Source organism: Lygodium microphyllum, chromosome 28 (assembly GCF_053477565.2).
Source record: "Lygodium microphyllum isolate KBCC chromosome 28, Lygodium_microphyllum_v1.1.10, whole genome shotgun sequence".
Taxonomy (NCBI): Eukaryota; Viridiplantae; Streptophyta; class Polypodiopsida; order Schizaeales; family Lygodiaceae; genus Lygodium; species Lygodium microphyllum.
The window spans coordinates 75,948,523-76,070,509 of NC_141162.1; the positions used below are offsets into that span (position 1 = coordinate 75,948,523).

Here is a 121,987-nt window from a genome sequence, read left to right on the forward strand (position 1 = left end):
CACAAGGATACACATGACTATTGTAAGAGATGTGATGCTTGTCAGCGAATGGGAAAACCCACAAAAACAAGTATCATGCCACTGCAACCTATTCTTCCCCTAAAGCCATTCAAGAAGTGGGGGATTGATTTTTTGGGTCCCATTGATCCACCCACCAGGCGGAAGCAGAATAGATATATCTTAGTATGTACGGATTATGTCACAAAGTGGTGTCTGAAGCGGGACGATGGTAACAGCGTAGCCGTGTTTATGTATGAGAATATTATCACCCGTTTTGGCAGTCCCCTCAAGCTGGTAAGTGACAGAGGTACTCATTTCCTTAACAAAATCATGGAGGAGCTGACAGAGCTGTATAAGATCCGCCATCGCAAGTCTACTCCTTACTACCCCAAAGCCAACGGCCAAGTTGAAGTCACCAATCGCATCCTCTGCTCAATCCTGGCAAGAATGATTGCCGCACATCGTCACGACTGGGACAATCGACTTACAAAGGCCCTCTAGGCATACATAACCTCCCATAAGGCAGCTACACGATAGACCCATTTCTAGCTAGTCTATGGTATAGAAGTCGTCTTCCCTGTTGAACTGGAATTGCCCTCTTTGCAAGTGGCAGTTAAAGAACGCTTGGGAGATTATGAGTCACTGCAATGCTACCTGCTGCACTTGGAATGCTTGGATGAGATACGGCGGATGGCCCTACAGTGTATGGAAACCACTCAAGCGTGACGCAAGGCCTATCATGACAGCTTCATCAAGCATAAGGAGTTCAAAGAAGGTGATCTTGTCCTGGCCTATGATTCAAGATTTGGCAAGTTTCCTAGCAAGCTTCAACAACGGTGGATGGACCCGTACGAGGCACTTGCTGTCAATCCTAATTGTTCTGTTTAGGTGCAGACCGTTGATGCCTCTGATGATCATTTTTTGATCAATGGCTATCACCTGAAGAAGTACTTCCCTCCTTGGGGATCTTGACAATCACAGTCGACCTACCCTCTCCCTCTTTTGGGCGTCGCATTGTCATTCTCTTCGTGCTTCTGATAGCCCTTATGATTCTCCTTATGAGGCGGTCTCATTTTGCTAGCCCCTCACAAATACCTCTCAACCTGACCTTGTTCTCTTCTCGTCTGATCCAACAACAGTGGCGAGGTTGGTCCTAACACATGGTATTTCTACCATTCTCTTTATTAACGAAAAAAGAAAAAAATAAAGAAAAAAACAAAGAAAATTGTTATGGGAGAAAAGGAAGAAATTCCATGTCATAACAGGCCTCGTTCCAAGAAAAGGTGGAAACACCCTTGGGTGGGAAGCTGACTGTGGAAAAGGTGGTAATGCTCCACAGTTCAAGATAGCTTACTCACCAGTCGCACCTTTTCAGCAAGTAATTTGAAGCCACCTCCCTTGGTGCACTGTCTCTGCCATATCAGTCCGTCTGTCCTTCTTAACAGACGATCTTCCTTACAAATCATTGAAGTACGAGACTTGTTGGTTGCCTCCCTGGATACGCCTCGTCTTCAATATCCTGATTACAACAATAGCCGACATGATCTTCATCACCAACCCCTTGAGTGATGTGAGCTTTCATCTTAATAGGATGGGAACGTGAGTATGGATTGCCCTCTGTATCTTTCAACAGCGAGTGAGATAGAGGGTGGGGTGAGTGACCAGTTTTTCCCTTCAAATAAAATGAGAGGTGAGATGTGTGAATGGAGTGTTGCACACATGGGTTGGGCCTCTCAATGCACAACGCACGATTTGTTCCTGTACAATGCACCATAAGGCTCCCTGGCCTTCCTTCTTGCACTGTATGCCGGCACAGGGCACAGTTGCACCATCAAATGCGCACAAGGCATACAACCTCTACACAAGTGACAGTGAGGATTACATCAATGGGTTTTGGGAATGGGCTGCCCTCTGTATCTTTCAACTGAGAGTGGGACAGAGGGTGGGCTGAGTGTGACGGATATTTCTTCAATCAATTATTGAGAGGTGATGATTGAGGGACATTACGACAATTGGAGTCAGGTACGTTTATGTTTCCCTATGCACCCACGGGATGGGTCTCTCCTATCAGCACAAGACACGTCACTCTGTTCTGAACACTATGCTACAAGGCTCCCTGGCCTTCCTGCTTGCACCTATGCCAGATGGGGTTGAACGCACTGATGCACCATCAATTGTGCACCCTGGCATACTCCCTCTGTCCCATTCCCTTATTGTTGATTCTTCAACTGGGTGTGAGATTTGGGTTTCCATCAATATTAACTCGAGTGATGTAAGTTATGGGGCAAGTGACTATTCTCTCATTCCATTTGAGTGCCCGTGAGCTAAGTGATTATCCTTCGTCAACGACACCTACCCCGACGAGCTTCATCAACCAGCTACCTCCCTGGGTGTTGCTGCATGGTCTCTGCCATGCTGGCTAAACGCTGGAGCGAGCCGTGGTACCTCCTGCAACTGACTCCAACCCTTCTGTAGCAGTGACGATTCCTTCGACCATACGGGAAACGGGCCAAGTGTTCCTAACCCTACTTTTTTTATTACAAGTGTATGTGATGTCTTAAGTGTGGAGACGCCAGAGTTTAGTCGGTTGACAAGTCCTAGGTTATGTTGCTGCATCTGTCCCTGCCCGGTAAGGTCTTAAGTATGGGGATGCGTCCCTGCACATCAGTTTGTATATCATCGTTGAAATACATCTATCCACCTCCAAATGCAAAAATTGATTTTTTATGCTCTGATCGGGTCCCTTCCCCACTCCTCCGTTCTATTTCACCCTGTCCCCGGGACTGTTCCTTGACCGTTTACCTTTATCCTTTGTTTTGCCATTTTTCCAGGTGAACGTATCCTACGCTCACTATGACTCACATCCAACCTTAGAGCCATGTTTGTCCCTTTGAATTTCCCATTTTTCCTTTTTACCAACCCCTGTTCCGACCGATGGTTCTTGAGTTATTAATTTTTGAAGCAATTACCGTAAATTGAACGGTTTTCCATGTGAACGCACCTTTATTACTTCAGAACTGTGATTCAATATGCCTGCCTTGATAACCTCCTTCCCCTTGATATTTTTTGTTTTTACTCCGTGTCCTTCCGATGAACGGTTGGTCCGTTGTTAATTTTTGCAGGTTTTCAGGTCCTTTTATTGCCTATTTTTCACATTTTTCCATGTGAACATGCCCTATTTTGTCCAGAATTCCAATTTCATTTGATAACCATGTCCCACCAGCCTTTTCCCTGCTTTTTCCTTTTTTCTCCTCCCTCTTTTGACTATCAGATTTTTAGTTATTAATTTTTCCGTGTATTTTCGGGTGTCTTTTTTGTGTTTTTGCATGTGAACCCCTTCTCACTCTACCAGCAGTGAGTTTTTATATGACCGTCCTGTGAATTCCCTTCCTCCTGACATTTTTCCTTTTTACTATCTTCTATTCCGGTGCACAGATCATTCCATATTAATTTCCGAATCCCTTTTCGGGTACGCTTTTTGGGTTTTTTCCATGTGAACACGTCCTCTCTCGGTCGAAACCGTGTGTTGACGTGATAGGCTAGTCGGGCACATTATTTGGCACATTTTTCCTTCTTTCCGCCCTGCATTCCAGCATGCAAATTTTTCCATGTTAATCCTTGAATGTATTTGTGGAGCCATTTTTCGTGTTTTTTTGCATGTGAACACCCTGATTTTGCCCCAAAACCCATGTCACATTTTTCTATCATCTTCCCTCATCTCCTGGCACATTTTTTATTTTAATGATTTTTCAATTCGATGTATGATTTGGGTTTTATTAATTTTTCTTACTTTTGCCGTGTGGCCGCGTCTCTCGTGTCGCACGTGAACGCGCCTATTTTTTGTTTTAAGTGCCTGGGGACGTCCGCATGACCTCTATGCCTTGAATGCCACTGTCCCTGCCCCATCTAATCTCGTCGATGCAATTGTTTTTACTCCCGCCCCGCACATGTGTGTGGGACGGGGGTGTGCTCACGTTTTAATAACAAAACACAAACAACACACAAATTAACAAACACAAAACTAACATCAAAAACAAAAATAAAAACAAAAAAATAAATAAACTAATAAAATTGAAAACAAAAAAAAAACACAAGGAAAAAAAAGAGACAAACCAATCAACACACAACCCAACAATAAATAACCACACCTAAATAACTTTTTTTAAAAAAACAAAATACCAACAAAATACCAAAGCACCAAAAAAAAAAAAACAAACAAACAAATAACAAACACAAATAAAACAACAATAATCATAACCCCACAGAAAAAAAACCAAAAAGAAAAACAAGAGAGAAAAAAACCACCAAAAAAGCGAAATAAAAAAGAAACTGAGAAGGAAAAAAAAACAAAAAAAACCTTACATGTTCGTTGTCCCGCGGCCTCCTCCTCCTCATCAATGTCCCTTCTCTCCTCCCCCACACCACGTCCCTTCTCTCGTCCTCCTCATGAACGTCACTTCTCTCCTCCCCCACGCCACAACCTCCCTTTCCTCCTTCTCCCCAACGCCGCCCCACGACCTCCCTTCCTCCTTCTCCCCAGCGCCGCCTTCCGTCTACCCCTCCTCTTTTCGTGTCTTCGCCCGCCGAACCCCCCTCCTATCTCCCTCGCCTCCCCTTCAGCATTGCCGCCGTCGCGCCTCCCTCTCCCTCCACCCTGCCACGCCATCACCCATCAGCCTTCCCTCTTCCTCCCTCTTCGCTTTCGCCGCCTACCCCCCCCCCCCCCCCCCAACTTAGTTGTAACCTAACTTAATTCAGTTAATTACCTTCCTTAACCTAACTTATTTAAGTTAACTCACCTATCTAACCTAACTCACTTAATCAACCTAACTAACCTCACTAACTTAATTAACTTAACCACCCTACCTAACCTAACTAACTTAATTAACCTAATTTACCTAACTAACCTAATTAACTTAATTAACCTAATTTACTTACCTCACCTAATTAACTTAATTCACCTAATTTACTTAACTCAACTAAGTTACTTAACCTAACCTAATGCACTTAGATCACCTAATTCACTAACCTCCACTAACCCCCGTTTCCCCTCATTTCAAACCCCTGTCTTACTCCTTCTCTACTCTTCCCCCTCTCCACACGCAGCACGGGGATCCAAGTGTACCTATGCGTACGGGAGTGGCCAGGGGTGCTCACGCGCGAGGACGCGCGTTGGGTCTTCTCCATGCAGTGGTGTGTGCCGCCCCCGAGCCCACACAGCTGTTCACACGTAGCCCGGGTATCTCTTTAAAAATACCTAAAAACATTTAAAACATTAAAAAAATTCATTAAAAATCAATTAAAAAACAAAAAATTTACTAAAAAGTTCCTTCCTAAATTTAGTAATTTTTTGGTTGATCGTGCTGATTATAATATAGAGAATTAATTGCAAAAATAATAATTATTATTAAAATTCATTTAAAAATGAGAAAATTTCATTAAAAATCCCTAAAAATCATAATTAAATTCAAAAAAATCACCAAAATTTCCATCAATGCATTTGACTACTTTTGAAATATTTTAAAATTAAAATTTTTAAAAAATATATAAAAATATAAAATACAAAATCAAAACACACTTAAATTACAATAAAAAATAATACTAATAATAATTTTACCCAAACACTAATTAACATTGCATATACCAAATGTGATCCCCCTAATATTGCTTTGATATTTATTTTATTAAAAAAACTAAGGTGCTTTATTTTTTTAGTCAGTGGTTTTTGCTTTTTTGTTGGATTCCTTGCATTTGAGACTAGTCAGTGCGCCCTCAATCTCTTGCATGCACACCCCTATCATGTATCTATTTTTCGTGCTTTATTTGTTTTTTGTCATCCCTTAACCACAGTTAATTGTTAAAATGAACTTTATTCACCCACTTTTTCACGCGCGCTCGCATCAAACACACATTTTTCTAATAATTTAAAATCAACCCATCGTTCACTTTGCATGCACTACGTGCACTTCAAAGGCACTTTAATTTTTTAATAAAAAAGAATCAGCCGTCACAAAAATGCATGCGCTGAAAAAGAAGAATGCTTCAGACACATTAAAATTTTTTATCAACGAATATGCATTTAGAGACCTAAGTTTGGGGATCGCAGTTCGGGTTTCGTTAAAGCACCGTTTCACATTAATAAATTGTAACTAAGAATTTAAACATGAACCACTGTTTTCTTATTAAGGTTTACCATCTAATAAAATTTCAACCATTGTTAATAATTTATTAAAATGAACCCTTCATTAAAATCATTTCCCTCACTGCCTTTTTTTCCCTTTTTAATAAATACGCTTCGTGGAATGGGCACATATAGTCCTTTAAGCTAATATTATTTATCAAAGTTCTGGTTATGTCTTGATTAGATTTTTGAGGTATAATGGTTTGATTGTGTGATACGATTACGAGTCCGGTTTGTAGTTTTCTTATTTTTTTGCCTGATACAGGGTCTTGCGTGCCTGCTTGTTGCATAGCATGAAGCTTTCGGTCGCATATGTGTAGGGGTCATGCCGAATTTTTTCTAAGATGTGGGTTGTTTGGGGTGGTCCATTGGTTGGTTACGTTTGTGTGTGCTTCTTTTTATCGATTTCTTTTTTATAGCTATTTTGTTGTTTTGCAGGCATTCTTTGTGATTGTTTGTGTTTGTGGTGTGTGTGTATATTCCATTTGAATGGCGCCTCAAGCTCCTCCTCCTATTCAGTATGTCCCATTGATTAGTAGAGATTGTTCTTCCCTACTAACTTTTGAGCCTATCGCGAAAGCAGGCCTTGCAACTTTCGTGGCTGCTTCACTCCCTTTGATTCCAGACGATCCAGCCCTATGTGATGAGTTTCTTGCGTCATACAATAAGAAATCAGGCTTGGTTCGTCGTACTTCCATGGTATTGACACCTAGAGGGTTAGGGAAGGCTTTGTCTCTTCCCTACAAAGGAGAACCCTTTGTTACAGCCAGATAGTTATTCTCAAATGATAAGATTCTCAAGCTGTTACAAAAGCAGACTAAAGAGGTCCTTGATGTCAAGAACGTGATTAACACTTCAAGTGTGTCTTTCTCAATGATCACACTGATCCTCTCTGGAAGCTAGTCTGCCAATTTCTCCAAAACAGGTTCAATGCCTACCAAAACACCATCTCACTATTTGTCCAAGGAGTTCTTTGCAGCTTCCAAGATGGTGTTAAAAGGGATTGCCATTAACTGGAGTACTTACCTCTTACGAAGATGGACCAACATTTTGTCAAAGTGACTAGAGGGAATATTACCAATGTAACCTATGGTTCATATTTATATGCTTTCTTGACATATTCAGGCCTTAAGAAGGGTGTGCTTCCCCCTCCTCCATCTGATCCAATTCCTCCCCCTCCACATTCAGAGAATTCAGAACCCATTGACACAAAGGATATTGATTCCCCTCCTCCATTGCTCATTCAGTGGAAGCGCTTGAAGTGTATAGCAGAGAAAACTCCCCCAGTCATTCCTTCAGTAACAGTTCCTGCTACCTCTGGAAGTGACCTCCCTGCCTACCTCACATGCAACAACTTATTCAAGGCACATCGAGAGGGTTCTTTGGAAATATCAGTTCCTTCGCTGAACAGTTTAGTGTCAAGGGATACCATTTCTTTCATTTGTAACGATATCCAGAGTTCTGTTGAACTCTCAGTGTGATAGCTTGCATTCAACAGTTATATGCTTCTTTCTATGATGAATTGATGCAATCCAAAGACCAGTTGCATAAGGCAACCACAGAGTTAGCCTCTGCTAGAGACACTCTTGCCGATCTGTTTAAGCAAATGGAGCAGCAAACACAAATGATTGAGATCCAGAGAGAAAAAATACATTCTTTGAAAATTCAGTTAACAGAGGCTCAGTCACAGAGGTCACTAGAGTTTTGGAAGAGAAATAGAAAATGTCCAAAGAAGCTCAAGAGTTTAAGACTCTTTTAGATACAAAACTGTCAGCTTTGCAGATTGCTCATAATACATTGGAATCCCAAGCTTCCCAGATTAAGTAGTTGCAGGACTAACTGGTGCAGTCACAGTCCATTCCTCCAAGCCCTAGTATTCCTATGATTCCTTCTATATCTCAGCAGGACTTGGTAGTTCTCCAGAGACAAGCCACATTATGTTTGTTGTTTTAAGATAAAGTGGAAAGATTGCAGTCCAGGATGGATTTATTATGGTCTACATTTGAGCAATTTCAAGAGTATGTTCCTCTGGACCATTCCTTTTTTGTTCACTATCGGTTGCAAAAGTTGGCCTTCTATATGAAGCTCTCAACGATGGATCTCCCTCTTCCAGAGGATGGTTGGAGTGGGGCTTGATATTCTGATTTGCTGGGACAGAAGTTGTCCGTATGGTCTTTGAAGATTCTGTGACGACGGATACCATGTTGCTGTCTTATATGTATCTAAGAGGTGATCTATTAATTTTAGATGATGTAGATCTGGTTTGGTATGTGGGAGATGTGGTCTTACAAGCTGCCTTATATGTCAACTATTTGGAATTGAGGATAGATGACATGTTACAGTGCTATTCTTCTAAAGTGGCTACTTGCCCTGACACTTCATGGCATTTAATGATTGATTCTGTAGTCCTGAACCAATGTCAAAATACAGCTTCTACTTATGTGCAGAGCACTAACTGAGGGTGGAACTCCTAGCTTATCTTTCCAAGAACCATCCATTTGGTTCATCCTTCTTTGATGCCTACCATCGACGATCTGTTTTAGGTCCCTTTGTTCCTAGCTTATTGTACTACCAACAAATGGCCCATCGCTATGATGCTTATTTTTCCCTTTATCAATCCAACTTAGCAACTATCTTACCTCTCCTTTTTTAACCCCAGGGTTTTTCTCAAATTCCAATCTTTACCTATTGATCTTTCATTGAAGATCGAGTCTTTTCCCCTTCTCCACCATGTCCTTCTCCATCTATCCATATACCTTCTACTTTTCCTGCTTATCAATTGACACCTTTCCTAACTAATTCGCTTAAATTTTCAGCCACTCCTTTAGCTTATTCCTCCTTTTATGATTTTGTCTACCTATCTCTTCATCCTCTTTTACTTATTCCACTTCCGTCTCCTGCCACTTCTATTTCTCAACCCCCTCAGTTGGTTAGTGGGTACGAAGGATTTGATCACCCAGCAGATTCCGAGAAGAAGAGGATGGAGCTCAACTGATTCTCTCACGGGACCACATATTAATTGGCCATTAATTCCAGGGGACTAGACAACTGCTAGTCAAGCATACCAGAATTACCTCCATTTTTCTCAACAATATTCACAATCTCTAGATCCTTCAATGAGATTGACAGCCCATTTTGCTTGGTACTTAGCATATATGCGTAGGCATTCCCATAACGATCAAAAGGCCATTCCAAAGCTTTGTATGAATGTCAATGTGAACATTGATTCCCAACAGTTGGATGTCCTATATTTTCATGCCCTTTGTCTACCTAGTAGATACCTTGTTTTGTTAGAACGGATGTGTTGCCTTCAGTTCTTCCAGAATCCTCCAAAATCTTTTGTAGATGAGTCTTTATCTCTAGATCGCTTTTGTAATCATCAAGCCTTCAAGAGGGATCATCTTCAATGATACCCCTAGATGTATCTTTTGTGCTTCTTAATGAGACATTTTTTGGAGGGGCCATTCAGATGGTTGTGTTTGTGTGTGTGTTGTATGGCCAAGGCTCCATAGTCATCATATGTTGTCAAGATTGTGGGAGAGAAGGAAGGAGTCTCACTTGAAGCTTTCTTGCTTGCACAATGGGGGAATACACACAAGGGTGGAGGCTGAAAATAGTTTTCCTCTTCTTAGTTGTGTAAGTCAAAAGAACTCAAGTACAAAGAAATAGAAGAACCCTATATATGGGTCTCAAACCAAACTCAACTAACTAAGGTGGCATACTAACTGAGCCACGAACTAGAGTAGATAAGGATAGCTATCATGTAGCTATTATTCATGGGCGGTGTACCAACCGCGTCTACAACTGACAAGTCGGTGACATAAATACACAACGGTCACCCTGGCGTATCACGAGTGCAGCTCGATATCTCAACACTCCCCCTCAAGCTCAATCCCAATTCCTGCACACCAAGCAGGTCTCTAAACTTGCGCAGCTTCTCTGCGCCCAATGCCTTCGTGAATATGTCAGCTACCTGATCCTCTGTGCTGACATAAACTAGATCAATAAGACCTAGTAAAACCCTCTCTCGCACATAGTGATAATGCACCTCAATGTGCTTTGTTCTAGCATGATAGACTGGGTTATTTGCCAAGTGTATACTACTCATGTTGTCACAATAAATGACAACCGGCCCATCTGTAGACTGATGCATATCATAAAGTAGCTTATCCAACCAAGCTACCTCACATGCAGCCATTGCTGCACCCCTGTACTCAGCCTTTGTGCTCGACAAGGCAACTGTAGGTTGTTTCTTGCTGCTCCAAGTGACTGCAGCACTCCCAAAAGAGAACACATATCCACTGGTAGATCGTCTATCAAAAATACTACCAGCCCAATCAGCATCAGTGTATCCATGCAACTGTATCTGAACCCCAATATCATAAAATAGTCCATACTGCAATGTGGACTTCACATACCTGAGTATGCGTCTAGCCACATCCAAATGTGGTTTCCTTGGAGCCTGCATAAACTGACTTACCAATCCAACAACATAGCTCAAATCTGGCCTGGTAATAGTCATATAAATCAAACTTCCTACTATGCGTCTGTACATAATAGGGTCTTCTAGAAGCTCACCTGCATCTGTGCTCAGCTTCATATTCTGCTCCAAAGGAACTGAAATAGGCTTACAGCCTGTCATCCCATATTTGGACAGCATGTCCAATCCATACTGCCTCTGCAAGAGCTGTATCCCACTTGGTGATCTAATCACCTCAATACCCAAGAAATAACGCAGCTCTCCCAAATCCTTCATCTCAAACTTCTGCTTCAATAGCATTTTCACATAAAGGATATCTTCATCGCTGTCACCTGTCATAATCAAATCATCAACATAAATGACAAGTAGCATAATACATTTCTCTGTTTTTCTTACATAAAGTGAGAAATCTGCCTTGGAAATCTGAAAGCCAATAGTGACAAGATATTGTCCTATCTTGTCAGACCATGCTCTAGGTGCTTGCTTCAAGCCATACAAGGCTTTCTTCAACCTGCAAACAAACTCAGGATGATCAGCATGCACATAACCTGGTGGCTGCTCCATATAGACCTCTTCTTGCAAATCACCATGCAAGAAGGCATTCTTTACATCCATCTGATGTAAAGACCATCCCTTTGATGCAGCCATAGCAATGACTGCTCTTACGGTTGCCATCCTTGCAACCGGACTGAATGTTTCTTCATAGTCAATGCCATATGTTTGTGCATACCCCTTGACTACTAATCTTGCCTTGTATCTGTTCATAGAACCATCTGCATTGTGCTTCACCTTATAAACCCACTTACAGCCAATTGCATTTTTACCTTTAGGCAAAGGTACCAATTCCCATGTAGTATTTGCTTCCAAGGCGTCCATTTCTTCATCCATGGGTTTCTCCCATTTTTCTTTTCCCATGGCTTGCTCAAAAGAAGTGGGTTCTAGTTCCTGTATCACTTTGACCATATATGCATAGTGAATGGCTGTAAATCCATCATATTTCAGCCTATCCACAGGATACCTAGCTCTCGTAGACCTGCGCAAAGTAGGTTCACTCCTAGGTGCTCTCAAAACATCCCTGGTCTTCCTTACTCCAGGTGTAACAATAGAAGGAATACCCAACTCATCATCAATGCTCTATTCTGAGCCACTGGATTTACCATCCACATGAGAGCGACCTGCATTCACATCAAACATGGGCTGATCAACCTTCTCTTTTCCTTTTCGTGATACCTGCATACCACTATCTGCATTACTTTGAGAAGATTCTCCTGATCTCAATCTGCCTGTCCATGGCGAAGAATGTGAACCACTGCTAGAGGACGCTCCAGGTGCACTAATATTTTATGACTGCTGCTGTGAATTCTGTGCAGCATTACCATTTTGTGCATCTACATCATCAATCACATTTACTGGTTTATACCAGCTACTCATCTCATCAAAAACAACATCTCTGCTCACTGTAAACTTACGAGTAGAAGGGTTATAGTATCTATACCCTTTTTGCTGCAGAGAGTAACCAATAAAGATGCACTTCTCAGCTTTTGGATCCAACTTGGATCTCAACTCATCTGGCACATGTACATAGGCAATGCAATCAAAAATTTTCAAATGAGAAATATCTGGTTTCCTACCAATATACCTCTCCTCTGGAGTCATTCCATGTATTGCTGCAGTGGGAGTCCTATTCATTATGTAGAGTGCTGTAGCAACTGCTTCAGCCCAATAAAAATCTGGCAAGTCTTTTTCATTGAGCATGGCACGAGATACCTCTCCAATATGCCTGTTTTTCCTTTCTGCAATTCCATTTTGTTGTGGGGTATGACTGCATGAATATTGCCATGCTCCTGCAAGAACTTTGCAAACTCATTTGAGAGGTACTCTCCCCCTCCATCTGACCTTAGGCATTTTATTTGCAGGCCTGTTTCTTTTTCAACCATAGCTTTAAGGGTTTTGAAATGCCCAAAAACTTCACTTTTCTTTTTCATAAAATACACCCAAACTTTTCTGCTATAGTCATCAATAAAAGTGACAAAATAATGATAGCCTCCAAGAGATGCAGCTTTAGTAGTCCACACATCAGAGTGGATTAATTCCAATGGCTTCTCACTCTCTTGAACATGTCTAGGAAATGGTTTCCTTGCCTGTTTTCCAAACTGACAGGCTTCACATACCTTATGCATTTCTGCAACCTTGAATTTCGGCAAACCTGCAACAATATTTTGGGCCTGCATTGATTTAAGTCGCTGTACATTAACATGACCAATGCGTTTATGCCAGATATCAATATCTGCAACTACACCGGTCCCATGTGCAAACATTGCTGCACTCAATTCAGACATGTCTGCATCCAACGTAAACATTCTGCCCTTCTTCTTTCCTTTTGCTATCAAGCGACCTTTATTTTTCATATCCTCAACAAAGCATCCATGAGGATTAAATCTGACCTGCAAGCCCTGTTCAACCATTTGACCAACAGAAACCAGATTCTTGGTGATATTCGGGACATGAAATACATCGGACAGGTATTTCTTTTTCCCATCCTGCATAGACAAGGGAATTTTTCCAATCTGCACAATAGGATGTGCAGTATCATCACCAGTCTCCACAAATCCTGGTTTTTCCATTTTCCTTGCATCCTCCATCCATTCTGCATGACCTGTCATGTGGTTTGATGCACCTGAGTCAACATACCATACATCATTGCTTTCTTCTGCACTTGTCACAGAATTGTTCATGTGCTGCACCATAAACAAATGCTCATTTCTGTCATCACCCTGTCTACTAGAAGATGCATAATTCCCTTGTTGCAGTTTTCCATTCATGATGTCATTCTGCTTTTTATAGATGTCTTTAGCCATATGACCCATTTTACCACAGTAGTAGCATTCAACATTACTGTTTGCATTTTGGCCTCTTTGCCATCCACCACGACCTCTTTGGCTCCCCCTGCCTCTAGAGTTACCACGTCCTCCTCCATAGGACTGGTTTTCTTGAGTTTGCTGCATATTCTGATTTCTACCACGGCCTCCAAATCGGCCTCCTCTACCTCTGCCTCTACCTCTTCCAGCATTTGAGTAGAAGACAGCTTCTTTTGAAGTTCCTCCTGAAGAGGATGCACCACCATTTCTCTGCTCCTCACAAATTAGAAAAGCAATCAACTCCTCAAAATCAGGAAATCTTTCACGGACGGAAATGGATGTTCGGAACTGTGCATAATCCTTTCCTAGACCATTCAAGGTCACGGAAACTAAATCATCATTTTCCACGGGCGACCCAATGGAAGCAAGTGCATCTGCAATCTTCTTCACCTTCATGTGGTAGTCATTGATGCTCATACTTTCTCTTTGCACATTATGCAACTCTTGCTTGAGCTGCATTTTCCTGGCTTGCATATTTGTGCTATACATTTTTGACAAAGTATCCCATGCCTCCTTTGGCGTACTTGCATCCTGAATATGCACAATCATAGAGTCTGAAATGCTGATAGACAGCCAATACATAACTTTCCTGGCTCTCTCATGCCATGCTTTAAATGCCTGCATTTGCTGTTGATTGGGAACATCAGGAAGAACTGGTTCTTCTTCATTTCCTGCAACAAATTCCCAATATCCTTTTCCCATAAGGAAATTCGTCATTCTAAACTTCCATGCCTGGAAGTTGTTCTTGTCAAGCTTTTCAGTGACAATCTGTGAAAGAGAATCAGACGCCATTACAGAATACTGCAAAAAATTCTGTCACTGCAAAGAACACAGCTTCAACCTCACAAGGGCAAATCTGCAAAACTGACGAAAGTGGTATTTGACCACACAGTCACTTCCTAGTGATGATTTTGCATCAACAGGCAACAGGGATGATTCTATAACTCCCAATGTCTCTGCACACAGGCATACAATGCAATTTCTACAGTAACTTTTTACCGACCTGTAGAACAGTGGTCACACAGCATAAAATTGGGCCTTTTCCTGAGTGCATGCAGGAAACTTCCGCCTCCAAAACAGGCCCCGAAATGGCCTCAAATCAAAAAAACAAGGTCGCCAAGGGCTAAAGCCCTCACCCCAGCATATACTTCCCTCTTGCTTCACCGCGAAGGGCGTCTCAACCTGAGACAATGCACTCCTACACTTTCCGGCTGTGCTACCTGCAGAGATCTGCTCCCAAAACAGAAAATGAAAGCAACATTGCTCCTCTTACCAGAACACCGCGAGCTTGGCTTGCTTTCTTGAGCTCCTTACCACGAACAAGGCTCTGATACCATGTCAAGATTGTGGGAGAGAAGGAAGGAGTCTCACTTGAAGCTTTCTTGCTTGCACAATGGGGGAATACACACAAGGGTGGAGGCTGAAAACAGTTTTCCTCTTCTTAGTTGTGTAAGCCAAAAGAACTCAAGTACAAAGAAATAGAAGAACCCTATATATGGGTCTCAAACCAAACTCAACTAACTAAGGTGGCATACTAACTGAGCCACGAACTAGAGTAGATAAGGATAGCTATCATGTAGCTATTATTCATGGGCGGTGTACCAACCGCGTCTGCAACTGACAAGTCGGTGACATAAATACACAACGGTCACCCTGGCGTATCACGAGTGGAGCTCGATATCTCAACATATGTGGGCAGTCTCATGTATGTTATGATTGCCACTCGCTTAGACATTACTTTTGTAGTGGGAGTAGTAAGCAAGTACATGTCAAGTCCTAGAAAAGAAGCATTGAAAAGAAACGAAAGGCAACTTAAGGTACTCAAGTGGTACAATAGATATGTACATATGCTTTGGGAGTAGTAGTGGTGATACACATGCAAAGTATGTAGGGAATCTTGATAATAGAAAGTCAAACATTGTATATATTTTTATCATAACACACAAGAGGACCATAGAGATAGGTCCAGGACCATAGAGCATCAACTCAAGAATCATCCTTTCGAGGAGTGACTTTCATCATTATCACATGTTTCATCCACAACCAGAGCCTAAGGCTAATGGACAATCCATTTCATATTCCAAATGAAATTTTAGATGAGCATATTTTGTAAGATATAACACTTAAGGAGGACTTTCAATTAAAGTTCATATGTAAGAACTATTATTAAATCTCATCATTAGCACAAGTATTAATAAATAGTAGCAAAACTAGTCCTTTCCAAGCAACAAGCAACTTGCAAGTGTTAAGTGTGAATCAAACATCAACACAATTTTATCCACAAATGAGCATGTACTTAGTTATTAGACTTCATTAAACCTTTTTGAATGGATTAAGAGTATTTCTACTCTAAACATAGGTTTCATTAAAGTATCTCACTACAAGGGATTAGGCCCATAGATAGCCATATTGATGCATTTTTTATTTTTTATTTTTTAATGTATGGATGCATCTAAGACAGTGCTTAAAAATCCATGAAAAGTTCCAAGTTCCAGTAGAGTGTATTTTAACACTACAAGTGCAATTTTTTATGCATACCTAAATGCACTATGACTACAATTTTTATAATAATTTATATGTGTGATTAAATGTGATCTGACTATAATTCTCATGCATACTTTCATGTGCTATTAAATATACCAGTGCCTTTTTTTTAAAAGTAGGGAGCTACTAGTTCATGAAACATACCTAACCCTAAATCATAGGGAGGACAATTTGATAGTCATCTATAGATATGATTCTAGCTATCACTATCCATGCTAGCCATGAGCTTGTGGACTTAGGTGACTAGGTGTTCCCTAGGTCTGCCTCACAAGCAAAGCATTCGACCCCATCCTATGAGGATCAACTTGTAGGTTCCTAATGACACATCTACAGTCGCTAGTGGCATACTAGCATCAAGCTAAGACATTCACTATTGCACAAGTTGTCAAAGAATCGAGACAGGGCAAGCACTATGCTTTGTTCCATGAGAGTAAGAAACGAGGGGGATCTTATCGTTGACCCCTTTTCTCATAAGATAGTCTCTCGCACTGGCCCTCTAAAATGGTGTTAAACTAGTTCTAGGACTCAATCCTAGGATGCTCACAATTCAAGGTCCTTTTTCTACATTTTTGTGAGTAGCCACTTGGTAAACCGAATCTAACTAGTCGTAGGATGATTTCATTTGTAAGACCATCCACTCGCTTCCCATATTTAAATGTGGTTCATTCTAGTTTTCTAATTAAGCATGCTACTTATGTTGTGAAACAAATAAAAGACATGTTTAGAAATTTTTGAGAAAAATTCACAACTTTTGGACAATTCATAGTGTTATAAGTTGTTGAGGAGAGGTTGCATTATGCTAGGTTGTTGCACATAAGGAGTTTGTCACTTCCTTTAGTAGATGTTAATGCATTTAAAGGAACTAGTATTGTTTGTCTCAACATTTTAAACTAGCATCTATATGCATATTGTAATATATAGAAATACAGATACACACAGACACCCCCATGATGAAGTTTGTACACACCGTAGAGTAGCTCACATAAATGGCCATACACATTCTTTAAATCTGTCATGAGATATACTCATTAAGCGAGTGACTATGACTTCTTGAGAAATAAACAAAGTTTAAGTGGCATGAAATTCTTCAATAAATTGTAAAGGAAATTCCATGACATCACTCAAAGATTACATTTTCCATGATTTTCTATGAAGCATTGTTGTAAGCTTGCATATATGCATTTCTAAGCAAGGCTAGTCAATCATTCCTCCTCATCAACACTTATATTCGATGGACCCTTGATCTGATCCAGTTTTGGATTCTCTTTGGCCTTGAGCATTGTTAGGTTGTCTTCCACCCTTAGGCTTCCATGCCCAAATGATGGAGCTAGTGTCCTCCCAACGATGTGGATCATTTTTGTTATTGTACATTGGACCACAATAGTGCCTTTTATTTTCATCAAGTCCTCCTTAGAACGTCTTTTGTTTGAATCTCTACACTCATATCATGTTTGCATAGCTTGAATCGTATTCTCCGAATACGTGGGCACTAGTTTGATCCAAATAGCATAGTCTAATTTCTCTACTTTGTCTAGCAAGTGGTCTTTCCACCAATTGGCATACCTTTTTAAGCCTTCCACAAGCTTATCATTGTCTTTCACATACTAAAGGGTGGCAATACTACTCAAAAGACAGCTTGGGTCCTCCTTGATTATTTATTTTCCATAGCTCTATACCACTTTTTGGTAGCCACTCAGTATTTTTGGTATGTACTTTGTATTGCATCAAAGGTATGCATACACTCATGTAGAATCTAAATTGCAATGGCTTTGAATCATCCACTAGGTTGTTTGATCCATCATCTAGACATCATTTTACAAATTCCATGAAGTCTACCACCCTTTGCAAGAGAAATGGTGTAGGATGTATGCTAAAACACTCATTAAAGATCTTCATCAAATGTGGAATGTAAATGTGGTCTTTTTCCTAAGCTTTTCAAAAAATTAACTAAATCATGCGTCAATGTCCTCATGGGTGTGACCAACCATAAGAAATCCAAGCTACACCATGTTCAACACCTCTCCTGGAACCAATAGTGATAGGCAAGCAAATACATATCGATTCTTATTTTCAAAGCCACAATTGTCAAGCTACAGTAACAATGTTGTCGGCAAAATCTCGAATGTCCTTGGATCTAATTATGTGCAACCTTCATGCAAAGTCATGGTGTTATCTATCCTTGATTCAAAGGGCCCTCCTTCTTGTACATTTACAATAGTAACCAAGATCGATTATACATGGGAGCATGTATTTTTATGTCTAGACAAATTATTTTGTTTTTCCTCATTTTGTGCTTACATCCATAATGGAATCATTGGCTACACTTTGTACATTGAAATACTTATTTTCCTCCTTTGTGACTTTCATGTGGTGATAAATCATTGTAGTAGACAAAATACAATAAAAACGATCTAGTTGAGATGAAGCATTTGAGTTTTTTGAGCTCAAGTCACCATACATGTGTTTCTCTTTTCTTTCCAAATTCGTCAGGCATTTTGAGAAAGATGCCATTGTGAAGTTGGAATCACTTGGCCATAACCCCAATGCAAAGTGACCAAAAGCAATTTGTCCATGTCCATGTGTGAGCATTCTTGTCAAGGATATTGAAAGCCTCTCAACACCATTTAGTGATTTGGCAATTTGTTTGATTTGTGGTATTGCAATCTCACTTTGGTCCATTTTATCATGCATAATGCACAAGAACTTGTTCAAGTACATTTTTTACAAGTTCATCCACGCATGGTATAGATTTCTACAACTCATCTATTGCAACATGTGTGCTCTCCTTTATGCAAAGTATGTGACACACTCCTCTTGATTCCTAATTGACTCTAGCTTAACCTTTATTGCCATACAAATATCACATTTAGAGGACGTACAATTTTTTTAATTAAGAGACTATCTTGAAGATTGTGTTCCATAACCTTGAGAAAGTTGCTTATGATAGCATTTGTAGTTGAGTGTGACCAAAGTGTCATTCACTTTATGCAAAATAACAACTTTTTTGTACATTGATGGTAGCGCTTGTTGCATTTCATAACTCCCATGCATAAACATTCTTGATTTATGTAGCACTTGATCTACATTATTGTCAATGAAACCCTATATGAGCAATTTCACCATCTCCACATGTGTCATACCCTTCCTAATTATTCCAATGTTCTCATGGCACGCGTTCCTCCTTGCACCATCTACGTTCTTTTTTTAAATCCTATAGAATGTTAATTTCCTTATGCCATGCATTACATACCATGCTTTATTACAAACCTTTTTTCCATCAAATGTAAACTCAAAGTCGTCCTCATCTTGGCGATATTTGTAGGCCATGTTCATACAATCTAGTATATACGTTCATCGACTAGAGTAGCTCTATCCCTAGAAGTTTGTCCATGGAAGTCTCACCTCACTTGCATGATTTTGGATCTATCTTCGATTTGGCAATATCTTTGTTCGTGTTTGTCTTTTGAACCCTTACTCTATGCGCATAACTTCATTTCTTCAATGTCCCATCTATGCTATCATAGTGACTAATCATGGCATCTCCATTTTGAAGAAGAAAACCTACTTTTGTATTTTTACTCCTGGCTTCAATAAGATTATCATTGTTATAAAAAATGGTATCATCTTCATCTCATCACTAAAACCATCTAGGTTCTCAAAGAGACCAATATTTTCTTCCATCATGTCATCTTCAATGCTATGAATAGTAGAATATGATTTCTTGTCTCTCAAGGATTCATGATTCTCAAAAGTGATTTGACTAATAGGCCATCTAACTAAATTCAAACTTAACACATCTAATTCACTTGGTTTTAATGGATCCAAGGATCCTTCAACAATGACACCCAAGTTACGTTCCCCTAGTTTGCTACAATTCATGGCCTTATATGGATGGACCAATAAAATCACACCTTCACTAAGTTTTGTGGATCTATTGTCACCCCATAGGATGACTCTTTTTTCTTTTCAACTCTTTCTATCTATGAAGCCATCCGCTTGCTCAACCTTTGTTTCCTCAAAAATGATGTCTCTTGTACCAACTTTGTATTTGTCAATGACAATACCATTCAATGGCCATTTGATAATGTTTCCAACTTCTTGAGACCTATTTCTTGCCTCCTTGTCATAAATGGAATCAAGAATGTATCATCAAAGCTCTCAAGAACATGTATGGCCACACACATCCAATTAAGTCAAATCCACACCTCTGAGATGGATCAAGAGAATGAACAACCCCACATACCTTTCTTGAACAACCATAAACAACAAACACAGAATCACCTTGTTTTAGACCCTCCAATCCCTACAAAAACCAAAGAGAAATGAGTGAAGTTCATTAATAGAATTGCATATGTTGAAATTTCCATTGTAGCATATTGATTATAGCACCTCAACATGAGGTTCCGAAATCAAATTGCATTTATTGTTGGCCAAAATTTACATTCAAGGCCCCACCTTTACCTTGAGCCTCATAGGAAGATTGTAGCTTCAAGGTAGCCACAATTCACAGCTTGAACTTTAGGTTGAGCCTCAAACAATGGTCACAAATTCACACTAGTTTCTAGAGAATGGTTATCAAGTTTTCCCAAGATATGGTCACACTTCTCTTTGAGGCTTTTAAGCATGTTGGTTGGTTAAAAGACTTCTCTTTGAGGCTCAAATCCTATTCTTAGGTAGAATACCAATGAGCTTCATTGAGAGACTTGAATTCAAGTTTTAGCTTAAAGTGTTATCTAAGGATTGAGAATCTATAGCCCACAAGAGTTGCATGGTATTTTTCAAGCAAACAGATAGAACCAAATTAACTCTAATAGCTAATATGTATTGCTCAAACATTAGATGGGGGCTTAGAGAATGTTTCCACTACTTTGCAAAGAATGGTTGTGAACTTTGGGCAATATAGGATCATGCAATTCACTTTGAGGCTCCAACTTAAGTTTCAACTTGGTTAGTGAAATACCACTTTGAGGCTCAAACTCTAGTTCTAGTCAAGCTAGCCATTGGCTTTGCTCATGAGTCAAACCTGATTTCAAGTCCAAAAGTCTCATCTAAAAGATTAAGGTTTATAGTAAGCTAGATTTGCATGGTGCTTTCAATAATGGACTACTAACATTGGATGTGTATGCCCATACATGGCTATGACAAACTAATTTTCTCATAATAAAAATTTTTGAATTGTGCATGGAGATAGTGTTTCAAATTTTATTTTAGGTAGCATCAAAATTACTCTTTTTTTTTTAGAAAATTGTGAAAAGATTGAGATCATGATATCAAATCATGGAGCAAATGGGAATTAAGGACGTATCAAGGACCCATGAGACCGTAATGTCAAATCATGGAGCATCATGGAAATTATCATGTCGAAAACCCGTTAGCCACATGCCATTGCTTTTCTCTCTTTAAATGTTTTCACCATGTAGCAGTTTTTATACTACTATTATGCATACATGAGTTTTGAACACCATTTTCTTGTCCCTTTTAGAGCAACAATCTAGCATTTTCCTTTCTTTCTCTCAAAATGACAACCCCTCTTGAGCTAGTTCAATATCACCTTCCCCTCCTCCAACCTTGTATACGTCTATTCATCTCTCTCTCCCCCCCTTCAAATCTGAATCGACGACTAGCTTCGCTCCTCCAACCTTATCTGTCTACTTTCGTCTCTCTCCTTTCTCCAACCTTGTCACTAATTTGTGTCTCTCTCCTTCCTCCAACCTTGTCACTAATTTGTGTCTCTCTCCTTCCTCCAACCTACATCCATCTCTCTTCTCCAACCTTGTCACTAATTTGTGTCTCTCTCCTTCCTCCAACCTACATCCGTCTCTCTTCTCCAACCTTGTCACTAATCCATGTATGTGTTCTTTTTTGCTTATCGCTAATCGTTCCTTTCTCCTTCCTAATTTATCATTAATCTATCACTAATCCTTCCTAATCTACCATTAATTATTTCTAACCATTTTTTCCTCCTCTCCCATCTCTCCCTAATCTCTGTTACCACTCTAGCCTTCTTTTCCAAGTTCTCTAGCCTTCTTTTCCAAGTTCATAATGACCTTAACATACTACAACATGATAAGTAAGTCACTAATCTCTAATCCAAGTTTTCATTTCATAGTATTAATAAAAAGGAGTTTACTAAGTAACTTAACAAATAATTGTTCAAAAGCAACAAGCTAAAATAATTATGTTTAAACAAATTAAAGTCTCAAGTGATTCTATACATTAAAGTTATTTTATATAGAAAATGTTGAAGATTTTGCTTTTCATTTTCCACCACCATGTCTTGTGGTTCTAATGTAGAATATTCTTACTTGGTAGTAGAATTTCTCTATGCTTTATATATTCCATGTCGAAAAAAGTCTACAATTGTCAACAAGGCGTATTTTACATCTCAATAAAATATGTTGAGAGCTGTAAAAGATCAAACTTACCGTGTAGAATGCGATGTATTTTTTTGCCCAAGCTTTTACCATTGCTTCCACCAAACTTCTATAGATTTCTTGAAGTCTAAGCAATAGCTCACACTATTCCTACTTTGCCTTAACAATCATATGAAGTTATCGAGTTCTATATCCAAGCCTTCATATGATCAATGGCTCTACCAAGGGACCACTGACCACACAATTATTTCTAACATTCCCATCTACACTAGTAAAGCTACATATAGACCATCCTCTCACGACAACTACACTTATGGATGTTGTCTATTTGGGTGTTGATCAATTATCTACTTTTACTATTTACACCAATGGTCAAAGTGCTTTTGGATTTGCAAATATTCCAAACTCCCTTTCTCGTATTGAATTTGTGTCCACATCTTTTACACAATGTTTTTGCAAAGTTACTTGAATGATGCTTTAGCTACATGCATGTTTTTCCATGTTTATCATACAATCTCACTGCATGGCTGCTTATGTCAACCTAGTTTTCATCTTCTTTCTTGAATAGTAGAGCTATAAGCTACAAGTTTTGCAGTGGTCATCCAAGGCTTGTGGTATTGCTATATTCCCTTGCAGTCGTTTTGACAAATTATCCGCGGGGAGAGCAGCAGTGTTCAGTTTGGGGTGGTGCAATGGAGACCCCTTATGTACGAATTAAACCTTTTGCCAGAAATGATCGCTGTGCAGAGCCTAATAGTCTGAATGCTAAGGCCCCAGTCCCCCATTCTTGCACCATACCTACAGTCTAACCAAGGAATTGTAGCCACAAATACATTTTTAAAAAGGCAAATCACTTGACAGGTGTACCAAAGATCTCAATACATACTTGAGAAGATTTAGCAGGGACACCTTGATGAATGCTAAGGCGGGTCCCCCATTCTTGCACCATAACTACAGTCTAACCAAGGAATTGTAGCCACCAAAACTCTTATAAAAAGGCAAATTACTTCACAGATGTATACAAAAGATCTCAGTACATACTAGAGAAGATTTAGCAGGGACAAATTGATGGCTATCCATTCAATCATGACTCCACCAAGGAATAGAGTCTTCGAACTAGGCATTTCTCTTCACATGTTCCTGGTCCATTCCCAATCTATAGAATGAGCCCCATCTAATTAGAGATAACATCTCATCACACTTTGTGGATACAGCTTCAGTAATTGTCCCAGCTCATAATTAGAGCAGAGAGTGTTCCAGATCCTTCTCCACAAGGTGCTCTATGCAAGGATTTTCTACCTTTGTACATAAGGCATTATATAACGCAACAAATTGATGGAGTGAGAGCTCATCTGGCCTTGCCTGCAAAAGAGAGCCAAAACCAAAATACAAAACAGCCTCAAATCTACAACCTTACAGCTTTTAGCACAAGCAAAGCAAAGTCGTGCCATGCCAATATCCAGAATTAAGCCTGTATATTGAAACTGACATACAACCTTTGCAGAAACAGACAGCATCCCTGTTACTTCCGCATATTAGAATGAATTCATGTACATCCATATCACTTGCTTATATAAGAATGGAACTTCACCAAAAACATCCGGTTCATTCAAAAGCTATGCACTTCATGTACACACAACCTTCAGTTCACCAGAAAACATCACAAAACATCCAGTTCATTGAAAAGCTATCCACTTCATGTACACACAACCTTCAGACCATGCAATGAAAGTCAGCATCAACTACAGATTGCAGTCAGATCAAGACCCTCAGGTCTATCCATGCTATAGCAGTAGAATCTTCAAACTGTATTGTCACATACCGTTTAATAGGCACGGCTAGCAGGTAAACGTGCTTAATGACCTTTAGACCTTTATCCATACTACCTCTTTTTTTTTTGTTAACTCATAAGTTTTTGTTAACTCATAAGTGACTCCATACTTTGTAGAGTGGCAACTTATGAACAGCCCACAAATTTCAGTGGTGGCAAGGCCCGGATCATACTTGGTTACAGTGTGTTCTGTTCTTCTGCTGGATGAGGGAAAGGTATTCATGAGCTGAATTTAAAGCTTTAAGCTCTTGGAGTAACAAACTTAGAGGTAGCTGGTGGAATAAAAGCCCATGCATGGAATTACTATTGCAACTTACTTAGAAAAGGCAAGCTCCTTTCAACATAATTTCTCATAGCACCATTTACTCATTCAAGGAAATAAACATAAGATCTCACAAACAGCCGTGCATCAGTCAAAGGTAAAGAACTTGAGTACCGTATCAAGAAGATCCAGTGACTCGAGCGCTTCCCGAACATTTGCAGATGAATATAAGTGCTGCAGTGAATTTCGTAACATTTTTCGTTTCCCACCAAATGCAGAATTCACCTGTTTCAACAAATCCCTAGTTAGATTTCAGACACTTCCAAGTAGGAAGGTGAGGAAGTATAACTTATACCTCACTCCTTTCATCCCCATAATCTCATCCTTCCCCTTCATTTGATGTCTCATTAAATCATAGTCTCACTATAACTTCCAAGTAGGAAGGTAAGGAAGTATAACTTATAATTCACTCCTTTCATCCCCGTAATCTCATCCTTCCCCTTCATTTGATGTCTCATTAAATCATAGTCTCACTATATCTTCCCACTCACTGCCCCTCCTCCCAAGGGGCCCTCCCCTGACTATCACACCTCTTCCTGTCAGGATTAAGTGTGACCTCAGTCATGCCAAACCTCCAATGCCGATACTCCTACAGCAATCCATCAGATTCAGCTGTTACTCACACAAGTGAAATCTATTTGGGTATGTACAGTGATCATTATGATGGAAGGTAAAACGTGAGGTGATTTTAAGTCTCTACCCTCCTGAATTCAAAGAGATGAGGAATGATCAATTTTGCTTCCCTCATCTCTACACTCATGCATTCATGAAAGTTGAACACTTCAAGAATATGCATCAATTCAGAGCCTATATTCAATGTATATCTTACCTAGTTAAGGGTACATCAATAATTGATCGTTCTTATTAAGCTAAGAACCAGTCAACAATTGAACTATTTGGCACTGATAAGGATTCAATACATTGTGCACTCTTTTTATGTGTTATTCCTGAGCAATGGACATTGCTCGGTGCTCACGAAGGCTAGACACCTTTCTTGCACAATGTTCCACTCAATGTCTATTTAAATGTGGGTGTGCAAGCATTTTATTTTTATGATTCTCAGAAATATGTTCCTTTTCTATGTGCAGAAGAAGAAAAAACAATAATGAAAAATGAAAAGAAAACTTCAAAGACCAAAAAGACAAATATTTAGGCAAGTCACTGCTTCAGTATTGAGGATCCACAGCAGCCTTTGATGCATACAAGCCTCCTTCAATATGGAGTTCTACTGCTGCTAGATTGCATGGCAAATCTTTAGGCACAACAGCCTTTGATACATGCAAGCCTCCTTCAATCCGGAGTTTATCCAATACTAGATTGCATGTCAAACCTTTAGAAAATCATTGCTTCAGCATTTACAAGCCACAACAGCCATTGATGCACATAAGCCTCCCTCCATTCAACGTTCGTGAAACACTAGATTGCACTTGTAATACAATTATGCTAACCAAATTGAAATCAACTTGACAAGAAAAAACTTTACCATTGTAAAGAACGATTTTGTTGAAGCCACACACGGATACTCTGATGTTTTCTTGATTCTGAAAGATGCAACAGCTGCATCTACCTGATTCACAAGGAAGTCTCCATAAGAGTTGAACTGTATGAGGAAGGCAAGCTTTACAACCGAAAACACCCCCACCCTGCAGTGGGGCCCCCAAAACCTTTTCTTTCCCCCTCTCCTTCCCCACAAATAATTAGTTATTATCAGCATTAGTGCTGAGGATCCTTGCATGTTAAATCTTTACTCCAGCCTCTATGACTAGTGTATCAAGGTTTGGCATACCAATTTTTAGGGAAGGCAGTAAGACCTGACCATGCCACCATCTCTTATGAAGAGTAATGAGTTACAAGCAGTTACACCTTGAAACCCTAGGAGCATTACTACCTTTCCCCTCACCAACCATCTTCTGAGGTCCTTTTTCAGAAAAAAGGAGTCAAATTAAGTGCGACTTCCAAAACTTTTAGTGGCTTCAATTTATCTATGAAATCTTTCAATGTTGACTAGAAGAGAGTAACATCATGAGCCTGTGTTCTACATGGTTTAGCTATTTTAGAGTACAAGCAAAAGATATCTGTAAAACATGCACTTTATGCATTATTGTACTCCAAAGAACCTTGAATCTAATGGAAATCCAATCCAATGTTACGTAAGATTCATGTGCAAGAGCGAAGCTTGGGCATGATGGAATCAAAAGTGCATGAAGCAAGAGTGGACCTTCAAGGAGAATGAGATGAACACAAGAGGTAGAGGAAATAATAATGAAGGCACAAGTCCCCAGGAAAAATAGTGAATTTGCAATGAAATATCTACAAAGTGAGCCTATAAATAGGTAAAAATGTAAAAACAAGCCAACCTGTGTAGATGCCAGAAACTGGCTGACATCAAATGCATAATCTGGTCCAGTCAAATAGACCATCTAGGAGCAGGTAAAAGATCTTGGACAAAAACCCTAAATAGATTATGGATGCTATGGAGCTGGACTCATACTCTCGAGTCTCAACACCCGCTCTCAGCAACATACCAGGGAACAAGAACCTGGATGAGCTGAGGGCTACCACATGAAAGGGAGTGTGGAAGGGATAGGATTATTAGTAGACATGTTATTCAGTGTCTTGTTTTGTGTACATCTCCTGGGACCTGCTTGTGAGCCTCAGAACAAGTCAAACAACAATATTGGGAGCTTCATTACTGTCATACTCTGCCAGTCTATCTTGTGTCTCAGTTTCCACCATTACAGGCACATCAGGTAGAGATTACAATTTCTAGGCCTTGATCATCTCATTCATTTCTTCTCATTAGCTTATTCACATTGCAAACAGTCCACTTGATGGAGTGCATTTTCAGATTTTACACATATGGCAGCAGGCACTAGCTTTTGGCAGCATTAGGTCAGCCTGTTTCATGATCTCTTGCTTATAAATAGGCAGCCATTCACATGTCTCCATTATACGCATACCGTCCAAGTATCATTCTTCCCAAATCAGATTCTCATTTTCTGCCATCAGTTGGCATCCACACATGCAGAGGCTGACTGTTAACGAAGCCTTGTATTGCATCCAGATCAGACTGTTTTCCTTCTGTTTCTTTTGTGTTTCATCTGCTCTTCTCTTCTCTCCCTTTTAATTCCTTCCGTTGCACAACTCTCATGTGTACCATCACCAAGTAAAGTCAGAGAGCGCCCTAAATCTGTTGTGTTCTCTCTCTAAACGATGTGTTTTCTCTACTGCAGACAGGCAACCTGATTGTGGATCCCTGCAGCTATCGGGTCTCCCTCAATGACAGGTGTCAGCATTCAGCAAGTCTTCTCCATCAAACAGCAGGTCACTTTCATCCATTTGCAGGTCAACATCACCAAATGTAGAACCCAGCAGGTCTTCCTCATCCAACCACAACCTGAAGCAGCTTCTGCAGCAGCAGTTTCATACAAACAGCAGGTTCTCTTCATCCAACAGGGCTAGCTGACATCAAAAAGTAAACTTTCCAGCAGGTAGCAGCTCTTTTTAGCCCCAGGAGAGATCAAAATGCAGCAAGGATCAGGTCACTTTCCAATTCCGGTGACAATCCACATCAAAATACGGCCTATTTTGTTGCTCTTTTGCTGTGACCTTGAGAATTGTTGTGAAGACTGCTGCGAAAGGGAGGATTGTCGCGAAAATTATCGTGAACGACTGGATTGCAAGGATTGACATGAAGAACCCACAATTTGTGACATGGATCGACATCTACACGATGACCAACCTCCCTCCCATTCCCTGTCCTCTCATTATTCCGGTCCCCCTTCAGCCCATCCTCAATTTAATTGATGGCCATCATGGCACCACCTGTTCAGGGACCCATCCTTGCCACTCTCTCAAAGAAAGACAAGTTGGATAGCTCAAATTGGGCTATTTGCTCATGCAAGATTGTGTATAATCTTGATGCATCTGAACTTTGGGATCCTCAAATTGGGTCTAAAACAGATTCAGCAGCCTTGCAGGACCAGCTCAACTCTCAAGCTCATTCCTACCTCTTCATGAGTTGCCATGATTCAGTTACTCCATGCACAATGCATCCATAATGCCTATGAGGTTGGGCCTGATTATCCTCTCTTTACCAGGTGACCTTTGCCCATAGGATTACCCTCCAAATGAAGCATGAGAGCTCTCTAACACATATTCCCTGACCATGAAGGATCACATCACAAAGATGGAGGGGATTTGGGATGATCTTGCATCCTTGGAAAGCAAGTTGCTTTGGATAATATGGCTGAGACTTTTTTGTCAGGTCTACCATCACTGAAGTACAACATCTTCTATAGCACACTTCTCACTTCTTGTGTTCAGGAGTCGAAACACTAGAATTAGTACTGACCTTACATTACTTGAGCAAGTATTAGGAGACAAGACCTGATGGAGGAGGCTCCTCTAGTCGTACTTTTGTGGCTGGCCATTCATCAAGGAAGGGACAAAGGAAGAAGGAAAAAAATAAAAAATAAATCAAAGTCTACTTCCAACACTGGTTTTGGAAAGAGAACAAGCGTAAAGGGTTTCCCCAATGTACAGAATTGTGGGAGGACCTCGCATCTAGAGGAGAAGTGATGGAAGAAGTAATCATCTTCTTCTTGGTGCGAAGGATGGAGCAACATCCACATCTCCACCTGCCATTAGGATTGAGTCAATCTTCCTTCACATCCATCAATTGGAGGATCTCTCTTTCAACTACCTCATCTTCAAAGGCCTTGGCTCATGGATAGCAATGCTCAAGTCACATGACTTACAAGTGTGATTGGCTCCACGATCTCCATTCCCAAAAGGGTATCATTGCTATAGGTGACATCTCATGAATACCTATCAGATGTATGTGCACCATGCTGATTCTATCTAACCGTCCATCTTTCCGTTTGATAGGAGAGATCCTCCATGTACCCTATTTGGGCTTGCATCTCCTCTCAACCCATGGCCTTTCCCATCTTGGAACTCGAATTATCTTTATAGAGCAAGCCCTTTCTCCAAGATGCTACCTCAAGAGCCATTCTTTGGGCAGGTGATCAAGAGCGTGGGCTTTATCCACTCCATTCTCCTTTTGTTGTGCAAGGTCCTCTTGAACATCTTCCCATTGTAACACCCATCAAGCTACTCTCTTTCCTACCCATCCCCCACCATCTCCTCTAGGTGGTATCGACATCCATCATGCGCTTATGGAAACCCTGGACTTTCCATCAGTTTCAAAGGGGGGTTCCCAAGATTCATGAGGAGTTTCAAGGATGCACCTAATGCAGCACCTGCTTTCCCTATTCCTTGAGCCAGCCTTGCTGCTAGCATGGCCATCCTATGCCCTTTGGCACTTCTGATGTCTATCTTAGCCACTACTTTCCCAAGCCACCCTTGCTGTTAGCATGCCCACCTTGTGCCCTTTGGTCCTTGATGTCTACCTTCCACAACAATGCTTTTCGGTGCCTTCAATAGCTCCTCACTATCATTTTCTCATCAAATCAGAGCCTTCAGTGTGACCCATTCTCTAGGCCTCTCCACTCCCAACACGCATCTTCTTGCTACCCCTATTAGTGGGTTCCCATCTAGAGAGGGCGTCATGCTACTCACTAAGCTATCTTCATCGGCAAACTACTTTGACATTTACATGTTTCAATGTTCTAGCAAAGCTTTTGATTCTCCCTCTTTCAGCCATACCAACAGTTTGAGAGGGGCTGTTAGCAAGCATGTTATTTAGTGCCTTGTTCTGTGTATGTCTCCTATTTGTGAGCCTTGATCCAAGTCATACAAGGACACTTGTAACTCTATCACCATCATAGTCAATTGGTCTATCACATGTGTCACTTTCCTCCATTATTGTTACCATATTTTGGTAATGGCCTATGTGAACACACTTAGGAATGTCGCGGCACTTCTTAACTAGGAGGTTTTCAAACCCCAAACTTCTATATATGCCCATTCACTCTAGGGAATACTAAGTCTCATATATCGTCTACTTTGATACCTCTCAATACATTGTGTTGTGTGCTCTCAAGTTTCTTCTTTAGCTTGTGTGTGTGCATTCTTGCAACCCTAAAGTCAACAATTGTATTATAGACCAATTTGAGAAATCTTCTAGTTAAATGCACGTCTGTGCCAACAATAGTGGGATGGAGACCTCTCACAAGTTTTTTCCCTTAAACAATTGGTATTAAAGTGGGTTTTGGCCTCTTCGGCAGAGTCATGAATACCCTTTGCTTCACTTCCTTCGATTCGGTTGAGATTTGACAAGCATTCAAAGCCTGTAGGGTATGGCATCATCGGATTTTTTATTTGGGGCCATTTCCAACTTTGTTTGTACTACTACTAGTATGCAACTAGTACTGCATAGGCTATTTTGCCCTTTTATGTAAAATTTTCAACAAATGTCATTTCTATAGGCTAAGGCTTTTACAATCCACTTTTTGTTGGGCTATATAGCACGTATTGGTTTTTGCAAATTTTTCTCTAGACATGCAACTTTTGCATCAAGAACAGTCAATGGCAATGGCCGGTAACAATGATGTATTTCATATGTTGGTTGTTGAGGGCAAGTTAAATAAAACCAACCATCCACTATGGGCTTATACGATGCACTGGCCATGGGATTCACTCATGTAAGAGAGCTAAAAAGGTTTGGAATATGCTTGCAGGTTTGCATCAAAGAATGAAGGTGACTCTGGTATTTTGACAAAGATCAAAGATCTTAAGGAGCAATTTGTTGAGCTAAAATAAGCATTACATGCTGAATTAGTCACTTAAACAGCCCCAATAATGCTTAATTAATGAAAACCCTAAAATGGTACACCGTTTGAGAGAGTTTTAAAACGGTGCACAGTATGAGGTCCCAAAACTTTCTATAAATAGGTAGGCTGCCCTCCATTCAACCCAATCTCGTTTTTGCATGTTTCAGGCCCTCTAGCTTCCCGTTGCTGTCTGCATCCATCATGCACCTATTTCAAACCTAGATCGTGCAATCTACATCAATTTCTGCTGCATTTGCGAATCAGCCACATCATCTATAGCTAGCGACCTGCTGAACTACTGTGTTTGTGATCTACGGCTGCTGTTCAGACTGCCACATCATCATACCTGCGTTTTTGCTGCCATCAGCCTACCATGTCATCATCAACTTGTTGCATTTGCAGTTTTCTCTCTCTTTGCTTGTCTGACACTGATCCGGCATCACACACTGCTGTGTTTGCTGCTGTCCAATATCAAGAGACTGCCTTTGCTGCGTTTCAGGATCCATCGGGGGTACAACACACTCTCCCGCTCAGCACCTCTGCCTCAGTCCTCTAGACACGAGAGTTCAAGGTACAATTTTCATTCTTACATATTTGTTTGCTACATGAGCATTGTATATTTCATTTAGATTTCCACTGTGTTCATTGTCTCTTGAGTTACCCTAACCCTACTTGTGTTCTTTTGAGTTTATGCTTTGTCGTACACTTTCATTTATGTTTCTACGTTAGGGTATTCCTTCACATGGTATCAAAGCAAGGTTCTCTTTCACAAAACTTCAACCTTTGATCTGGAAGCCCTTTGCAAGAAGCAAGAACAACAAGAGAGTAAGACGACTTTAAACACATCTTCACCACATCATCATGATGCTCCCAAGCCTAGCACATCAAGACAAGTGACAGAGTGGGCTTCACAACTTGCTCCTCCATTGGACATGACTAGAGAGTCTTCGAACATCCATGGAATCCACAAACCATACGAGATCTCACGAGCCAAATACAATCTCATCCTCATATATCGAGCTCAACAATAGATTGAAGGTAAATTTGAGTTTTTCCCATTAGATTCGGTGCACCAATCCAATGATTTTGCAAGAAGGACTAAAGCTCCACAAAGGACTGGCCATCCTAATGTGGAAACTGGCATGGAGTACAAACCATTTTCCTCTGCTTCCTTATCCCTTTCATCTTTTCCACACACTTTTCCACCTTCATTCACTCATATGTTAGGTACCCATATTACTACTTCTCAATTTTAAATTTTACTTCCTCTTTTCTGCAACATATTGGTGATGCTCATGATGAAGAAACTCTTCAAACTAAGTATTGATTCATTAGCCCCTAAGAGGATAGGCTTTTCCATTTGCACTCATCAACAAAATTTGCAAGAGCCTATGGTGAGGGCTCCTCCATCTTTCCTTTAGCTTTTACATCCATTGGACATTATTAGCCTATTTCTACCTACCCACCTTCCCCTCCTACTCATCCCCTCCACCACCTCCTTATTCCCCTTATCCCATACCTCATAGCTCTTCCTCCTCATCAGCCAAACACGCCTTTAATGATAAGACTCGCTTTAACGGGTCGAACTTCACTACTTGGTCAAACCTAATAAGGCATGTCCTTGACTCCCAGTACCTACAAAATCTTGTGCAAGGCTTAGAGCCCCAACCTAATTCTGTACTTATTCCATATGAAGTTGTCCGCTCATGGGGATGACTTGAAAGTCAAGTTGATTGAGTACTTGCGCCTTCTGGCCAAATTTTACACCACAAGGACTCCTAAATCCTCTGACAATCAGATCACATTAGTTGCCGAAGAAATACTTCCATTTTGTGCAGCAAGTAGTTTCACAATCCACTTTCTATGAATTTGAGTGTCAGCTATTGCGTTATGCTCAGCTGTCCGATCAGTTTCATAGTTAGACCTCTACAAAGGGGACTCTCATCGCTTCTTCTCAAAAGGGGCAACAAGGGAAGGGTAAACAAAATCAAAATTCCAATCAATATCAAAAACAAACTCAAAATCAAAATCAAAATAGTAAGACCCAAGGAAATTGCCAGTCATGTCTATAACCTGGGTGACAAAATGTAGCGAAGAAAAATCAGTATTGTCAACATTATCAAAAGGCTGGCCACTTTGACCAGTGTCAATCAAAGGCAAGAGGCACAACACCAAAAGATAAGACTCAAACCCCTACCCCTTAGCCAAGCAACCCCTAGCACGGGAGGCAAGGTGGTGGGAACCCTCAAGGGGCAATGGCAAGGCCAAATCCATGCTACCACCAGTTACCCATCATAGTCAAGAACATTTTGAATACCAAAGGGCTTTTCTAATTGGTCTACAAAGATCCACATCATCTTTGTAGAGATATTTCAGAATGTGAGTCTCGTCCACATCTACGAGTTGCCTCCTGATGAGGTGACTACAAAGGCCCACTCGTCACATCCGAGTACTTCAGCTACTCCTTGGATTGTGAACAAAGAAGCTACCCATCATATGACCCCCATCGAGGACATTTTCATTTCCCAAGCCTCTATAGCCGAGCACATCCAAGTTGGGAACAACTCCTTGGTCACGATTCAAACTCACAGTCACATCAATTTTGCCATTAACCAAGGCCTCGATCATGTTATATTGAATGACGTATACTATGTTCCCCGGCTTGGGATAAACTTATTATCCATTCAGTAGCTTTGTCGGTCGGATCAAGCAATCTTCTTCACATTGACCACAATGAAGGTCTTTGACTCTCAGACTGGTTTAGTGATTGTTCGCAATGAGGCATATATAGCCTACTGGTCTGTACCACATGACAGTTGCTTTCCGAGCTAACAGCCAAGGGCTCTGAGTTCCAATGCTTCCAAGCTTTAGCCACTAAACGGGAGCTTATGAGCACTAAGTGTCTTTGACATTTTTGCTTAGAACATCTCAAATATGACTCTCTTTATGAGTTCTCGCCTCACCAAATAGTTGGTGGTGTGTTGATCGCCTTCCCCACTTGAAGCTATTGCAAGATCTCTGTACAGCCTGTCATCTCGGAAAACATCACCATACCCCATTCCCTCAATAGTCTACACATAGAGCTAAGGTACCTCTTGAATTAATTCATGTTGATCTTTGTAGTCTGACATCCACCGCCACCTTAAACAGTGCACTATACTTCTTTTTTATTGTGGATGATCATTCTCGTTACATGTGGGTGTACTTTCTCAAACATAAGTCCCATGCTTTCATATTATTTTTTGCTTGGGTGCTACTAGTACATAATCAAACTAGTCGTCGTGTAGGATGTATGAGTGATAGCGAGGGCGAGTTCACCTCCCATGAGTTTTCCAAGTTTCTACATGAGTAGAGCATAAGAACGGAAGCTGGCGTGAAATAACATACTCATGTGAAGGGAAGATTGCCTCTACGAACTTCCCTTCACAAAATGAAGTCGTAGAGCATAAGAACGGAACCATCATAAATATGGCACACTTATGCTATCCATAGCAGAGCTCCCTGAGCACCTTTGGATCGAGGCTATTAACACTTTGATGTATATCCTCAACCGGTGCCCAACTGTTGTTGTCCCTCACAGGACTACGTATGAGGCATTCTTTGGCTCTCGGCCTGTAGTTTTCCACTCTAGTCTTTGGCAATTATGCTTACACGCATATTCGATGAGAGGGACATGGTGCAATCTTTTGTACTGGATTCCAAGCCCTTTCCTTACAGTACTCCTCTAGAGATGGTGCCATCTGAGCCGCGTCTACTACTCACTCCTAACCCACCTACAAATTTTTTAGCTCTTGAGTCCCCTCTTCGAGACCCATTACCTTGCTAGTACTAGTAGACCATGCGGGATTTGAGAATCCTTCCACCGGACTCCACTCTGAAGGGCCCTAGAAGATTTTCTTCGGCTTAGCGCATTCTAAGATGAATAGTTGGCAAGAGGCTCCTCAGCACCCGAATGGCGAAAGACATGGGAAAGAAGCTAGAGAGTACTGACCAAAATGAGACTTGGACCTTGGTAAATCATCCAAGCCACAAGAAAGTCACCGGGATAAAGTGGATTTTTAGAACTAAACTAAAGGCTAATAGGACTTGAGACAAGTATTATGCTCTCCGCGTGGTGCAATGGTTTTGACAAAAGTAAGATATTAACTATGAAGAGACTTTTGCTCCTACTCCGCGGTTGACATCGTTTCATTTGTTGGTTGCGCTAGCCACTCACTACAGTTGGCCTATCTATCAAATGGATGTCAAAAATGCCTTTTAAACAATTATCTAGAGGAGAAAGTTTATGTGGAGCAACCTCTTGGATTTTCTTCTACTAACTAAAAAGATAAGTTCTTTTGCTAGCAAAAAGCTCTTTACGAAGTGAAGTAAGAATCGTGGTCTTGGTTCCAGAGGATGAATGAGTTCCTTAGAACTCATAGATACCATTCTACGCTCTATGACCCGAACTTATATGTCCATACTACTTCAGAGGGGTTCAACTATATCATACTATACGTCAATGATTTACTTATCACTGGCTCAAATTCTACCGCCATAGCAAAAATAAATTCTGACTTTGCTCTACTTTTGAGATGACAGAACTTGTCTTACTTTTTGGGGATGGAGGTAGTTCGATCTAGAGATAGTATTTTTGTGTCACAATAAAAGTACACTCTTCAATTAGTGAACTAGTATTGTATGGATCAGGCATGGCCTATGGCCATACCTCTTGATCCCACTGTCCATCTTTCTAAGGATACCCTAGGTAAACCCTTCAACAAGCATACCTATAGGTCTATGGTAGGAAAGCTTATTTGATTGATTCACACTACGCCAAATTTAGCTTACTCAATTAGTTTGCTTAGTCAATATTTCACTGCACCTAGAGTGTCACATTGGATTCCATGTCTTCGCGTTTTGAGATATTTGAGGTGTACCTCTTCTTATGGCTTAATTTATGCTTCCGGTTTATGTTTGCAAGGGTACATTGACTCTAACTGGGCATGCGATCCTAATACTTGGCATTCCCATGGTGGCTACCTCATTACCTTGGGTACGACACCCATCCCTTGGGCCAACCATAAGCAAGAGATGGTGGCAACTTCCATGTTCGAGGCTAAGTATCGAACTTTTTTTGTAGTATCACAAAGACTATCTATTTGAGGAGCTTACTGGCAAGTAGGTTGAGCTAGACACCATCCACCTAGAGTTTGTGCCTTCATCTGACAACTTTGCAAACATATTCAGCAAGGTGTTTAATCGGCCGATGTTGCAATATATTCTACCCAAGATCGGCTTGGATACACGCTCCCCTACTTCACATTGATGTGAAAAGAGTGATTCCCTCCAGTTTTCCATTCCAGTTTAAGAGGGAGCAACTTTCTTCTATTGGTGTTGAAAGGATGTTGTTTACAATTTCTTTTTCTGACATTTTGTATATTGTATTTTTATATCTTCATCCACATCTTCAAGATAACATGATTGTAGAAGGGTACTTGGGCAAGTGAACAACTTCCCTACAAGGGCACTATGCAAGGGCACCATTGCATAGCATTTTGCATAAGCATAATCACACCTGCATTGCCTCTTGCATAACTCCAATGCATTGGCATTCTATTCTGTAAACATGCATTTGTGCACATTTATCCCTTTTCGGTCTTTTGTCTGAGTGGTGGACTTTGGATCCACCGTATTTGCAGCATTGCACATGGCAGTTCTCAAAGCAGTCTCCCTTGCTTATTTAGCTTTACTAGCTTGCTTTCTGCACATCTTTTTTACCTCTCCACATACTCACCGTATTTACACACCACTAGCCTCTTTCTTCATCATCAATATCTAGTAGCGGTAAGGATAGCTTGCTTATTTTGTAAAAGCCTTTGGATTTGGCTACTAGTCTCCCGTCCGCAACCACCACTTCTACTTTTTTCACCAAAACTAATCACCCAAAAAAAGAAAACAAGAAAAACACAGCTCACTCTGGTTCCATCTGCCTTTGCAAGACTTGGTAGGCCACTGGGCAGTTAAGGTGCACCCTTTATCCGATGCCCTAACTTCTCTGGGCAACCACTTGGACTCTCTTGGTAAGATAACCATCGCCTCCATAGTCTTCGTAGGCCACTAGACAGCCACCATGCACCCTTTTTCCGATGCCTTCACTACCACCACCTCTACTTTTTGCACCAAACTCATCACCCAAAAAAAGAAAAAAAGAAAACAACAAAAACACAGTTCACTATGGTTCCATCTACCTTTGCGAGACTTGGTAGGCCACTGGATAGCTAAGGTGCACCCTTTATCCGATGCCCTAGCTTCTCTAGGGTGACCACTTGGACTCTCTTGGTAAGATAACCATCACCTCCGTAGTCTTGGTAAGTCACTAGGCAGAAACCATGCACCCTTTCTCCGATGCCTTGGCTACTTTGGGATGGGACTCCTTAGGGAAAAATCACATAAAAACAAAAACACTCAAAACTTCGGTAGACAAGGGCTTCTAGCTTATACAAAAAATCTAGCAAGACATTCAAACATATTGAAGCTGCACAACCAGTGATTACTCCAAGAAAGAGCTACAACCTCCATCACACAATCTACATTGATTTCTATTGCATTTGCTGATCAGCCACATCATTTACAACTGGTACCCTCCTGAACTGCTACAGTTGTGATTTGTGACTGTTATTCGAACTGCCAACGTTTTTATTGTTGTCAACTTGCCACATTATCATGCCTGCATTTTTGCTGCCATCAGCCTACCACATCATCATCAACTTGCTGTGTTCGAAGTTCTCTCTCCTCTGCCTGTCTCACACTAATCCGACACCAAACACTACTGCATTTTTTACTATATGACATCAAGAGGCTGCCTTTACTATGTTTTGGGATCCATTAGGAGTATGACACACTCTCCTACTCAGCACCTCTGCTTCACTCCTCAAGACATGAGAGTTTGGGATACACTGGAGTTAGCAAATTTGTGTTGACTGCTAATAATGGTAGTACTTCCACACTTTCAAATGCTTTGTATGTGCCAAAGATCAAAAAGAATTTCCTATCATTTTTTACACTTACCAAGATTGGCTTGCTTGTAAAATTTAGAATGACGGATGTATTGTTCATGATCTCCCATGTCATGATACAATTATTGCATCTAGTTCGCTATGTCAAGACCTATAAAAGCTCAACAATAATTATAAATGTATGGAAAATATTGCATGTGTAGTTGTAAATTCCAAGGCTGTTTTAGATTATTCCAAGGTTGTTTTAGATGCAAAACTTTGGCATATACATTTTGATCATCATAATTTTGCTAGTTTGCTACACTTGGAGAAATCTAACATGGTGTCTTTATTACCTACTCTTGAGGCACCTACAAACACGTTTGACAAGGGTACATATAGGGTAAAATGCAATGTTCTTCCTTTCCAAAGATAGCTCAATGAAGTTAGTTCACAAATTGCAACTTGTACAAAGTGATGTCGTGGTTTGATGTAAACACCATCTTTTCATAATTACAAATACTTTGTAACTTTTATTGATGCTTGCTCCAAGCATGCATGGGTGTTTCCTTTAAAAGCTAAATCCGATGTATTTTTGTGCTTCAAACTATTCATATGTATGGCTGGAAATTTGTCAAGATCTAAAGGGGCATTCTCTATTCTAATCAAGCAAGGCAGTATATTTCCAAAGAATTTAATGCATTTGTAGCCGAATGTGGGACAAAACCCCAATGTACAATGTCATATACACTCAATAAATTGGTATAGCTGAGAGAAAGCATAGATCTCTTGTAGAGATGGTATAATATATGATAAAAAGTCTAGCTTTGCCACATGTTTTCTAGCTTAAGACTATTATGTGTGCAACTTATGTACTAAACAATGTCCCACCGAAGCATTGCACTCTATCACTCCATATGAGGCTTGGCATGGCAAAAATCCAGTTGTTGCTCACTTCCATGATTTTGGTTGCCTCGCTTATATATTAGTATCCATGCAACGGCACAAAGATTTAATGATAATGCTATGAAATGTATATTTGTTGCCTACCATTCTGAAAGTAGAATGTTACATGTTATATCATCCATAAACTAGGCATATTTTCATCAGTCATGTGATGTTATCTTTGTGAAAGATGTTGCACACCCTTTACTTTCATGTACCAAGGAGATAGTTATACGCTTACAAGATATATATGACACTTTGTTGCCTCTTTTCAATTGTGTACACTCAAATATAGCACCAAATGGGATAATTTTTCAACCTATGCAAGTTTCTAATGAATCCACAAATCAACCTATTTCTAATGCAAATGTGAATGCTCCACTTGATGAGAGAGCTAAGATTACGCAATCAAAATGATGCCAAAATGGTGAGTGCAAACCTTATTTGACAGTAAATTGGAGACACCTTTGTCTCGTCATAATCATTCTAGCTCTCATAGTACCTCTTATGTATCAAATTCTTATGCATTAATTGTTTCCAATATGGGTAATGAGGATGAGCTTGTTTCTTTTGAAGAGGCATAAAATTCAAAAACTGGATGTTGTTATGCAATTTGAGTATGATGTTGCTGTCCAAAATGGCACTTTGTTCTTGTGTGGATCTATCTCCAAGCAAAAAAGCCATTGGTACCAAGTCACTTTACAAGTTATGTAAGCCAAATGGTAGTGTTGATTGCCATAAGGCTAGACTTGTGGCAAGGATTATGCTCAACAAAATGGTATTGACTTTGATGAGACCATTTCTCCCAATTGCTGCATGACAACAATTATTAGCATTTTTGTGTATTAGTAGCTTGTAATGGTTGAAATATATATAAGTTGGACACCAAAACTACATTTTTGAATGATGATTTGCATCAGGATATACATGACTTTCAGCCTCATGGTTTTGTTCAAAAGGGGCAAGAAAAAGACATTGTATGGTTTAGTTGGTGTAAGAAAACACATGCATAATTGATCACATGTGGTTTTCAGAATAGTCCAACTGAGAACACCTTACATGTTGGACATGAGGATGATGTGTCTCTAATCATTGTGATTTATATCAATGGCATGTTACTCATTGGTCCTAATGGGACACATACTACCAACTTTAAGCTAAGTCGCATTCAACTTTTGACATGTTAGATTTGAGTCTATTGCATTTTTGTTTTGGGCATTCAGCCCAAGCAATGTAGTGGAGGTATTTCTTTATGCCAAACCAAGTATGTTGAGACATTATTGCAAAATTTTGGACTTGAGGGTTGCAAGTCTATTGCTACTACCTTCATGATGTCGGAGATTGCTTTAATGTCTTTCTCTATTGGCAAGTTGTTCAATGGTTGATTTCGTATGCATTACAAGGCCTGAAACTCAGTTCACAGTATCACAAATGAGTAGGTTTACCCATAGCCCAAGCAGCAAGCATTGGCAAGCAATAGAGTATCTTTCGTTATTTGAGTGGTACTCATCACCTTGGGTTGTTTAATCCCAAAGGGAGATCATTATCACCAAATTTACATGCCTTTTTGAATTCTTATTGGTTAGTTGTTACGGTACCATATACCCATAGGTGGTTTTTATGTCATACTTGGCAACTCATGCATATTGTGTTGGAGTATCAAGCAGTCCACTATGACCACTTCTAGTTATGAAGTTGAGTACAAGGCAACTTTCACAACTATGGCTGAGTCTATTGGTTCAGATGCCTTTTGGCTAATTTGGGTGTGGGACAATTATCTGCCTACCATCTTCATTAACAGACACAATGCATCTTTCACTGCCACCCGTACCTTTGGGACTCCTACAGCTGTCACTGCATCCGCGAAAGAGGCAGGGAGGACAATGCCAAAGAGTCATCCAAAGTCTTCCACTAACTGGCGATACTCTATCGCCAATTCGAGGAAGAGTAGGGTGACTGGGTGTCTAAGGAACCTATTGTGAAGTGCGAATGCCTCCACTGTGAAACCACTGTACCAGGGAACCGTGTAGATGACCCCCTTCGTGGAGGCATAGGGTGAGCTGGCCAGTAGCTCTCGAACTGCGTCTGCCGAGGTGAGTCGTACCATGAAGATCCCTTGACCCATTAGAACCGCCTCCACGATCTGCGTTGTGCCGATGCTCAGCATGGAGTGGAGCCAGTCCCGAAGCTAGGCCCTGGATGGTGAGTGTCCTACTACCTGACAAAAGATCGTTGTTTCCTTTAGCTCCAGCTCTGTGGCACGGACAGCTAAGAGCTGTTCCTGAGATAGGACAACACGCAAGGTGTTTGACTGGGGAACACTCGCAGAATGCACTGGCGTCTGACCAGAGGTTTCCATTGCACGTCCCTGCTGAGAACCTGCCAATCACATTGCTTTGCTCCCAATGGGGGGGTAAAGTTGCTGCAGGTGGAGGGAGAAATTTGGGCGCGGGGGGGGGGGGGGGGGGGGGGGGGGGGGGGGGGCGCAAACTTCGGCCCAGGCGGGTCACAAGCAAGGGGCGACGGCCACAGGCGGGTGGGATGGGACGGCCACAGTCGACAGCACAAGAGGGGCATAGGCGAGGGCGACGGCCACGGGCAGGCAGACGGATGGTCCATGGCGACGGGCGAGGCCGGCAGCGTGGGCATGAGAGGGGACAATCGGGGGAGGGGGGGGGGGGGGGGGGGGGGGGGGGGGTGTGCACTGGCAGGAGAGCAAGCGTATGTGACAGCAAGGAGCTGATAATTGGCAAAGCTGCAATATCCTTCTGAAGCAAAATATAGAAAGCCACCAACTTAGGTAACTTTGAGTTGCAACCTCCTTTTAAAGCATAATATAGAAAGCCACCAACTTGGACAACTTCTTTTAGGCAGGCAGTCTCGAAAGAATCATAAGAAGTGTCACAGCAAGCACCATGCTTCTTGCTACATCCCCATTCACGGCCCTTGGAAAGAAGGGCCTCCTTTGATTGTGAGGGAGGTAGAAGTTGCAATCTCCTTCTGAAGCATAATATAGAAAGGCACCAATGGGGTCAACTTCCTTTGGACATTGATAGCAGACTTGAAAGAATGAAAAGCTCTAGCAATTTTTGAAGATTATAAATAACACCATCATTGTCACCGAAGGATTTACTGACCTTGGCCAGTTGACCCACGAGGTTAATGAGTTTCTGCACCTGCTCATTAAGATTGGTCCCTGAAACTTGAAATTCACAAATTGCTCCAATCTTTCAGGCAATCTATGGTTCAAGTACCAGCATGTTGATATTATAGATTAGTTGACAACTTGAGGATTAATGCATTCCTTGGAGGTAGCCCCTTATTATGGTTTGGTCTCTTGAGAGTTGATAATCTATGGTTTAAGTACCAGCGTGTTGATATTATAGATTAGTTAACAACTTGAGAGTTAATGCATTCCTTGGAGGTAGCCCCTAAATTATGGTTTGATCTCTTGAGAGTTGGTTGCTTTACTATGAAAAGCATGAGAGGCAGACCACTGATGTGTTTGTGTTAAGAAATGTAAATACTGTTGCAGTAAGCCTCAAAGAACACTAATCAGGATTCAGTTACCGTGATAACTCAGAAGCATGTTGAGCTCTTTAAGTGGAAACATTACCAAGTGATGCATGTTCAGTTACATGAAGGTTAGCAGGTGTTGCCATTTCCAAGTTGTTGTATTGGAAAATTACACACATGAGGCAGGGTGTGATCATGTCAACATGACAAGCATCTGGAGCTACACTTCTTCAAAGTAGAACAGGTCCTTCCAGGTAAACTCTACAACGTGGTAATCAGAAACTAAAGTCAGCCTGTTGTTTTCATTTTCATTCTTGCAGCAATGTTACGCAGTGTCATGGCAATGCTTAAACTCAATAATGATGTTTGCTATTAGAGTCAAACGCATCAAGAACCAACCAGCCACCACTGCATCTTCTGACTTAGTCAGACATACATTTGTAGGCCATCCACGATGTTTTGACTCAACTGCACATAAATGCATATATGAAAGAGCAGTTTCCTGTCAGATGACTGTCTCTTCCCTGCAACTAGGGGAAACATAGACTGTTCTTTCATGTGCAATATGGCACCCCCATTTTCATCGATTCTCCTCCACCTTGCCCTATTTCTTCATCCACCCCAAACCACCATCAAAGAGGCCTTGTACTGAATCGATGTAGCTCCAGTTCTGCACTGATGAGCAACCCCTTTATGCTACAGGCATGTTGTTGAGCAGTTGATTTTCTATGCATGATATAATTAGCCAACCTTATACCCCCCCTCCCACCCAAAATAAATAAATAATAAATAAAGAGATGGAAACACATCACCAAATAAAAAGACCCCAGAACTGCTAGGTGTCATCCAGTGAGTTGGCCATGGAGTGTACAGTTAAGATAGTCAATACCATTCAGATAAAAGCTATCACATTGTGTTTCTCTTGAGGAAACTCGTGGGAAAGATCACACTGTTCTTCATGTGTGGTGTTTCGCAATATTTTCAAGCTCTTGTCGAATTGTCTGGACTGGAAGATTAAGTGTCAAGTGCACTGTCAATTAACATTTGAGCCTCTTTTCTGTGTATCTTCACCTATGAGTAACTAAGTGGTTCTTCTGTGTATCTACTCTATGAGTAACTGAGTGGTTCTGAAGATTAATGCTTAGAAGGCACCTAGGATCAGAGCTGCATTCCAAACATCAAAGAACCAGCTTGCTTCTTGCAAATTGTTGCAAAACTGAAGAACTTTGGTAAACACAATCGGTGCATCACGTACAGAAATTTTAGTGATCACAAAGTACAGATGATGATTATAGTGCCATTGCTAAACAAAAATCAAACAAATTAAAAACACTGATACAATGTTCAAACAAGAAAACCGACTTCGTGCACACCAAACTATCCATAGGAATGAAAGAAGAATTAAAATGCACTTACACCAATTTTAGACCACATTTTCAATCAGGAATTAACAGTCAGGTCACTTCTTTTAAGGCAAACTCATGAACATACATTCGGACGTGGGAAGAAGTTGTTGCGACTGACTTTCCACTTGTACTGTGGGTCTGCACACGGAAGACAGGATCAAGTCATGATCTCCACTGCCCCGAAGTCAAAGACAGCGAATCAAGGCCAAAACTAAACCAACCTACCTGAGAAGAAATGAACAAATAGACTGGCAGGTCGATATTCGTTCATTTTTGGACAAGCATCAACCAACCTGGATGCTGTTTCATCCTAGCATAATCCAGCTACTAGATTTCAGAAAGTAGCAAAGGATATGCAAACAAGTAAACATGCATTCATATGTGTTCACACATCACCAACCTGAATGCTGTTTCCTCTAGCCAAATCTAGAATTCAGAAAGCAACAAAACCATATTGATAGCCTTATAGAAAAAAAACCTGGAGTAGGAGGACCATATATGAGAAGATGTCACCCATCGGAAGAATACGTTTAATAACAGCAGTCGTGATGTTAAATGGAAGGTTTGAAACCACCTGTATGAAGCAGACGTCAGACACTGCAATGATGAAAACCAATTAGGAAAGGAAGAGCTAAATTTTTCATCAAAATGCATAGAAAATTGCTGCAAAATGTATAAAGTACCTTTGCACGCTTGGAAGGAACCCCTTTGGCAAATAGCAAGTCCCTTGCATGCTCTACGGACTTCCTTACATGCCATTTCATAAAATCTTCATGTATAACCTAAAACTCATTACCAGAAAATATGCGCAGCATTACCTTGATGTTTCTACCGAAAGAGCAACAGCTCTTACTTAAAAATTCACAAGATAAAAAAACAAAGATTGTCTCATACTTGTGGCATTCCCATGCGAGAATTGAATCTGTAGAACTTCTTGAAATATCAGGAAGCCATAACAATTTTTGGAAATACCCTAAGCAGCAGCTAAAGTTCCCCCTTATATTCTGACATCGATTCCAAATTTTACAAAACTCAGCTGACAAAGTAGGTCATTCTGCCAACCATCGGTCAACCACTTCATAGATCTTGATAGGAGATCTAGGAAGACATATCAAAGAATATTCACACTTCTCAACCCGACTTGTATGCAAATTATATGCTCTTTAATCAAAACTGGAGTTAACAAAACCAATTGAAATGAAATCAGTCACGACACAGACATCCGTCGCAGTCAAGAGAGGACCTCACCCCCTTCTAGCAAGTTTTCTTCCATTATGGACTCTCTAGTCATCAAGGTATTTGGAAGATTGGATTTGAGGTCCAACCTTGACTTGTCACTCTGCAGTCAATATTGAGAGTCGAGACTCCTCAATTTTCAAGAAAATTTTAACAAGTTATAACTTGAAACTTTGAACTCTAGCCAAATTCATAGGTGTTAGGTCACCAATGGGACCACCACCCTAAACCTATGAAGCTGCCCCTTTAAGGCCATCAAGACTAGTGGGCGGTTAAAAGCACCGCTAAAAGCAAGTGAACCAGCCAACTAAGACTTGAAGATAGTGCAAGCAAGTAAGCCACCAAATGGGACTCAAAGTCTAGAATATGCACTATTGAGCTAACACACACTTTACTGCTAATTAGCATTTTTAAACAGCCCCAAAACACACTTAATTAATGAAAAAAGTAAATTTGGTGCGCAGTTTGAGAGAGTTTTAGTGGTCCCCCAAAACCCTAATTTTTTGGGGCACCCTTCAACATTTATAAATAGACAGGCGGCCCACCATTCATCATCATCCTTTTGTGTAGGTTTCTCACTCTTAACATGCAGATTTCAATCATCAGCCACCTACCATCTGCTGTCTAGCCATCACAGACTGCAGTCCATCACTATCCAGCCTTAGGTGGTTTGTTTTCAGCTATCGCCCTGCTGTTTGGAGGTCTCCATCCGCAGCATCATCATAGCACCTAATTAGCATGTGTTTTTAGCATCTAGTACCAAGCGATAGGCTGCTCCCATCTCTCCCACCGGGACACTGCTGCAGTACCTGTGTTTTTGCTATCCAACACGCTGTCTACATCAGTAATCACCTCTCCTATTGTTACCTCAATTCCCTAACACTCTGGTGATCAATGTTTGGTGTTTCCCACACTCCGACACTCTAACTAGTGGTTATTGCACTTGGGATCCGTCTCTAGTGGACGTCACTCTCCAACACTGCATTGTTCTATACTTGGGCATTTTGTACACTCTTACATTCATTTACAGCATTCATTCACTTCATAGTTTCTTCTCTCTATGTTCGTCTTTGTTTTTGAGTTTTGAGTTTTTACATTTTGCGTTTTGCATTTTGCATTCTGCATTTTGCATTTTGTGTTTAGGGTTTGAGTTTTGCTCATCTCTGTCGACCTCTTTGTGTTTCAATCTTGGTCGTACATGCTGAGTTTCCTCAGTGCAAAGCCTAGTATATCTTCACAGGATATCAGAGCCAGTGCTCTGCTAAAGAATTGCGGTGATTGTGGAGGTTAGTCTTTGTGCAAGTCTCACACGCCACTCGAATCTGACTCATAATGTCTCAAGCACCTTCTTCTTCGAATCCTATAACACCCTATCAAGCTTCTCCATCATTGGAGACCTTAAGGAATTATGAACTTGAGGAGGAGGTAGACACACCTTCACCTTTACCATCTTCTTCTTCTCTTTTTGGTCATCTTACAGATGAAGATTTTGGTGAGTACTTGTGTATCATGTATAGTTCAGTTTACACTCCTCCAACGATTCAAAAGCTGAAAAACAAAAGAAACCCCAGGATCTGCCCAAGTACTTCACAAACTTTAAGAAGGGTGATCAAGTAGTGGTGTGGGGGGGGGGGGGGGGCATTTCCCCTAACGATGCACCAAGAGGTGGAGTGAATCGAGGGTAGGTAGATAGTGTGGGATGGAGAAAGAGAAAGTATTAGGAGTGAAGATGGAAGATCCAACCTCTCAGACACAAGGATATCCATTCTCTGCTTATGGACTGTCGTCACACATCCCTTGGGTCACTCCGCAACGATTTCCATCCACTACTCCCCATGTCCCTATCCCTCCACCTTGGGCTCCACAAGCAGTTACCATGTCCATACCCAATCCACCCTTTCCCACATTTGGATCCGCTATACACTCTTCTCGTATGCATGGTGGGCACTCTGGGATTACTTCCCAAATGTACTCCACTACATCTCCCTATCCACCCTACCTTCATTACACACCTCCATCTCCAAGCACTACCACTCCTGATGCCATGGCCAAGAATGCCTTCACAAATAAGACTCATTTTAACACGTCAAATTTCACCACTTGGTCGAACTTCATGCAACAAGTGCTTGAATCTCAAGGACTTTAGGACCTCATCGTTGGCACCGAGTCAGACCCTCAATTAGCTCACCCTAATCACATCCATAAATGGAGAGCGCGCAATGCCACAGCCAATGTTGGGTTAATGCAAGGATTGCTTCCTCAATTCACACTCTCAATTACAGCATTTTCCTCTCGCATCTGAGTGTTGGAGTCATCTCATTGAACGCTATGCAGCATGAGATTGCACTCGACGTATCAATCTTGATTTTGAGCTTCAAGAGTTTTCCATTAAGGAAAGGGATGATCCCACAGTCAAGTTGGCCAAGTATTGGCGGTTACTCGCCAAGTTTGCCACTATTGACTCCCCAAAGTCAAACAAGGATCAAGTCACGTTCTTAAATAAGTTGCCAAACAAATACTTCCATTTTATCCACCATATTGTCTCACTACCTAGATTGCTAATCTTCTATAAGTTCAAGTGTCAATTCTTGCATTATGCGATGTTGCATGATCAAGTCCTCAAAAAGTCCTCCACACACATCCATTCAAAGGCGTGAGGGTTGATTGCCTCTTCTTCAAAAGGGAAAACCAACAGTGTAGCAAGAACTTGCAAGATGCGAAGGCAAGCCAAAACAAGGGTAACACCGCTTCCTCCATGTATTGCTACATTTTAGAATGATAAGGTTGAAAGTTATAAACTGACATTGAAGCTCGTTCTGAGTGTGAGAGCTCGAACCGTAGCATCGCATGCTACCCCCGCGTCCCTCACGATCGTCGCCTGCGCTGGCGCCCCCTCCTTCCCCGCCTGAGCCCTCACCTTGCCTACCCGTCACCCCTGCCAGTCTTCCACCCTGTCCGTCGCCTATCCTGTCCGACGTCCTGCCTTGCCCTGCCCATCGCCCCCGCCCTACATGTCGCCCCGCCCTGGCCGCCGCCCCATCCCCGCCCTATCCGCCGCCCCGCCTTGGCCACCATCCTGCCCATCGTTCCCCCCAAACCCCCCCTCCCCCCCACCTAGCCCAAACAGTTCGTTCCCCACCCAAACCCCCCAAGCTAGCCTCTACTACAGATCCCCTCCCCCCGGCGCACTTCCCCCGTCCGCAACCTCGAACCTATCCGGAACAAACACAGCAAGATTCCCCTCCCTCGCCATCAATTCCCCCACCCTCCAGTTGCTCCCTCCATCTGCAGCAACCCCTCCCCCTCAGGTAGCACCGCGACGTGATTGTTTGTTCTCTCAGCAGGGACACACAATGGAAACCCCTGGTCAGACGCCGGCACACTCAGCAAGTGCCCCCCAATCAAACACCTTACGCGTAGTCCTCTCTGAGGAACAGCTCTTAGTCGTCCGAGCTAAGGAGGTGGAGCTAATGAAAACAACGATTTATGGTCAGGTAGTAGGACATTCCCCAGCCAGGGCCCAGCTTCAAGACTGCTATACTCCACGTTGCGCATCGGGATAGTGCAGATCGAGGAGGCAGTCCTATTGGGCCAAGGAATCTTCATGGTCCGGCTCAGCTCAGTGGACGCAGCTCGCGAGTTACTCGCCAGCTCACCATATGCGTCCACGAGGGGGGGCATACACATGGTCCCTTGGTACAGGGGCTTCATTGTGAAGGCATTTGCACTCCACAACAGGTTTCTTCGGCACCCGGTCACGCTTCTTTTCTCGGGCCTGGAGATTGAGTATCGCCAATTGGTGGAAGACTTTGAAAGGCTTTTCGGCACTATCCTTCCCGCGTCCTTCGCGGATGCAATGACAGTTGTAGGAGTCCCAAAGGTACGGGTGGTAATGAAAGAGGTCAAGAATATCCCACAGTTCCTAGAGATTAAAGCGGGCGGGCACTCCTTTAGGCAGCAGGTCATTGTGACGGGGCAGCCAGGGCATTGCCTACGATGTCATGACTTTGGGCATCATGCAACAGGTTGCAAGCGTTTTGAAGCCAAGGTGGCTCCGCCGACAAGCCCACAGGTGGACGCTGATGGCTTCACACGGGTTCAAAGACGACAGAGAGGGAGACGGCAGGGAGGCACAGCCTGCATCTCAGACCCAGCCTTGGCAGTAGGGAGCAGGTGGGCGTGCGACACCCCCTCAGCAGAGCACTCCTCAGCCCCCTCGTGCCCCCCCCACCTGGCAGGACCGCAGCCCCCCACACCCACCACCCGCACCACAGACTACCTCTCCCGAGTCCCCACAGCCCCCACACCCACCTCCCCCCACATCCCAGGCCCCCCCCCCACTGACCCTGGCCCACAGCCCCCACTCCCAGGACCACTAGCCCCCCCCTCCAACACCCACCATGTACTTCCGTCCACCCCACCATCCCTCAATCATCCTCCCCCCCACCACCTTCCGTACCGAGCACCTCCCCTGATCCGCACCTGTTTCAGGCGACCCCCCCCCAGTCCCACCTCCCCGTCTCCCACAGGAGGTGATGAGCCACACACGCCTATATCCTCTTCGCACTAGTAGTCCTCCCCCTCCCATACAGCCTCCAGCTCATCCACCCCTGCTGCCCGTTACACCTTCTCGAGACAAGCACACCTGTTGCCACAGGAGTTCTTCCGTAGTGGCCCATGGTCCTACTTGAGAGTTGCGGAGTGCGGAGAGTTCCCACTACCTCTTCAGGTGGGGATCTTCGTGGTGTTGCCACAGGAGTTCTTCCGCAGTGGCCCATGGTCCTACTTGAGAGTTGCGAAGCGCAGAGAGTTCCCACTACCTCTAGAGGTGGGGATCTTCGTGGTTCGTAAGTCCAGGGGGGGCAAGGTCCATCTACTAGCACCACCGGATGGACCAAACTACGCCTTCTTTCTTCAGTCCTCTCACTCAAAGGAGTGGACGACGACACAGATAGAGGAAGAGTCGAAAAGTTAGGTGGTGGACCACACCTCCCAATGGATGGGAGAAGAAGGACTAGCACTGCTTGCACAGCAATGGTCTGGTTGTATGATGGACATTAATTGGTGGGCTGGTGCCCAGGTCCCTCATCTGAGCATTATCTTTCGAGCCCCTCCACAGTGGAGAGCTCCAAGGGATGTGATTGAGTGGCCCCTGGCGCAGGCGGCCCGTTTCTACCACTGCATAGAAGCTCGACTCTCAGCATGGCTGATAGATGCATTGATAGTACCACCTGGAACTTCTATCACCCTATTGGTTCGGCCAAGGGCCACCATGGGGGAACGGAGCTCGCCGTCCAGACCGGCGGCAAAGCGTACCTGCATGCCTCATAGCTCCTCCTCGTCAATCAGCAACCTTCACACCAAACAGATGCCTATTCGAGCAGCCACAGGTTTCCCCATAAGCTTACATCTTGCATCCTGGAATGTGAATAGTCTCCACTACACTGGGGCACGTGGTTCCAGGAAATTGATTGTTCGGCAGGAGTTGCAGCCTGCCCTTGCTGGACAGATCGACATCTTACTTCTACAGGAGCACAAGCTCACCCCCACCCAGGCCCCGCGGGTAGGGAAGGTACTCCCAGGCAGCTCACACACTTACTAGGAGCACGCCATAGGTGCCCACGGTAGGAGTGGAGGGGTATGCACCTCTATTGGTCCGAGTCTTACCACTTATGTTCGAGACCACGGGACGATAGTGGCAGGGAGGATGCTATGGATCAGATTGGATATTGGGAACTCGTGCCTTGGAGTCCTTAATATCTATGCCCCTACGGAGGTTAGGGCACGCAACAGGTTTTGGGTGGAGATCGCGGAAGGACTCCCAAAGGTGGACTCCTGGATTGTTGGAGGAGACTTCGACAACCTGGAGGCTTTGGAGGACCAGCAGGGCAGAGGGAGAAACTACCAAGGCATGGCCGGGGAGGAGCAGGAGGCATGGGAGGTGTTTCTACTGGCAGTAGGAGCACGCGATACTTGGAGAGAGACTGCCTTCCACAGGAGGGAGAGGTCGTTGGACTTCTCTTGGGGGTACAGGCGGCTAGGTGAAGTCCTGCTGGAGCGGTTGGACAAGTTTTATGTGGGAGAGTGGGGTGGCTCTCGAGGAGGCCAGATTGGGCTGTTGGCGGGCACCACGTTGTCCGATCATTGCCCGGTTCTCCTAACACTAGATCCCCCAACATCTGCCCTAGACTCACGATCTTGTCGAATCCTTGACTTGATCTGCAGGAGGGCGGAGGTGACGAGACAAATAGAGCACATTTGAACCAAAGAGGAGGGCAAGAGGGGGCAAGAGGGGCCAAATCGCAGAGAAGGTTGCAGAGGCCCTAGTTGAGTCGAGCAGGATTTGCCAAGAGGCAGCCATACAAGCCAGGCAGCAGAAGTGGGAGAAGGAGAGAGCACTCCGACAGGACCTTGCAGCTACGCAGAGATTATTACAGGTGGCACCAAGGGATCCCACTCTCCACGCATACGAGGTGCGTGCGCAAGCAACCATTGCTGGCCTAGAGAACAAGCGCTCTGAGTTCTCTTTCCGCACCTCAGCAGCTTTCTGGGCGCGGAAGGGGGATACGATGTGCAAGGAGTTTTTTCAAATACACCAGCCTCGCACCTCTGGAGATCAAATACGCAGCCTCCGAGATCAGTATGGGAGGACCCGTTCTAGCCCAGACGAGGTGATGGAGATTGCTACCGATTACTATAGTCGCCTCTTCCAGCAAGAGACAGCCTCAGCTAGAGGACAGCGATGTAGACAGCAGGTCTGGGATAATATCCCGTCCCTCATCATAGAGATGGGACGCTCCCTCCTAGCCCCCTTCACAAAGAAGGAACTAGAGGAGGCTTTCCATACACAGGACGGGCAGAAATGCCCGAGAGAGGATGGCCTCTCTAAGGCTTTCTTCGCTACCTTCTGGGAAGTGGTGAAGGACTCCCTACTGTTGGCCTTTCAGGAGATTTTCACTTCAGGACAGATTCCAGGGAGTCTATCGGCAGGCTTTATCAGTCTTCTCCCCAAAGGGGGGAGACCGGTTGGAGCTTTCCCAATGGAGACCGATCACCTTACTGTCAGTGGCCTATAAGGCACTGGCAAAGATTATTGGTAGGCGACTACGCCTCTTGCTTTCAGACGTTATCCACAACACACAGATAGGCTTTGTCCAGGATAGGAGCATCCTAGACAATGTATTCACCTTCTTTGAGGCGACAGAGTGGACCCAGTACAATGGGCAGAGACTGGTCGTACTACTCTTGGATTTTGAGAAAGCCTATGACAAGGTGGACTGGGATTTCCTAGAGAGTACCATGGTAAGGTTGGGTTTTCCCCAGGTTTGGATTTTCGAGGTCTCCGCACTTTACCGATCGGCCACTAGCAGGGTTCTCATAGGAGGGAGGTAAGGGGAGGAGTTTCAGCTGGAGAGATCAGTCTGGCCTCGTACCTGTTCCTTCTCTTTGCAGAGGCGATGTCTCACTTCCTCAGGTCACATGTGAGCGGTCTACGTGGCCTCTGACTTCCAGTAAGAGAGTAGACCAAGCTGTTAGACTCAAAGTATGCAGATGGCATAGCGCTCTACATAGAGGACGACGAATTGATGTTGGAGAGAGTGAGGTTGGCTCTTGAGGTGTTCTACACTGTAGCGGGAGCAAAAATCAATTGGTGAAAGTCGGTTCGTTTCCTCACAGACCCGGACTCTAGCACGGAGTGGGGCGTCCACCTAGGATTTAGATGGTTGAGCAGAGGACAAACCGTCCGGTACCTAGGGTTCTAGGTGGGACTCGACATCACTCCCGCCCAGCAGTTTCTTCAAATCCTCGATTCTATTTAGAGGAAGCTGACCTGCTGGAGCACGGCTCACCTCTCACTAGCCGGCCTAGCCTTGGTTGTTAACCAGGTCCTCTTAGCGACGGCCTGGTACATCGCCTCGTGTTGGTGCTTCTCCTCCTCCTGCGTAATACAACTTCGCCGCCTGGTGCGGAATTTCCTTTGGCCCAGGTCAAACAGCTCCACGGATTCCAAGGCCAAGGTGGCGTTGGCGACCATTATACGATATCGGTCAGAGGGAGGGCTTGGGATCATAGACCCGGAGTATCAGAGTATGGCCCTCCTGGGCAAGCTAGTTGTCCACGGCCTCACACCGGGAGGGCAGACCTAGAAGGTCCTATTGCAGGAGGGTCTTCAAGACTATAGACCGAGGCTTGGCAGTGAGTGGAGGCCGTCCCTAAGATGGATCTTCACGACCGCCCAGATCACCCTTCCTACGCAGCTTGCTCCGTGTGTAGCAGGGCCTCAATAAGGCCCTTATCTAGAGCCCCCCAAGCTGCTAGGAGGAGATAGACCGTCAGCCAGTGATTTGGAACCCCCAGGTCAGGGATCGTGAAGGGGCACAAATCAGCGAGTGCCCCCACATCCAGTGGGCTGGTTGGGAGGCTGACCCGACTCGTACAATCAGGACATGGCGGGAGGTGTATAGGATGGCGGATGAGGAGGTGTTGAAGCAAGCATCAGGATACTAGTGAGGAGTGGAGCTGAGGAGAAGGGAGATAGATGCAGCGATACCTCAGGAGTGGCTTGCTCCCCCAATCCGAGAGCCAATAGAGCCCGGGGAGGTATAGGCCGCACGGTTTTCACCAACGGGCATCCCCTTACAAGTGGCAAGAAGAGTGGGTGGCGCTTTATCTGGGACCTTTTTCACAATGCAGGAGGGGGGGTGTCTGGCTCTTGACAGAGGGCAGCAGGACGAGGGGATAGCCATCCTTTCATGGAAGAGGATCCGGGTGGTTGGCCTTCAGGGGAAGATATGGCGGCTGGACCCTTTGGTCTTTTGGCAGGAGCTCAAGGAGTGGCACCTCTGGATCTGGGAAGAAAGGCCACTTGATGAGCCAGAGTGGTATCCGAGAGAGTGGCTTTGGCCGGCCACTATGGTCGCCAAGAAGCCACCGAGGTTCCTAGAGTACACCGCCAGGATTGGCAGACACGTACCAATGCAAGGGGACATGGATTGGGCGCCGTCACGTAGCAGGCACTGGGTGGAGCACAGCATCACAAAGCCGTTCATAAGGGCCTTCTGGCCCCGCCTATGAGACAGCTGGAGGCCGAGGAGGGTGTCGTATTTTTTATGGCTGGTGGCACATGGAGGCTTGGAGGTGGACAGCTAGCTTGCCAAAATGCAGAAGAAGGGAGTTTATAAGTACTGCACACAGCAGTCGATGGAAACCCCAAAGCACTGCCTTTGGTCGTGTGAGGCGGCACAGCTCGTGTGGAGAGGAGTATGCCGCATCTTGCGCCACATAGCACCCAGCCTTGGATATATCTCTTGGGGTGCTTTCTGTTGGCAGGTGGTCAGCCAAGGCTGTCACCTTCTGTATGAGACCGGGATGCAGGACACGATATTCATGATTGAGGCAGGCTCGTGCGTAATGGTGGGTTTAGAGACTCTACTCATCTGCCAGATACTAGAGCCCACAGCAGACCGCTCTGAGGTATGGGAAATAATAGGGAGTCTCACTGGTTGGCATATCTGGAAGGCACAATGTCAGGTGGCTTTCGGCGGAGAGAGATCTTTAGTACAGGCGACCTAGCGGAGCTTTGGACCTCCATCATTCACTCCCTTCGAGGACGATGGGATCAAGTGTAGGGCAAGTCCAGGGCTCGTCAGGAGCTCCATGGTCATTTCATGCGCACTTGGGGTGGCCAGGACCTGTTCATGATGTAGGCAGGCAGCCCCAGATGGCGATACACCCCCCCTCCCCATGGCTTCTTGCCCCTATCCCCCCCAGACCGCCTTGAGAGGCTTGTATATATGATGTATCTATGACTTTCACCAACTCCAGCTTGGTCTGTTGAGCATAAGCACTTCTTTGTATTCAGGTTTTTTCTAGAGTAATATAATTAGCCACATTTTATTTGTAAAAAAAACACCACTTCCTCCAACAAAAACAAAGAAACACAACCCCTTTGGTAGCAAATTTCTAAGAGATAGGTTTTACACACACTGCCACAGGTCGGGCCATGTGGACGAGAAGTGTCATGCCAAGGCCCAAGGTTTTCCTCCTAGAAAACCACAGCAAACTGCTGCAACTGCCTCCACTCCAGCTGGCCAATCCAATGGGGCTACATCTCCCACTGTTGCACCCTCTATTCCATCTGCCCCAGCAGCTACTGGATATATAGCATGCGAATAGCCTCAGCAGCCTATGTCCTTCACTACTACTGAAGAATTGGTTGATCGGTCTCCTAGTGACTCACCTATTGCACTTTACGCATCCATTCCTAGGACATACACTACACCTTCTAGGACCACTTCCCCACCTCGCTATATGCAATAAATATCCTAAAAAGATGTAGAAAACTTCTAGAATAGGGTCGCATGCAAAAAGCAAGTTGCTTTTTTCAACCAGTTTTGGAGGTTTCATGCAAAAAGGAGGATTGGTGAAATTGTGCGCCGTGTGATCATAGTTTACAAGCAGCAAACAACACTATGAATAAGGAAAAGCAGGAGTGATCCAAAGGAATTTTGATTAGGTGTCCTGGTGTCCTAGAGTTTTATTCCCCTTTCGGAGCCAACGGAACCATCATATTTGCGGTCTGAACAGCAAAGAAAAAGCTAGTGTTTGATGCATGTTTTTAGTCTACAAGGAAGCTCTAGGAGATCTAATGGTTGGAGATTGCTTCTAAGTAGTGCTAGACAAGGAAAATTTTTATCTCCTCAGGTTCTATCAATACATAGTGCTTTGATTCATTGTGCTTTGTCTTTATCTTGTGTACCACTTGTCTATTTTTTTCTTCTCTTGTATCTCCTATTCTCTACTTCCTTCTATCTTTGATCCGTGGTGGATACAACCTTTTGACTAAAACCCCTCTGACAACGCATGGTGGAGGAGGCTTGTTGAAGGAAGTTGGGGACAAACAAAAAAAATCAAGAGAAAAAGACTTACAAATCATGGCAGAAAGCCAATTCAGTGAAGATTGAGAAGACATGATACTTGTACCCTCAGCAACTTACTCAAATGTCACTAACCTGTAACACTCAATACCTCTTCTATATGGATTAAAAGGAAAAATTGGTGAAGAAGTTCTAAAATTTATCATGAAAGAATCGCAATAATTATGTCTATTCCAGTTTGGCTGAATATGTGGTAAGGCAAGATCAGTGGTCATGAACTATGTCACTTGATGGGTTTTTGGGCATAAATGGGACTAGAACAAGAGTGAAAATCCAAGAGTAGTCTCCTTGACTGACTCGTTTGTTAGCCTATTAAGAAAGAAAACGCTATGTAAGCCTTTAGAAAAGATAACTTCGTTCATAAACGACGCAAAGCACTCTTAGGAGTAAAGGACAAACTGCATGAGAATGCCAACTTATTTGTATGCAGCATAATTGTGAATGGAGAAGGATTTGAACTTTTGGTCTTTTTACAAATACCTTGATTTTCAAGATCGCTCAGACATCCATTCCTTGTATTTAAGCTACACACTTAGCCTTTCTCTTTTTAGACTTCCGTTGTATACTTACATACTCATTGCATTGCACTTAGTTTTGTTTTCTTATATTTTATTTTTAGTTTTATTTTTTTTAGCATCTCACTACTCACATCTATGCTCACAAATTTTGATCTCTTTTTGTAAGGTTTTGTATTTCAATGTAGGGCTAACATATAAGCTTGCACCAGCCCTTTTTGAGCTAGAGATAGGAGATGCATGCTATTTCTTTCATGGTTCAATCTACTTGGAGTTTTGCTCTTCTACTAGCATGGAGGCTTTCCTTCCGCAGCAAATCTTGCAACATCTCTCTCGATGATATCCTAGAGATGACTTCTATCCTTGCTCTTCCAATAGGAATGCTTCATCGCTTTTATCCACATGGTTCTCAACCCCACATGAAGACCAACATTCTCAGACTCCTCTTCCTTCTTTGGCATCGACATCCAAGTTGAGAGGGGGTTCCTAGCCTTCTTGGTATTCTACAAGTTTTGGCACTTGTCTTCAACATTGGTCTTTCCCCCCCTATTGTACCTTTCTCTATGCATTGCATGATTTCATCACCTTTGTACTAGGGTGCTTGGGCAAGTGAACAATTTTCCCACAAGGGACACCAAAACCGGCCTTTCTCCTCAAATAGGGTGGTAAATAACCTAATCAAGTACTAATTACAGTACGCATAAAATTCACAAAATTTAAAATGTACACTTTAGCACTTTAATCTTGGATATTGAACACCCAACTGGCCCCAAAACTGGCACCCCTTGCAATACTTCTTTATCTTATATTGCAAATAGAAGGAGTATAATTGAGATCCTCTAATCTCCTCTGCTAATCCAAGTGCCTCTTGCTATCAAAACTCGCCAGCAAGCCTCCAAACCAATTTGCCCCTTGATTTGCTTGGGAATTGGGTTTCACCCTGCTTCTTAAAAGACAAATTAAACCCCAAATCAAATATTGGCTAGTTGGACTCTTGAATCTCCCTGAAATTCCTCAATTTCAATTGCTAGAATTCAAGTCCTAGGCCTCAATTCTAAGCACACATCCTGAGGTATCTATCAAAACCCTAATTTCTACTACAAATTAGGATTTACAACAAAGCTTGACTGAAATCTCTTCCTCCAATGGCTCAAACTACTGGAAAATGCTAAGATAACTAGAGAAATGGCAAGGGAATAAGAGAGAATGCTATAAAGAGAAATTTCAAAGTTTCATCGTGAGACACATTGAAAAATTGTCGTTGCCCTAGGCTATTGCTACCTACTCCTGGAGGGCTCCAAACTGCTGTCACATGCTATAGGACTAATCCCTGGTGGCTGCAAATCACACTAACAGCCTCTCCTTGCTCTCTAATAGCCTCCTTTTCTCTCACAATGGCTGGATTACACTTTCACAGCCCCTAAAAAAGTTTTTCCCATTTGCATGGGCAAGTTTTGCCAAGTGGCAATCTTCTAATCCCATTTTCCAACATTATCCAACTTATTAAATTACTTTTCAAAATATTACTTTTGAAAATTAATTTAATAATTATTCTAATGCTCAAAATTTTAATTTCACCAAACCAATAATTAAATTGGCTAGGCCAATTCGTCTTCCGAGTATCCTTGAGCAGTTATTGACCCATAGACTAGTATTAATTAATTAATCAATGCCCAGTCTCTAATGTCACCGCTGACATCAATGGCCAATAAATTAGTCTACGCCCAAATCTGACACCGAGTACCACATCATACCTATTAGACATAGCTTATTACAACTTTTGCCTTTGACACCTACTACATCCTCCAAGTCCTTGGCTTGTTATCATGAAATAACTGCCATGTGCATCACATATGCTAAACAATCTTATGTATTTGATTAATAACTTAATCAAATGTTATCAACAAGATTAAAGCATCTTAAAATTACGGTCCCCATGACAAACTCTATCCAAGTGGCACTTGCTGCATTAACATTCTTTAGTACATAACATAATATGCATTTCATTGTACAGAGCACTACTCGACAAATCCTAAGCTATTTCCATTGGTGGATTACACCACCATTCTTCTTCACATGATACTTCATCACGTTTCCCTTGTCATCGACATCCTTGAGTGGTTGGGTAAGCTTGTACTATTTGTGATGTGCTGGATATACCATCTCTACTTCCATCTTCTCGGTCACTATTACTTAATCAACCACCACTCCTAAAATTAACTTTCCACAAAAAAAAGGGTTCAATGTGGTTTCATCCACCTTTGTAGGGCTCAGTATGCCATTGGGCAATTGACGACGAGCACCCTTTGTCCAATGCCCTATCCTCTTTGGGGTGACTACTTGGACTCCCTTGGTAAGATAATCATCGCCTCTGTAATTTTGTAGGCCACTGGGCAGCCGACGTGCACCCTTCGTCTAATGCCTTGGCTACTTTTGGGTGGGATGCCTTGGGATAAACATTGTCGGTCTTTTCCTTTTAGGCTTAGTTTTTGGCCTGAGAGGGGGTGTTGAGCTAACACACGCTTTATGACTTATTAGCATTTTTAAATAGTACCAAGACACGCCTAATTAATGAAAAATACAAATTTGGTGCGCCGTTCAAGAGAGTTTCAATGGTCTCCCAAAACCCTAATTTTTTAGAACACCCTTCAACATCTATAAATAAACAAGTTGCCCACCATTCAATATCATCCTTTTGTGTAGGTTTCTCACTCTACCATACAAATTTCAGCCATCAGCCACCTACCATCTACTCTACAATTAAATACAAGAAGTTGTGTTGCCTCTCTAGTTTCTAGAGCCTTAGATAGGTCAGGGAGCAGAAAGATCCACCTAGCTCTTGAAATAGATCTCTTCTAATAATGAATATCAAGCAGTCCCATTCTTCAAGATAGTGTCACTGCTCCTAGCTTATTTACAACTATCAAAGTCTTTTGTTAGTATGTCTATACATACATATGCTAGCCATGTTTATTCTAAGTATGTACTCAATATGAATCCCCTGTGGTAGCAACAACATGTGTCAACCGAGACTACATATTGGCTATCCAAGCTCGTGGCTTTTCCACGCAGTCTGACCGGAAGTTAAATGTAGCCTCTATGAAGAAATGCTCTAAATGCAAAAAACACAAAATCAATCGTACGACAAGCAGCCAAGAAAGACTAGGTCTAATGCAAACGACAATGCACAAGAGAGAAAGACCGAAAAGCAGATACCTCAAGAGAGAGAAGACTGGTGACTGTGCAAAATAGGTAAACACAAGTTCACTGTGCTATGTGACTGGTTGAAACTAATGGCGGCAATGTAGATGCTCATGGTAACAACTAGAGGAGACAGATTAACTACAAACGCAAGCAGGATGATGATGGCACCAACTCCTACTAATGGCAACTCGATGTAGATGATGGCAACTGGCCCTGGCAACAGCAAACGCAAGTTCCCTAATGATAGGACAGCTCCAAGAGGTAGGCGATGCGTATAGAGACTAGAATCATGCACCAAGTGATAGTAAACTGCGATGAAAGGCTCTCACCGCGATGTCCTCTGCGAACGAAGTATGGGCAGCAAAGATGCAGCTTCTAAAACCTACAAAAACGAGATTAAGAGTGGTAAGCGACATGCCTATTTATAGAAAGTTTGGGAACCCAAATTAGGGTTTTGCATATGGGACATGGTAACTCTCTAGGATCTCGTTTCATTTTAAAATAAGATGGTTTCTTCATTAATTAAGCCTATTTCATGGCTATTTAGGTCGAGCTAATGTATTTTTAGCTCAACATCCTCCCTCTAAATCCATCTTCTAACCCTAGTGATATAACTCCTCATGAGTTCCTAAGCAAGGCTTCAAATCTTTGATGGAATGGTTCCTTGAGCATGGCTTTCTATATGCATCAACTAATCTGGCAGTTTTGAAATCTCGACATTGGTGTGTCATGATGGGAGCTTAATTGTGAGTTGGTTTTGCTCCTAGTTGCTTTTCACATGGGAAAACCCCCTTGATAAAATGGTCGAAGGCAAGGAGTTCATGATAATGATGTGCCTATATGGGGTTGTTTGTGATAGGCAAATAGATTCGGTTGCTTCTTCTCTCTATGATCCTAGTTCGAGTATGATCGACATTGACATCTAATGCATTTTCTAAGGCACCATAGCATTGGCTTGATCACCCAAGGCCTGGGTATCCACGGTCTTATCTGTTGTCATTGTTGGATGACCTATGATGTTCCTAATGTGGTGACATGGTAATGGTTCCAAGGGACTTGTATGGTATCATCATTGTATATTCGATTATACTAATCACCTATGATCTAAGAGAGTGTGGGTATAGGCATTGTATTTATATGCATTTCATTGGCTTTGATGGGCACATTTCGTTGAAACCGGTCAGCACGGTGATGCCACACTGAGTGGCTGCATTCATATTAGCCAACATGTTGCTTAGGACCTTTCTTTTCTGCCTATATATAGTTCACTTCTCATTTACATCACACGTACTTTCTTGGAGAGAGGAATTGGATGCACTATCGGTTACTTGAGTATTGGTTAACCTGGTGGTATTGTACTTTTTGTTATGTTCTCAATGTTCCCTATTCATTGTGTCATGTTCATGCCCATATATTATGGCTTTTTTTTCATGTCTATATATTATGGATTTTTTTTTTCATGCCTATATGTTATGGATTTAGCTTCTTTTGTGCACTCTTACATGAAGGCTTGTAGGAGGATGAGAAGGAAGCTTTCATCATTGCCCACCAAGATCTAATTTCCCTCTTGTAAACTCAAAGTCTTTGCTCTACCAAGTTGATACTAACCCACTCACACCAATGAAGCCAACAGCTCCACCATCAAAGAACCCTGCTTTCACCAACTTCTAGAAAATCCTCAACCAAAAGTGGGAGTACAAGCACCAACTCTAGAAGTTTACCCAAATCAAAGACAATAAGCTGATCATTGTCAATCTTGAAATAGAATGTAGCCACAAACCAACCAAAAATCAATGTCTATGATACCCGCCTTCCTCCTTGGGTAGGGTGGTAAATAACCTGATTTGATACTAATTACAAGTATAAAATTCGCATAAACTAAAACGCACACATTAATCTTGAACAATGGATAGCCTACTGTCCCAAAACTAGCACCCCTTACGGTATTTCTTCAACTTTTATTGCAAAGGAATGGAGTACAACTAAAATTCTCTGATCTCCTCCACTAATCCGAGTGCCTCTTGCTATCAAAACTAACCAACAAGCCTTCAAACCAATTTGCCCCTTGGTTTTCTCGAGGATTGGCCTTCACCCTTCTCCTTCAAAGACCAATTCAGCCTCAAATTTGACACCAACTAGCTAGCCTCTTGAATCTCTCTAAAATTTCTCAATTTCAACTGCTGTTGAATTCAAGTCCTAGGCCCTCAATTTTGAGAATGCATCCCAAGGTGGCTGTCAAACCCTAATTTCCACTATAAATTAGGATTTACTGCAAAGATTTTCCAATATCTCCACCTCCGATGACTCAAATGGCTCGATTTTGCTGAGATAACTTGAGAGATGGCTATAAGATGAGAGAGAATGTTATAGAGAGAAATTTCAGAGTTTCATCGCGAGAAAGTCTAAAACACTACTATTGACCTACTAAAACAGCCATGGAAGCTGTCACCTACAGCTTAAGACCACTAAAAAGGCTGCTGCCCCCCTCCCCATATTATGTCATCTACACCAAAAGGACCTTGGGTTGCTGTCATTTGGCACCTAGAAGGTGCAAACAGTTGTTGCCTACTATAAACTTAGTCTCTAGTGGCTAAAAATCACTTTAGCAACATCTCCTTGCTCTCTAAGAGCCTCCTCCTCTTTTCCTATGATTGAAATAGACTTCTACCAACCCCCAAAAACACAACACTTTTCCTACTTGTATGGGTAAGTTTTGCCAATTGTCAACCTTCTAATTCCATTTTTCAACATTATCCAACTTATTAAATTAAATATCAAAATATTCATTTCTGAAAATCAATTTAATAATTATTATAATGCTCAAAAATTTAAGTTTACCAGCCAATAATTAAATTGGCTAGACCAATTTGTCTTCCAAGTAACCTTCAGCAGTTGTTGACTCCTAGATTATCATTAATTAATTGATTAATGCCTAGTCTCTAATGTCACTATTAACATTAGTAGCCAATAAATTAGTCTAGGCTCAAATCTGACACTAGGTACAACCTAGTATCTAACATGCATAATTTGTTACAACTTTTGCCTTTAGCACCCTAATATCTTGCAATTTTGGGTTTCACACTATGAAATAATTGACTTGTGTCTCACATGTGCAAGTCACATTACCACATTTGATTAGTTTTTAATCAAATGATAAGCAAAGCAATAAAAGTTCACATCCTCCTGACAATCTATTTAGATTTTAAATCCAAAGACTAGTTAATTGTCAAAGTGCAGCGAATGCAAAAGCACATGCTTAAAGACAATGAATACGAGAGAAGAGGGAGAGAGAAAGGAGACAAACGAATGTAGAAATCTGCAATCAATGGATGCTAAAATGAAGAAGGCAGATATATAAACAGACTATTAAAGTATCTCCTCGAGCTTATCTCTCTCTCCACCACCTGAATGACAAGTGAGATGGGCTGGAAACAAGATGACTATAAATAGCTAAAAATAAGGCAATAAAATAATCAGGGAGGCCGATAAACCTCGTCAACCAGCAGGCAACTGACTGCAATAAATGCCATAAAATCACGATCAGCTGTCGTACTATGGCGTGGCATTGTCGCTGCCCGGTAAAAGATGCATGCACCTGGTGATTGTTGGAAAATGCCCAAAAACTAACAAGGAATGTGTAATTGTACCCAAGAGAACCAACTATAGCCTAAGAATGTTATTCCAAGGGACCATAGTAAGGGGGAGTTTCGAAAACGAGAAAAACCAAAGTTTCAGAGTTTCACCCAAATTTTGGAAACGGGAAAACGGCGTTTCGGATTGTACACTAAAAAAAATACAGTAATATGTGGGTATGCAAATGTATCAATGCCTTCAACAACAACATGTATCCAAATTTCATACAAAACTTTGAGTCTTTATGTCATATGATTGAAATCATAATTCATTACACATTTCACAAGTCACGAGTCACGAGTGAAGATTGAGGAGTCAAGACTGAGGACTCAATGGTTGAAACTTAAGACAGCTTAACACAATTAAGACTCGATTTTCAAAACTTAAGGCAACAAAATAAATTAGAATTTATGACTCATGAATAATCTATGATCTAAAGAGCAGTGAAGACTGACATCAAGAACAACGAAACAAGAATCAAGATGCATAATCAGTAGGATCAAGATACAATGATAGTAACTATGTCATGTGAATAATCTGTCAAAACTCCAAAGTCCAGTGAGGCTATAAGTATCAACATCAATGAGCAACTGGCAACTCTAGTCAGGACTCTGCACTGCTAAACTGACTCCTATATATCACGAGTCATGACTCATGACTCATCCGGACTCTGAGGATCTGTGTACTATCTCCTCGTCTGACTCCGAGGACCCTGATCGAAAAGTTGATGAGATAGCCTCAACCTCATCCTCAGACTCTGGCTCTGACTCTATCTGCGATGCACAACCACGTGTGGCCCTCACTCTAACCCTCCTCTGTGCACAAGTCTTATGCATCAGTGCCGATAGCTCCTCATAGAGCATGGAGTAGATATCCCGCTCCTCCTCATTTGAATATTTATTTATATAAACATAATATCTCATGCGATGTGTATGGAATTTAAATAATTGAGTAAAGTTGTTTTGTTTTGTTTCTTGAAACGCATGACTCTTAATTTTTGTTTAACGTACGAACGCATCACCTATGGTATCTGCGGAATGTCACACACCTCTATATCAATCTTATCAACATTCATCTGTAAATGTAAACGATCCAAGCAAATTAGCAATGTCAAGTATCAAGGTTGAAGGACTCAAGGTTAAAAAGTTAATTATACATAATACTAATCATTACCAATTTACTTGTGAAGGCTCAAGGAATAGAGCGGTCCTCTCAAGAAGCTGGAGATTGCAATGGCAAAACACTAAACGCTCTAGCTGAGCAATTGTGAGTTTGCTTCTCTTTTTGGTGTGAAAGAAGGCCCATATGCTCTAGTTCCTCTCAATAGGTCCTAAACTATAAATCTTGAGAGAGGACCCGAATGGCAATGTGTTTTTATTCAAATTTAAGAGATTGAGGTTAAGTAATTGGCAATTACTAATATACATACCGCAAAATCAACATTTGAGTGGGCAATAGATTACAAAACTTGTTAGTAATTATCTAGGTTGCATAATGCATTAGATAATCAAGATTCAAAATATAAAAGTCATCAGTCACATACCAAAGTAGGAGCACAATTGTCGTATTTTTCACACCAAGAGACAAACTGAAGTTGTGTCTCTCGAAGCCTAGCTGTGGGTCGGCCAAAATAAAGAGAATGATTGCGGAATGCCAGCAAATCATCATCTACTCTTCTCATCATATCTATATCATCCCCTGTGAAGCGTCTCATGCACTCCATGAAGCCCTCCTCTAACTCCTCGCTAGTGGTGTACTGCTCCTCGCTACGCCAAAGGGGATGCAAGATAGTGCGACAGCATGGATTGGTTTATGGAACCAATCCCATCGTGTATTCCACACTGCACAAATCTCATCAACCCTATAGATAAAATAAGTTAAAAACTTAGAAGTTAGAATAATGATCGATCATCAAAAAGTTGTTAATACCAAATAATTACATATGTAAAAGTTAAACAAAAACTTACTTGTCTTGGAGCAAAAAGCTGTTGCGAAGCAAGGCCTCGCCAATTTTATCCATATACTCATATAGAAGCCCCAAAGTACTCCCCTCCATATCAGTGATGCGCAATACAGTGTAAATAGGAGTGAGACTTTTCACCAATGCCTCTGTCTCAACCCACCAACTCTCATTTAAAATATTGCACCTAAAAGCAAGAGCCTTTGGAGACTCTCTCTCACTCCATGTGAGTCATTCCTGGCATGCAATGATACGTATCAAATTTAGATGGACCCATATCAACCTCTCCAATACAATAAACATATAAGCAAATCTAGTGGTAGAGAGCTTCAATAGCTCAAGTGTGCCATTGGCTCGAAACATGCTTGTGACACATGGCCTTTTCTTCACAAATCTTCCCATGCTTATTACTGTCTTGAAAATGTCACCCACCCAAGATATTTACCCAACATCTTCAATAAGCAAGTTAAGGCAATGGGATGCACATGGAGTCCATACTATGCTAGGAAACTCCTCCTCAAGCATGCGTCCCATAGACACACAATTGCTTCCATATCTCTCACCACCTGCACCACATTTTAGACTCCTATGTCCATGATGACCTGTCACATATGCTCCCAAATGAAAGCTCCTGTGATAGTAAGACCTAAGGCAAAATAGTAGCTATCCAAGCTCTAGGTGCAAAGGTGTTATGGAAATCCACCTAGCCACTATGTGAAGCCCTTTGCAACAAGCCACACCTTGTACTTACAGAGTGTCATCACTGTGGCAATTGATATCACCTTCTTATAAGCGGGTTGAGGCACAAGATCCCAAGTGAAAGGTAGAGCCCGCGTGGGAGCACAAAAATGCAAGAGCAAAGCAAGAGCTATGGCAGATCGAGCAAGAAAGCAAAAGAGAGAGAGAGAGAGAGAGAGAGAGAGAGAGAGAGAGACCGTACGTAAAAACTCCAACAATCACGATGCATAAGCGGCCTTAAATGTCACTAAACGAATAAAGAATGAAGTGACAGTGATGAGCACCCGCCACCTGTAGTGTATAGGTGTGTGGATATTATCAGTGTAATGAATACACAGGTAGTTAGGCACATGCGTCTTTACCCCCAACAACCTCTCATTAAAGGTAAATTTGCCCCTAGTGAGAAGAGAACGAGAAAAAAGTAACAAAGTACAAATGTACATAGAGTATAACAAGATGAGGAATAGACATCATCTCATCCTACACCCATTATCTTCCTAAGGAATGCAAAAACGTTTCACTCAGAGACTTTTAGTAAGCAAATCTATAGGATTCTCGTCAATCGAGATCTTAACAAGCTTGTCCTCTACCACCTTCCTAATGAAGGAATAGTGCACCTCAATGTGCTTTGTTTTCGCATGGAAGACCAGATTCTTGTCCACTAAATAGCACTCATAGAATCTGAATGCAGTATAGGGACCACATCGATAATACCAAGGTCTACAACAGATGGCCTAACCAAAGAGCCTCCTTGCAAACCTCAACGGCTACAACATACTCTACCTCTGTAGTAAATAGCACAGTGCATTTCTACACCGTGGACATCCAAGAAACAGTGCCTCCAATAAAGGTGAAGACGTAGTCAAAGATGGACTTTCTACTATCTGCATGTCCTATATAATCAAAGTCGATGTATCCCACAACTCGTGTATCCTAGCCACCATAACATATACACATATCTGCAATGTCATTAAGATACCTCTGTTAGAGATCATAGCCTGTTTGGCAGCAGCAGGGCACAGCAGGGCAGGTTTGGTGGCAGTCTGCACAGTCGGACTGTGCAGTCGGACTGCCACGTGGCAGTCCGACTGCCTGCAGCCCAGTCAGCTGCATTTAATGCAGCCGACCTATTTCCTGGTTGCGCCCCATTTTCTGGCGCCCTATTTCCTGGCAGATCTCGGCTATTTATACCCGACACTTTCAGCAGTCTGGACACACTTCTCTGACGCAGATTACAGACCGGTGACGCGCAGTTTCTGTCTCTGTTCACAAATTTCAGACAGCAGACAGTGCAGACTGCAGCAGACTTCGAGGTGGACAGCAGGTTGCATCGTCGAGGTGGAGACACGCAGTCCAGCGCACTGCGCCCGTGTATATCTTTGTATTCAGCATTCTTTATACAGCAGATCTTCATCGTCCACTGTCTCTTTCTCTCTCTTCTCTCTCTGCGTTCTCTCTCTCTCAATCCTACGCTTCCGCACCGCTGCACTCTGACATTGTATCAGAGCAGTGTTTGAGGGCTGACTGAGCGCAGAATCAACCTGAAGAGGAGTTTCCATCGCGACACAAATTTGCGTTTTTTGCGTTTAAGGGCAGACAGGAGGGCTGCGCCTTGGAACAAGGCTGAAACGAGTGTGGGCGCACAGGAAAGGAGTACAGGTGGTGGATTTGCTGCTGTTTACTGCTGTTTGACGCGGAGGAAGTTTGAGTTTTCAGCCTACAAGTGCAGGTTTTGCTTTTTCATCGCCTCCGGCGGGTGAAGAAGCTTCAGGACGCGGAAGAGCCTTAGCAGGCTGAGTTTTCCCAGTCAGAGGGGGCTGCTTTTGCATTTGTGAAGGCATTGCAGGTGAAGATGTCTACAGAGATGGACTTGGAGTTCCACGCGATTATGGACCGGAAGGTGCCTGTCTTACCGGCTCTTCCTACAGATCAGAAGCTCGACGGCGACAACTACCGCATTTGGCGCGTCATGATGTTGGCCATCCTTGAGTCCTATGATTTGGCGGAGTTGGTACAGGAGGAGATTGACCGGCCCTCGGTAAGAGATGAGTCCAAACTCTCTTCCGATGCTCGTTCGGAGTTGGCCAGGGCCCAGTCTCATTGGGACAAACTGAATGCCAGGATTCGATCCTTTCTCTTTCTATCATGCACTACAGCCGTGATCGCTCACATCGAGCACTTGACGGTGGCTCGTGAGATATGGCTGGAGCTTGATCAAATGTACAATCGGATGACCCTGATGAAGAGGGTTTCTTTGGAGGTACAGATGCGGACCTCGTCCGTAAATAAGTCTTCTTCGCTACGGGAGCACATTAACAAGCTAAGGCAGCTACAGATGCAGGTTCAAAACGCGGGGAAGCCGATTTCCTCCGAAGACATGGCGATCACACTATTGTCCCAGTTGCCGCCACGATTCGGTACATTTTACTCTGCCCTTATTGCTTCGGGGCGAGAGTCTACTCTTCGGTGGGAAGAGTTGGTTCCTATGGTTTTGGACCAAGAGGAACAGTTAAAGGGACAGAATGCTTCCAAGTCTGAGGCGTTGACAGGTCAAGCCTCTCAGAAGAAGGGGAAGGACCAAAAGAAGAAGAAGGGGGATAACAAGTCCAAGAAGGACAAGGAGAAGGACAAGGACAAAGACTCCACATGCCATATTTGTGGAAAGACTGGCCATTGGAAAAAGGATTGCCCTGACAAAGACACGAAGGACACCAAGAAGAAGGACACCAAGGATTCTGGAGCGGTGGCTGCACCCTCATCAGCTACATTTCTTCATCTAGCTGTCATTGAGGACGCTTCACCGAATGCTTCTGATGCTGCGATGACGGCTCCCCAAGCTCGAGAGTGGATTGTTGATAGTGGTGCCTCACGTCACATGACTCCTTCATCAGATGGTGTTGCCCAGCTGCGACCCTCGCGTGGGCAGATTCTCATTGGAGACAGCTCTTCAGTTTCTGTTGCAGGTCGGGGTAAGATGCAGCTTATTCCGGATGGACAAGGTGGTACCCATACCTCAGAGGTTTTGCATGTACCAGGATTAGGGTACCATCTCCTTTCAGTTCATAAGATTTGTTCCCTTGGTCTTTTGGTGGAGTTTGACAGTTCTACGGTGCGAGTCCTTGATCGTGGATCAAGGAAGGTTCTCTCATCTGGATATGAGAAGAACGGCATTTACAAACTGAAGTCTTCCACTGCCCTCTCTACTCTTCTTCTTACCTCACAGTCACAGTCTGAATTATGGCATGCTCGGTTTGGTCACCTGAACTATGACTATCTTCGGAGGGCGTCACGTGGACAGCTTGTTCGAGGGTTGCCGGATATAGTAGTGAGCCAGCAGTCGTGTCTCCTGCATTCGGGGGAAGCAGCATAGAGATGCCATTCCCCACACAGCTTCGCGGCGGTCTACTTCACCGATGGAGCTAGTATCTACGGATCTATGTGGCCCTATGAGGAATGAGTCCCTGCGTGGGAGCTCGTACTTCATGCTGATCGTGGATGACTATAGCAGGGACTTGGGCCTATTTTTTGGCACTAAAGTCAGAAGCTTTCTCGCACTTCAAGGATTGGCTTCTCTTTGAGGAGAACCGCTCAGGCCGGAAGTTGAAGACCTTGCGATCCGACAAGGGATGTGAATTTGTATCTAATGAGTTTGCTCGGTTTTGTGCAGATAGAGGAATTCACCAGGAGTTTGCCAATACCAATACTCCTCAAGAAAATGGTATTCTTGAACGGAAGAACCGCAGTGTGATCGAGATGGCGCGCACCATGATGGAGCACCGACAGACCCCTCAGGTTCTGTGGGCCGAGGCTGTGGCTACTGCAGTCCACATCCTTAATCGATCCCCTACTTCGGCCGTGGAAGGGATGACTCCATTTGAGGCTTATTTTGGGACGAAGCCAGATGTTTCTTACTTTCGGGTCTTTGGCTGTGATGCCTATGTTCACATTCCGAAGGCTCACTGTGATAAATTTGAAGCGGCTTCCCGAAAACAGGTATTTGTTGGCTACAGCTCCCAGTCCCAAGGCTACCGACTGTATGATCCCGTCAAGCGGGATGTGTACACTAGCCGTGATGTGCGGTTTGTGGAGGTTCCGGCTACCTCAATGGGTGAGGAGCATCCCGTTCTTGGAGATCCAGGGGAGAGTTGGGCTCCTTCTACAGTTCCACTGGAGCCCGTGCCTTTTGATTATGATTCTGTTTCTGACACAGAGTCTACTGTTCCACCGGACACCTCTGAGGAGTTACCACCGGTGGATATTCCAGAGTCTTCTGCTGATGGAGAACGACGAGGGGAGGTTCGGCCTCCTCCTCGCTGGGCCCGTAACACACTCCGTGATTCAGGGATCGAGGGGATTCCTGAGGAGTGGGGACCGCAGGATGGTCCACGGCGGTCACGGAGGCACCAGGCACATTCTACGGAGCTGGTTTGCTCCAACTATTGTCTGATGACCCGTGTTATGCAGGATCGAGAGCCCACCTCCGTGAAGGAGGCTTTACAGTCCGCCCCATGGAAGAAAGCTATGGAAGCCGAATTGGAGGCTATTGAGAGGAATGGCACTTGGTCACTCGTGCCCCGCCCCCCGGAAGAAGAAGGAAGAAGGTGATTGGAGTCAAGTGGGTCTTCAAGACCAAATACCTCAGTGATGGTACTTTGGATAAGCACAAGGCTCGCCTTGTTGCTAAAGGTTTTGCACAGCGCCCAAGTATTGACTGTCATGACACTTTTGCCCCCACAACTCGTATGGCGACCATTAGAGCTGTTCTTGCTTTGGCTGGCCATAGGAGATGGCCTGTTTATCAATTGGATGTGAAGTCGGCCTTCCTGAATGGTGATTTGAAGGAGGAGATCTATGTTGAGCAGCCTCCGGGCTTTGATTCTTCAGATGGGAAAGTCTACAGGTTGAAGAAGGCCTTGTATGGCCTCAAGCAGGCTCCACGTGCATGGAACGAGAAGATTGATTCGTTCCTCCAGTCTCAGTTGGGATATCGGCGGTCCAAGGCCGATCCGCAGCTGTATGTTCACACTTCCGAGGATGGCTGTGTGCTGTTTGTATTATATGTTGATGATTTAATTGTCACAGGTGATGATGCACAGCAGGTCCAGGAGACGAAGTCAGCTTTACATCGGACGTTCGAGATGACGGATTTGGGTCTACTCCATTTCTTTTTGGGCCATGAGATTTATTAGTCTCAGAGGGGGATTTTTATCTCCCAACAGAGATATGTACAGGAGCTCTTGGTGTCTTTTGAGATGGAAGATTGTCGGGCCCTCTCTACTCCTATGGATCCGAACTGAAAGGCCACTTCTCATTCAGCTTCTCCTTTGGCGGATGCGTCCCGCTATCGACAGTTGATTGGGTCCTTGATTTGTCTTCTCAACACCCGGGTTGATCTATGTTTTGCTGTTGGACTCTTGGCAGGGTTCATGAGTGAACCTAAGACGGTGCATTGGCAGGCTGCTCAGAGGATACTTCGATATCTGAGGGGGACGTCTGATTTAGGGATTCATTACCCCGCAGGGACAGATGGGTCAGATCTTGTACTTGCAGGTTGGAGTGACTCGGATTGGGCCGGTGACGTGGACCACAGGCGGTCTACTACAGGTTACTGTTTTACTTTGGGTGCAGGTGTTATTTCATGGAGTAGCAAGAAGAAGCCCACGGTAGCCCTTTCGTCTACTGAGGCGGAGTATCAGGCCGCGTCTTCCACCACATGCGAGGTTGTGTGGCTTCGGAGATTATTGGAGGAGCTTGGGTGCCCCCAGACTCGTCCTACATTGCTGCGATGTGACAATGAGAGTTGCATTGCCTTGGCAAGGAAACCCTGTTTTTCATGCCCGGACGAAGCACATTGAGATTCAGTACCACTTCATCCGAGAAAAGCTTCTGGATGAGACCATCACTGTGGAGTATTGCAAGACGGAGGACAATCTTGCAGATTTGTTTACGAAGGCGCTTCCTCAGGCTCTACTTCGGCGACATTCCAGATCCCTCAGGCTTCTGCCCTGTTCAGGCTCTGAGAGGGGGTGTTAGAGATCATAGCCTGTTTGGCAGCAGCAGGGCAGGTTTGGTGGCAGTCTGCACAGTCGGACTGTGCAGTCGGACTGCCACGTGGCAGTCCGACTGCCTGCAGCCCAGTCGGCTGCATTTAATGCAGCCGACCTATTTCCTGGTTGCGCCCTATTTTCTGACGCCCTATTTCCTGGCAGATCTCGGCTATTTATACCCGACACTTTCAGCAGACTGGACACACTTCTCTGACGCAGATTACAGACCGGTGACGCGCAGTTTCTGTCTCTGTTCACAGATTTCAGACAGCAGACAGTGCAGACTGCAGCAGACTTCGAGGTGGACAGCAGGTTGCATCGTCGAGGTGGAGACACTCAGTCCAGCACACTGCGACCGTGTATATCTTTGTATTCAGCATTCTTTATACAGCAGATCTTCATCGTCCACTGTCTCTTTCTCTCTCTTCTCTCTCTGCGTTCTCTCTCTCTCAGTCCTACGCTTCCGCACCGCTGCACTCTGACAACCTCATGATATCCTTCACGGCATCCCAATGCTGCTTGCCAAGTATAGCCATATTGCGTGCCACAACTCTCCCACTGTAAATGCTATGTCAAGATAAGTGGCTATCATGGCATACATCAAACTGCCCACTACGGATGCATAAGGGATCTTGACCATCTCGGCCTTCTACTCATCAAACTGTAGACAATTGTTTTGACTAACCTTCACATGAGAAGATAGAGAACAGCCAATAGACTTAATATCCTATATATAAAACCATTGAAGGACCTTATAGATATACTCATTCTGTGACAAATAAAGGAGCCCCTTAGAACAATCTTATGTGATGCGCATCCCAAGAATATACAAGGCATGTCCCATGTCCTTTATCTCAAAGCTCTTCTTGAGCTGACCTTTCAAGGCATCAACTCATCATGAGCACTCCCAACAATTAGCATATCATCCACATAGAGTACCAAAATAATAAGATTGCCATCATGGGCCTTCTTCGTGTATAAAACGGATCCATATCACTACGGGTATATCCCTCTAAATGCATGAAAGCATCGAACTTGTAGTACCATTACCTAGATGCTTACTTAAGGCCATCGAGATTCTTTCTAAACTTGCACACTAGGTGTTCCATGTCTTTTTCATTAAAGCCCTTGAACAGTTGCATATACATCTCACCATGAAGATCCCCATGTAAGAATGTTGTATTTGCATCCAACTAATAAAGGTCTAGATCTAGCTACACAACCAAAGCCAATACCAAGTGTAGGATTGTCATCTTAACGACAAGAGAGAAGACTTCATCGAAGTCAATACCATGCTCCTACTTAAAACCCTTAGCAATCAATCTGGCCTTATAGACTGGCATGGGGTATCCAGGGATACTTTTCAACTTGTACATGCACTTGCATGGGAAAGCACATTTTCCACTAGGCAAAGAAACCAAATCCTATGTAAGATTTTTCTGCAGTGAGGCATACTCTAATTGCATGGCCCTCTCCCAAGAGTGACTATCATCTTTGCGCCTAGCCTCATGATAGGTAACAGGCTCACCATTATCTATCACCATAACATGACCCATAGAAGGGGCAAACCGATCAAGCTAACACCTATCTCTACTAGACCGCTGCAAAACATGTTGTAGGGCCTGTATCTCCTATCTAACATCATGGTCCTTGGCCACTAGAACATCAATTGTTACACGTTGTCTAACTAGCTGTACAGTAACAAGAGGTTCCTCTTGAAATATCACCCTACGTACCTCAACAACTTGCTCAGGCTGCTTATGCATTTTCTCCTCATGGAAAACAACATCATAGCTACGGATGACCTTTCGAGCCTACGGATCCCTTAGAAAATAGCCCATCTCACCTACATCCCCATAATCAAGAAAGATACATTTCATGAACTTAGGATCCATCTTATCGTGCTTTTCCTTGGAAACATGACAAAAACCCTCACAACCACAGATATGCAAATGAGTATATAATGGAGGTTTTTCGAACCATACCTCCTCTACAACCTGATAATCAAGAGCAATGTATGGGGATCAATTAATCAAATGTACAACAATGGTAATTGCCTCAATCCAAAAGTGTTGTTGTAAGTTTGTCTAGCTACGGACTTAGTCCTGAATCGTCCTATTCATGCGCTTAGCCATACCATTCTAGGGTAGGGTGTATGGGGTGGTCAACTGATGCTTTATACCCCTCTCGTCACAAAACTACTAAGAGGCTTTAGATACATACTCTCTCCTATTATCAGATCATAGGCATTTCAGCCTATACCAAAATTGGTTCTTAATAAAAGCAAGCCAACGTTGAAATGTAGCCAAGACTTTTAATTTCTGCTTTATGGAGCATGCCTAGACCTTATGTGACTAATCGTCAATGAAAGTAACGAAATAACTCGCACCACCTAATGACTTGTAGGGCATAGATCCACAAACATCAAAATGAACAAGAGCCAGAGACTCACCCATGTGCACAATACTAGACTTCTTAGGCGAGTTACGAGTCTGCCTGCCATAAAGAAAATGATCACAAGAATCAAAACGATTACAGTCAAGGAGCGGAAGATACTACAAACGGATAAGATTTTCATTCCCTTTAATGACATATGCCTAAGGCAACGATGCCATAACGATACATATGGTGCGGCAGCCACTGCCAAAACATGGTCGATAGACCCAAATACAAGAGATAAAAGAGTACCAGACTTGATATCTCGTGCCAAGACAAGATTCCCACGGATAAGCTTCAATAAGGAATCACCAAAAGATACAACATAGCCTATATCATCCGACAGTCCAACCGAAAGCAAGCTTTTAATCAAAGCTGAAACATGGTGTACATCATACAAAGTAAACATTTTGTCTGAAGGAAACTGCAACTAGACATCTCCAATGCCAACAATATCCAAGGCCAGATCAAATGAAGCTCCTAAATCAAGCAACCAACACTAAATATAGATAGATGAGACATCAGTCAACTACAAAGCATTAGAAAAAAAATCTACGAGCATGTAGTTACAGTCTACACAATATTAATATCTTCAATCTTTACACTAGACTTGCTAGGGACAATGCTGCGATCATCATTTTTTTTCCTGCACTTTATCCTTTCCATTTTCTTTGCGCTTGTCATCACGCATTTTATGTCACTATGGCCAAATATGACCCTGCTTCCCACAATAGTGACAAGTCAATGAAAACTTATGGCTACAAGACTTACTACTAGATTATCCACATGAGTGAGAACAAGACTTCTGAGAGTCTCTCCCATGACAGTCGTTACCGCTCTTACCATTATTGCCGCTATCAAAGCATGAGAGGTACAAGAAGCATCGATATTCTTTCTATTAATCTCTTCATTCAAGAGTACACCTTCTACATCCTGCAATTTCAGCCCATTAGTACGCATATTTGCACACATAGCAATACAGAATGTGTCCCATGACTCAGGCAATCTAATCAGCAAGAACAAGGGAGTAAGATTATCCTTAAATTCAATTCCCAAACAAACAAGGGACTAAAATAGAATGAAACTCATTTAAGTGGGTGGACATAGAGGTCCCCTCCTTCATATGAAGGTCCATGAGTTGCTTCAATTAATACATCTGAGAGGAATGGCTCTACTTATCATAGACATTGCGAATCTTGTCCCATAGCTCCCATGCAATCTGCCAATCAGAGACAACATTATAGTAGATATACTTAGAGAGTGACAAAATGATTGTAGATTTGCATAATCTGAGAGTGTGCAGTGGAAAGAAATGGAAACACAAAGACAAAGAAACCGAGAGAGAGACTAATCAATCCCTGGACGCAACCCACAATGTTAGTGAGGGCACCAGATCAAGTTGTGGATGATGGCAGTACCAGAGACGCAGGAAGATGACGGAGTTAAAGTGTGCACTTGCCAAGGAAGGAGAAAGATGAATGAATGAATGTGAGAGAGGCAAGCTATATATAGCCAACTAACCCCAAATCTAGCCGGCTCCAATCTAGGGCCAAAAATATAGCCATTTAATGCTGATCTGACCAGCATTTAATATTGGTAAAAATGCCAGAAATGCTCAAAAAAATCCCTGAAAGAGTAGACAATATCTGATAGGTGAGGCAAAGTACTGTATGAAGAAATTGCTTTGGAAATGCACACAAAATTCCGACTGGAGGAGAAAATGCACTACAAGGCAATAAACTAAGTGCTCTAGAATAATTACCTCCTCCGTCAAAACAAGTAACAGACAAGTTAGAGCTCCTAAAGTCCTTGTTTGATTCAAACTGAGGCTCACAGAAAGGAGATGACAAAGCATAACAAACATGACTACTAACACCCCCTCTTAGATCCTGGATGTGGTGGAAGGCCAAGAAAGAAACAGATCCTAGGTGGCAAGAGGAATGCCAATGTCGATGAAGTCCATCGATGTAGAAAGCCGATGAAGAAGCTCCTCACGATCCTGGGAAACTCCCTCTAAACACTAGAAACCAAGGAATCCACAGCTGCATCATCGAGATCGCTCCTCTCTAAAAGGGATGGGACATACGAGGGAACCACCGAAGGATAGGGTGGGGGATGGAAAGGAACCTGTGGAAGAGATGGTGCAAAAGAGGAAACGAGTATAGCAATAGACAACTGCCTCGGAAGACCCTACATAAAAGAAGGGAAATGGAGCCTGTAAAGCCCGCTCTCCTGCCAACCTGTCACAATAACAGTCCCCTGTAGAAAAATCCTCAATACAAATGGCCTACTCGATGAGGATACCAAGCCTAATAAGGCCATTAACTGAGAGGAGTGGAAAACCTAAGTCAGGAACATAAAGGGCCTAGGAAAGGGAGCTCAAAGCACGGTTGGAAAACAAAGGCAATGTGCCAACACCACAAATAGGTACCAGTGCAATGTCACAACAATGACTAAACCCTCAGAAGGACATAGATTTTGCAACAAATCACCTCGGGGAGTCATATAACTAGAAGCTCCACTAGCAACTAGCCAAGGCCTCACAAAAGAGGAGGCAACCACTAAAGAATGCTCCTCCAATTTAACAATATGAAGGAACACAAGCTAAGGGATAACCACTAGAGTAGAGATAGAAGGCTTGAATGTTTTAGCGCCATCCTTCACTCCCGAACAAAGGTGAGGATACTTCTTTCAACATTTCTCCCCTCAATGTGTCCCCCTTCCCACAATATGGGCACGTAGGCTTCTCCAAATCGAAGCTTGAAGAACTCTCCTGTATTGTAGCCTTTGACTTCCCTTTCTTCTTCTTCTCCCCTCCCAAACCTGCAACAAAAGCTTTGGTGGAGGTGGATCCACTCACAACCTCTTTGGCACACTCATCATGCTCCAAAACAAGCAAGGCAAGCTCCTCCCATAGAAGCTTCTCACAAGTCCTCAATATAAGAAGGTTTGTGCAGAAGACATCAAACCAAGGAGATAGCAGCAAAGTCAAAAGAATCATAGCCATATCCTCTGAAGAGATCATCCTGCCAACGGATGCAAGCTCATCCCTCATATCCTCTAACCTTTTAATATGACCCTTCATGAAAGGAGAATCATCAACAATGAGCATCCGTAATTTCTTCTTGAGAGTAATCGAGTGGACAAATGTCTTCTGATAGTACAAAGAAGTAAGCTTTGTCCACACTTCTGTTGCTTTCCACTGTAAGTGATATTTATCAGCCCACTGATAAATAGAACTGTTATGTTTTGTGTAAAACAAAGATCTGGAAAATTGCACAAAATTGATGACACCCAAAGAAGTATAAAAACAAGGCACAAAAATGTCCATGCATATATCACAATTTCATCTTTTGTAAAAAAGATAACAAGTACATTGTTACAAAATCACTAAAATACACACCTCTATGAGGGGGCCACATCCATATCCACATCCATAATAAATAAATGGTATACACAAAAGTGTTACATGCATGCATTGGTGAAGGGTAGGAATACTCAAAATTAAAGGCCAAAGGTCTTATGATATCAAATGTATCAAAGTTTCAAAGAAATAATAAAATACGAAGGGGTGTGCTTTTTGGGGAAGAGGTGGGATGGAGTGCACGAGTGGTTATGTGCCTCGTTCCCTTCCCTCTCTTCTACAATCGCATATTCTCCTTTTGGTGGTGCAAAAAGTTGTTCTCTCTTCTCTCTCTCCTCTCTCCTCTGTCTTTTGTGCAGAAATTCTTCTTTTCCCTTTTGTTCTTGCATAATGGTTGAAGCTATGGATGAAGATGATGAAGATAACGAATTTGTTCATTATTAAGTTGAAGATTTATGATTTCTTTTTGGTTTTTGAAATTAATGGCAGAGCCATACACATAGATTTTGTGTGCTTTGTCCCTGGTTTTGTGGTTGATTATGTTCGTGGGAGGGTTGCTATCATTTTGGTACGCAGCCGAGGAAAAAGCTGATCTCAACAATTACAACTTGAGGGGGATTTTATGGTGACAATAAATGTTAATGCATTACAAAGATGAGAAGTTGTTGTGGCACACCAATAGTGCTAAGAAGAAAAAGAAGAAGAAAGATTGCAAGCACCAGAACTTCACCACCAAAAAAAAAAAAGAGTCATTTTTTGGTCTTGCATATGTGATCCTAGGCTTTGAGTCTGATTAAAGAAATAGAAGAGGAAGCACCTACATCATGGAAAAGTTTTTCCTGTGGATCCAGAATAGAACGAAATCTCAAAGGGCACTTTAAAAGGAATTTCCAATGCAAAGCCAAGGAGCCTACACATCCTATAGAAATTCTTCTTGACAAGGATTGGAGATGGAGTATAAGCAGAAATTTCATTCAATTTATCTGCAATAATTTTGCTACTGGTTGAAGAATATTAAGGAAATGAATGATAAAGGATGAACACAGAAGAGGTGGATGGCTATGGCATAGCAGAATCAAAATAACGAGAGACAATTGATCGAGGAATCAAGAAGAAGAAGAAGGGATATTCTTCTTTTAACGATAAAGGAAGAAGAAGCAGATATACATGTAGCAGGGCTACCCCTTCAAAAATTCTCTTCTTGTCCTCTTCGCTGGATATCCCCCTTCAACCCTTTCTCCCTTCTCCATAGTCAATCAAGCCCTACAAGTGCCTTTCCTATGAGTCCTAGTGACTAATCCACCAGCGACATCCCTTCTCTTCTCCTTTTTGCAGGCAATATTGCATCTGTGCAGTTGCCATGGAGACCTTCAATGAGTAATTAGTCGAGGCATCTATAAAATGATGGCCTAATCCTGACAGGGGATTCCATATTCAACACTTGATTCTCGAACCAGCTTTCAATCTGTCATTCATCTACCAACCAGAATGCAAAGCCACCTATTGCCTGTCCTAGTCGCCATTCTAGCCATAGCAATATGCTCCTTAAATAGCACCAGTACGTTTGTGATAGGCACATAGACTGAGACTCGAGAGAGAGAAAAAGAGAGATGGCAGTCAATCAGTTTGTTATCACAATCATCGTCTACCCCTCCTCGCCATAACCTCTTGGCCTCCAATCCGTTTGTCCATTCGGTCCTTCCATCCTTTGCTATGAAGACTGCTGCAATAGGTGCCGCTGGCAGGGAAAAAAGACAAAGAAGAAAAAGAAGAAGAAGAAGGCTCAGAGGTTGGAGGAGAGCTACAAGATCTACATTTGTAAAGTGCTGAATCACATGCATCCAGACATCGGCATCTCCTCCAAGGCTATGAGCATCACAACCTCCTTCATCAACGGCATGTTCAAGAAGCTCACCCACATGAGGCTTCCCATCTCACCCGTGACAAGAAGCCCACCATCCCGTCGCGGGAGATACAGACGGCTGTCCACTTCATCTTGCTCGGGGAGCTTGCCAAGCACGTTGTTTCTGAGGACACCAAGGCCGTCACCTAAAATCACACATCATCACACGCCCTTCTTTCTTTCCTTCTTCCAAGGCTGAGAAGAAGTCTGCCAAGAAAGGTGGCAGTGCCGAAAAGAAGAAGAAGAGGAAGGACCAGGCTTGCGGGGGGAAGAAGAAGAAGCAGAGCACAAGGTCGAAGAGAAGAGAAGAAGAAGATGGAAGGGGAAGGAAGAATGGAAGAAGAAGATGTGTGGTTATCTCCGGAGGCCTTCCCTTCTCCACCAAACACCCAACCCCTCGATGCCTTCCAGCCTTGCCGGTTATCCCACCACAATCGACTCGGCACCCCAGCTTCTATGCCATCCCACCCGTGTGCCCCAACACATCTCATCATATCTTTTTCTTACCTTATCCCTAGCCCTAACGCAACATCTTATTTTCTCCTAACCCTCAACCATTTTTATGAAAAGAGAAAACCATTAACTTAAAGATAAGCATTTAATTCAATAAACTACTCTTTAAAAAAATGAGGGATAAATTGAAAACATAACATTTAAGGAACTAGTGTATACTATTTGAGTAAGGGTTGTTTCCATGCTCTCCCTTTCTGCCTATACAACTTTATGAGAGGCCCCTACTACTATAGATCCTCATTAGCCTTGCCTTCTTTTCATTCTCTCTCTCGTTAACCTCAAGCTTGTACACCTTTTATTTATCCACTTCAACCTCTTTTTACCTTCCCCATCTTTGTATTTACAAGGGCCACCTTCAACTACATTTTCAGGCTATAGAATTTACTATTTTTAGAATATCATCCCTATTTTTTAGGACTAGCATTTTTAGGCTAATTCGAGGCTCCTAAAATTTAGGGACCCTCCCAATATGGGTGTCATATGAAAGCTTTTTCCGTGTACATCGCAAAAACGGTATCAGAATCTTCATGTGACTTTCCTATGCAAAGAAATGTGCATTTCAAGCTTTCAGCCCACACATGAACATTGTACAAGCATTTCATGATCATACCATCTTGTTGATTGTAACTGTCTGTTCTAGCGGATCTAGCCCACACTTCAAGGCATCAATCCTTTCTGTGTGCGAGTCTAACCCTGATATGCGTGAGTTCTGGTCACAGGCGCCCAATCGGCCATATAGGTGGAAGTGTTAACTATCTTTTCTCTAACCCACCGCGTGGGTCCACCATAACCTGTGACCACTCATCAGTGGCCAACTCCAATGCACTTTTCTTTATATCTAATTAGTGCAAAGGAAACAGATTTAATAAATCATTATATAGTCAAATTAATGAAAAAGGATACAAATTCTCTTTCTATAGAGTTGTGACAGCCCTCTGGCTGTAAACGCCCCGAACAACATAGTATGCTTAACAATTATGATATTCGCTTGTTTGGAGATTTAATATAAAAGAGAATGAACACTTAAAGCTGAAAATGAAAATTACTCACAAAATTACAGCCATGAAAATGTAAAAGTAATGGAGACAAGATTGAGGGTTGAAGATGGGCAACCCCCCCCGAAGGAATGTATTTCTGCTCAACCCAAGTCCCTTAGGGAAGAGCTCAATTACAATCAACCTGAGAGTGAGGAGAAGTAATTCTCACTCTCACAAGATCATGCAAAGATGTACAAACACACATGCATTATCTATTATGCAATGATAAGAACTGATTTCTTTACAGTATGAGAGAAGAAAGAGGGGAAATCAGCCTTTCTCCATCGTTGAACAGTAGTACATGGATAGGGCTTGCTTCTTGTTGCTAAAATGGAAGAAAGAGCTTGAGAAGGAGGTGTTGTAATGAATTCACACGCTTGCTGTCCTGTAAACAAGCAGTGATAGAAGAGGAAATATGGAGGAATTTGATATTGGAGAAGTGGGGGATGATGATGGGGATGGATGGGGCCAGTTTCTAGCTATCTGTGGGTGTTGTACATCAGTTTACAGCAAAGAAAAATGATGCTAAATGAAGAAAAACGAGCTCTTATTTATAGGAGAGGGAAGAGCTAGTACAAAAGGGAAAAGTGGAATAGCACAAGACAAGTGTCCAGCCACATGTCATGAGATGTGACAAGTGGTAGGACACTTGGAAACTTGTGTGACAAGTGTCTTGACACTTGTCTCTTCTCTATGGCCTTCCTTTTTGGGCTGAATACTGTCAAGAATAGAAACAACCAAATTTAATAAGCACAGTCAGAGTATAGAATTTACTATTTTTAGAATATCATCCCTATTTTTTAGGACTAGCATTTTTAGGCTAATTCGAGGCTCCTAAAATTTAGGGACCTCCTAAAATTTAGGAACCCCCCCCCAATATGGGTGTCATATGAAAGCTTTTTCCGTGTACATCGCAAAAACGGTATCAAAATCTTCATGTGACTTTCCTATGCAAAGAAATGTGCATTTCAAGCTTTCAGCCCACACATGCACATTGTACAAGCATTTCATGATCATACCATCTTGTTGATTGTAACTGTCTGTTCTAGCGGATCTAGCCCACACTTCAAGGCATCAATCCTTTCTGTGTGCGAGTCTAACCCTGATATGCATGAGTTCTGGTCACAGGCGCCCAATCGGCCATATAGGTGGAAGTGTGAACTATCTTTTCTCTAACCCACCGCGTGGGTCCACCATAACCTGTGACCACTCATCAGTGGCCAGCTCCAATGCACTTTTCTTTATATCTAATTAGTGCAAAGGAAACAGATTTAATAAATCATTATATAGTCAAATTAATGAAAAAGGATACAAATTCTCTTTCTATAGAGTTGTGACAGCCCTCTGGCTTTTATTCAGCTGTCCTCAGCTGAAAAGCTTCTTGATATGGCTGAAGAATGTTTGGGTAATCCTTCATGAATTTTTCATCTACCCACTGTACATCTGTTGTGGGTAGATTCTTGAATTTTAGTAAGAATTTTCGTGTCACAAGGCCACTTCTCGTGGTTCGATCCTTGTGAAACAAAATCTGTTCAAGTTCCAAGAGTTGCTCTGTTTCTTCAAGTTCTGGGGGATCTTCAGTAATGGGTTCCTTTGGTTCTGGTCCTATGTAAGGTTTTAGCAAACTTACATCAAAAGCATTGTGTATTTTCCAATGAGCAGGAAGCTCAAGTCGATAAGAAACTTCATTTATTTTTTCAATCACTTTGAAGGGTCCAAAGTATCTACTGGAGAGCTTTGGAAAAGATGAATTTTGACCGGAACCTTGTTTGAGCCTGCTTTTATCAAACTTGAGCAAGACATATTGATCTTTTTCAAAAGCCAAAGGTCTTCTTCGTTTATCTGCTTACTTCTTTTGTCGCTCTTGGGCAACTTTGATAGTGGCTCGAACTTGATCCATTGCGGTTTTTAAATCTGAAGCAAACTAATCAGCAGCAAAAATCTTATCTTTAGTGCGAATAATTGGAGGAGGAATCACTTTACCCTGTACTATTTCATTTGGAGCTTTCCTTCTGGATGAGTGCACTGTATTGTTGTAAGCAAACTCCAATAATTGAAGATATTTCTCCCATTGTGACTTATGTTCACTAACATAAGCTTTCAACATATCCAAAAGAGTAAGATTCATCACCTCTGTTTGGCCGTCAATTTGAGGATGAAAAGCTTAGGAGAACTTTAAAGTGGTTCCCAAATTCTCAAATAAAGCACGCCAAAAGTTACTTGTAAATTTGTGAGTCTCTATCCGAAATTATCTCAGAAGGCATACCATGTAATCTGAAGATATGTTGAATGAAAAGTCTTGTAGCTTGTGCGGATTTCAATGTTTTATGACATGGAATAAAATGTGATTGTTTACTGAATCTATCAATTATGGCCCAAATCATATCATGACCTTGAGGTGTTCTTGGAACACCTGAGATGAAATCCATTGTGATAGATTCCCATGGATCTTTGGGCGCACTGGAAGAGGTTGCAACAATCCTGGAATCTTCTGCCTATCATACTTGGATTTCCAGACAAGCCTCAATGAAGTTATGTGTATCTCTTCGTAAGTTGGCCAATAAAAGTAGCGCTCAATTGCACTTAGAGTGGCTGCCCTCCCTCTATGCCCTGCATAAGGGGGTTCATGACTTTCTTTAAGCACCTTTTGTCGAACAGGAAGAGTGACACAAAGGCGATTGTTCATGAGAAGGTAACCGTCTTTGATGGAATAATCTGGATGAGAACCTCCTTGCTGTAAATTTGACCAAATTGCTGCAAAATCAATATCTTCATCATAAGTATTCTTCATTGTTTGAAAATCTTCATGATGAGCCACTGTAATAGTTGCAATGCGAGGCACTCTAGAAAGTGCATCAGCAACTACATTTTGTTTCCCTGGAGTGTACATAATTTGAAAATGAAACATAGACAAGAAATTTTCCCATCTTGCATGTTTCTCCTGCAAATGCTTTTGAGTCTTGAAATACTTCAAGCTTGATGATCAGTTTTAATAAGGAATTCATTGCCTAAAAGATAATGTTTCCATATCTTTAAAGCATGAACCACTGCTAAGAGCTCCTTTCCATAAATGTCATACCTTTTCTCCACATCATTTAGACGGCGGCTTTCAAAGGCTACGGCATGGCCTTCTTGATTTAGCACTGCACCAATACAATCACCGCAAGCATCTGCTTCCACCACAAATGGTTGTACCAGATCTGGAATGATAAGAACAGGTCCAGAAGTAAGAGCTGTTTTCAGCCTTGTGAAGGCTGCCTTCTCTTTTTCCTTCCATTGGAAAGAGATCTTCTTCTTTGTAAGGTCATGAAGTGGAGAAGCCATATGTGCAAAATGCTTGATAAAGCGGCGGTAATAAGAGCATAAGCCAAGAAACGATCGCACCTCATGTACATCATGAAAATGAGGCCATTCTTGGATTATCCTGATCTTTTCAGGATCCATCTGAATCCCTTCAGAAGAGATGACATGCCCAAGGTAATTTATTTTATGCATGAAAAATTCACTCTTTTTACCATTTACCAAGAGTTGATTTTGTTGAAGTAATTGTAGGACAATTTCCAAGTGTTGATGATGCTCCTCTTCATTCTTGCTAAAGACAAGAATATAATCAAAGAAAGTACCAACATATTGTCGATGCTCTCTAAAGATGCGCTCCATCATTCGATTAAAGGTGGTTGGTGCATTGGTTAATCTGAAAGGAACCACCAAGAATTCATAAAGACCGTATGAAGTGCGGAAAGCAGTTTTGTGTACATCTTGTGGTATTACCCTAATTTGATGATAACCACTCTTTAGATCAATGCGGCTGAAAACCTTTGAGCCTCCTAGACGATCGAAAATGTCGTCAATTCTGGGAATAGGAAACCGATTCTTCACGGTGATTTTGTTGAGGGCTTGATAATCAATGCACATCCTGAATGTGCCATCTTTCTTTTGAACAAGAAGAACCGGTGAACAAAATGGTGAGCTACTTGGCCTAATTAGCCCACGGTTGAGTAGGTCTTTGACTTGCTTTCTGATTTCTTCTTGTTGAGGACGGCTCACACGGTATGGTGCTATATTAGGAGAAGAACTGCCCGGGATAATATCAATATCATGGTCTTCTGGCCTTTCTGGGGGAAGCTGATAAGAAAGATCTTCCGAAAAACAATCTTTATACTTTTCCAAGAGCTGAAGTCGCTCTTGGTTTTCAGCATTCATATTATCTTTTACATCAGTGACATAAAGCAAACAACATTCAACACAATCCTTAATTGCTCTAGAGACTTGCATATGGCTTACCATAGGTATGGTGTCTCCAGAAACTCCAGCTTGGATCTCGTACTTCTTGCCTTTGTTGGTGAGTTCTACCTTCTTTTTCTGAGAGAAGATGGTTGAATCTACTCTATGATTCCAGGGCATGCCAAGAATCACATTGCAACCATCAAGGTGTCCGATACAGAAGGTATCTTCGTCATTGTAACCTTGAATTTGAAACTTCAGCTTGCCAATGTATGGTGTCACAGTCTTCACTGTGTCACCTTCATCAGCATTTAAAGCTTGGCGAACTTCTGCCGGAGTGTCCATCTCTTCATTCTTTAATCCAAGCTCTTTAGCTAATTGCAAGGAAATGATATTTTCATTCGCCCCAAGATCTATCAAGAATAGTGCTTGCTTACCTTGCAACTGTCCCCAAGCTTTTAATAATTTGCGCGTCTCTGGAGTGTGAGTTGTGTTTGCAACTACATCACTGATAGCATTGATTTTCACTGGCGACTTAGGCTTGTTGTCAGAAACCTTGCTTTGTCCCTTGTTTGGACATTGCTTTGCTATGTGGCCTGTTTGTCCACATTTAAAGCACTTCCCTTCTTTCATAAAGCGTTGCTTTTCTTCTTCGGAAAGTTGCTTTGCTTGTGGGTATAGATTGGAGCGAAATAGAGGAGCATTAGGAGGTGCATAGGGCTTCATCTTCTTTTGATTTTATGGCTGCTTTTGCCGCTGTTTTTGTCCTTCATTTGGGGCTGAATACTCCTCATCATCAGCTACTCTCTTCTTATCATTCTTTTGGAATGATTTGTTGCCATTGTGCTCCATTTCCCATGTCTCAGCATGGTCAATGAGTTCCCTGAGACTAGAACAATGATAATGATTAAGAGCAGTACGAAGTTTAAAATGCAAACCTCCTTGAAACTTCCTAAGCTTTTCCGAACTGTTGATCTTCTTGAAATGTTGGACCTTCAAAAGTAGCTCCCAAAATCTCTTGGTATAGTCACCAAGTGACTCATTTTTCCTTTGCCAAAGCCGATCCCATTCCATTTTTACATCTCTTTTGAAATGAACAAGAAGAAATTGTCTTTGTATCATGCGAACAAAGGACCGCCATGATTTTGGGGCAGCATGATCATATTCCAAACCCGTCCACCAAGTATGGGCTAAGTCAGTTAAATGTAAAGCTGAGAACTTAATCTTTTCTTTTTCTTTATACTTGTCACGACCATACAAAATTTGAAATTGACGAATAAACTTCAGAAGAAGATCGGGATTTCGGGAACCATCATACATACTGAACTTGATCTTCTTTTCAAGTTGAGATAGTGACTTAGTCTTCTTCTTCTTCTTATGCCTTCGTCCATGCCTGGATCTTGAGGTTGAAGATGATGAAGTGCTTGATAGGGATGAAGATGGAGACGAGGGTGAAGAATGTCGACGCCTTTGACGATGATGAGGTCTTCCACGAGAAGGGTGTGACTCTTCGTCACTAGAAGAGAGTCCATCAGAGTAGGCGCCAGATGACTTTGAAGAAGAGGATGAGCTTCGACGCGATCTCTTTCTTTGTCTTGAAGTAGAATGAGACTGCCTCTTAGAAGTAGTTGGACTTCTTGATCGGCTCCTTTCATTGGTATGGCTTTGTCTCCTTGAAGCAGATGGGCTTCTTTCCTTGAATTCTTTGGGATTCTCAACTTTTTCTAGTTTGAGAAGTTAGTCACGAATTTGCCGATTCTCCTCTCTAAGACTTTGAATGGCTTGAAGGATAGCACTCGACTGATCCATTGAGATTCTTAAGAAAAAAATATATGCTCAAGCACTCAATGCAAGGGCTGAAAACAAACAAACTTATAATTGTAAGCACTACCAGTGTTGGGGTGAGGACCGAGCCAAAGCTCTGATACCACTGTAAACGCCCCGAACAACGTAGTATGCTTAACAATTATGATATTCGCTTGTTTGGAGATTTAATATAAAAGAGAATGAACACTTAAAGCTGAAAATGAAAATTACTCACAAAATTACAGCCATGAAAATGTAAAAGTAATGGAGACAAGATTGAGGGTTGAAGATGGGCAACCCCCCCCGAAGGAATGTATTTCTGCTCAACCCAAGTCCCTTAGGGAAGAGCTCAGTTACAATCAAACTGAGAGTGAGAAGAAGTAATTCTCACTCTCACAAGATCATGCAAAGATGTACAAACACACATGCATTATCTATTATGCAATGATAAGAACTGATTTCTTTACAGTATGAGAGAAGAAAGAGGGGAAATCAGCCTTTCTCCATCGTTGAACAGTAGTACATGGATAGGGCTTGCTTCTTGTTGCTAAAATGGAAGAAAGAGCTCGAGAAGGAGGTGCTGTAATGAATTTACAGGCTTGCTGTCCTGTAAAACAACAGTAATAGAAGAGGGAATATGGAGGAATTTGATAATGGAGAAGTGAGGGATGATGATGGGGATGGATGGGGCCAGTTTCTGGCTATCTGTGGGTGCTGTACATGAGTTTACAACAAAGAAAAATGATGCTAAATGAAGAAAAACGAGCTCTTATTTATAGGAGAGAGAAGAGCTAGTACAAAAGGGGAAAGTGGAGTAGCACAAGACAAGTGTCCAGCCACATGGCATGAGATGTGACCAGTGGTGGGACACTTGGAAACTTGTGTGACAAGTGTCTTGACACTTGTCTCTTCTCTATGGCCTTCCTTTTTGGGCTGAATACTGTCAAGAATAGAAACAACCAAATTTAGTAAACACAATCAGGGTACAAAATTTACTATTTTTAGAATGTCATCCCTATTTTTTAGGACTAGCATTTTTAGGCTAATTCGAGGCTCCTAAAATTTAGGGACCTCCTAAAATTTAGGGACCCCCCAATATGGGTGTCATATGAAAGCTTTTTCCGTGTACATCGCAAAAATGGTATCAGAATCTTCATGTGACTTTCCTATGTAAAGAAATGTGCATTTCAAGCTTTCAGCCCACACATGCACATTGTACAAGCATTTCATGATCATGCCATCTTGTTGATTGTAACTGTCTGTTCTAGCGGATCTAGCCCACACTTCAAGGCATCAATCCTTTCTGTGTGCGAGTCTAACCCTGATATGCATGAGTTCTAGTCACAGGCGCCCAATCGGCCATATAGGTGGAAGTGTGAACTATCTTTTCTCTAACCCACCGCGTGGGTCCACCATAACCTGTGACCACTCATCAGTGGCCAGCTCCAATGCACTTTTCTTTATATCTAATTAGTGCAAAGGAAACAGATTTAATAAATCATTATATAGTCAAATTAATGAAAAAGGATACAAATTCTGTTTCTATAGAGTTGTGACATTGGTGCTGTGTTTCACTTAACTTATAAGGTGATTTAGAAATAGGGGGTGTATCCCTATCTGTGTCAATTGGGTGATTTATATCACCCCTATCTGGTGGAAGGCCACTTGGTAAATCAGAGGAAACACATCTTTAAATTCATCTAACAAATCACTTAATTCATTATTTACATTCAACTCACAAACATAAGAAAATTGTTGCTTTTCAAAGGGTTGTTTCTTGCCCTTAAGAAATGGCATTTTCCTTTTAAATTTGCCTATAAATTTTGAGGTTTCCAATTTCTTAGTCTTGGGCTCTGTATCAGTGAGACTAGAGAGTGTACCTGGACACGTACTATCTTCATTGATTAATGCAAATTTAATTGCCTCTTCAAGCGTCTTAGGTGAACTCCTTTTTACAAGCCTTATCTAGTCCCCTAATGAATCCTCTTGTCTTTTGAAATTCATCTATTTCTTCTAATTTGAGGATTATCTCACGATATTCCTCCAAATATGTCAGCAAGGATCTTCCCTTTTGTCTGACATAATCCCAATCTTCCCAATTTCTTTCCATTTCATTTTCAGGAAGGAATTCTTTCAAAAAGACCGATTCAGATTGAGCCCAAGTTTCAGGTATTTTATTTGCCTCCTTTAAAGTTCGCCACCATTTATATGCCTTTGGCCCCAAATTTAAACTGGCCTCCAGCGCTTGGAGATGTAGTGGAGTATTTTTAAGTTTGTGCAAATCCTCCCATTTTTGGAGAAAATTAAAGATAGTGTCTTTATTTCTGTCTTTTTCCTCCCCGTGAAACTGAGGGGGTTTCATATCTTTTAACACTGGATTATCCCTCAGCTTTTGGTGAGGTTCTTTAGGATCTCGCATAGGTCATCTAAATCTTTCGATGAAGATAGAATATCCGAGGTTTCTAGCTTATTTTTATCCCTTTCTAGTAATAAGATTAATTGAGATTTTATTTCGGTGAGTGTTTGAGTTAGAAATTCCATTTGAACCCCCTGTGCCTGCACACGAGCAGTAAGATCATCAAATTGTTCTCGTGTGGCAAAAAATTATTCCCATTGTTCTTGTATCTCCGTTTCATGGGGATCTACCATAGGATGGTCCCCAGAACTAGAGCCCTTAATTACCCCCTCTCTCCCTTTCCCCTCCATTAATACACTGGAATTGGAAAGCAAATATAAGAAATTTGCGTACAAAGTTGGGGTACTTCCCTGATTACAATAAAACAAAAGTCAATGATCCCCGTAAAGTAGAGATGGCGGGAAGAACGAGGCAGCTGGGAACACGGCCTGTCGGTAGGAGCGCTGGGTATGGGCGTAATTAATCACCCCCTGTCAGGTCACATGGGAACACAGGCTGTGAACCAAAAAGATTAAAGATTAAAGATTAAAGTGGGACTTAGTCCCAGCGTAATCGCCCGCAGGACTATTGACGATAGATGTAATCCGTCTTGCCCCTGTTCGTCGTGGTCGCCACCAATAACACGAAAAATGACGACTGACATGTCCCGGTGAAGACAGGACCCGGCGACTCTTCGCAAGGATAGGACCCGTAGCCCTTCGCAACGACAGGACCCGCAACTTTTCGAAAGGACAGGACCCATCGGCTCTGATACCAGTGTGGGATGGATGAAGGATGACGAGTATCCAGTGTGGATGAATGACGAGATGACGAGAAGTAGCAAAAAACTCCTCACGATGGTTCTCTCTGGCGTGTATGAAATGGCACGAGTGATTCCTTCTTTCACCTCCCAACCTCGCCTAGATGAGTGTTGGCTCCTCTCTCCCCGTTTCCTCTGCCAACCGTCCGCTTTAGGTGAGTCCTACTATTCTTGGACTCACTTACTCTCTAGGCTCCCCTTGACCCCGTTCAGGTGCCCAAGGCCCCCGGACGGTCACCCCTCGCGCCTGTCTCCCATAAATTACCTTATTAATGTAACACCATATGTGGGAACTCCAACAGTCACAATGTGTGACCGGCCTTCCCTTATTCAAATGTCACTTAAAGAATAAAGAATGAAGTGACAGTGATGGGTGCCCGCTGCTTGTAGTGTACAGGTGTGCAGGGATTGTCAATGTAATGAATACACGAGCAGTTAAGCATAGGCGCCTTTACCACCAACATCAAGTGTCATTCTGCTCAATAGCATCCAACTCCTACTCCATAGCCTTCTTTCAATGTTGTGATTGTAAAGCCTCCTTTACGAAGGTGGACTCCTAATCTTGCATGCCATGAGTCATCAAGCTTGATGTATATACCCAATTCCTCCAAGAGCACCGCAAGCCATTCTGCAGCTACTACTCCTCAAGGACTCCCTCAATTCTTAAATCACGGGATGTATCACAAGCCCAACAAGGGGGCTAAACTCCCCTCGCCGCTTTGCCTCTGTCAAAGTCTTTGAAATGTCCACTCGTGCCAGCGAAACGGGTAAATCCGGTGGTAAAGCAATCTCCCCCTCCACTAAGGATGGAGCCTCAATAGGAAGAGGCTTCAAAGGCACTGGAGCAAGTGCCCAACTGTCACCTGGATCTCCAAGGATGGGGTGCTCAACACCCCCCTTCAAATGCATTGGAGCAAGTGCCCAACTGTCACCTAGATCTCCAAGGACAGGATGATGCTCAACACCCGCCTCTGCAACTAGAAACTCCACAAACTGAGCATCTTGACTCATATATACCTCCTATGAAATGGGATCATAAAGCTCGTATCATTGGGACTACGAGCTATAACTCACAAACACCTATTTCTTGAAAGTCGGCTCAAACTTGTCCCCCTTCTTCTTTGAGATCTGAACATAAGCATCACACCCAAACACCTTGAAATAAGAGACATCCAGCTTTTGACCAAAGTAAACCTCAAAAGGTGCCATACCAACCACGGCCAATGTCCGAGATTGATTAAGGATGTGGACAGCAATAGCCACTACTTCGGCCCATAGACACTAAGGTGTCTATCGATGCTCCATCATAGTCTGGGCCATCTTAATCACATTGCAATTCTTTTGCTCCAATATGCCATTTTCTTGAGTTGTGTTGACAAACTCCTCGTGAATGCCACCATTTGCACAAAAACAAGTTAGCTCATGGCAGACGAACTCCTCTCCCTTGTCGGAACACAAGGTCTTGAGTTTCCTGTTAGACATGTTCTCCTCAAAGATCAACCAATTCTTAAAGTAAATTCAATGTTTCTCGTGTCTCTTTATCATCCTTATTAGAGGAAGTAGTTGTGCTAGGACCTTTTGCTTCTATACCTTGAGAAGATGGCTTCTCAAAGGTTTCACATAGATGTTGCCAAGCAAATTGAGGGGGTTTTTATGGTCTTCTTAGGTTGAGAAACCATGATGGGCCTAACAGAGGAGGGAGGAGAGAGAGAGGCTAGAATTTCATCTTCCTCATCAGGCAGCCATTTCTCGATTGGAAGGTGGCGACGCGAAGTGAAGAAATCAAGAAGACGACTGCCCATGTCTTCTTTGCAAGCTGCCATGGCCCCTCCTCCAAAAAACGGCGCAATATGGGGGCGTCGTTTTTTTGCAGCGGTTGTTTCAAAACCGCCTCCCCCCCCCCCTCCCCCATCACGAATTTTTTTTAAGTTAGGGGGCCAATTGGCCCCCCAAAGGGCCATGCCCAAAGTCCTTTTTTAACTTTCGCCATTTTTATCCTTGGTACTTTCTGGCTCCGCATCTCGACCGTCCAACACCCGAATTTAGTTCTGAAAAATCCTGACTAACTGACTCGACATCCCACACGCATCATGCTACTAAAATCATCAACAATAAGCATAAAGTACAAACTCCCCTTGATCTCAAAACTCCATCCTCATCGATCCACATAAGTCCATCAAAACAAGCTCTAAGGGCTCCTGAGCCTATCATGAAGCCTTTCTAGGAATAGCATCTCTATGTTGGTTGCCACGAATCCAAGATACACAAGGCTGGTGGCTCACCACAATATCTAGCAAGCCACACACAAGTTGCCTTCTGAAGGTACTCATAATTGAGGTGGTCAAACCCAACATGCCATAGCTCAATCTAAGCTTGAGAAAAAATAAGAAGAGAAGAAAAGGCAAATGAAGACCACATCTTGTAGACTCCATTCTTCTCATGACCTGCACAAAGAATTTGTCGAGAAACGCCATCAAGAACGAACAAGAGAGAAGAGGGAGAGAGAAAAAAGACAGAAGAATGCGGAAATGTGCAATCAATGAATGCTGCTGAAATGAAGAAGGCAAATATACAAACGGGCTGTCAAAGTATCTCCTTGAGCCAATCTCTCTCTCGCCACCTAAATGACAAGGGAGATGGACTGGCAGCAAGCAAGATGACTATAAATAGCCGAAAATAAGGCAATAGAATAATCAGGGTGGCCAGCAAAACTGACCAACCAGCAGCCGACTAGCTACAATAAATGCCATAAGATCATGATCAGCTGTTGTACTACCATGTAGCATTGCCCCTGCCCAATATAAGGTACCTGCAGCTGGTGACTGCTGGAAAATGCCCAAAAACTGACAAGAGATGCATAATTGTGCCTGAGAGAACTGACTATACCAACTGTAGCCTGAGGATGCTAGTCCTAGGGATGACTAAATCTCTAACATTAATCAATCTCTTAAAGCAGGTTAAGGATATTTTCAACTCGCCTATTCTAAGATGAAAGATCTCGATCCCAACATTTATCAATACCTCGTTCCAATGAAGCCTGATGCTGTCCATACTTGGCAACATCACTACTGCATGGATTTGCATATATCCAATAATCCAAGCTAGTTAAGCAAGAATTAGGCAAACTTCTACAAGTAGGATCCATTACTCCAATAGACAAAGTGGAATGCATTTCCCCAATAGTCATTTTTCATGTTATTAGACTAAATAAGCAACCATTCCAAACCCCTTCCCTTGTTGAGCCACTAATATTAGGGTTTGCACTAGTCATGAGTTACAGTACCTTAATCCGTAATTAGTTCTCCTAAAGCATTTCTTGCTATCACGAAAAATGACTGGCTTCATTTTTAGCTAGTGGGACAAATGCACCAAAATCCTCTATACATAGAGTCAGTTATTTGATCATCCTTCGTCCTTGATCAGTCACATGCTCAACTTCAGCCATCAGCCCTCTATCCTCACACTCCTGCTCACACTGCATCTGGAGCTGCTGCTGGTGCTGCCCATCCAGATGGCATCACCACCACTGCAGGACATCAAACTGCTGTCCCAAGTTCCAACTGCCACCCAACCTGCCACAAACTGCACTTTGGAGGCTGATCACTGCCACAACGTTGTAGACAAGAGATCCATGCTGGTTGCCTAGTGTATGAGCACATGTATGTGGGCAGTGCCCTAGTGCATTACAAAATCAACTCCATCTATGACCCAGCCCCTATGTCCACTATGCAAGCTAGTAATCTAGATTAGGATCTTGCCCAAAAGTTGGCCAATGATGAGAAAAGAGTGGCTCTGTTGAAAATTCTCATATCAACATGTTGGGCCTCTGTTTGTGGCATAAGCTACTACCCCACAAGTCACTACCGTAGTCTTTGTCATGCCATTAAAGACCATCCTCAGGGCTCTCTTCAAGCCTCCTGAGCTTTGGGACAATACCATAAACAATAACTCTAAGTCTTCTCTAACTCTATACATTTCACGCATGCCATTGGGCCTTTGCCATAACTGAGCCATGTAGCAACTACCAAACTCCTATGAGCTACTAATGTGTGCCTTATTGTATTTTTGGAACTTCTTGTAGCATCTGAAGCTCCCCATTTTCAAACGGAAGGCTTTTCGTATAAGGAGAATTGCCCTCTAATAAGAGGGTTCAGGGTTGTATGTCATGTGGCACATGTGGACAAGAGATAGATGAAGGGGAGTGGACTACAAATGTAGACACATTCAAGTGGCAGAGCGATAAAGGAGATTGTCTCACGATGGCAATGTTTGGATGTAGATGGCTGAGTCAGTGTGTCCCAATTAGCAGGCGGAGCAGTCAGCGACAGCAGGGACACGCTGGGGGGTTTCTGGTCAACAGGTCAACAAGGGCTGCACCAAAATGTGACTGACCTGATTGGCGAGGCTGGAGGGTCTTTGGCAACGCTGAAGCAACTCACATAGGACACATGGACCAAATCTTTTTCTTCTCTTCCTCCTCGAGCAACAATAAGCAACAAGTACTTCTCTTCTTCTTCTTCCTTTACAGCAACAGCACCAGCAGTAAATTCCCTTCACATATATTAATCTTTGCTGCTCTAATACCACTGTTGGGTATGGAGTCCAAGAGGCGGAGAGTGCAGCTATGGTGGTTGGAACTCCATGGATGGGAAAGAGAGAACCGAATTTTAGATTGATCGAGTGAGCTAAAAGTAGAAAAGCTAGGGCCTCAACATCTAGGCCAAGATACACACCCAAACTTTTGATCCTTATTAAATGTTTGGTTGTGTAGAAGGTGTTCACACCAACACACACACACACACAATATATCGTGTTCAGACCCTTCATTTATTACTACATCTACTTGACAAAGAGATCAAAACACTCCAAATTTTTTATTTGAGAGAGATGACTTATAAGTTTCAACAATAAATCAGAACTCACCTAAAAAGAGATCCAATGGAAAACTTAAATGTCACTAAATAGGCCCCCCTTCACCTTAGATCAAGGCTTGTTATAATGTTACATCAGCTGTAGAGTGCATCATGACTGCAGTCCTGTGCTGTGACTGCTTTTACTTGCATCATGGCTGTGTTTGCATGATGTGTACTCCAACATTAATTATGTGGCTTGTTGTGGTTTGTTGCCATAGTTATATTTTGGTTAAGAATGCATATTGATTCAGCCCCACAGGTCAGTATTTTGATGGCTGGCACCCTTTAAATCTTTTTATTTCTTCCTCAATCCTGGACTCTATTTGATCTTGAATGAAGCACTATGTTTTTCTGACTACAATGCTCATGCATATAAGAAACCCCTATATGCACATAACGATGTGAACTTGCACCGCACCTGAACCTGATTATCGCCTTGAAATCGTTCTATCACCAAATCAGCCATAGCAGCATCCTGAAATACACTGTTATCCTCAGCTAAACTTCCAGAAATGCACCGTAATGGCAGTCAACTCTTGAACAAACATATTCTGGAACAAGAACTTCACCTTTTCAACTGCAATTATATGAGCACCTGCTTCTACTAGACACTTTGTGAGGGCTCCTGTTCCTGGTCCAATCTCTAAGACTAAGTCATTTTTCTCAATGGATGCCGTTTTCACAAGCTCCTTGTTGATTTCTTCATTCACCATATAATGCTGCAAGAAAATTAGCAGTAGTCCAGAACATGAAATGAAGCCAACTCCGAAGCTATTACTCTTCTTACTCAGCAACAACTTGTACAGATATGCAGCACCATTGACTTTCCAATACCACTGATAAAAAATTACTCGTACTCAGCAACTCCAAGCATGGATGCAGACACAAACAGAGCTTGCATCTTCAGCCAGTGCAAGCTTGGATATAGAAATAACAGAGTGCTCTCATCCTAAATGAAAGGTTTTCTCTATGTAGAAGATGTTTGGTACAGAGAGTTTCTTTCCCACATGGATTGACTAGCACAACATGCCAGCCTTCGACCACACACACACACACTCATTTATTTCATTTTATATTTATACTTATATTTATTTGTGTTTGTGTGCACACGTATGCATGTGTGCATACCTGCCTGACTGCATGCATGCATACATGCATGAACATGTGAATTTCTAGTCACATGATTTGGTGAGAGTGCACTCGAAAAACTTCTACCTTGCATGGCCTGCCCAAAATATACATACAAACAAACAAGTTTGAAGGAAACTCAAATAATTAGAAACATGTAACTAAAGGGATAACATGGTCACAAAAGTTGCTTCAATCTAAAGTTTCTGGCTTTACTTGATAAAACTGTGAGCAAGCAAGTCACATATCTCCCATGTGCCATTTTCATGGATAGAGTCCATCTCTGACTACATAGCTGCTATCCAATGCTTATCCTCCAAAGCATCATGTAAAGAAACAGGTTCCTTGTTGCATGCAATAGCTACAAGTGCCTATGCAACCAAGTTACCCTGTGAATAGTGAGTGGCTGCTCTAGTTCTACTAGGAAGTGGAACGGACTGTTTGCTATCACGTAATGTATCCAATAGCCATCTAGGGACTTTTTTAGCTTTCCAAATAGCAGCCCTCTAATGAGCCACTTCACAAGCAATGCCCTCATCAATGGGCTAAAAATCAATGCTGTTATTCAGCATGTGTTTGCTGTTGATTTTGCTGCTGTGAACCCTCAATAGGTTGCTGAAATTGACCAAAATCAGCTACACTTTGCTATATGATCTTTATCAAGCTTGATAGAAATAAAGCATGTTATCGTGACCATCAAGCACATCTCCCACATAAGTACTATCAATGCACATTAAGAACTATGACTTTCTTGGATGCAAGTTTGATAAAGGTTGATGAAAAGCCTGGTTCCAATGAAGGCTTTCATCTCTAAAAGAGTTAGCCCTACTGCAATATCTACTTGAACAATAACGATGCTTTAGAAATTGCTGCCAATCCTTCAACGATTTGTAGAGAAAGGACACCCCTTCTTGAGATAGACCAGCAGACAAATGATTTAGTCATCAAGTTACTATTGTCCTATCAAGCTTTATGCCAGCCTATTTTTGCTGAAGGAAAGTAGATACCGATATGGCGTTGCTCGCTAGGGAGGACATAGGAAACCATTCTTCATCAATTCAGCAATGTTAAAAAGGGGATATTCCTGAAAGCAAGGATTATTATCAAACTTATACAACACATCCATGTAACAAATTTGCACAGTACCAACGTAGCTATGTCGTACCATGTATGAAATTTGCATATCACCAACGTAGCAGCTTTCACACAGGAATTGCGGCAATAAGCATCCAAAGGAGCTCTGTATCATTGAGACTACGGGAACTATGGCCTTCAAAAGACTGGGCTCGAAGGAACGCTCGTTCCTTCCTTCCCATATTTCAGCCGGGAGACACACACACACACACAGAGTCATGGGGAATAAAGTATCACATAATGCATCTTAAAAGAAGAGCGATGACGCATAGCTCTTCCTGACTAAGCAGATTAATAGGATGCACACGGGACTGAAGCCACAGTGCACTTGCAGGGGCACAAGCCCTTTTCTCTCCTGAAAATGATTTTAGTAATGCAAAATAAAGCACAACGAACAAGCCATTTGACACAACTGACGATGATGGGAAATATGAGCAAAGCCATTGACTTGTAAAATGGTATCAACGTAGTAAGTCCGTGCGAGAAGAGAAGACCTGGCCGAGCCACTTCTTCGGGGTACGATTCTTGGATTTGAGGGCCTTGAGAGTGCTATGATAATTGTCACGGGCCTGTGCGGGTCTGCTAGCAGGCCTTAAAGAGACGCGCGAGGTTACAAGGAGGGAGGACCGACCTGCCCTTACGGCGAGGCTGGGTTGCTCTTCTGCTGAGAGGAGAGAATGAAAGAGCGTACTGCGAGAAAACTGTGTGAGAGCCAACATAGCTAGCAGGTAATGTGTCCCTCTAAGATCTTGTCTTTAATCTGCTCGACATCTTTTTTTGTTCCATCTATGGTAAGGGGTGCCGAAGAACCCAGCCCCTATACTACTACTGTAATCTTTTTTGTAATGTGGTAAAATATATTAGGCGTGATTTTCTTCCGCCGCTTAGTGTGGGGCTGGCACTATACGTCAGCTTAAGTTTGGTGCTTCGAACTTGGAAGCACCATTATCACTATTGGTTAATATATTTCTCATGTCACTTCGTGTCAGTATTGTCTCGGTGCTTTGCATTAAAGTTTAAAGGATCTCTCTCTCTCTACCCCCCAAAAAAAACCATAAGCCCAAAAATTTCATGCATTTTTAGTCTTATAATTCAAACTTAGAAGCACCATTATTACTACTAGCGTTCCTGGAACGCTATCCCGCTTCGTCGCGAAGCGGGGTGCCTATCGCACAGTGGATAATGCTATCACAAAAACATCGCATGCTTTACTCTCCTCTATATCGCACGGCAGCTTCACTTCCCTATCGCACAGTGGATAATGCTATCACAAAAACATCGCATGATTTACTCTCCTCTACTCACAACCCCTCTATCTCTCATCCCATTTACACCTCCCCCCTCTATCCACACTCACTTAATCACTCCCAAATCAATTGCATTCAATGGAGTCGAATGCACTCTCTCTCTCTCTCTCTCTCTCTCTCTCTCTCTCTCTCTCTCTCTCTCTCTCTCTCATGTATAAAAGGCCAAATATGCATTTGCATCAAGGAGTACATAGACTCATATATACATGCAATGAGCATGCACCAAACGTATAGACTTGTATCTATACTTGCTCTGCATAACAATTAGAAACAACTTGTATCCTTGGATGTTACAATGAGAAATAACATTCCTACGGTGAAACGAACCACAAATAAAAGATATATGAGCCACACCACAAATTTAAGTTTATCCAAGCATTGCATGCAAACTCCCAGTATTAATAACCCACATAGGTGAAGCAATCACTAGGGAAAATTCCATTCTCCAACACAGCATGCTCAGGAGAAGCAAGTCCCATTGCCACTCTTCGTCCCGGTGATGGTACAGGGGACATGATAGTCCTTCCTCTCTTTCTTGCACCTAAAATTTTAAAAGCTCACAACGTAAATATGAACATATCCAACAATTGACAAAGATCACTTAACATTGGAATAACAATACCTGGCTTAACACTTGCAAACCCCTTGGCAGGCATTGTCACAGCTTGATATAGCGTCACAAAGCAACTGAGGTCCTTAAATTCATACGCCGACCACCCCCTTGGTATTCTATCAGTGTGAGATCGCCGAAACCTCTTGTCCTGCTCAGCTTCACCCATATGCACTCGAAAGCATTGAGTATACCCACAATGCACCACCTCAATAAAGACTGGAAGTAAAATCTCTATGTTGACATCATCATACAAACGCTCAATGACCCTTGCAAGCGTTCTTCTTATAATATCATCCGTTGTCACTGCGCGCAAGTTACATTGCAGTTCCTTCTAATACTCAGAAGCTGGATAATAACCCCAGCTTGGAGTAGGCATCTGCAAAAGTCAAGCAAACACTTATATACAGTGCAGGGAATATATACTCAATTACCATCGAGTATATGCCAACCGAATACAGCTTTGAGACTATCTCACCTACACACCAAGCAAGGACTACGAAGCCATCAAAATTCAATAGATACATCTCTAAAAAAATGCAAGCATATCTTCCACTCTCCAAAAAACTCATCTCCGTATGCATCTTTGCAAAAAAGCAATGCACCTCATTGCATCTTTTGAAGTACCTCCTTGTACGCAATGTTCGTCGTGACATTCACAGTGCTTCCATCCTCATCTAATAACACCCTCACACCACATGAGGATTTCACCCTTGAAAATGCAACATACAACTGTCCATGTGTAAATACTGGTGTCTTTAAGTAAAGACCAACAACAGACAATGTCTGGCCTTGCGACTTATTGATTGTCATAGCAAAGGCCAATCGAATAGGAAATTGCCTCTGCCTCATAGCAAACGGAAACTGTAAGGTGCTAGGAATAAAAGCGATCCTAGGAATAAAAACTCGCTCCCCTACATTTGTCCCTGTTATTATTTTAGCATCTATCACTTTTTTATTGAATGCCTTACACATCAACCGTGTACCATTACACAAACCTTTTTCTCGATTTAAGTTCCTAAGCAGAATAATAGGTGCATTCATCTTTAGCAACAATAGATGGGGAGGAAATCCACCTCCAAGATCCAGTGTATTTAAATACTATACAGATTATAAAAATGAGCTATCACATGTTTCTGTAATTGAATCCGCACTATAGTACTGTATAACTTCTCCTGGCATCGATTGCAATGCACAATGATTCAAAGAAGCCACCTCTGTATTCCGTGCTGCAAGTATAGCACGCTCACTAAAATATGCCCCAAAGTCTCTCACCACGGATACTTCACCGTACACACTATTAACCAAGGTTTCAATAGAGCACCCTTTCAATACCATGCTAGATGGGATATGTAACTTATCACAATTCTCCGTAATACCCACTCCATCCCCTATCCCTTGAATCCAACCAACAAATCCATTATCCATTACACCACCAATGGTTGACATCCTCATATTCCCAGACAACCTTAGCACCTTAACATACTGCCATAAATGAGAGCAACATAGTGCCGCATTAGCAATATCTTCACGGGAGCCCTTCATCACGACGGGCAAGATTTGCCTAAAATCACCCCCAAGCAAAGTAACCTTTCCACCAAATGGTTTATTACAGCTCATAATATCTCTTAAAGTTCTATCAACAGCTTCAAATGCAAACCTGTGCATCATGGGAGCCTCATCCCATAAAATAAGGCTCGATTGTCTGAAAAGTTGAGCAAGATTGCTCTGAACAGGAATATTACAGGTGGATCGATTACATAGATCCAATGGAATTTTAAATCTCAAGTGAGCAGTACGACCGGCCTGCAGAAGCAAAGCAGCAATGCCAGATGATGCCGTTGCCAATGCTATATGACCATCACTGCGCAACCTAGCAAGCAAACACTTGTAAAGAAATGTCTTTCCAGACCCACCGGGACCATCCAAAAAAAAAACATCCCCAAAGTTTCCACCAATGGCACCTATAACTGCATTATATGCAACCCTCTGTCCATCATTTAACATTGCCTCCATACAAACACAAACCCTACGTTGCTCTAGTATATCATATGCATATTCATCTTCTAAAAGAGGGTTAGCACACAATTGAGAATCTGTTCGATGAGGTTTTGGCAATCCATCAAAGTCAGACAATCTTCGCCCATGCTGTCGCAAAAGATCCTGAAGATGCAATAAAGCCCTCTTTGATGCCTCTTGTTGTAGAACTGCAGAAGATATATGCACATGCTCTAGCTGTAACTTATACAAAATATCCTCCACCATCGGTGACATAAACCTATCCCAGAGCTGACCAGGCTGTGCAGGCCCACAGAAGACCAAAATTGCAGTAAACAAAGCACGCAACTGGGCACCAACTTGTACAGATGCAGCCTCTTCCAAGCACACAACACACTCATTATCACCCTCTAACATGCCCTTTGCAATGCAGGCTTCCTTAAAGGTGTTGTACACCACGTTGCCAACAATACGCAAATCATCAAAAGACATACATCCTCGAGACACTGTCAAGAGCATTCGCAAGTAATAACGCTCACCAGATGTGGGCGGCACAAAGTATATTCGACCACACGTATTTCCACGCTTTCTCTTCGTCCATACCTTTCATTGTGCATTCCACGCCCAATACATCGGGAAGTCTTGATACCGTATAGCTCTAGCCTCTGGATGAACACTATTGCACACAAACCATTCCGTAAGAGTAGTTTTCCTGATATCTTCATTCTGCATAACGTGTGATATATTGTCTGTATCTTGAAATACCACATAATTCTCACCAGGCAAGTGCACCTGCAACCGATGTATATCAGGCTTCTCATTGTGCAATGCATAGTCATATATTCGCCAACACGCTTCTGAAGCAAAAACATACCGTGCATCTAAATAACTCTCGATCTCATCTACTTCACGAAAGGTCGTACCATTTAACCCTGAGTTTCCAACAGAAAATTTAATCGTTGCATGATCATGTCCCTTGTATATATACTTATACAAATACTTGACAGCTGCCACCGTTGAGCATACCTCAACATTTATATGTGCATTGTATTTTTTACTCAAGTACGGATTGTATGGAACAATCCATCGATTATCAATAGTATTACCCTTTATTGTGACTGTCTTTCCATCATCTCGTCTTCTATAAACAAGATAGCCAGAGCTATCAATAGTTGTTACATTCACAAACCTCCGAGGGAATTTTTTAGTGCATCGACCATTGCGCATGCAAGGGCTCTTGGGATTCATTACACCGCAAGGACCATGGACATTGCATTTTGAGATAGTTTCAAACAAAGCTGAAAACTTTTCTCTATCAGGAAACTCAGCACAAACAAATCTATCATAATGGCATGCTTCAGAGGGTTTAAAAGGGTGCTCCAAAATTAGCAAAGTATGAGAATGTAGTAGCCCCCGCTTTTGAAACTCAATCACACTAACATAGCCTGCAACATTTCCAAACATATTCCTTTTCAACAATGTATGCATCATATTAGCATGTTTTTTGTGAAATACCTGAGCAGTCAAATCCGGACGATCATAAGCAGTCTGTCCAAGCAACAAAGCATTAGTTATCTCTAACCACTTTGGATTACATGTCATCGTTATAAACAGATCAGGTTTTCCCTTACTTCGCACTATAGCCATGGCATCTTGATACAACTGATACATGTGTCTTGGCCCACCAGTAAAAGAAGACGGAAAAACCACCCTTTTACCAATAGAGGCACCAATAATCCCCATTGGCCCATCGTCCATCACTCCCACCATATCTACTAAGCCCTTATAAACTTCCGAGCGTAAAACTGATTGATTTTGACGACACCAAGCTAACCTACATTGCTCTATACTACAATAAGCATCAACAATAAATTGTTACAACAATCGGCCACCCCGCAACATGCACACCTCAGTGTCCTCACGCACTTGTAGTCGAAATGCATAAAATTGCATCTGAGTAATACAGTCCTTATTAGATAATCCATGTATATTAATTGGAACATTAACACCACTATAAGGTACCTTTACATGCCAACCATCATCACCCATAGGAAAAAGAAGGACGTATAGCATTGGCATATATGCCCTATGCAAGTTTGAAATAGCAATACATCGTCCATCCTGACTATAAACATGTATGTCTCGACGACCAAGAGTATTCTCATCGCCTTGTCCTAGCATGATAGCTGCAACCTCAGTTGTTGCCACTGGAACTGAGTATTGTCTATTAGCATGTTGAACCCCGAAAATAGTCATTCTCAAATCATGCAAGGGATTATTTTGCAATTGCATACCCACGGATCTAAAAGCTTGTGCATATGCATTGTGTTTATGCATCATAGACTGAAGCTCCCCAAGCAAGTTTGGCAATAAATTAGGCATAACATCCAACTGATTAGATAACTCATGCTCAGTATCATAAACATAAAGTTGTGCAAATCTTGGCCTTTCCTGTCGTTGCACATTAGGAATCAAAGAGCCTATACGATGATAAATGGAGCCATGCACTCTAAAGGTATAAGAATTTCCCACAACAGGCAAAAGCTCATCAACATTGGCACCAAGTGACACAAATGCAAGAGCACTATTATATGCTCGTATATTATTTTTAAATACTCTACTTTGAGGATGCATACCATGCAACAAATCATGCAATAGTTGTGGTGGATATTGCAACTGTGGCAACATTACTTTTCCATTTCGACAACAATGTTTACCGAACAAAACTGACCCCTGCACTTGAGCCTCACATCTCCACAATTTAGCCGAACATCGCTCACACATCTCAGAAAGACTCCCCATGGAATGCACAATCGGGTCTTGAAATAGCAATATTGTAGTTGCAGGATGAATATCCATTGCAGGCAAAGCATGTAAAATGGAGCAAAAACCTCCATTTCGAGCACTAAAGGTTGGTACATTATTGACATGTGACTCATTAATCACAGCATTTCCTAAGTTTTGGTGATTTTCAGCATCACAATTATAATCATTAGCAAATTGCTGCTCAATGAAGCTGTGAAGTCTCTCACGAATCAAGCTATCATGATTTAGAGCCCCTCCTTGCAAAACGTTCCGGGACTCAACTATAGTAGAACACATCTCTTTATACCCCCTCCGGTCATGTCTTGCCATTTGAGCCCTAAGCCTAGCAATTTGTCGTCGTCTATATCGTGGAGTTGAGTCTATGCCTATGAATACGCAACACATAATCCCTACTAGTTCTCTGATTATTTAATCCCATATTGTTTGGATTCTCACAGAGCCTGCACATCAAGAGAAAAGATGCATTATTTCAAGGAGAGACTTGATTGGGAATAGTATATTTTCAAAAAGACTTAAAAGCAAAATCAATCTAGAATCACATAATCCAAAAAATACTACGACAATTTAAATCATCACAATCCTCCTACGTGCAAGGAACAACGATAGTCAAAATTAGAATCATCATATATTTTTATATATTCTATACAATTAGATATATCTAACCCAAAGAAAAAAAAAAGCTATATACAACTGACGCATGATCCCCCAACCTATAACTCAAACCCAAACATTACTCTTCAACATGAATGCGCAATAAACTATAAAGCGTTAGGATTTTTAAATCAATGAACTATTCTCTATAGATTGCAAGACATTATAAGTATTTCTATAGATTAAACCTCAAGAAAGAGACAATATACTTAAAAATAAAAATGTACTTAATATTTACAAACTCTTGAAAAGAGAAAAAATACACAATCTTATTCAAATACATAGCAAGTTCCTAGACATTGAAACATATTTTTCAGAAAATATTACTCTTTGATACGTACTACATTGCAAAAATATTACTCTTTGATACGTACTACATAGCAAAAACCAATGAAGTTTTCTCTCTAGATTGCAAGACATAATAATTATATCTATAAATAAACTACTATAGATATAGATCAATAAATTGAACCAATAAATTAAACCAAATACTGGAGAGAGAGAGAGAGAGAGAGAGAGAGAGAGAGAGAGAGAGAGAATATTACAATTAGACCATAGAATTCTTACATTAAAACCATATATATATATATATATATATATATATAGAATATCACATCGTTACATTAAAACCAATATAAGCTTCACAAAAAGGAAGCACACATCATTACAAAAAAAATATTGGTCCAAGCACTTCCAAGCAAGATATAAGCGAGACAATAATAGATCATAAGCCTCAGCCAAGCAAATCCTCCTCAATTGGGACCGTTCATTTGATGACTCAATTGTTGTAGCAAGGCATTGAACCTATTAACATTCATTTGGAACTGCAAAAACGGTAGTTGACAACCCCTCTGGCAAATCATAGGCTCGCGATCATCTCCATGCCCCCAAAACGATGCCCACATATCATTCAACAACAAATTCATCAGCCTACTTGTCTCAGAGACAATTGCTGAAAGTTCCCTTACTTCACCGCCCAAACCACTCGAGACTTGTTGAAGAACACTCTGGGTGTGCTTTGTCTCGCACACAACACCATATAAACCCTTAGCTTGTTCATGCAACTCTGCAGAGTAAATAGCAAGTGCATGATCGACACGTGTGGATAAACTCGTCTGCAATTCCATCAACTCATTCATCTTGGTCTCGAGGCGTTTAAACTCCAAAGAACTTGAAGCAGCCTTTGTGTTTCTTCGGATCGTTGATGTCCTTGTGGATTTACTAACATGCCCTCCCTGTTGCCTCGCCACTTCTTTCATCTTTCGCACATTAACTTTATTCACTCTATTAAACTCCACATTTTGGCTGCAACAAAATACACAAATGACTATCTTCCAAAAAAGAACAAAATAGCTTGGTGAAAATACAATTATTAGAATAACAACTATCTCCCATACCCATGCGAACGGCTCCAAGCAGGCAAGCGTCGAAGAGATGATGTTGTCGATGTTTTCTTTGATTCAACCAAATCAATTGCATTCAATGGAGTCGAATGCACTATGTCTCGAACATCGTCCATAGCTTTGCTTTGTTCCATGATGACTGCACGAAACTTTCAATAGAGTATAAGAGTCCCAACAGAGAACTCAAATCTCAAAGCCATTGAAGACAAACACATTTCCAACTGAAAACCCTAAATCGAAAGTGTGTTAGACTCTAAGACAAAAGAATAGTCATACACGAACACGTGTAAATAATCATGCATGGGCACACACATACACAGTGCTCACCAAAATCCAATTAATGATTCCCCTCTTCAATGGATGTCCATTCATCCACATGTGCACATGACACTCACCAAATATATAGCCATGCCTTACCTCCTCTCCTCTAACTCTCTCTCTCTCTCTCTCTCTCTCTCTCTCTCTCTCTCTCTCTCTCTCTCTCTCTCTCTCTCTCTTTGTGTGCAAGCCCTACTAATGGATGTTCATTCGTTTAGATCCATACATAGATCTTGGCAAAGGCTCGAACGTGTTAAAGATCCAAAGATGAATACCAAGGTGAAAATATGAAAATCTAAACTATCAAAATGAGATCAAAAATAAAAAAATCTTAATAATTTGGAAGAGATAGACAATGTTTATTAAAATGGAGATTTTCATCAATTTAAAAAGTCTTTACACAACTCATTTAAAAAGTCTTACAAAGATTATATATATCAAGTATGTAGCGATTTTCAATTTGGAAGAGATAGACAATGTTTTTCAAAATGGAGATTTTCAAGGATGTGCTTATGCAGCGGCGACTCATCCAAGTTAACATTGCCAAAAAACTATCCATATAAACTTTGAAAGAAGCAAATTGCATATCAAGGGCAATGCTCTCGAGTGAAAGGGAATGAACCCACACGGTGATTCATCTGGGTTAACATTACCGAAAACCTATTAAGGGAAACTTTCAAAGAAGTAAGTTGCACATCAAGGGAAACATTTTCATTCTTGTGAGCAATTAACTCACATACGCCATCCTCTATACGACCAGCACTGTCAATAAGATCTTTCATCTTCTCATCATGATCATCCAAGGATCCAATACGTGGCCAATACTTTCGGACATGCTCATATATCTCGCCCATGTAACCCTTGATTTCTTCCAACTCATCCTGTATCCTCACCCCATCACAAAGGTTCCCTTCGTATTTCTCCTCCAAAATTCTCTCAATCCTCTGTAGACGGCTATCAATGCTTTCACCAAGAGAAATCGAAGCCCTTTGATGTCGAAACAGTGCCTTTACTTGCTTCTCAAGTCCATCCAAGCGATGAATGAATCTCAAAAAACTAACAGAACTTTCATATCCTCCAACATGCCTAAGTGCACGACGAATTGCCTTCCTCCTTACAACCTCTTTCCCTTTGCACACTGGGAGCGCACTGCACAACATTTGCTACAGACGCATTTTTTTCCTCCATGCTGCGCAAAACACATACGTCAACATCCAAGTGCATATCAACTATTCTTATCTTATCTTAAAAATTAGAAACAGTGGAAGATCCTAGATGACATTAGATTAACTTCCAATGCATTAAACTTAAACATACGTGCATTAACTTCCAATGCTCAAACAGTGGAAGATCCTAGATGACATTAGATTGACTATAAAATAGAATTTGCTATAGTAAGTAGCATCTAAAGTGAGGTTTCAATTTGTTTATCCCACACAGGACTCAAGTGGGTCTTCAAGATGCATTTGGATTAGATTTCAAGCAAATTCTCATGGCTTCCTAATTGAGAGATTAGGCTTTTTGTCACAATGGATGTATCCATTTTATAATGAGAAAAGTCAAGGATCAAAGCCAACGCCACAATGACCAGTGAGTTGGTATTTTAGGTGGTGCACCTAACATTGCATGGTGCACACCAACTAATATCCTTTCTTAGAAAATCATACCCCACCCCTGCCAATGAAACTATAATTCACACACTAAACAATCTCCTAAGTTTAAAAACGTCAATAACGAATTTTTAATGCCATGAAGGGCTACCACATCCATGCCAACCCCACAAATCGCAATGAGTTGATCTGAAGGATAGTTGTATCTCTCAACAATGAAAGTCACGACCACGAATAAGTAAATAGTAATATAATTAACAATAGCTTTCTAAGTTGAATAATGCCCTACGAATTGCAATCAATGAGGCAAAGGATAGTTTTACCCACATATCCTAAAATGTTTATCTTATCTAATCTAAATAAAATAAGACCACAATAAATTACAAATTATAAACTAACAATAAATAAACTAATAAACAATACAACAGTAATCATCATCATCATCATTATTATTATTATTATTTATTTATATATTTATTAGATAAACTAATAATATCTAAATAAAATCTAAATAATAATAATAATAACAATAACAATAAACAACAATAATAATAAAATAATCATCATAATTAAACTACAACTATATAACTATTAACTATAACTATTAATTAATAATTAATTTAATTATAATATTAAACTAATAAACAATACAACAACAATCATCATCATCATAAATAAACTAATAACTAATAATATCTAATCTAAATAAAAAACAACCAATAATAACAATAAACAACAATAATAATAAACTAATCCTAATCCTAATCATAATCATAAATCATAAATAAATAAATAAATAATAATAATAACTAAACTTAAATTATAACTATTAACTATTAATTATCTAATTTCTTTTCTAATTAATAATTAATTAAATTAAATTATCTAAATCTAAATTCTAAATCTTATATCTTATATCTTATCTTAATCACGTCACAATAAAATAATTCATCATCATCATTATCATCTAAATCTAAACTAATTAGATATATATATATATATATTATCATCATCATCATAACAATAACAATAAGGTAATTAGTAAACTAACTAATAACCTAATTAGATAACAATAAAACAATAATAATAATATCTAATTACATAGATACCACAATAAACTAATAAAACAATATCTAAATCTAAATCTTATTCTTATCTTAATCTAAACATCATCATCATCATCATTATCATTATCATCATCATCATCATATAAACTAATTAGATATTAGATATTACGTAAAATGAACAATATAAACTAATTAGTCATCTTCATCATCATCGTCATCATCATATTCATATAAACTAATTAGATAAAAAATAAAAAATAATCATAAATAATCATATCATCATCATATAAACTAATTAGATAAAAATAAAAAATAATCATATCATAAATCATCATCATCATCATCATATAAACTAATTAGATAAAAAATAATAATAAATAATCATATCATAATCATAAATCATAAATAAATATTAATAACTAAAACTAAAATACAAACTAAATCTAATTAGATATATTATTATTATTATTATTATTTAGATTTAGATATATATTAAAACCAATAATAAAACTAATTAGTTAGTTAGATTAGATAACAATAAACAATAAACAAACTAATAAAACTAATTAGTTAGTTAGATAACAATAATAAATATAAATATAAATATAAACTAATTAGATATAGATATTATTTTATTATTTAGATTAGTTTTATTAGTTTATCTATCTAATCTAATATCTAATTCTTTCTAATAGTAGTTTATTAGTTTTTCTAATCTAATATCTATCTAATATTTAGTAATCTATCTATCTATCTAATAAACAAACAAACAAACTAATTAGATTAGATAGATAACAATAAACTAATAAAACTAATTAGTTAGATAACAATGCACTTGATTTCGACCTTGGCCTTGGTCTTCAAGATTGACGTTGATCATTGATGTGATTTAATTCATATTTGGGACTGTTATACACAGTTTATAGGCAGCCCACAACAATGCTACATTAGCATTTTATGTTTGGACCACTTTGGCATTGACATGAGTTGCCCGTCGGAATGCTAAGGGAATGTATGCCTATGATGTGAGATGCTTTCGGGGCTAAATTTTCTCAGTCATTGACTATTTTACACAGTCCACAGGCAACCCCAAACAGGGCAGCCCCCTGTCATTACCTTTTATGCTTATGTTACATGGTCATTTGATGCCCCAATTGGTGGCTATACATATGGGAAAGTATGCCTATGGTTTGCCTATGGTTTTGAGCTTGGATTGAGCCATTGTTTGCTCAGTTTTGGACATTTATTTGCTGCTAGAATATTCAAGGCTAAAGCTATTTATTCTACAATTTGGTTATGCCTATGGTCTATGGGGTACTCCCGATTATTGGAGATGATGTCTTGATGTATTTGGATGATGCCACATGGTTCTTTTTGCTCCCAAAATGCTTTTGAGCAAGCAATAAAGCTCAATTTTATGGTTCACTATCCTTTTTTATTTGCAGTTGGCATTCCACTTATGACTGCTTATGCCTAGGCTACTCATGTGGGTTTATGTCTTGGTGGATGCTTTTGGGTTCGCTACAATATGGCAAATGTTTGGGCTTGACAATACTTTCATTTGAGGACTTTTGTGGAGTAGTTGGACATTGATTTGGCTTTTTCTGTTATGACCTTGGATGCTACTTGGCCTTATGCTCCGATGCATTGGATCCCTGGATGTTTTGGTTGATGGAGACATGTATTGAGAAAAATTGCTTCATTGTCTTGGCAGAGTTTTATTAAGCTTTGTATGCTCATTGGTGCTTGGATTTGTTGCATGTTATTTGGTCAATTAGTGGAATTTATAGTGCTTGGGCTATAGTTATGGCCTTCTTGCTCCTCTTTGTCTAGCTTTTATGCTAGTTGGGCTATTGTTGCCCGTCCATGTTAGAGAGCAAATGCTATGTATGCTTACTCGTATGTGCACATGGTCTACTATTGTATACCTTATAGAGCCACTTGTATGGATGATGTTGTATAGATATTTGGGCTTCTCCTGGAGCTTGACCATTGAGGATCTTTTGCCACTTACTGGTCTTGCATTGACTTAGATGCTACTATGTGGTCTAATATACTGCAGAGTCATGTTTGCCATTATGGTTATGGGCTGCTTTCATGGTTGAATATTGTATGCTCTTTTGACAGATGTCTTGGGTTTTACACTATTGTGGTTGGTTATGTCATGCACTTAGCTACGAGTCTTTTTCATGTGGGAGCTTCTGCATCCCTAGTTGATGTTTCTGTGCTTCCCTCTCTAGTGTGGATGGAAGAGTACTTGCAGTAGCATGCTTCTACCACTTGTGCTTCTACTGACAGTTGTCTTGATGAGCAGGTTCCCTATGTTGGGACAACCCTAGACTCTTTGAGTTCCTTGGATGTGGATAGCCCTATTCATGATGACTTGGATTCCTTGTCATCTTCTTTAGGTTCTTTAGTTACAGATGTTATATGCTTCCATTGTGGAAAGGTTGGGCATGTTAAAAGAAAATGTTTTAGATGGATTAGAGAGCAGTAGAGATAGAGAGGAACTCGACATGAGCACAGAGTCAATGATGCAGCAGTGTTACCACTCTTTCTAGTGGTGAGGTACATGCAGTTACCCATGATGATGCAGTTGAGCATGTCCTCCTATCATCTAGTTTCCCCACAGATTATTTGCTCAATGATACAGCCTACACCTTTGATTGGCTTTTGGATTCTTTAGCATTTTGTCATGTTACTCTGCATAGAGCATGGTTCTTTGCATATAGGGAGTTTGATGGATACATTGACTTGGGCTGTGAGCTGACTTATGCTATTCTTGGCACACGAAACATACACCTAACTTTGCCTAATGGGTCTTCTCTTATGCTCAGGGATGTTTTACATGTTCCCATGCTCAGTTAGAGCTTGATTTCTGTTAGTCAGCTGCATAATGCATGATATACTGTTTCTCTTCAGGGTAGACCATGGAAGATTTGTTGTGGTTGCTTGGTTTTGGCCAGAGGTTCTAGAGTTGGTTCTCGTTACCCATTGCATGTCTCTCATGTGGGAGATTCTATGGTTGTAGTTATCCGGATACCACATGCATTGTTATGGCATTATTGCATGGGCCATATGCACCACATATAGATGGAGATCTTGTCTCATTCAAACTCATTGCTGCCTCCTATATCACATGTAGATCTTGATGCTTGCCCTGATTGTTCTTATGGTCCTTGCAGAGCCCCTTTGGCTCATGGCAATCGTAAGAGGCATGATCCTCTAGATCTTGTCCATTGTGCATTATATGGACCTATGCCTTCCCAGTCACTTGATGGAGCGTCATACTTTATGACCTTCGTGGATCATGCTACCCACTGTGTTTGGGCTTTTCCCTTGGTATGGATTGAGGATGCCGTAGTTATGCTTGACAGGTTTATGGATTCTGCTGCTTGCAGGCCTAGGTGCTTGCAGATGGATTATGAGAGTCATGCTATCTCTCCTAGCTTTCAGTCCTATTGTCAATATTCTAGCATTGATTTCCTATGCCCACGGTATTACGGGATTGCTCATGGCATGTGCTTGACTCTAGAAGCAAAGGTTGCTTCTATGCTTACCACAACTAGGTTATTTTATGTCTTTTGGGCTGAGGCCAATATGATGGCAATCTACTTGCTTAATAGGATGCCATGTCTAACTTTGGATGATATTACACCACATGAGGCATGGAGTGGTAGGAGACCCTCCTATGATTACTTCAGGATGTTTGGTTGCCAAGAGTTTGTATGTATGCCAGATATGTCTATGTCACACAAATATATCCTCCTTGGTTATGGAGATGGTGACTTTCAGGCTTACATGTTATGGGATTTGGATGCCCAGCAGGTTATATGCAGTTGTCATGTTGTCTTTTATGAGACACAAACATATCTCAAGCCTCTTGATGCGCATTCAATGCACTTTATGGTTGATGCTACAACCGTATGTCAGCCTTCCACTTCGCTAAGGCCGCATACTATCTTGAGACCCCATCCGGGATGCTGACCCTTCTTCTATGATTGACTTTGGAGAGTCTATGTGCTCTTAGCTATCTCGTATATGCCATGCTGATGCTATGCGCTACTCTGATGCTTATGCATTATAGCCTTGCACTCATGAGTTGTAGGATCACTTGTCTCCTGAATATCATGACTCAGGGATGCTTGACTCTTCTTTCGCAGAGGTTCTCGCTTATTGCACAAATCACTTTCCGATTGGGCGTTGGGTGAGATGTCATGATTCCTCACCTTGTCTCTTTTCCTTTTTTCTTTGTTTTTTCACTCCCTGGCCCATTCGCCTTTTAGTGGGAGGTTGTTGGGGTAAAAGGCCCTATGGCCTGCCCGTGTACACTGACCACCTATATTCTTTATTCATATATATGAGATAGTGCAATAAGACTGTCATATCATTCTTGACATCACCTACATTGTGTGTGCTCTTCTCTCCCGCATCTTCCTCTTCTCCTTCTCCATTGCCATTGCATCCCCTTCATCTCTAGCTTTAGACTACAAGCAAGCATTGCAGAACAATGATGTGGACATGGTAGGGATGAAAAAGGCGCTAAAGAGAGATTAGGATTGTCACAATGCCACTTACAGGAGCAAAGTGCAAGAAGGAGTGCGAGTGCACATAGCTACTATGATGCTCTCATTGGAGCATGTATGCTAGTGATATGCCTCACTACTCACCACTGGGGTATACATGTACTTCATGGACTACCCTCCACTTGAAGATGATTTTTGTTGATGGTTTGATGTGACTTACTAGGGTAAGACCAACCTTGTCCAATTTTGATCTGTTTTGGAAAGGGCTTTTTACATGGTGATGTTGGTGTCGAAGGTTGAGTGCAATTGGATACTAGCATCATCCATGGGTTTAAAGGTAATCTTGCTTATGCTTTACCTTGGTCATAGTCGTTCTCCCCTAATAGAGTCCTCACCCCAAGGGTGCCTGGTATGGATTGAGTTTGTTGACATACCACCCATAGTTGGTGGAATAAGTGCCCATCGTCGCAGCAAGTCTAGGCAAAGTGCTATATACCCCTACTCCGGCCACTTGCTAGGGACTCATCAAGCCTAACACCAGAGCGTGTATCGTATGGGATTTGTGTAATGAGTCACCCAAGTTCAACTTCTTGACCTGAGAGGAATGACGATTTTGCTTAGCATCAAATTTGCTACCTTTTCAAATGCTTGCTATCGCTATAAAGGCAATGATCATTTTGCATGCAACTATCCTAGTAAACATAGCATGGATTAGTAGGAGAGCAAGAAGGAGGCACAGACAAATGACGAAAGTGGGAGGAATCCTAAAGAAGTGGCTCTCATGGTGGAAAAGGACCCTTCAAGCTTGACATCACTTAAGCAAACATGCCAAGATCAAAAGCATGACTCAAACCTTGTTGCTCCTAAGCTTTCATCCTAACAAAATAAACAATCATAGACCTCCCAAAATAAGGAAAATATGGATATGAAGGTGCAAGTGCACAAACCCAATGGGAAGAAGAATCCTAAGAAGTGGGCAAGCACCCCATTGGTGGACCAAGACTTTTATGCACCTATTAATGGATAGACAATATTGGATGAACTTGCTCCAATGTAGTGAGAGGGTGGCCCTTTTGCCCAAGCTCAAATTCCTCTCATGAAATGTCAAAGGATTCACCTATGATCTTAAAAAAACAAGTGATGTACGGACTAGCTAAGAGACATAAGCCACATCTTGTTGCATTGCAAGAGGTTAGGCTAAGAGATTTCCATTGATGGATTTACCACACACTTCAATTGTGTTGCAAGAGGAGGAGGTGGAATGCTGCTTTTGATCCGAGATGATTTGAAATCCTCCCTAACCTTTGTGGTAAGGTATGGTACATTTATAGCAGCCAAGGTGCAAATATGCCAAAGCCTTTCTTGTTTGCTCAGTGTACGCCCCCAATAACTTTGTAGCAAGAGCCAAACTCTAGAGGATGTTGCATGAGCAAATTTGGGGGGAGGAGGCCCTGATTAAAGGAGACTAGAACATGACACTAAGGGGAAGTAATAGATCCCATGGGAGTAGCTCCCAAACCATGGAAGAAAGAGAAGTTGGGCCAACTTCTTGGTCACTTATGAGCTAGAGGATATAACTATCCTAAATTCCAAAAATAGAGATAGAAGGCTTGAGTATACCCGGCACAATAGACACACCAGTTTCACATGGCGAGGATGTAGAATGGATAGGTTTTACTCTACCCAAGGGGCATGGTGGATAATGGTGGTTGTAGTTATAAGATGTTGGGAGAATATGTGGTGTCATACCACACCTCGATTCTACTTTCCTTCAAGGTTACTCTAATAGGTGGCACCAATAATAGACAATGTCTTAATGTCTTCTTTCTTGTTGAGAGTTACTTTGTGAAGAACCTTGCTGAGATGTAGGAACATGCTAGGGACATCACTCACACCCTAGATTATGCATGGAAGAAGTGCCATGAAAGAGTCACAAAGCTAATCAAGGAGTATGGCAGATTGAAAGCAACCAAGAGCAGAAGCCTAATCAATAGAGTAGGTTTGGGAAGAAATGCAATCTTAGGGGCTCTCTCAATCAGCCTTGGTGACATCACAATGTAGCAATGCCTGAAAGATATTGAGGAGTTCCTTTGAGAATAGGAGGAGACAACAATAAAGGTTGCCAAGATACAACTGACGGGCCAATGGAAGGTCAAGGGAGATAGCCCTAATGAGTTCTTCTTTGCGAGGCTCAAAGACAAACAAAAAAAAAGAAACAGTCACTCTCATTGAGAATGAGGAAGGGTAATCAATCTTTGATGAGGGTTCAATCATTATGGCCTTCAAGGCGCATTCGGTAGCGATTGTAGGGAGTCACCTGATAGAAACCCCCAACTATGTGGATAGACTAAATAACTTCTTGTAGGACACAATAGTTCCCATTGGTACAAAACAAGCCCTAGTGTTGGCCTTTTTTAGAAGAAGATCTCAAGGAGGTGGTGTTTTCTATGAAAACAGGGAAGTCTTCAAGCACAGATGGTCTTCCCCTCGAGCTCTTCCAAAAGCTTCAGTTGGTATGTTGGAAGGACCTCATGCTTTAATGAATTACATCAATTGGTCAAGAGTAATGCTCCTAGAAATGAATCAAGGCCTAATTAAAGTGATTCCCAAGGCACAAGATTGAACCAAGCTCTCCAATGAGAGGCCGTTGACCATATTAAACTTTGTCTCTACAAGGCTCTTACTAAAGCATTAGCACTCAAATTCAAACATCTCTTTGCAAATGAATGTCATACATTGCAAACAATATGAGTTTGTTCATGGGAGGTGGATCCATGATGCAATGCCAAATCTAGTCCTATCCATGGATCATTCACTAAGCTTGCACTATGAATTTGTGCTCATAAATATGGATTGGGATAAATGCATATGATAGAGTTAGTTAGAAATTCATTTTTGCTATGCTCTACACCATGAAAATTCGGGCCTGCATTCTACAACTTGGTCATCACTCTCTTCAAAGAAGCCTCGACAACCATTAGCACCAACGACACAATGAGAATTCTATTAGGAATTTACTAGAGATCTATGATGAATTTTGAATTCTTTTGGCCTCCAAGATAAACCAGATCGTAACTATTTCTTTTGACATGGAGCGATCCACAAGAATGGATCATACAATTAGATTTCAAGGTGATCAAGCTTGGGGAGTTGGTAAGATATCTAGGGCCCCCCCATAGGAGTGGGACACACTTTAAAATAGAGATGTAATTGGTTTTTCTACAAGTTTTGTGACAAAGTAATGAAATGGATTGTTGTACCTCTTTCCTTCTAAGGTAAGCTAACATGAATTAGGTCAATCCTAACCTCCACGATGGTGTATGCTGGTACTATACTTCCTTGTAGCCATTCAACTTGGAAGAAGGCAAAGAAAGCTTTAAGAAAATTTTTGTGGACCAATCAACATGGGAAGAGCATGGCCCATATGAGCTGGGACGTACTTATGGCGCCTAAGAGCATGGGAGGAGTGGGTATGGAAAGTTTACCTATGAAGGCATGAGGCCTCATGATGTCCCTCCTGGAAAGAATGGGAGCTAATTAGCCTTGGACAATTCTTTTAAAGTATTGGATTAGTGCCGCCAAGATACGAGGTACCCGTTGGATGGATCTGTTCTTACTTGCCTTTGACCCCCATAAAGATTCCTAAGGCAGAGTTTGCCCAGGCCCAAGCACTAGTGGCGACATGGCAAAAGGTCCTAGTCAATACCGCATGGAGTCCAAGAGAGGCTAAACATGGAGATTCATCTATGAATCAGAGCATATGGCTATCCCCCTATGCTAATGTATTAGAGCATCCCCCAATTCTAGCCAACTCGAAGGAGGTGAGGAGTTTCTATAGCAAAAGGATAAGACAATGGGTAGATCTATGGGATGCTAAATACTTAGAATGGATACTTGTGCATGTTGCTACGGAGTGTTTTCAATTGTGCGAAAATGATCTAGAGCTCCTCAATTTAGCTTGTCTATAAGTGAAACAAGACTAGCCCACAACAATGGTCATGAAGAATGACAACGTTGTCCTGGACATAACTACCCCCGCTAGCAAATAGTTGTCACATTGCAAGGCTATAAGAGATTATGAAATTCCATCGCTGGGCATCATACTTAATTAGATCCCCCAAGTGGAGGAAATAATGTCCCATGGCAAGCTATGTGGCATGGAAAAGGAGAATCAAAAGAGTGTGGAAAGACTCACCATCATACATGCTAAACGTGTTCAGATGGTGACTCATCCTGACAAAGCTCCCGCTTCAAGCAAGGCTTGTTGAGTGGATGCAATTATCACTTCTTTGCCCATAATGTGGAAGGGCAGAGGAAATGTTGAGGAAATTGAGAAGCATTTATTTTGGGGTTGTAGGCATGTTGTGCCTCTATGGAGAGATGTCAAGAGATGGCTCAGAACTACAATTTGACAGACAACATCAGAATGATAGTGGCCCTCTTTGCTAATCAGGCATAGTTGAATGAGGAAAGTTAGAGACTCATTGGTGTTGTCTCTATAGCCACAATCAAATTTATCTGATATAAGCACAATCAGTATCTCTTCAACTGCGGTGGTAAAGAGAAGCTAGATGCAACTCAAACAAGAGATCTCAATTGTACTTACTCCCTTGGTCTCCAAACTTTGGATAGCTAAATTGTTCTATAAAAAGATGAGTACTTAGGTGTAAGCCTTGCTGCATTCTTTTTTGAAATTTGTACTTATCTTTACCATGATAATCTTTACTATTAATTAACGAGGATGGGGGTGGGTGCCATGTGGTAGCCCCCCATGCAACGTTGTGGCCTCCCGCGATTGCTCGCTCGCTTGCAACCTTTCTACTCACCCACCCACCCACCCACCCACCTGCTCGTGTGTTTATTGTGCCCTTGATGTGTGCGCTCGCTTTGCACCTGCCTACCATAACCACTTTGCCCACTTGTCTATGTGTTTTTCGTGCCCCCAACGTGCGATGCCCATCCATGCGTTATTGGCACTTGTGCCCATGCCTTGAACCCTCCCTCTTGCATTTGCACACCCACATAAGGTCCTTGCCTATCTTGGAACTCATCCTACCATCCTTGCTTGCTGCGATCCGTAGACTGTCACCAGCTACACCTCAAATTGAGCTCCTCGACCTCTAGGATGGCATCCTTATGAGTTGTGACCATGAATCCTTGCAATGCCTAGGCTACATAGCCTCAACCTTCTGTCTCTCCCTTATATAAAAGGGGGACTCTGAACGTTTGTCATTCCTACGTTCTCTCTCTCTCTCTCTCTCTCTCTCTCTCTCTCTCTCTCTCTCTCTCTCTCTCTCTCTCTCTCTATGTTGAAGACCCAATAGGAGGAGAAGAAGGCAAAGAAGAAAGGAGTTGAACACCAAGCATAAACAATTGATTTTCTTCTACAGAGCATGAGGCCTAAGCCCCTCCCCCACTCTCTCTGTGTCATCAAACCATGGCACTACATTGGTGGTGCAAAATGCTAGTGAAAGCAAGGTAGGAGATGGGCAAGATACGTTGGTGGCTAGTGATGTTGGCATCATAGCCACCCCTAAAGAGAGAGAGAGAGAGAATCAACAATATATTATACTAATATAAAATGTTTTTAACAAAATATATTTTTAAATTAATCTTCTATACTATTTATGAATAGGAGGTGTAGGGCGCACCATGTGGCATGTGTGGAGCCCCTCCCACACTCTCCATCTAGACAGCCATGTGGCTAGTGATGAGCACCCCCCTCCCCCCCCCCCCCCCCCAAAACGACGTTTCGCAAAAACATATATATATATATATATATATAATATACATGTATACACCCCCTGGATGAGATATACCCGCAAGTGGCCCCCCAACAGTGATCGCAAAAAAGTATATTTTTAAATATATAATTTAAATATACATGCATATACTATCATTTATATATATGTATGTACATGTGTGTGTGTGTGTGTGTGTGTGTGTGTGTGTGTGTGTGTGTGTGTGTGTGTGTGTGTGTGTGTGTGTGTGTGTGTGTGTGTGTGTGTGTGTGTGTGTGTGTGTGTGTGTGTGTGTGTGTGTGTGTGTGTGTGTGTGTGTGTGTGTGTGTGTGTGTGCGTGCGTGCACGCACACGCACACGCATGTGTGCATTATTAATATGATAATATATTTAATAATTTATTAATAATAAATTAGATGAATTTTTAATAATACGAAAAGCTACATTTAAATAATACATTTTAGATCATATGATACATTTTTAATAATACAATAAGATTAGTATTAAATATATTATTCATATGATAATATATTTAATAATCTATTAATAATATGATAAGCTAAGTTAGATAATACGTTGAGATATTAATATTTAATACATATAAGTTTATTATTAATACATTAATATATTAATAAATTTAAAATTTAATACGTATAATATTTTATGAATGTATTATCAATATATTTAAATGTACATTAAGATACCATATATATTTTTATGTCTTAGCACATTATATACTTATATATCTATATAATATTAATATATATAATACACACTTTTATACATACGTATATATGTTAATGCATAAATGCGTGTGTATACATTATATATATATATATATATATATATATATATATATATATATTACTAGAGGCATCATGGGTGGCTTGCTCAAGGATAAGATAAGACATTAAAGGAAGCATCATGCATGGCTTGGCCTCTACCTAAACCACCCTTCTTTCCTTCTTTCACACTCTTTAACGAGTTGCTTCTTTCCATCTTTTATACTCTTGAGAGTAAGTTGGATATGAAGCCAATCCTTCCTTTAAATGTCATGATCTACCCATGTACTTTTAATGATCCCACCCTCTTTCTTATTGCAAACCATACTTTGTATGCATATTTGCACTACCTTTGAGTATGTTTTGAAGTCCTTATGAACACATTATGCAATATGATTTCCAATGGACAAACTTAAACATCAATGTAGATTTTGAGAACTTTGGAGACAATATTATACTTAAAGTTGACTCAATCTACAATAGGAAGAGCACAAATATTCATCATTTACATAGGTATTTATTACCACTTTTATTGAGAATGCATAGAACTTCTTTAAAGTTCGAATGATAAAACTAGAAATGCATGATTTTTTTGGGCTTATGGTTTTGGGAGGGCATAGCGCACGCGCGCGCGCACACACACACACACACACACACACACACACACACACACACACATCCTTTAAGCTTTAGTGCAAAGCACCAATACAACATCGACACGAAGTGATGGGAGAAATATGTTAACCAATCTATACTACATTATTATTTTGGTTGGAGGTTCGGGTATTTCCCGAACCTCCATTTTTCTCGCGAACCTCCACTTTTTTTCCGAGCCTCTACTTTTCTCTCGAACCTCCAAACTTGAAATTTGAATTGCATGCAATGGTGGCTTTAATGCCCCCCACGTCTTCACGTCCTCCCTCTCTCATGATGAGGATGATAGATGATACATATATCCAGGCTTTACGAGCTTC

The 121,987-nt window shown here is 41.8% G+C and overlaps 1 protein-coding gene and 1 pseudogene across 4 annotated transcripts; both read right to left on the reverse strand.

Moving 5' to 3' along the window:
* Positions 1 to 23,481: 23,481 nt before the first annotated feature.
* Positions 23,482 to 98,989, reverse strand: LOC148011618 (ribosomal RNA small subunit methyltransferase, chloroplastic-like). 3 transcript variants are annotated; one of them, XM_087670934.1, is made up of 10 exons: positions 98,669 to 98,985; positions 96,482 to 96,631; positions 96,331 to 96,387; positions 44,915 to 45,013; positions 44,710 to 44,805; positions 44,457 to 44,541; positions 44,317 to 44,369; positions 26,134 to 26,217; positions 24,765 to 24,875; positions 23,482 to 23,859 (listed from the first exon to the last, which is right to left on the reverse strand). In XM_087670934.1, exons 1-10 carry the CDS (start codon positions 98,891 to 98,893, stop codon positions 23,737 to 23,739), a joined length of 1,083 nt encoding a protein of 360 aa, XP_087527060.1. In that variant the 5' UTR covers positions 98,894 to 98,985; the 3' UTR covers positions 23,482 to 23,736. The 3 variants fall into 3 exon arrangements, with proteins under 3 accessions (XP_087527060.1, XP_087527061.1, XP_087527062.1); XM_087670935.1 differs by lacking the exons at positions 24,765 to 24,875; positions 26,134 to 26,217 and having other exon boundaries at positions 98,669 to 98,989; XM_087670936.1 differs by lacking the exons at positions 96,331 to 96,387; positions 96,482 to 96,631 and having other exon boundaries at positions 98,669 to 98,987.
* On the reverse strand, positions 60,162 to 67,449 carry LOC148011619 (uncharacterized; annotated as a pseudogene). Its single transcript, XR_015689399.1, has 2 exons — positions 65,724 to 67,449; positions 60,162 to 65,617 (listed from the first exon to the last, which is right to left on the reverse strand). The product of XR_015689399.1 is annotated as an uncharacterized LOC148011619 (transcript).
* Positions 98,990 to 121,987: the final 22,998 nt, after the last annotated feature.

Coding starts and splice junctions, on each gene's coding strand:
- LOC148011618 (XM_087670934.1), bottom strand. CDS start 98,893: ATGTTGGCTCTCACACAGTTTTCTCGCAGTACGCTCTTTCATTCTCTC. Junction 44,806..44,914: donor TTCCTTCCAAGCGTGCAAAG/GTACTTTATACA, acceptor TGCTTCATACAG/GTGGTTTCAAACCTTCCATT. Junction 24,876..26,133: donor CAAAATCGTTCTTTACAATG/GTAAAGTTTTTT, acceptor TTGTTGAAACAG/GTGAATTCTGCATTTGGTGG.